Source organism: Zalophus californianus, chromosome 6 (assembly GCF_009762305.2).
Source record: "Zalophus californianus isolate mZalCal1 chromosome 6, mZalCal1.pri.v2, whole genome shotgun sequence".
Taxonomy (NCBI): domain Eukaryota; kingdom Metazoa; phylum Chordata; class Mammalia; order Carnivora; family Otariidae; genus Zalophus; species Zalophus californianus.
In genome coordinates, this window is record NC_045600.1 from 92,377,267 (window position 1) to 92,521,445 (window position 144,179).

The 144,179-nt window shown below is 43.7% G+C and overlaps 1 protein-coding gene and 1 long non-coding RNA gene across 3 annotated transcripts; both read left to right on the top strand.

Moving 5' to 3' along the window:
- The first annotated feature begins 14,217 nt into the window (after positions 1-14,217).
- On the top strand, positions 14,218-17,610 carry LOC113910203. The gene is made up of 3 exons (XR_003515963.1): positions 14,218-14,272; positions 16,282-16,359; positions 17,323-17,610. It is a non-coding gene; the product is annotated as an uncharacterized LOC113910203 (long non-coding RNA).
- A 37,567-nt stretch (positions 17,611-55,177) lies between these two features.
- GLDN (gliomedin) lies at positions 55,178-121,390 on the top strand. 2 transcript variants are annotated; one of them, XM_027571223.2, is made up of 10 exons: positions 55,178-55,578; positions 92,208-92,259; positions 99,980-99,997; positions 100,354-100,461; positions 111,053-111,190; positions 113,590-113,718; positions 116,410-116,493; positions 116,592-116,717; positions 117,689-117,839; positions 120,466-121,390. In XM_027571223.2, the coding sequence occupies exons 1-10, from the start codon at positions 55,216-55,218 to the stop codon at positions 120,941-120,943; spliced, it is 1,647 nt and encodes a 548-aa protein (XP_027427024.1). In that variant the 5' UTR covers positions 55,178-55,215; the 3' UTR covers positions 120,944-121,390. The 2 variants fall into 2 exon arrangements, with proteins under 2 accessions (XP_027427024.1, XP_027427025.1); XM_027571224.2 differs by lacking the exons at positions 99,980-99,997; positions 100,354-100,461.
- The last annotated feature ends 22,789 nt before the right edge of the window (positions 121,391-144,179 follow it).

A 144,179-nucleotide genomic window follows, 5' to 3' on the forward strand; every position in this document is an offset into this window, starting at 1 on the left:
TATGGGCAACTAACAGGAAATTTCAACTTATGTGCAATTTGGGAGGTGGGGTGCCAATTGAAGGTGGAATGTTAAAAAGTTCAGTGCCTCAGCGAAATAGTCCATGGTTGACTAGATTTGATATACGTAAGCTAACAATGTAAGTAATAGCTGCTTTCATATAATAGTTAAAAGCACCATGAATTTGACAAATCATCTTCAAGCCCTGGCGTCTATTTTTCCCCAGCCTATCTCCCCTAAAAATTCCTGAACCTCTCAAGAGTAAGGACCATGTCTGACTCATCTTCCTATCCCTGGGCTGCTGCCACCTGCAGCACTCCCTATGTAGTTGGGCAGTGAAGTTCTGAAAGAATGAAACCGTCAACCCTTTGCCTCCTGCCCCCAGCCCCGGCCTTCCCCAGTCTTCCCCAGATCCTGACAACTGAGGTATCTGAGCGGGCAATCCTGCCCCATTCCCAGGCCAATCATGTCTTGAGACAAGAACTCTTATTGTTGTGCAGGCGGCCACAGTTCCCCCTGCCGTCCAGTGTGGTACCAACTCCCTGGCCACCCCCTAGTAGTCTAATTTGGTTCTCAGTGCCCCGGAGCTGACCTGTCGTGTTCCACAGCTGCTACTCAAGTCACAGATTCTCCACCATCCCATACCTTCCCAGTCCCCTAGTCTAATCCCAATCAAATGATGCTCCTGCTGAAACTGAGGTTTTTGCACCTACAGCTTCACCACTGGGTCCCCAGGGGCAGGCACTGGACCTCTTTTGCTTGTTCTGGGCCGGTTGTCCGGTGAGCACTCCAGCTCTGCCTTGTCGCCCTACCGCATGCTGCTGCAGCCTGCTACGGAGATAGCTGAAGTCCCCTTCTCCCCTGAGCCTGCTCCTCTGCTTTTATTCCCCATGCTCCACCCCCACCTTCTGTCCCACACTCCCTGGAAACAGAGGCCCTGATGTGAACCCTTGGCCCAACAGCTCACTTCCTGTTAAACTCAGACTGCTTTCAGTGGAGACAGCTGCCTTTCTACCCTAGGCTTTGTCTCTATTTTGCCCCTCCGATGGGACACCCCCACCTCCATTTTGTGAACCTCCGGTACTGACCATTTGTTTAGATCAAGATAGGAGATTGAAGGTGTGCCCTTTGCCCTCCCAACTGGCTCTCCAGTTAGCGCACCATCTACCCACTCTTGATGAGAGGGTCCTGCTGTCTCCCAGCCTTTCTTGCCAACCTGCAACACGACAAAGGGATCTGCAATAAGGTGGTAATAACTGTAATCCCCAATGCGCGCATGTGTGCGCACGCGCACACACACACACACACACACACACACACACACACACACACACACACATATTCCAGCTTCCTTCTTGCACTGCCAAGAGAAATGGAAGGTGAACTAAGCCACAGGGGTTATTCTGAAATGAGTTTACTGTTATAGAACAAGAGTTTTTTGGTTATTTACATTTTTCATGGAATGAGGGGACCTGGGGTACAGATAGATCTCTGAGGCTGAAATTATCTGGGACAGTCCCACTTTCCTAGCATTTTATTCTTTTCAATGAAGGGCATTTATTTCATGCTTTTACTAAATAGACATATATCTATATTTCAAATGCCTTGTTAGACTTCATACACATTTCCAAAAATGTTTGAAAAGAATTCCTTCTCAAATCATGAATTTGGGAAAAGAGGGCCCCTGGATAAGTAGGTGACCAGGTCACTGCCTGTGCAGCTCTTGGGATGGTTCTGGGCACAGAACAGCTCTCTGAGGGGGCCCCTGTCCTGGAGCCCTGCCCCAGGTTTCACGTTCCAAGAGTCAGGCTCTCATCAACAGGGGTGTGTGAACTTGGTTCTGCTTGTCATCTTTCTTGGCTTCTTCCCACATAAGGCTGCAAACCACCATCCTATCTCTAGCTGAGTGGGTACTTTGGGACCTTATGCAATGCTTTGAGGGCAAGTTTGCCTGCAGAACTCTCAGCTGCCCACTGTGCCCCTCGCCTTTTCTTCCCAGGCTCCTCAGATAGCCAGGATAGGATCCCCTGGGCATCCTCCCCAGCCCTCGCAGAAAATTTTCTTGAGTCATTCATCTCTTCTTATAAATTGAAGGCAACCCCCTTACCTCCTCTAGAGCTATTTGTATTTTAAGCCTTTTTCCAGTGAATCAAAGAATGAAAGCTTGTCCCATTGACGGAATTTTAGCATTGATTCTCAGGAGGCTGGAGGAAACAGGGAGGGGGTGCTCTCTTCCAGTGCTCCAATATCCTGCACATGCTCCTGCTGCCAGACCCAGCAGAAACTGGTGAGGGTCAAACATGAAACAGCTCTCACATGCCTCCAACCATTCCCCTTCCCCACCACTGAACTTCAGGCCCACTAGTGGGTGAGTGGAGGGCAGACAGCAGGTGTGAGACTGAGGTTGAGTTGCAAAACCATCTTTTAAAGGCCGTCTTCCTTGGCTGATCCCAGCCTACACTGGCCCTCATTCCCCTCACTCCTCAGAGTTTCTATTTACTTCACATTCCTACTCAGTTTCCCAGGAGCCACCTAAGAATGAGGCAATGTGTTTTCCCTTAGCAATGTGTTTCCCTTAGTGCCTGGCACATAGTAAGCACTCAGTAAATGGTAGTTATTAATAATAAAAAGAATAAATCCAGACTGGGATACTCATGGGATGCTTGCATAGAAGCTGCTAGGCGTAGTCAAGGGGCTGAGACATGGTAGGCAGTTACATTCTCAGCACATGGTAGACTATTCCTTTCATGTTTCCGAACTGGAGGGAGTTTCACTTCTTGAAAGTGGAAAAAGAATGCCTGTTGGCCAAATGACAATGATAAGAGCTCCTTATTCCTAAATCTCCAGGAGAGTCAAAAAAATGTTTTTCATGCAACAGCTAAACATCCTGCTCGATGCCCAAGATGGAGATTTATGACCAAAACACTACCCATCTGCCTTCTGTTTTGGCTGTGAGAATTCCAGTTGGCCAGGTGATGTAGATAACTTTTCAAAGGACCTGGGACCTTCTACAGAGGAGGTGAGGCTAGTGAAGTGTGTTAAACCAATTAAGCGAGCAATATTTGCAAGATTCTCACCTAAAGCCAGGGAACAGAAAGAGAAACAGCTGAGGTTTTGCCTTCAGAGTCCAGAATTAATATTGTTGCCTTAAAGTCCAGGATCACAGCATTGCTCTTTTCCCTCGCCCCTCCCCTGTCATGTTGCTTTGCACAGAGGAGTTGCAATTTTGCCTCCATTTCCTGAGACTCTGGACTTCCAACTGGTCCTCTAGCAGTGCCTAAACTTCTAAACTGCTTAGCTGGGGCAGAGGCTTGGCTCCTTTGCCTAAGACTTGTCATGCTTCTTGCCCTGAGGGCTAGAGCCCAGCACCTAGGTGCAGGTGAAGCACCCACTTCACTTTGAACATCCACAGGGCCCCACAGCATTGTTCCCAAGCTCTAGATTGACTGCCATTGGGTGGGACAATAGTTACCCTTCTCTTCCCTCCCCTGATCCCCAGATTATGTATCATTTTGGCCACAGCATGCCTTGTGATTGAGCCAGCCTAAATTTCACAGAAAACTAGGTTGGAGACAGATTATAAAAGCCTTGAAAGTGAAGGTATGGAATCAGGGATGGGGACATTGAAAGTTTTTAAGCAGGGAATTCATATGATCAGAGCTGTGCTTCAGGCAGTGGTGATGGGAAAGGTGGATTGGAATGGGCAGAGCCTAAAGGTGGAGAGCCTGGCTCATGGACCTAGGTAACTTCCCCTCAAGGTGGATAAGAGGGGACCAATGTGAGAGATGGTTCAGAAGAACTGACATGGATTTGGGGAAGGGCAGGGAAAAGGAAAGTAATTATTACATTAATTGGACAATTGCAAAACCATCTTTTGAATGCTATCTTCCCTGGCTAATCCCAGCCTCTGTGAGCCCACACTCTCCTAACTCCTCAGAGTTTCTATCTAACTTGATGTTCCTGCTCAGTTTCCCCAGAATCACCTGGGAATGAGGCAAGCATACTTTAGAGGGTAATGTTCAGGCTAATAAGAAATGGGCAGAAGGACCAACATTTAAGAAGTGCTTATTATAGAATGAGCATTGGTAGCATTCATGGAACAGGCCAAAAAAAAAAGGACCTTGCTTCAAAGGCTACACAGAAAAGTGTAGAACCAGGATTCTAACCTAGGGGTGTGACCCAAAGTCCTTGCCCTTTGCACTGCAGAGTGTTTCTCTAGAAAAGCCAAAAGGAGAAGCAAAATAGAGGGTGGAAAATGGCTTTGAATATGTTGAGGGGCTGGCAAGATGGGCAGAGCACAGCACCAGCAGTTTAAAATGTGAGCACAGAGATCTGGAAATAGATCAGGACCAGAAGATAGAAATCTGGGTGTCAGTTGCATGGCTGTTACAACGGCAACTCCAGGACACATCAAATCTCCAACACAGAAGGTAGAGATCAGGGAAGAAAGCTCAGGCTGGAGCCCTGAGGGATACCATCAGCTTAGGAACTAATAAAGAAACAGAAAAGAAACCATCAGAGTAGAGGGAAAACCAGAAGAGGGCCATTTAACTGGAGTCCAAGGAGGACCATGTAAAAACAGGAAAGAGAAACGAGCAGCTTAGAACACTTGACACTGACAAAAAGTTAAAAAAACAAACAACAAACAAACAAGAAAAGGCCAGCAGCTTCAGCAAGGAGCACACTGGTGCTCTCCATCAATCAGATCCAGTCAGATGGTGGGCAGAGGAGCTGCTGAGACAGCAAGTGTGGACTCTTCTTTCAAGAAATTTGGCAGTAAGAGAGGAGAGGTATTGGAAAAGGTGGGCAGGGGTGGAGGACCTCTTTGGACAAGTCTAACAACTGAATTGCACAGACTTGATCACTCAATCCTTAATCTGTGCCATGCTCAAAGAGAGAAACCATCCCCAACCAGATTATGTATTGTCCCTGCACAGACCATACCTTCGTTCAACAGTTTTGTAACGCCACGTTTCAACCCCAACTCCTCCTTGGTAGTAACTCGGCCACCATCATTGGCCTGTAAAGGTCGTTACTCTCCAATACAAGGCTGGGATCTGGGAGATCATCTCGCCTAGCCCTTCATGCAGCAGTGGGAATGGCTCAAGCTGGCAAGGGGACTTCTAGATCCAAAAATCCCATAGAAAGCTTTGAGCATTTTCATAACCTGGCAAATCATATCTAACTTTCACAGAGTTAGCCGGTTCCTTGGCCTCTGCCCATTTCTTCTGCCTTTGAATTGGAGAGGGGGGCTGTCTAGAGCTTAAAAGCCAAGGGGGAAGCTTCCTTTACTTGGGGCCACACGTACGGGAGCCAGGTAGGAGTGAAATCCAGCCCCTGCTTCCTTGCCAGGATTTGTATCCCTCCAGAGGGAATACCTTTTTCTAAACTGCACAAAGCAGTGTGGGCTAGTGGGGGCCTGCCTAAACATTTATGCTAGGAGGAGGACTGGGGGGGTCCTTCTCCATGGGTGGAGAGCAGCTCTCTCCTCAAGAAAAGCTGTTTTCTTTGACAGGGGCCCTTCCACAGGCCCAGTTCCCAGAGACCAGGCGCTCCGGTTCTCTGCCCAGCATTGAGGGGCTTGCAGGGAGAGCTGGGAGTCAGTGTTCCACAGGGCATGGTGGTCTTGAGTAGAAAGGTCTACCTCCAGGAGGAACACTGGCTAACAAAGGGAAAGGGGCCCAGATGATGTGCTGAGTTGTGGGAACAAGCCTGGTGCCAAAGAGTGTCAACTGCAGAATTTGCCAAAATTATTTTAAACAGAAAATTAGCAAGTCTGAGCTACCTGCTCCCCTTGAATGAGGCTGATAAGACCAGACTCTAATAGGTTAAATCATGTGAAAACCCTTACTTTTAAATGGAACTACATTTAGTCAAGAACCACTTGTGTAGGATATGTCTTCAAATATTATTGCCATTTGCCAGAGAAAATGTGCTTTAATTCCTTGATGCCAAAGAATGTCTGAGCCGTTGTATAATGAAACTAGAATAATTGAACCACTTGTTCATTACAAAGCTCTCTAGCCAAATACTCTAAATTCTTCAGCGTCCAAGTGGGCTTGCAGTGAATTAACAACGTTCTTTTCTTTAAAAAAAAATAATAATTTTGAGGTAGGACACAGTATTTACAAAAGAATTTTTTGTGAAGCATTACTAAATGCTTTTTATTCCCAGAAGGATCATGCATTATTCTTTGTTGTTAATGCCAGGGTGATTCAGAAGGACAAGTGAACCGTTAGCCAAAACATTAAGCAAGAGTCCAGACCAGCTTTACTCTGGCCATTTTTCTCTCGGGTCCTGCCAGGGATCTTCCCCTAACCTACTGCCCCTCTCTCACGGAGTTCCCACCAAACGGCCTTGCCTCCAGGTAACCAAAACATCAATTCTGCTACCTCCACCTCCCCAACCCCCATAAGCTGGGGAGCCCTGTAAAGGCAGAGACCATGTGGTATTAACATCCTGGTCCTCAAAGGCACGCAACAGAGTACTTCACACCTAGGAGACCCTTAGGAAGGCATTGATGTTGGGTATAGAGAGCTAGAGTTAAGTGAGAGACTGGAATAAAAATGGAAAATAGTCCAAACTCAGAGAGACTGATGCTTCCTCCATCCCCCTGGATTTGACTGAGGCAGTCAACTTCTTTGCATTTCCTAGGAAGATTAAATGAGGTGCCAGCAAGTCAGGACTGTTTTGAGAAAGAAAGCTGGCCCTGTCATGGATCACAAAGCTCTGGCAGCAGGGGAGTTTTGGGAATGGAGAGAAGAGTGAGAAAAGAGAGAAGTGACTCAGTAAAACATGGCCAGGCCGACCAAGCAGGCATAAGGATGTTTTAAGGTGTGCGGGAGCATTTTAAAGATCACAGGTTGGGTTTGAGGCCAACCAAGGGAAGGCCCCTGGATTTTAGGAAGTTGCTTCTAGATTTTTCCACTGTTTCCAGAGAGGTGAGGCTAGAAGATGGATGGCAGAGAGGTAAGAGGGGCTTGGGAGGATGGGAGGCAGCAGGGCCAAGACCACATCTCCAAAGCAGTAGGGGATAAGAGCTAGGAGGGAAGTCTATGTAAGACTGGGGCTGCAGGAGGGAGCAGATGGAGTTCATTTTACAGCAGACCTCTGGGTAGGGCCTTGAGAGAAAGAATCTGAAGAGCAGAAGTGAGGTACATTCTTCCTCTGAGATTGGAGGATTTGAAATAGAAAAGAATGGATGTAGATTTGACATGCTTTCCTGAGTACCCCTCTTCCAAGTCAAGATGGTGCACACTATCACATCTAAACTGGTGATCCTTGGGGCCAATCCATGGACCAGTGTCCTTCCATGCTAAACTCCTCACTGAAATGAGGTTCTTTTTATATAGAACTCAATTCAATGTGAAGGACTGTCCTTTTGGCTGAGATTATATCCTCTTCACTTTTTTGGTATTAATATGTTCTTTTCTGAACATGAAACAATGATAGTAGATCAGAGTTTGGTTTTTCTCTTCATGTCTTTACTTAGCAAAAGAAAACAATGCTGTTCCTTGTGAGTCCTCCCTCTGTCACCACCACCATTTATTTTTCATGTTCCTGTTTGTGAAATAAATTATTGAGGAACAATTGTTCTGAAACTAATGTTTATATGCCTCTAAAATATAGTTTTAGAAAACAGTATTTTAAATGAACTATTTTTGGGCACCCAAGAAAAGGCATTTCTGGTTTGGTCTCCCTGGTTAGGACTTACAACCTCATGCCAGTGTATCAGTTGAACTGAGAATTACTTCCTTTGAGGATCACCTCAAAAATGAGAGGAAAACCGTCTTTTTGACTCAACAATTTTCAAAAGGACCAGGTGATGCCTTTTGTGTACACCTCTTTCCAGAGACACCCATGAACAGGTTTGTGGTGGAAATCCAGGTCATGCAGCCCTGGGATTCCAGACCTTTAGGCCTGGAAGGAACTTTAGAATTTGTTTTGTCATCTCTTCTGGATTAATCTATCTGAGGCCCTTTCAAAGGGAGCAGATGTGCCCAAAGCCACACAACCCACTAGCAGCAGAGTCAAGATGAGAGGCCCAGTCTCCAAATCCCCAAGTGGCCCTCTCCCATCTCTACTTTCTCCTGGCTCTGGATCATTCCCCACAGGCAAGCCTCAAGCCAAATAATAGCAGCCTTGGCCCAGCACGCTTGGCTTATGGGGCGATACACAGAGAGCCATTTTCTCCTTTATAATAATGGCTGTTGCCTCAAATGTTTAATGCCTTCCTAATTATATCACTCAGAACTGCTGCTCCATCCCCTTAGTCCCCTCCCAGAGGGGCTTCTCTTCCAGTGACCCAGGGGTCAGTTCCAAGGCCCAAGATTTCATAGTCCACCTCAACCTCCACGATTTCAACAAGGCTTTCCTGCAAATGCCTCCTCTGCCAGCTCCTTCCCTCACCTCCCTGTTCATTGCCCACCCCAGGAGTGGCATCTTGCTTCTAGTGAACCAGACCTCGTGGAAATCCCAGTTTTACCAATTAGCACTAGTATTTTCATAGTAGTCTCTGAGGCTGAAAGATCAGGAATTACAAACAAGAACCCCTCTAAGGCTGGTGGAGACCTGGCAGAGTCACCTTATGCTGTGACTGTAAGGGACGTGGTGGACAGGGTACGGTGGGAACATGAGAACAGAGGATGATTTGGATCACGCTGAGGAATGTGGGGAGGACCCAGGAAAGCTTCACAGAGAAGACATTTGAGCTGGGCCTTGAAGAATGATTTCGAGGCGGAGAAAGGATCTTCTAAACCCAGCTCCTTGCCTCTAGTCATAGACCTGACCTCAGAGAGCAAAGCAGGAGTTGGAGAGGAGAATTGCAGTAAGAGACAGGGAGGACCCAGCAGCTGGGATGCAGCTACTGTTTGGGTTAGCACAGAATCAAATGGTCCTCCCTTACTAATTTGGGTTATGCCCCAGCTGGTGGTATAAGGTTATCTGTCCATTGGCTATAAGGTGAGATTTAATGCCCTAATGACATTTAAGTTACTTTGTATTTTTGGCTTATTTATCATTTTTAGAACTTGTAGAATAATTCAAACTTATGGAGCCTATGCCATGAAAAATTAAGTGTAAGAAATTACTGTTTCAATTGTTATATTGACAAAACACATTGACATCTCACTACCATTTATTTTTTTTTTAAAGATTTTATTTATTTGAGAGAGAGAGAATGAGAGATAGAGAGCACGAGAGGGAAGAGGGTCAGAGGGAGAAGCAGACTCCCTGCTGAGCAGGGAGCCCGACACGGGACTCGATCCCGGGACTCCAGGATCATGACCTGAGCCGAAGGCAGTCGCTTAACCAACTGAGCCACCCAGACGCCCCTCACTACCATTTATGGCCCTGGGTGATGATTAAAAGTAATGATATAACTACTTCATGGTGCATGCTATGATAAGGTGTTTACTTGGAGATGTGTTATGAGCCTGTGTTTTTAAAAGTTGATATGTATCATTGAAATTAACATAAAGGAATCCAGAAACATTCTCTCTTTGTGGAAAGATCAGGTGGGAATCAGGAAGACGTGGCTTCTCACTCTAGCTCAGCTCCTGGCACTGTGTGTCTCATCCCTGACTACCATCCACTTTACTTTCTCATCTATAGAAAGGAAGCAGTTGCCTAGGGAGGGGAAAAATGGAATAGATGGTTTCTAAGGACTCTTCCAGCTCTGCCATTTCTATGGTGAAATTCAAGGGATTCCTTTATTGAACAGTGGTCCAGAACATTTCCTTCCATGCCTATCTTGTGCATCATTTGCTTCTAAAACCCTGAATCCTTGCTTACTCAGTAACTCTTAGCTTTGCTAGTATGTTGACTCAGAAATTGCTCAACTTCCTAACGATCATTATCCCACTTTAGCTGTTGCTGCGAAAGTGAGAAAAAGGAACTGGGCTGGGGGCAAAGAATCATCCCTAGGATAATGGACTACTATTTTTCCTAAATTAGAAAACAAGTCTTGAGCTGACTGCAAATGTGAGCTTGCTCACATGGCTAGTGGGAAGCTAGGAAAAGGTGGCTGGGCCAGGCCCCTATTGGCAAACTCCATCCCTTTAGGTTTCTTGGAGCCAGCAAAGGCACTTTCTGATCCCTCAGTGTTCTGCCTCAGAAGGTTTCATAGAGAGGCAAGGGGCCTCTGCCAAAATAGAGGACCCTTCCTCCTGAGCCTCCCATGTATTCCTTTCCATTGTTGGTGGCATCTGCTGTCTGATGGCAATTGGGCTTCTTGCCATCACCAGGGCTTCCTTTTGATCCCTGGTTTACATGGTTTTCTGTTGAGCAAATAAACACACACGCATCCCTGCCCCAACAAGACAAAGGCGATTCATTCGTAGTAGCTGCTGCCCAGCTGACAGATGTTTGGCCTCCTGGCCCTGCAGCCCAGCATGCTACTGACCCTAAAGGTGAAAGGCTTTGTCACCCATTCTCATCCCCCAGTTGGCCAGTTGCTACACAGGATCATCCAAGAATTTTGACATTTGTCTTTCCTCCCCCACTCCTGCCCCCTCAGCTCTTGGTGGCTCTTAGGACAGAGCTATTCCCAAAGTGGCCTTTGATCAGGTCAGCTGGAGAATGAAAAAGATGGGCCATGTGGTCAGGGTTGCCTTGCCACAGCTGCTCAAATCCTTCTTCTGCAGACCTGACTGTGCCTTTGCAAAGACAAGGCCATGAGGAGCTCTTTTAGGCACTTCCCCACAGAGAGAGAGAACAAGGAGAAGTCCCTTTGTAGGAATTTAATGGCTGAAAAAAATAAGTCCCCCCTTTCTGGCTTTATCATGATGTTAGGCTCAATAATCTTCCTTTCATTGATAGTTTACAGCCTAGTGGAGGGAGAAAAGACCTTTGCTAACATGCGGTCCAGGTTTTAGAGTCTAGGGGACTGCCCAAATGGTTGTTGAGCCCAGAGAAGGAAATGTTGACTTCCAACGGGACACTCATGGAAGGTTCTACAGAGGAGGTGACATTTGAGCTGGGCCAGAGGAGAGGTAGAATTTCATTGGACAAAAGTAGAGATAGGAGGGCCTTCGGTTATGCAGCTGCTTCTGTGTGGAGGCAATAGAATGCAGAGCCAATCTGAGCAGCAGCAAGGGTGGAAGAGCAGCTGATGAGGCAAGAGGGACCACACCACCACAAAGATGCTCTTCCAGTTTGTCAGTCAGCCCACCTAAGGGTCCTGAGCCCAGTTTGAGTAAAACTCTTTAGACCCATTTCTTCGTAGAAATTCAGAGGATTTTGAGAGAGAAGTAGCCCCTAAGGAGTCCTTAAAAGGAAACTCCATCATCTGAACTCAGCTGACTCCCTGTCTAGGTTTTTTTGGAGTCTTCCAACATTTTTCTACATAAGTTACTGAGTGTTCTATGCTTGTACCCCAAACCACAACTAACCAGAAGGGCTGCAAACAGCCTATTAGCTTATCTTTGAGAGCTATAAGACCCTCTAGAAATCACTGTGGTGCTTTTTAGCTCTTTTCATAGGAAATCATCTCTGGAGCAAATGATCAGGTGCACTAGAAAGAGGTTTGAGTCACGTGTTGACAGCATTAAGGAGTCAATTTCACTCTGCCAATAGAGACTTTCAAGAATAAAACCCTAAAGAGCCTGCTCCCACCATAGCTATGAGGCTTGAAGCTCTGGACCTCTGGTGCCACTTGCAGACCACCACCAGCTCCTCCTCTAGCCCTGCACTGGGAACCAGCTCCTGCTGCTTTTCCCTCCTACAAGGAAGAGCATTTTCCCCAGATTACATCCATCTTCAGTGCCTTTTTAGTGTATCAAGCAATTGAAGTTCCCTGTTAGTGCAACTATTGTTTTTTTGTTTAAAAGTATAACAACAAGAACATTTCCCTTAAGAAAATCATCACCCCCATAAACAGAAAACAATAGTAGGGGACAAATTGGACACCAGTAGGACTGAAGGCCAGCAAAGTATGATTAGAGAAACAGCAGGAAGGAGAAAGAGGCAAAGAGAAGTGAACAAAAAGCTAAGAAAGGAAACCACCTTCCTAGGTGAGATAATTCAATCAGACCAGGGGGTGGAGAAGCTGTCAGAAGAGAAATCAGATCCAAAGTGACCTGCCACAGTAAGGGAATGGCTATAGAAAAGCTGGACTTTTAAGGTAACTTACAGGAGGCAAAGGCTAGAAAGACTGAGTTTAGAGGCTGAAAAAATTTATGTGGGAAAATCCCCAAAGGCAATTTCGCACACTGGGAAAATTGCCAATCTGAATCCAAGTAGTTGAGTTGACCATGTTGCCCCGTCATTTGCCTCTCCGTCTCTGATGATACTGAGATTATTTGCACTATTCTATGATAGTTCTTGACCAACAATGGCAGACATTAAGCATAAAACTTAGAGGGCACAAAGCTTCCTTTCCAAATTAGGTCAATTTAGCCTTTTAGATCCTCGGTTTAGAAGCCTCTTAGAAGCAGGATTCACTTCATTCTGGATGGCAGGGCTACACCTCTAAGGTCAGGGGTTCCCCACCACCACCACCACCCAGCCAGGTGTATAAAAGGTCAAGCAGAGAATGGAATCCTCCCTCCAGAGGATTCTTAGGATCAGGAGCCATAGGTCTGCATGCTGACCCTTCTCTGGCTGACCCACTATGCCTTCCTTCCTTTTTTTTTATGCCCCCATCCAAGGCATGCTACTACTCTCTCAGGCCTGAGTCTTGGGCTCTTCATCCTTTGGTTGACTATACCTGATTTATCTGCCAACTTCTCTTCCATCAAGTATCATTGGGTTGCTTTATCTTTCCAAGGCTAGGGTTACTGCTGACTAAATTTAACTCTCTGGAAATGACTAGAATCCTGGGGAAATACTGGTTATATCTGGGCTTAAAAACAAAAGTCCAAAGGGTATGATGCCACCAAATGGTTCTTGAAAGTTGTACAAACATTTTTAAAGGAGTAATATTTGGGTAATGATTCCTCTGCCAAAGAAAAATTTTCACAAGATCCCTCTGTATTCTCTACAAAATGGTATAGCTACAATTCTAAAACAGCAACAAAGGGAAAAAGAAGAACTGGATTAAATATTTAAAGTGTGGACTTCTTAAATAAGTTTCCCCTTTTATTTTTATAGTATCATTCAGTTGCCCCTTCTTGACCACTTTTTTGTTCTCATCAAGCAATTTATTACCAACTCCTCCCCACCCATGTCAACTCCAGTCCTCCTCTTTCTCATTTCTGCCTACAGACTCTTCAAAACATGTGCCCATACTGTTTCTGCTGGTAGACATGAACTAAACCTCAACCTGATACTCTTGCAAATTCAAGTGGACAGTCCTGATCATAGTCACTCTTTGGGGTCCCCTCTCACATTCTACTGTGAAGCATCATTACTTGCTTGAGGGCATTCACTGAGAGACCTTGCCTAGGCCCAGGAGGGTATCACTGATGCTCCCTCCAAACACAGACTCATAGAATAATGGGGCTGAGGGTCAACCTAATCACCCTCAGAGAGCACTTGTCATTCCAGCCCTGAGTTCTCAACTTTTAGCCATTACTCCCTATAAATAAATAATGGCCTATTTTCATCTGGGCAACATTGGGCAAAATGTTAAAGCAGGCAAAGTGTCATTCCTGGTGTCCTCTTACTGGAGAAAACACCCAGAGTTTCCTTGGGCTTTTTCTCACCTTTCTTCAGCTACCTACCCCCCTACAGACCACAGTCTTGCACTAAAGGTGTCCATCACCACCTCCAATCTCTGCCTGTGGAAAGTTCCCTGTCACTTTCCTAAGTCCAGCTCAAATGCAACCTCTTCTGGCAGGCCTTCCTTGATGACCAGCCTGCATCTTTCTCTCTTCTGAAGCCCCATGGCACTTGGAATTGCCAGTGCTATGGTACTTGGCACTTTCTACCACTAGACAGTAAGCTCCTCGAGGGCAGGATCCATGTCTGATTCATCTCTGGGTCCCCTGCAGTGATGAGCCCAGTGGCCCCTCTTGGAGGCATGCAGGAATGGCTGAGGAAGGAGTGAGGCTTTAAACCTGGCAAGACACACTCTGTCAGGAGGCTAGAAGGAGCCTGGACCTAGGGTCTACCTCTTCATAAAGCTAGTTATTTCCTTTCCCCTTCCATTCTCACTACCAATTCATTCCTGAAAGACCTCTCTCGTTCACTGTCTTCAGCCAACTGTCACTATGGGACAGAATCCTCTGTGAAGGCTTTAGCTGTTAACAGCTTAGAATGTTGCTGCTCCCAGAAGTCTTTGCACTCAACAGTAGGGGTTGGATGGGATGGGGTTGGGGGAGTGCTGAAGGAGGTGAGGGTGAAAACCTTGAGTCCCCAATGACATGTACTCTTATTAGAGGATTTAGGCATGACAGGCTGGGCATGGAAAGAATTTGGAGGATTGGGAGAGCTATTTCTTGATACCCCTCCAATCATAGCCCTTTAGTATTCTGAGCTACTTTTGTTCTCTTTCTGCCTATGTCTTTTTTAAAAAGATGTCCTGGCATAGAGTATCCCTTAAATAAGTTGTAATCATTAATGTCAGGACTAATAAGTCAAGAACATAAACAACATAGACACATAGCCCACCCTAAACACATGAGTGCTTGGAGGTGCCAAGTATAGATGTAAATAGATTTTGTTAGAATTTCTGAAGTGTCAGTGCAGGTTTTGAAACCTCTGCTTCCCTGGTGGTAGAAACAGTCTGAACAAAGATAAAGAGGTGAAAACCAGCAGGTTGTGTGTGCACAGGGAATGGCCAGTGACTGAAGAGAGGGCTCTCCTAAAAGACTGACAAATGGAGTTGGTTAGATGGCAGGAAGCAGCAAGAGGGGAGAGAGAGTCCAAGTTGAAGAGAGACATGATGACAAATTCAACTTCAAGTTGTTAGTAGTTCAGTAAAAGGAAATGTCCCCTAGGATCCTGAAGATCCCAGGCTCCAAGTAGATAGGTAGGGCCCAGGGTCACAGGGAGTGCATGGATCCTGCAAAGCAGCAAGTGCAAAGGAAAGGCAGGGTGCAGCATTGCAGGAGGTGTTCAAATGAAAAGATGGGGTGGGAGAGGTGATGGTAATAGTGGTGGTAGATAGTGCTTTTAGTACCTTTGAGCTCTGCAGCAGAAAAGTCCAGAAATACAATGCCAGGGGGAAAAAATATAGGATGGGGGACAGAAATTATTAGAAACCTTAAGTGTGCTCTAAAGGCAACTTTGCTTAAATTAAATATTGACATTGTATTTACTTAATGATTTAAAAAATTAACATTTTTGCTGTTTTTCTCGGTTGGAAGACATATGGAAAGGCTCCATAAATGTTGAGTTGAAGTTCCCACTTGGCGCTCTCCCTGGTGCTGGATTTGCATAGTGCATTCCTTGTCTTAGGGGTTTATGGAAACCACTGCTTTCTCCCTATTCATCTCCGTTTAGGTGCTAGCCAGGAAGTAAATCTTACCAAATAAAATCACCTTTACATGACTTGTGCTTCTCCTCCACCCAGTATCACTAAGGCTAATGTTTGCTACAGAGTATTGAATGGAGACAGCCGTCCTTTCCAGGAGTAAAACTCTCTTCCTATTTTTTTCCAAACCAAATCATGTTAATAGTGGTTTTCAGGGGGTGGTGAGATTATGGAGAATGTTTATCTTAACATTTTCCACATTTTCCAAATATTAGTTCCATAGTTTAATTTGTATTTTTTAAAGAAAGAAAGGTAGATTGGAGATGATTAGAGTTATCTCTCTCAGAAAGTCTTATAAGATAATCATAAGCTGTGAAATTCTCAGTGACATGGCATTGCCTCTGTGTCTTTTAAGAGAAAATTCTCAGCATAATATTCAGGTTTTTAGAATTTATTTGTAAAGATTATTTATTTTGGAGAGAGAGCACGAAATTTGGGGGAGGGGTAGTGGGAGAGAATCATCAAGCAGACTCCCTGCTGAGCATGGAGCCCCAGGTGGGGCTCCATCTCACGACCCATGACCCGCTTAAACAACTGAGCCATCCAGGTGCCCCTAAAATTTATTTTTTAAGAAGATAAATGCACAGAAACTCTATAAGGTGAGCTCTAGGGTTGCAATTCAAAATCGATAGTTTATGGGGTGCCTGGGTGGCTCAGTGGGTTAAGCATCTGCCTTCGGCTCAGGTCATGATCCCGGGATCCTGGGATGGAGCCCTGCATTGCGTTCCCTGCTCCGCAGAGAGCCTATTTTTCTCTCTCCCTCTGCTATTCCCCTTGCTTGTGCTCTCTCTGTCAAATAAATAAAATCTTTAAAAAAAAAAAAAGTTTACTACTCCAAATGACTGCTTTTCTTCCTTTCAATGTAGGACATCACCTGTGAGTATCAACTCTTCAGTGCATTACAGGAAAATTTTGGATTTTGGAAGATTCCTGAGAAAAGAACTGTAAGGTCATGGCCTATATTATATGTCTAAGAAAAATTCAGCAAGCGGGGATGAATGGATAACATAGTCATATGCTTTGGATTGTCTCAAAACCACAGTCAGACACTATGAACTTGACACATGAAGCACTAGGTGCTGCTCACTGCCCTCCACTGTTGTCTTCATACCCCCATGCTCTGAGCCAGCTGACAATGTCCCCTGAGTCTCCACATACTTTCTGCTGGACTGTTGTTAGGCTTTCCATTCTTTCTCCAACCTTTACTAAGCACCTAGTATGTGCCTTTTACTGCACGTTTGCTCTGAGATGATAGAAATGGACATGATAGATCCCTTCCCTAAAGAGACTTAAGAGCCAAAAGGAGAGACAGATATGCCAAGGTGACAGTAAAGCAGAATACTACTGTCCCAGAGGCTTATACAGGGTGTTAGGGAGCACAGAGAGCTCCTAATTTTGCTTGGTGGAAGAGGGTGGGGAATAAATAAGGGAAGAGGGTCACAAAGGAGGGGACACTTGCATTAATTCATCAGGTATACTGGGGAGGGGGCAATGGGAGAAGATCTGGGGGTGGAGACCCAGAGAGAAGAGCCAGGAAGCTACATCAAGAGAAAGGCTCAGGAATGATGAGAGGACTTACTTGGCACCTATTCTGCCAAACTGTTAAATGGAAGACTGAGCCCCATAGACTGCCATGAGGGGGTAGATATAGTAGGTGGAATTCTAATTCTACTATAATTCTATAGTAGGTGGAATTCAGGTCCCCAAGATTCCAGCCCTCTGTAGAATCCTATCCCCATGAGAGTGAGTAGGATTTGTGAAGATATAATTTCACACCTGCGATTATATCACCCTATATGGTAAAAGGGGTTTTATAAATGTAATCAAGGTCCCTAATCAGTTGACTTTAAATTAATTAAAAGGATGATTATCTTGGGCCTAAACTAAGCAGGTGACCTTTTTAAAAGGGTACAGGTCTTCCCAGAAGTCAGAGTGATTCAAAGCAGAAAAGAGGCTCTCCTGTTGACCTTGAGGAAGCAATCTGCCATGTTGTGGAGAGAACCACATGGCTAGGAACAGCATGTGGCCTCTAGGAGCTGGAAATGAATTGAACAAGCAGTGAGCTTGGAAGAAAACCCTAAGCCTCAAGTGAGATTGTAACCTTGGCTAACACCTTGATTCCAGCCTGGTGAGACCCTGAGCAGCTATCCCATACCTATGCCCAGACCCACGTGGGATAATAAATTTATGCTGTCTTAAGCTTCTAAGTTTGTGGTAATTTGTTATGTAGGAACAGAAAACTAGTTCAGTGGGTAAAGAAAGAGTAAATGTTGAAGACAGAGGAGGAGGTAAGATCTAGAGCCCTATGAGAAGCTGGGGAGCAAGAAGCATTCTGGTCAGCTGGTCAGTCAGTGAGAGGTGCTGAAGTATAAAGTCAGGCAAAAAAGCCCTGCCTACTTCCTAAGGATCCCTGTGATAGGAACTGAACCCATGACTCTTTCTTTCTCAAGAGGAATGCTCAGATGTGTGGTGCGGGCTGAGGCTCTATGACTTTTCCTGCCCAAGAAGAGACTGGTGGAAAGGAGATAATCCAGAGATGATGTTTATATACTGGAGAGATGTCAAAAATGTGTTTCATTCAAAGGCAAATACTTCATTTTTGTACCATGAAACTTGGCAACTTTCTTCCTGAAATTTAGTTGTTTCCTAGAACTTTCTTTCATGTTGTTACTTGCTACCAAAGATGCAAAAGCAAACTCTTGCATTTTGTGGTGCATTTCAATTCCTTCAAAATATTGAAAAAAATCAAAGTATAGCCAGTTTATTTTTCCCTTCAAAGGAGCCAATATTTGATTTTTCTTCTTCTTTTAAAAAAATTTGGGTCACACTGGTGAATCATTTCAATGTTTGAATCATTTTAGAAGGTCCAGAGGGACTATTTCTTTAACACTGGAAATAATCAGAGGTTATACAATATTATACATAGGAAGGACAAATAGCTTTAAAAAAGAAATCCCTCCATCTCTTTTTCTTCTACCATCTCAAGGACCCTAAATCTTCACTGAAAATGATACACCATTTTTATTGACAAAATTATCTTCATATGAAATTTTAAAGCTCTAGTAAATTGTGCAATAGAATATCAAGTACCTATTCTGTGAGAAAAGTATGGCATAGTGCTGTCACATCCACAGGTGGGAGCAAATTACAGACATCTAAAGACAATTAACAATACAGGATGATTATATGTGGCACAAGAAGTCCAGATAATCAACGGTATAATTGCAGGGGAAGGAAGAATTGCCTAGAGTCCAGGTGATCAGCCCATCTTTGAAGGAGGAGTGATCTCCCATCAGTGGTGAGGACTGCAAAGGGGAGGGCTGGCATAAAGCAGGAAAAAGTTGGGAAGATTGGAAGAGTCTAGACATATTTGTGTAGCAATAAGTAAATCAGTTGGATTTAAGTTAGGATTCATGTCAAAGGAAGTAGGAGAGATGTTGGGAAAATATTACTGAGTCTAGGCTTTTCCTGTATGCAATGGAAAGGCACTGAAGTCTTTTGGATCCAACAAAAGCAAATAGTTCATGAAGACCCGTGGTCAGTTGTGTTTGTTTGGATTGGTGGCAGAGAGCTTATTGGGAGTTTATGGCAAAAGTGATAAGGACCCAACCAGGGCAGGCGGAAAGGAGATGGGAAGATGACATCAAAATATAATATACAGACAAATCCAAAAAAATGTGATACCTCTCTAGGGAATTTATTGATGTCACAAACCTTCAAAGATTTTGGCCAAGATCCAGCTTGTTTGGTGGGGACCAGTGGTCTCAGGCAACCTTCCTTTCTCTTTGCAGAGAAATATAATTGTATGTGAGTTTACAGTGATGTTTTTAGAGAATCAGCTCATGACTAATTGAGAACTTCAGTGGGAACTAGGGATGATTCCACCACCCTGCTGCTACTACTCCCCACCAAGCAGTCCCTCCTCCATCCCCAAATCACTTTACTGGTCAGAAGAAGAGGTTCTTCACCCTTACCTCACCCTTCCTTCCTTTGTCTCATGGTCAGTTTCTGAATTTATTTTTGAGAGAGGGAGATAAGCACTTGCTTGAATTATACTCCAAGGAGATACAGGTCTGGGGAACCTGCAGTTTGGCTTCTCAGTGGACTTTCTCTCTTTCTTTCTTGTGAGCCCTCAGATCCCACTATTGGTATTTCTTTCCCCAACTCCTCAGAATGACCCATATGTCACACAGAAAACCTCTGTGGCTCTAGTGGTGTGAGAAGGGAAAAGATTCACCCCAAAGTCTTAAGGCTGGTGCAGAGGAGAAAACAGAACCTATACTCAGGATACCTAAGTTGTAGTCTACATTTTCCTTGTTAGGACCCTGAGAAAATCACATCACCCTTGAGTCTGTCTCCCTGTCAACCATGTAGGAATCACAAAGCTTATCACAAAGGTGTGCTGGATTGTCATGAGGATGGTAAGATAACTAATACACAGAACACACTTGCTGATGCATGACATCTACTTGTGATAGCTAAATGGCTGACCCTTATTCTTTCTCCTGCTTTTTATCTCCTTTCCCAGATTCAACACACTGGCATTACTTTGATGTAGAAAGAGAAGGTAAGCACAAACAATGAATCGTGGAACACTACATCAAAAACTAATGATGTAATGTATGGTGATTAACATAACATAATAAAAAAAAAGCTGAACATATGCCTACCCTAAAAAAAAAAAGAGAGAGAGAAGGTAAGTGCTTTCAAAGAGAAAAGATAACAGAGATGGCCCGGGGGAGTAGTTAATCTTCCTTATGAAGAATTATGTCCTTGGCAAATGGCCTCAGCTCCTTCCACTCATTTTTTTTTTTTAAATATCAGATTTCATCCTTTTTTTTTCCACTTCAAGTGCTACTCTGGACACCCTCCAATGTCTTAATTTCCCTTTTGAGTTCCGGAGCCCCAAACCTGACTCTATTCTCTAAGACTATTAGGCAAGAAGAGTATTACATGGAGTAATCTTGGCATTTTGTAGAGTTCACAAAACTAAAAGTAGTACTTTATATACTGTTTTGTAAAAGTGATTTGCTATTGGTTCTCCTCAAAAGAGAGAGAGACAATCCTTTGATAGTTGTTTTCTAGAAAGAGAATGCCCCAGAATCAGGCTGGGAAATGCTCTCTAACAATGTGTTGCAGTTCTGAGGCACATAAGAGACCTTAAGAAAGATTTCAAGTTTGGATCTCAAATTTCTAGTCCAAATTTCTGTTATTTCACTGAACTGTGAGCTCATCAAGAACAGGGATGATGTTATAACCATTTTTGTAGCTCCAAGATATAGCACATAGGGACATTCAATACACCTTTGTTAAATGAACATCTATATCAAGTATCAACCCAAATAAGGCAGAAAACTTGGAGCTGTAGACTCCTGGGACCTGGCACCATCAGACCAGCGGATATAGGATTCCTAAATACAATAGTTTCTATCAGTAGGCCTCTGCCAGTAAGTCCTAGGGGAGCACCAACCAAAAGAGATGGATTCCAAGTGTGTGGCTAGACTTCCAGGTCCAACCAAATGGAGGAGGGACACTGTACCTCTCTCTCACAGTGATTTACAACTAAACACTCTGAACAAAATACAAACACACAAAGCAATTAATTAAGGACTCTGAAAAGTAAGTGAAAGCAAGTAGATTGGGGAAAGAAAGAAAAACTCAATATATGACCAACATGGTGGCAGTGAGTTTCTTTAGAAATTTTCTCCTGGCTTTGACCTGAGGGTGAGCTGACACATGAAACTGCACAGCAGTCATAGACAGCAACAACTGTAAGAACCAGCCCATCTTCCTGGACAAATGACTTGGAAAAGGGGCCCTTGCAGCCAGTGTGTGGGGAAAATTCTTTTTTTTTTTTTAGTTTTTGTTCTCATATATTTTCTCTCTCAGCTCAGTCGCAAGGCCAGATGCAGCTTCCAAACTATACTGCCACCCCCATAGCAGCAGCTTGGGCACCTAAAATCCCTGTAAATCTGTACCTCTGGATAGAAGAATGTAGAAAAGGGACCCCTGCTATGTGAAGAGTGTAAGGAGAGTCCTCATTTTTTCTCTTTTCTCTTGCCACTTTATCCAGAGGGCAGGCCTAGTAGAATGAAACTTTGTGATGTCATGAGTGGCTATAACTCTGAGAAAGAGCCCCATCTTTCTGGTCAGGAGACCAGAGAAAGGTGATTCTGGGAGCTGAAGAATGTGAGGGAAATCCTGGAGAGGAAAGAATGGGAGAAAGGGATTCCGTGTATGAACCAACATAAGTCCTGGGCTTTACCTCTAAGCTCTGCATGTGTGGAATACACCCAAATGCACAGCAAAGGCTTTGGAACCTGAACTGACAGTGGAACCTCTGCATACAGCAGGTGAGACAGAACTTGCCATCTGCACTTAACTGGTTTGCTTGAATGCTAAAACGAAACAAAACAAAAATCATGCTCTGATTTTAACAGGACCCAGAGTTATATAACATTCCATATAAAATATCTAAGATATAATCCAGAATTACCCGATGTGATAAGAACCAGGAAAATCTGACCAATTCTCAAGGGAAAAGATAACACAATGTTGAAATTATAAGAAAAAAGCAATTGTTTTTAATTTTAAAGCAATTGTTATGATATTTTTTATGATGTTAAAGTAAACACCTTTGAAATGTATAGAAGTTATCAGTAGATTTGAAATAGAAACTTTTTTTGAAATGGAAATTTTAGAACTAAGAAATACAACATCTGAAATAAAAAATTCACTAGATGGGCTCAATAGCAGAATGCAAATGACAGAGGGAAGTGTCAGTAGGCTGGAAGATAGATCCATAGGAATTATCCAATCTGCAGAGCATAGAGAAAAATGTTTAAAAAATAATGAACAGAGCCTCAGGGACCTCTGGAACAATATCAAGTGGTCTAACATCTGTGTCATTGTATTCTTATGGGAGTGGATAAAGAATGACAGAGAAGAAAATGGTTGAAAAAAATTAATGGCTGAAGATTTGCCAAATTTGATGGGAGATATAAGTTTACAAATGCAAGTAGCTCAGCAAACCCCAAACAGAATAAACTTAAAGAAAACTGAACTGAACATCCCACCATTCCCTATCATCTTACCCACCAATGCCCTCCTTAGACCCTGAAAGCATCTGAGTTTTTGACCCTGGAGCCAGGGAAGGAGCGGACTCCTAGGGACTGACTAAAGTGTGAGGCCCAGGGAAAACCAGTTCCCCTGCCTGGGCCTCAGGTCCTCATCTAGAAAATCTCAGAGTTGAACTACATGATTTTCTAATTTCCTTCCAGCTCTAAAATATCACCCATTATCAGCTCTTCTGTGAACTTTTTCTGTTCAAAATGATAACATTATCAAAACCTAATGCTATGAAGCAAGAAACCGCTTTCTTGCCAAGTCTTTTCACCCTTTGTAATGGTGCAAATGTCTGAAATGGAGATGCTCACAGAACAGAACCAAAAATGAAGTTTCGTAGCAACCAAAATGGAGGTTGGCTTTCCCCAACAGCTTCCTACAGAGCTCTTTGAGCACCATGGGAAGCCTGGAATTCATTGCAAAGGAAAGGAAGCTCGTCAGAAAACTTTTCACTCCCCATAAATGCATTTCCAATCTTATCATGTTTCTCAGAAGCTAAGGAATGGAATGGAATGCCTCCATGGCCTCAGATTCCTAGTTTGATGTCAAGTCTTATCAGAATAGGTTAAATCTATGTCTGTAAACACAATAACTACCACTTGTATAGCATCTTAAAGTGAACAGAACAGTTCTCTTTCAAGCATAATCTCATTTCATCCTCCCAACCACCAACCTCTGCGATAGGCTGTAGCAATCACCTATAAGGAAACAGGCTGAGAGAGGTTGAGAGTTTTACCCCAGGCCATCTAGTACTAAGCTTGAGAACGTGCCAACTCTCTGGCTTCCAGTTCTGTCCTCTTTTGCCACCACCAGGAACCAGAGGCCCTAAGCAATGCCCAGAGCCAAGCTGTGACCTGCAGCTACTGGGCAAGAGGCCAGTTACTCCACATTTTCAGGCAGCTGTAGTACATTAGATCCTCTCAGATCATTCCTCCCAAGAGGAACACAGTGTTAACAGTTGGCTCCAATACACTCTGTCCCTCTCCCAGTCCCTCATTGCCACTAGCCAGGCTACTTGGCATGGAGAGGCTCTCTGATATTAGACACAAGCTCTTTTGAAAATGTCTTTCCTCTCCTCCTTCCAGCCGCTTGAGAATGTGCTTGGCTTTGAGTCAAGTAGGCTTGGGAATTGGTGGTTGCTTCTTCAGGTTTTGCCATTGAGGGGCCTTGAAGGGCTTTGCTGCTTGGCCCCCACACGGGCTTCCTCTCTGCTCTCCTCTCCCCTGAGGAATTGCTGTTCCTTCCCATTCTTGCACATTCATTCAGCCTCCACTCTGCATTGATGTGCCCGGAGGTCGTCCTTCCCTCCCTTCATAAGCCAATTTCAGCTCATTTATTCACACATTGTCCCTTCATTTTCAAGAAAAATACAAAGTAGTCTCTTTGAGTATGATAATTCCGAGTCATTGCATACCATCATTTCAGAACAAAAAGATGTCAAAAGGTGGGTGGGTTCATTTCATCTAGCAAGGGAGTAGGACTTCTCTTCTTTGTTTTACCCTTAATGACTCATTCAACCTGAATCAAAGCTGAGTAGTCTAGGCCTTTGAACAGGAAGGGGGGGGGGGGGGGGGGGGGGGGGGGGGGGGGAGCAGGGTGTAGTAGGTACCACCCAAGCTGGGGCCATGTGCATGTGGCATGGAATGGGCAGAAGGAACTGAGAAAATAGAATGATAGAATGGTGTCATATGAAGCCCTTGTTCATCTCTGGATCTCTATTTTCCCATCTATAAAAACCTCAAAAGGATCACTCTTGTAGTGGGTTGGGACTGGGGTACATGACCTCACTATAACTATTTTCCTGAATCACTGTGCTTTCCTACCTGAGCATTGGAAACTTGAGTCAGGAAAGGAGGTTCAACCCTCACCTGGCTTAGGTACCTGAAGAGGTGGAGAGAGGAGGCTCTGCTGGCAGACTTCAGTTTGGATCCTGCCTCTGCTACTTCCTGGCTATGTAACCTTGGGATAAGTATTTCACCTCTCTGAGTCTCATTTATAGTTTTCTCATTTATAAAAAGAGAATAGTCCTTATCTTGATAAGGTCATTGTGAGGATAAAATGTAATATCTGCCACAATTATCTCAGGGACTTCCCTGACTCACATACAGGATATATAGGACAGAGGACAGGTAGGCTGGGTGGGCTTGGACAGTCTTTTAATATCCCTCAGTTTCTTCTTTGGTAAAATTGGGATAACATGTGCTTTACAAGAGGTTTCTGAGTGTTAGAGATGATATAGTAAAGAGTCCAGCATAGCACTAGGACCTTAAGTGGTGCTGCTGGTCAATTAGAGATTATCAGTATTTACCTTACCTAGGGCCAGTGCTGGGTCAAAGCAGGAGACAACAGTGGGTTTTGAGCCAAAGAAGGTGGGACCAAGATGCCATCAGTATACAGGCTGGGCCAGTATCTAGAAATGTGGTGCAGGGTGCTCAGACAGGGGATGGTGTCTGGCAAGAGTTCACACCCCAGGACCAGAGGGGCTGCCCCACGTACCCACTCATACAGCTATATTTTCCACATGTTGGGTTCAGGCAGTTTCCCTGATGGGTTCACAGGCCTCAATACGAGCTGCCAGACAGGGCTCTGCAGAGGCTTAGAAATAGGGTAGTAACACCCTAGGGCAGTAGCTCTCAACATGAGGACCCAGGTTGCTGCAGAAGATTCACAAACATAAAAACATTCCTTTTGGGGAAGGAAGACTTTTTGTTTTGTTTTGTTTTTTCCTGGTGGAAACTGAGATCTATGGGATTTTGGTCATGCTGGGCTGTCTAGTGGTTCACAGACCTCTTGAGGTTCCAACACAAGTGGCCTTGGGGTACACAACTCTGAACCAGTCTGGGAGAGCAATGGGATTCGTCTCCCCAGTCCCTCCCTTCAGCAAGTTTTAGTTGCACACCCTGGAGAACCAGGTCTCAGTATATCTCCCCCAAAAAACCATGACCAAACCATCTGCTAAACAAATCACACACTGTTCTGTCTCAATAATCTTACTTGCATCATTGTGCAGCCTGGAATGTCCTCTCCACTCACCCAAATCCCATCCATGTAAAAGGCCCAGCACCAGTCCTAACTCTTCTGGGAAGCCCTCCAAAATCTTTCTAGCCCACAGAAATTATCCCTTCCTCAGAACACATGGTCGTGTCACCATTTTCTTTCTGGATAGCTCTTATTCTAAGGTTTTGTTTGTTAGCATCTGTCTTTGGTATTTTTAATTTTTTTCTTCATATATATTGGTTTCCTCCATCTTTCTCCTTTCTTTCTTCCAGCTAGTCACCAAAGCCTGTTGGTTGTACCTCTCAAAATTATCTTAAATCCATCAACTTCTCTTCACCTCTCAGGGTCATTCTCTGTTTCAGGCCACCATTACTGCAGCAGCCTCCTGAGAAGTCTCTTGCATCTGGACTAACCCTTCAAATTCATTCTCCACCCTGAGCCCAGAGGACTGTTGCTAAAATATAAATCTGTCTCGAGATGCCTGGGTGGCTCAGTCGGTTAAACACCTGCCTTCTTCTGCTCAGGTCATGATCTCAGAGCCCTGGGATCGAGTCCCACATCGGGCTCCCTGCTCAGCGGGGAGCCCACTTCTCCTTCTGCCTGCCACTCCCACCTGCTTATGCACTCTCTCTCTCTGACAAATAAAATCTTAAAAAAAATTAAAAAGTAAAATACAAATCTGCCTCAAGCCGTTTATCCCACTAGCCTCAAGAGAAAATATAAACTTTCCAACAGACTTTTCAAAGGCCTTCATTTACTGGTCCCCGCCCACATTTGCAGTCACATTTCTTAACATTCCCCTCCCCCCAACCCCTTCCACCATTATCACAGGCCTGCCACATTCTGGTCATGATAAATCCTTATTAGCTCCTCACACACACACACTCCTGGACATTCTATCTGGAATCTTCTTCCTTCCCACCCACCATGCCTCTCACACAGCGCTTGATTCACCTATATATATACAGTCTTCAGGTCTCCAGTTCAATGTTCTCTCATCCACTAAGCCTTGATGCCTGCCGGCTCCCCAACACATACCCCAGTCTTGGTGACCTACCCAGAGAACCTTGTCCCTTCCCCATCACCATACTTTTAATTCCATTTTATAGTATTGTTTTATACTGGTCTTTGTCCCCCAGTAGACTATAAGCAATTTCAGAATAGAAACCATATCTGCACAGTTTATTGTTGCATACCCAGTGCTGGGCCCAGGGTCTACCTTTCATAGATGCTCAAGAAATAATTTTTTAATGAATGAATGAAAAGAATCTATACATCCAAATCTTCAAGGGCAATAAACATTTTATGTGCTTCTCTGTATCTCCCTTCAGTGCCTGATTCAGAGGCCTGTGTATTCTAGGTACAGAGGGAAAGAAGTAATGCCCTCATTATTTAAATAGAATGTTCCTCTATTTCTTGGTGTTTCCCTTTCCCAGACTGAAGGCTTTTTGAACTACATGCTGACAGGAATGCAGCTGACAACATGGTGACCTAGATCCACTCCCACGGGTGCTAGATGAGCAGGAAGACCCACAAAATTCAAGGCCTTCAGAAGCTGAATGGACCACTCATCAAGGAGGAGCTGGAAAAAGCCTTGATGGAGTCCAGAAATTCAAGTTCTCATCCTGGTTCTTTCATTCAGTAGCTCTATGACCACAGACAAGTCACTTAGCCACTGGAATTCAGTTTCCTCATTGGTAAAATGTGGTAAGGAAAAGGACTGCTAGTTTGTCTTCACTTACAGCTCTGAGTTATCATTCATTAATAAACATGTCACCACATTCCCATGAGAGGTGAGGAAGAACTGGGCTGTTTCCAACCTAAAGATCAGGATACCCATATCGTTACAAACAAGGTAAGTGTTTTTGTAATTATACATATTATATGAGGCTTTAAACTTGGTAGTGAGTTTTCATATTTTTAATTCTTAAAGTAACTGTGGCAGAGGCAGCTCTATGGGTATATCAATATCCATTATTGCCCTCTTGCCTATCAATTTATTAGAAATGGCAATATGCCCAGTTAAAAACCATATTCCCCAGCCTCCCTTGTAGCTAGAATGATCATGTGACTAAGTTCCAAAAGATAAAATTTGAGCAGAAATGTCATGTATAGCATCCATGTAAAGCCTCTCTAAAGGGGGAGAATACACTCTTTGCCTTCCTTGTCCTCTCCTTTCTGCTGGCTGAATGTGAACAAGATGGCCGGAACTTGGCAGCCATAGTGGACCATGAGGTGATGTGCTAAGAATGGTGTAGCAGCAGGACAGAGGAGCTGGGTCCCTGACACCTGAAGCCACCATCCCAGCCCTGGGTTATTTTCTGTTGGACCTCTTTGCCATAAGAGAGAAATAATTTCTATGTTCTTTAAACTACTGGTATTTTAGTTTTCTTGTCACATGTAAACCTAACCCTAATTGATAAAATAATCATCTATTTTATTCAAGACCCTGTGCTAGATGTTGCAGGGGATATAAAAATATATAGGATTTAGATACACAAAGAGTTGTGCAGGAAGGCTCTGTCTGGTATGAAGGAAATGCTGAGAAAGGTTTGGCCTGGCAGGGCTGTGTGGACATGAAGAGGATTTTATGAGATGAGGCCAGGGAATATTATGGAAGGAGCTTAAATGCCAGGCTAATGACATTGAACTTGACCCAGTGATGGGCAAACAGCAGATAAGCTTGCCTCCAGTTTGCAAATGAAGAAACCCAGGCCTTGGCAGATTACAGGACTTGTTCAAGGTCATCCAGCCAGTAAGCTGCAGAGCCAGAGCCGATCTCAATTCTACTGACACTTGTGCCAGTGCCATCCCATAGTTCTGGTGTCCTTGACAGAATCTGGGGCAATGGAGGTTTTGCACTTTGACACAGCCAGGGAACTAGACTGTGCCCCTCATACCCCCACACCTTTAAGAGGAAGCTTTGGGGGGTTGTTAGAAGTTTAGGATCCAGACCTACCTTGAAGTCAGAGGACCCTTCCTCAGCCTTTTGCTTAGCCACCCCCATGAGGCTACAGGGGCCAGGGTGCTGCTTTGCTATGTGGTAAGTGCCCATGTGTCAGGCACAGTGTTGGGCACTCTGTACCCATTATCTAATTTACTACCTTCAATAGTTTAACAAGAAAGTTATAATACCACACCTGTTTTACAATAAAGATGAAGAAACTGAGGCTCTAATAAATGAAACCACCTACCCAGAGTCACTCAGTTGATGGCAGAGTTGAAGTTCAAAGCCACATTTGTTCAACCAAGCTGTGTTCTTAGCCCCACATTCTAATGTCTTCTCAATCCCTGCCAAAGCATGGAATAGGTCTCCTATTACTACTCAGACACCAAGGACTTACCTAGTTTGATAGGTTGACCAGTACCAGATTCACACTGTGTGCATTCCCCCTGCAGTCAGGAGTCAACGTCCTATCCAATAATCCTATCACCCATGCCCTACATGTGACCCTCACATGGGTGAGGGATCTCCTGGGGAGGTAGACCCACAGATGCCCAGATCTTTGTAGCCTCAAGCATCCCAGGGTTCTTTGTCTTGGTTGGTCATGTGGCAAGGATGTCAGAGTCCTCCCATTCTAGGTTCTAGAATTCAGTTTCCAGTGAGCTGTTTCATGGAATCAGGGACACTGCATTCTTTGTGTCCTTCCTGTGGCTGTCATGGTTAAAATGCATTTGTTATGATTTGCACTGACATTCATTCAATAAACAACTGGTCATTGGAACTGAGTCTCCTATCATTGCCAACATTTGGAAAGTTGCGTTTTATTTTGCTGATTATCCAGTGTGCATCTTTCCAGTAATGTATGTCCGTGTTCCAACACAAACCACAAACCCCTAAGCTGACCACACTGTTTTTCTTCTGGAACTTCCATAGAAAACACCCTGAGATGTAGCCTGCAGAGCTGAAGGCGACTGATGGACCCCTGTCCCCTCTGTATTCTCTGCCCAACAGAGACCAACTGCTTTGTCAGGTTTTGCCCTGGGTCATCACCAGGCCATCTCATTCTTGTGCAACCTCCCTTCCTATTGGAAAAACACTCTTCCTTTGCAAGCTCAGCCTAAGACTCTCACCTTACACACTCTTGCTAATCAGGCTGAAGATGGAATGTGTTTCCCTTGTTTTAACTAGATATATTAGGCTTAGCCTAAGTCTAGCAGATTTTAATAGTTATCAACAGAATATTCATCCATTTCCTTGTAAACACTATAATCAACATTCCTATTCTCAGATGTAATACTTAGAGCATCTGAAATCAGACATGAAAGAGTAATTTAAATTTGTTCATAACAGTTTTCTGAAGATATAAGCAGATTCTGTCAGATGCAGAAGCATAATTCTTACAAACACTTTCATGCATTGTAGTGTAGTCAAAAAGTCTCACCAGAGCTTGTCATTACACCTTGTAGACATTCTTATCTGTGGTTCTTATACAATCCTCATAATCTGCCATTGTCACCCAGTTATGCAGTTGGATCCACATGATTACCAAAGGCTCACTTCTTCCTTGACTGCAACATTCTCATTAAAATTATGCCCTAGATGTTTCATATATGGCAACACTTGACATATGCCCCCCCAGGAAGCATCAGCAGTTGGTGGACATGAAAGGACTTTGAAACCCTGTATGACACTGTATGATGTGTCAGCTGTCCTTTTACATGGTAACAGATGGTGGCCAAAGTCCACCTGGGTGCAAGGCCAAGCTCTACCTCTTAAATGTGGTGTGATCTCTACTAGGTCATTTACACTCTCTCACCCCCAAGTTTTTTATCTGTGAAATGGAAATGATAATGCTTGCCCTACCTGAGGTTCAAATGAGATCATAGTTGGGAAATCCCTTCAACATTCAAACATTAGCGATTTTATCACATACATTAACTTTTAATCTTCACAACAATAGGAGGTAAAGGTCATTTTCCCCTTTTACAGACATGGAGACTCTAGTGAATAGGCACTGGAGGGCCTGGGATCCGCACCCAGGTCTCCCTGTCTGATGCTCTTTCCTCTCTGGGAGGAGGCACACTCCATGGCACCATCCCTGTTTATGGCTCTGTCCTCTGCACACTGCGAACAGCACATCATTGAGCTGTTGGCCTTAAGTCTGGCAGCAAATCAGTCCTCAAGAGCCACACAGTGGGGAGAAGGGGACCAAGGGAAGGCAGTCAAGCCCCTGGGGCCTCTACTGTCCATGAATCCTACTCCCAGCCCAGCTGCTTGATTTTCCCCAGCACAAGTACCTGTGGAGCACCTGCTTCCACCTCAGCCCTGGGGAAAGCAGATAGGATTCGGTGGTGCTGCCCTGAAAAGTCGTGTCATCTGGTTGAGGCAAGAACTCAGAGACACAGCAACAGTTGAACACAAAACAGTACATGTTCAGGTGCCAGATGAGTAGGAAGGACAGAGGGATGGACACTCCCAGATACTCCATTTGGGAACCCTAGAAATTCTTGAAGCTCTCTGTGGCCCCAACAAGCCCAAGAAATACCTTAGTTTGGGGAGACATGGAATCTACATCATCCCTCCTCTTTCCTCAACCCCACTCCCAAGGTCCCTTTCAGCTATATCTCTTTCTGTCCCCAAAGCTGTCTCCCTTACCGGTCTATAGGCTCCACAAGGTTAGATGGCAGACGTTTCCATCGCCATGTGCTCTAGACCTGCTCCAGAGTCCATCCTCAGTGAACATCTACTGAATTGAACAGTTGTAAGTAGAGCACATGGACAGCAATAGGGACTCAACCTCTGCCCTATGAAAGAGTATGCAAGCAGGCTGGACTCTGTCCTGGGAAGGGGGAGGCCTAGGCCCCCATGGAAGAGCCAAAGGAAGAGAAACACATCAACATCCTATGAACTAAATGGAGAGAAGTGCTGTTGATGAAAAAAAACTGATAAATGAAATTCCTGAGAGCCGCAACTGTCAGGAAGCAAACTCCTCCTCTTGTGTGAGAGGTGGGAAGGTGGTGTTCTGGCCACCACCAGCCAGAGCTGGGCTGCGCAGGTGAAGGGGCCACTTCCTGCACTTGAAGTAGACTGAGGGGAGGCCTGTGGGCACCTTCCTGCCTCACTGTGGGGGACTCATGGGTGAGTTTTGAGGGCCCTGACCTCTTCAGAGGAAGGAGGCCTAATTTCCAGGTCCAGTGTTCTTCCCTGATCTTCTAAAGAGTGAGTGGAGAACGAGCGGGGGCTTTCTCTGAGTCACACAGAAGAACAAAGGGAAATTAATGGAGAGCTACTTTATGCAAAAACCTTTCTCTTTTTGTATACTATTTTTAGAAAAAGAAACTGCTTTGGCATTTAGAGGTAAGTTTTACAGAAGAGTTTGTTGCTGCTGCTGTTAACCATCCAAATAGTAAAAGCCAAGTGGAAATAATCAAGTGTCAGTAATACCACCAAAATGCTTAAAACTATCCACAAGGCCCCCTTCAGTCATCACATTTTTAAACTTCTGGAAGTGTAGAGAACCTTTCTGAGGAGAACTTGTCATAATCTAATGCTGGACAAAATGTTTTCCACCTTCCCTCCCCAACCTTTCCTATTAGGGTTTTTCAAGTGCACTTGATTGCAACAACTTTGGGCCAAGCTAACTCACTGTGTGGCCTTGGGCAAGTCCCTATCCCTGTTGGTCTCAGTTGCTGATTGTAGGACCTCTAAGTTTCTCTCCTGCTGAAAGGGGCTCCTTTTCAGCACCATTGAGTCCAGAACCAGTGATCCCATTAGGAAACAATGCAGCTCCTAAAATTATGGGTCTGCAGGGAACATATCCCACTTCTGGCTGAACTGTTCCCAGACTGCTGCTAACACAGAGGCTCCAAGCTTTCAAGCCTCAATAATGGCTCCAAGGAATTCAGTGTTTTCTTTTGTACCAAATGACTGCTGGAACCACAAGGGTCCTGGACAGGCCTTACTTAGCTAGCCCAGTAAAAAGAAAGAAATTAACCTTCTGCCTTCTTCCTGCATTCTCTTCCAGTGGTCTTCTGGGCCGCCTTCTCTGGACCTCTCTCCACACCCCTACCACCATGCCATCACCACTGCAAGAGTTTGGGCTCTTGGGTGGCCTATGATTGCCTACTGTGCCCGGCCCTCTCCAGCCCTCTCCTTCCCTGCCTGCTGAGAAGGTCCTTCTGTAGGAAGCTGCTCTCAGTTGGGAAGGAGCCAACTGACTAATTCACACTGAGACGTAATGCTTCCTAAAGAATTAAAATACAGATGTCCTATAGGTGAAAAAATCCATTAATTTCCCAAAGAAATTAAAGAGTAGAACTTGAGGCATCAAAGATGAACCAAGAGAGGAAGATGTTTTATGGCATGGGAGCTTTCCAACACCAGATTTTTGGATTTGGGTGTGGCTCTGCCCTCTCTTTTACAAATGTGTACTCTGGGGAAATTTGTTTAACCACTCTAAAATCCCTATTTCTAGAACTATAAAATGGCCCTGGAGCTACTGACCTACCCCCGTGAGATAACAGAAAAATGCTTGCAAATTGTACAGTTCAGCATAGAACCCCATGCCCATGCCCTGCTCCCCACCCCTAGTCATCTCCTTCTTAGCTCCACTACTCACTCCCACTACCCTGAGAACAGAAGGAGGGAGAGAAAGATGCTGGCATGTTCCCTTCCAGCCTTCCCCACACTTCATCCCCTCCCCAACTCCTAATCAGCGCAGGGATTTTGAATGTTGTTTTTGTATGTGGATTTTCCCCTGCCCCCTAGATGAAGTGCCCCAAGTCTCTGAAACCGCAGGGTTTCTGACACACTCTGCAACAGGACAACAGAAGACGGGTGTGCAGCGTGGGAAGGAGGAGGGTCTGCATGATGGACAAAATCAGGAGACATGAAGGTCATGCTTTTTTTAAAAAAAACCTACACAAAAATGTTTCCCTTTTTGACACTATTCCCAACATCTCTCAGTCCCCTTGAAGACTGGGCAGCACGATGACATGCATGGTGCTATTTTACAATCAGGCAGCACATGGAATGGGGCTATTCCCACATATTCCTCAGTGGGGGACAGCCCTCCAGCCCCCAACAGAGTTGATACTCTCCTTATTTAAATGTAGGCATTTCTCATCACTTCCAAAGATTAATACTTATAAAGTCCTAACTTGATGGGAATTATTCTAGCTATTCCTAATTACCATTAGGCTTATATGTTAACAATGTATTCCCAAGTAAGTCAGGGAATTGGTCTAAAAAATACGAACATAGAAATAAGAATGAATAAAAACAAAGCCAATTCAGAGGACACTAGAACATTGCAAAGAGAGGAACCACCATGTTTATTAAACCCCTGTATGATGAAATTAGGTAATGCATGCTGGGGAACAAGGTCACACGCTGAGCAGAGCTGGGTTAGAACTGTGTTCGTGGATGGTTGAGAACTTAATAGTAAAATAATATAAACTAAAAGATAACTATGAGCCAAAAAAATAAAAAGGCAAGTTCAAAGCTTGTTCAAAACTAAACACCAATCTAAATCCAATTAACAGATAGATGGAAATGAAATTTAAATGAGAAGAAGCATAAGTGTTTGAAATGCAAATTTCAGACAGGCAAAGTAAATGTGAACTGAACTCCACTTAAGCCATCCACTGATCTGGAGTTTTTACTGTCAGCTGTGGGCCTCCTACTGGGTCATATTACCAAGGAAGAAGTGATTCTATATTGGGAAAACAAGGTTAAAGACAAAAACAATAACAGAATGCTGGGGCTTGTGTTTGACACAAATTGAAGGCAGAAGTGGAACCGTAAACTCATTTTTGGTGAAAATCACCAGGAAGAATAAACGAAAGAAAAGCATTCTCGCTCCCCTCTCCACAAAAAGGAATAAAATGCCAGTAATAAGAAAAACAAAGTAAGAGAATTCCTGAGCCAACATCAACTCTGCTTGTTGGGGTGAGTGCCCAAAGCAGGTTGCTCCAGGGCAAGACAACTTACAGTGGTTCTGGAAAGCCACTGAGGACAGAGGCCCTTTGGATGCTTGTTGCTGGCAGGGCAAGAGGTTGTGAGGACCAAGGAGACACAGAAGAAAGCTTCCATTGTAAGGACCTTGGCCTGAGGATATTCACCTCCTCCACCATCTGCCATCTCTGCTCTGTCCTCTTGGGCTAGCAGTGTGACACTTAACCTTGGGGCTTGCCCCTCATGCTCACCCGGCAGATAATGAGGGGACTTCCTGAGCACCCCCCAGTTTTCCCAGTTTGGTTAGCGTAGGTGTCTGAATCAGGTTGCCACACAGTAAAGACCTGTTTTACTGAACACTATGAGCTCAATTCATAGTTCACCTGCACCTCCCAGCGATGGCTTCCAAGACGCCAGGGTCAAAGCTCTTCTAGGAAAATGAAGGAAGAGAAGTGCCTCTGCAATATATATAAGTCAAATTTTAGGTCTCCCGGACAACAAGAAATGAGACTTGAGCAAAATTAATAGGAACAAGACATGGACCTTACAGTCAAAGAATTTTGCTGGTAGAATTCTCAACTACAATAGAATATAGAATGTGGCTCGAGTTTAAATATTTTGCTAGTAAATCCCACAGATCTAGACTTTCACTCAGTGTTTTTATTTTCTTTATCGGAATCATCCAAAATCATGCCAAGTACCTAAAGAAAGCAACAATGTACCTATGACACAGCACTGTCCTTGACACTCAAAAATAGCAAGTTATAAAACTGAAGAAGAAAATGCCCTTCCTCAAGCCCATTGGCCAGAAACATAGAATTTTGAACCTGGGAGAAACTTTAATTGGAGACCCAAGTTTGGGATAATACTACCATCTGACAAAACAAAGCACAGTCTTGGGACGAGGCCAGTGTGCAATGAAGGGCCTTAAAGTGTGAACATCTTTAGTTTCATGGTATATCTACCTCTGCCAATGAATCACTGTGCAATTCATTTAAGTAGTCATTTACTGCATTTTGTTGATTCATAGACTTTTCAACCTGGAAATATCAACTGACTTGTCCATTGCCACACAGCTAGTTGGTGGAAAATGTCAGGGATCAAGCCCAGTGTTTTGAACTCCTACCAGAACTGTGTTACTTCTACTTGCTACATCTGCAACTACTTTGTATATACCCCTAAACATTCAAAAGTACCACATGCTTTTGGTTTCAGGCAGTCAATAAAAGGTCTTAATTATCTAGCATCAGGAAAGAGAATAAACATATCTAACATTTAGAAATGAAGTAACCTAGGACTTAGTCCAGCCCTAAAAGAAAGCCAGTGGGTGATACATGGCACCATATGTCAGGCTGGTTAACAGCCTAGCTCTCTCCTGCTTGTGCTCATCATTGTTCTCCATTTCTTCCAGAATCAGGTGCCAGGGCTAATTAAATTCCTGATTAAAGCCCAAGGCATCACTGGGAGTTCAGCTGGCCAGCTGGCTGGGTATAAACAGTCCCCTCTATTTGACTTCCAAAGATATTGGTATTATATTGGTAGAGCCATCTGTTAGACTGCCCCAAATCATGCATTCACTTATTCATTCATCCATTCATTCACTAATTTGTTCAGTCATTCATTCATTCTTTCAGTATTCTTAATGAGCACCTCAGGACATGGGACACATCAACCTCTCTTCTCAAGAAATTTACAGTCCATTTGAGGAGATAAGAAATGAACTCATGAAAAGAATTTAAGGTGGAGCACTTGTAGGCAGAGCAGAGGAGGGGGGAGAGAGAGCTTCCTCAAAGGGGACCTGATCCAGGCAGCCTTCATGGAGGAGGCAGGGTCTGTAAGCCCCTGGAAGGTAGACACAAAGCCCTCTTGATCTTTCCAGCCCCTGATTGAACAAAGAAATATCTCATTGACACTCAGTGACATTTAGCCAGTGGCTTAGGGACTTGTTAATTTCTTTTTTTTTTATTTTTAAGTAATCTCTACACCCAACATGGGGCTTGAACCCACAACCCTGAGATTAAGAGTCACACATTCCACTGACAGAGCCAGCCAGGTGCCCCAGGACGCATTCATTTCTGAAGTTTCCCCAAAATGGAAGATAAGATTATTAGGGACCTAGCCTCCTCACTACATGCAGGCCCTTTGGGGCCAGGCTTGGGCCTGACAGGTAGATGAGCATCTCTTCAGAGGTACTGGTTCATTTAGAATAGTGGCTCTCAGCCATGTTAGATCCAGTGCCTCTTTTTATAACAAATAATTTTTAATTCTCCCTTTGTTGTGCTCAAATGAAAACCATAAATAACACAATCTGCCTACACACAGAATTTTTCCTCCAAAATCCATAACTTAAAAAAAATTATAATAATGCACTCGCTGTTATAATCAAAGAGCAAAGAAAAGTAATTTTATAGTAAAATATTAAGTATTTCAGTACCTGGAAAAAATCTGTACACAGTTACACTGGAAGACCTAATGAGTACTTAGATGTTTGCACCTCAGTGCAGAATCACCATGAATGCAATATTTAGAAATGCACAGATCCACATGTATTTTAAGGGCCACTCAAATACTGATTGGCATTGCTATTCATTATATGATTTTCCAGAATCATGGGGATACTGGGGAACAACCCTTAGTAAAGTCCTAAACAAAATGTGCCACCTTCACTCAATTTTTCATTCCTAGAAAAATTCAGTTCCTGTTAAAATTGAAAAAATCCTTCATGTCTATATGTAAAATGGAGTTGGATGCTAGACTCAGATAATTACAAACAGGGTTTTCATGGACATAAACATCTAGTGGGACATTTGAAAGTCATGTTGACAGTACCTTGTGGTATAGACTGTCCTGACCACGGCAGAACATCTGACACCTCCATCCAGTGGCACCCCCCCATCATTGTAACAAATTGTGATTGTGACAAATGCCTCCATAAATTTCCAAAAATGCCTCTTAGAGAGTGAAACTACCCTTTCTGGGAAGCCTAGATTAGAGGGCAGGTGTGTGAGTGTGTGGTGTGTGTGTGTGTGTGTGTGTGTGTGTGTGTGTGTGTGTGTGTATGTGTTATATGCATCTTCTAACAGCTGGCGGTAGGGATAACCTGCTCACCCTTTGCCTCCTGAGGTGGTTAATTTTGTGTGTTAGGGCAACTGGGTGGCTCAGTTGGTTAGGCGTCTGACTTCTGCTTAGGTCATGATCTCGGGGTCCTGGGATTAGAGCCCTGCATCAGGCTCCCTGCTCAGCGGGAAGTCTGCTTATCCCTCTTCCTCTCCTCTGCCCTTTCCCCCACTTCTGCTCTCGCTGTTTCTCTCTCAAATAAATAAATAAGATCTTTTAAAAAAAATTTTTGTGTCAACCTGTGAGCTAAGGGGTGCCCAGTTATTTGGTCAAATATTCTGAGTATTTCTGTGAGTGTGTTTTTGGATGGGATTAACGTTTAAATTTATAGACTAAGTAAAGGAGATTGGACCCTCTAATGTGGGTGATCCTCATCCAATTAGTTGAAGACCTGAATAGAACAAAAAGGCTGATCCTCCTAGAGTAAGAGAGTAAGAGAATTCCTTAGATTGCCTTAAACTGGGACATCAGCTTTTTCCTGCCTTCGGACTCAAACTGAAACATTGGCTCTTTCTGGGTCCGAAGGCTGCTAGCATTCAGACTGGAACCACAACATTAGATCTCGTAGGTCTCCACCTTGCCAATTCATCCTGTCAGCCTCCATAAAAACCTTAAGCCAATTCCTTATTATATAGATATAAAATCTTTATTTAGCTATGCATACATCCTATATACATAACTGTATACAGCCAATAGGATGGGATACTTCTGTTTCTCTGAAGAGTTCTGACTAATACATTCCCATTCAAGTCTGAGTGATGTCTTTGCCTTGTACTGCCTCTGTCCTCTGTTTCCCCACTTGAGCATGCCGGGCTCTTGGCTATCACAGTTTTTGGTCCACCATAAGACACTCTGAAGTACTATATCAGGAGGCTCCAGCTGCAGCACATAGGACCCCACTCCAAACTTAGCATGAATCAAGCAATGGCAAACAGAAAGGGGAAGGGACCCAACAAGGCACTCTTTAGAGCTGACTGACTGGCCCTGAGACTTTGGCCCCTTTTCAGTGTCTTCTTGGACACTCAGGCTTGGGTCCTCTTGTGAAACAGGGAGAAAGGGCCTTTGGGAGAAGACTGGTAGCATTTTGATTACTTTGATTTACTTTGATTATTCCCCCTTCTAAATAAATGAATTAATTCTGTGGTCAGGAAAGGAGTCTCAGAAAGAAAGCATAGCAAGAGTATTTCATCACATATTTACTCAGTCATACAAAAATGTATTGAATGTCTACTGTATGCCAGGTTGGCATTAAGTTTTGAGACCATAATGACAAGGAAGATGTAGACCTGTCCTCAAGAAGCTCACAGACTGGCAAGGAGACAGACAGGTAAAAGGCAATTATAAAATAATGGAATGTACACCAGGATGGGTAACACAGTTGCAGTGGGAGCACATAGTTAGGACAACTAACCCTCCCAGGGAGGTGGTGTCAGGAGAGAGGAAAGCCCACCAGAGGGAACATAGAGATGGGTTCTGAAGAATGAATTAAAGCTAACCAGACAGAGAAAAACAAAAGGGAAAAAAGGCAGAGAGATGAGTGCTGCAATGGCATGAAGCAGATAAAGAGCAGGCAGCTCCCAGAAGCTAAAAGAAGGGATATAAGGTACAGGTGTGGAGTGGGAAGAACTAGGCCAGAGAGAGCAGGCAGGGGTTGGATCGTGGGACACCCTGTGTGGGTCAAGCAAGCCTGCTTGGTTTTTACCCTGAAAGCAATAGGAAGCCATTGAAATATTTTAAGGAGAGTGGCATGATCAGATTTGTATAATAAACATATCACTCAAACTGAAGAATCGAGTCTGGTGGCATAAACTAGCAGACCAGGAGCCGGAGGAGCACTCAGGAAAGTGTTGCAGTAATTTGAGGGAGGTGTGTTGGGGACCCAAATTAAGGCACAAGTCAGGGAGGAAGGAAGGGGTATGCAGAATGTCAAGTAGAGAAAGGATTTGCATACACACACACACACTCATATATACACATAACTGATCAGTAAAACATGAAAAAATCTTGTTATAACTAATAAAGCAAAAAAATAAAATAAAATGATATGGTACTTTCTTGTGTTGACTTCATAAGGGTTTTTGTTTTGTTTTTAGGGAATATAGGATGTGTTGAGTTTGAGTCCCTGTGGGTCTCCAAACAGAGCCCCCCCATTGGTAGTTGGCTCTGTGGGTCCAGAGTTTAGGAGAGAGGCCTGGGCTGCAGAGAGAGTTTGGGAGTCATCCATAGTAGGTGGCAGTCAGAAGCTTTGGAATGAGCTAAATCACCAAGGGAGAGTCTGTATAGAGAGGAAGTAGGCAAAACCCTGGAGAACACTAGCAATTGAGGTGAATAGGGGTTAAACAGTTGAAGGAGGCTAAGAAGGAATTGTCAGAAAAGTAAGAGGAAACCTGAAAGAAAATAATGTCATGGAAGCCAGGATAGGAAGGAATGCCACAAAGGAGGGAGTGATGAAGACCACCAAAGGTTGCAGAGAGGTCAAGTAAGGTTGACCTTCAGAATGAAAAGTGTGCATTGTATTCAGCAAACAAGTCATCAGTGACTTGTTTCTTCTATTTTGTTTATTGCTTATTTCCTCTCCCCCCCATTTCCTTGTACAAATTAGTTGTTGTACGGAGTTGTTATTCAATTCTTTTATTTTTCTTGTTAATCTGGGATCTCTACTCTACTTTTTCCATAATATCAGCTTTCTTCTCCTTTTTGTCACTTATAGTCAGACCAATATTTTTCTTCCATTGCATGAAGATAAGACTCCAACTATTTCCCCCAAACTCTATTCTCCTGCTGTTCTTCCTCCCCTGAAGGATGGATCCTCTAGAATGCTTTCACTTCCCACTCTCACACCAACATGAGATGTGTGGGAAAGTTTTCCTTCCCCTTTTTCCTTTAGTACTTTCAGTTCCAGGCTATTATTAACATTTCCCTTGAAATATGTCTCTTCTATTTTGAGTACTTCTGTTAGACATCCTAAACAGTCTATTATTATCCATACAAATGTAACTAGTTATATATTGTAAGGATTCTTGCTCATCACTATTTTTTTTTTCCTTTTTATCCTCCATCCATCTTGAAGCCTTTATACAGATTCAATTATTGTTTGGTTAGATCCTTTATTAATATCTTTTTCTCTGATCGAAGATGTGGGTGACACGTTCTTTGAATCTTTGCATATCCTCAAATATATTTCTTTCATTCTGATAGGGGAACAATGTCTTGCTACAGGTTTCTTGGTATGCACTATTTTTTTGTCAGTGATCTTCACATGATTCACCACAATCCTCTCTGCTTCAAGTGTTTTAGAAGAGAAAGTTGATGTCCCCATGATCCTTTTTCCTCTGTCAGTAAATTGTACTTTCTTTCTGGATGATTGTAACATTTTCTTTTTATCCTTAGACTTCAGGAATTTATCATGCTGTGACTCATTTGTCTTGCCCAGAACTTGCCAAAACCTTCTAATCAGCATTCTGAGGCCTTTTTTTTAGCTTGGGAAATTTATTTTCTACCACTGAAATATTATCTCCTTAACTTTTCCATCTACTTAACTTGTGTGCAGATCTTGTCTTTTGGATCCAGAAAGGTTTTTTTGCACTCTACGAGAATCTTTACATCCTAATGTTCTTATTATTTTTAAAGTTCTTATTGTCCTTTAGTGGCTTGTTTTTATGCAAGCCTCTTTCCTAAGAGTATTGCTGGGCTCCTTCGGTATTATAGTAGTTTCTTTTGTCTGCTCTTGGGGCTCAGTGCCAATCACTGAGGTGCTTTAAGATGGGGCAGACCCACAAATGGTGGGCAGTATTCACCCAGTCAAGATGCCAGAAGGAAGACACTCATTCTCTAGTTTTCTCACGTTGCCCAGTCTTGGGAGTAGAGGTAGAACATAGTATACCTATACAATTCCCTCCCTCTCATCCAGCTGTCTCTTTGCCAGGATACCTACTGGTGCCCAGATGCTGGGGCCTTCTTCTGATCACAGAAGAAGGGGCAGTTTGGAGACTAGGTGCTTACATAAACAGCTTTAAGAAAGAAACACAGGTTCCATTCAAGAAGTTATCTCAGAGTGACATGAGCAAGACAGCAGAGTAGGAACACCTTCTTTCTCCATAAACACATTGATTCAGCAACAATTCACAAATTCCTTTTGTGAGAAATTCAGAAACTAATTGAAAGGTTTTTGCACCCCAGGCAAACATGAAACCAGGCTCACTGAAGCCATAAGGGAAATTCAGGACACTCTTTTGCCAGAATTCCTACCTCTAGCACAGCACCATATGATCAGGAAGAGACTCTCCAGGTCCCAGGTTTTCACAGGGGAGGGAAAGAGTTGATTCATGCACCTAGTGGCCCAGCTTTTCCAAAAGGGCCCCCCAGAGAACTGGCTTCTGTCTTGCCAGCCTTGGCACTCTCATGGGTCCAACACAGTCTAGCCACCCAGGGGAGAACAGAGACAGTGACTTGGACTGGTAAATGCCATGACTCCTCCCCTCTGCATAGCCCAGAGCAAGCAGGCAAAAGCACAGCTGCCTGCTTCTCCCTGGTGAGAGAAAGAGTTGGTCCAGGCTTCCAACATCACAACTTTTCTGGGAGCTTCCCAAAGGACTAGTTCTGACTTGCCTGTCTTGGAGTGCTCATGAGACCTGACATATTCTAGCTGCCTGGACGCTAGTGAGAACTGAAACAAGATTTGGGTTGGTAGGTTGGTAGTCATCATAGTACCCCTTCCTGGTTCAACACAGAGCAAGCAGAGATAGATAGACATAGATGGATGGATGGATGGATAGATGGATAGATGGATGGATGAATGGATGGATGGATGGATGGATGGATGGATAGATAGATAGATAGATAGATAGATAGATAGATAGATAGATAAACTCTTCCCAGATTCCTCTCTAGGGAAAGAAAAGTTGGACAGAGTGTCCAGTGATCCAACTTTTCTGGGTACCATCCAAGGAACTAGCTTCAATATCACTTGTCCCAATGCACTGATAAGATCCAGCATACTCTAGACATCTGGGAGCTGCAAAGAACAGAGAAAGTGGGTTGGTTTAACACAAAATATTGAGAAGCCCTTAGAATCTCTGGCCAGGCTGATTGATGGGGGTCTTCTCCTGTACACAGCCTGTCTGTGAGGACTATGAGAGGTGGCTGTTTTGTCTAATGCACAGACACCAACACAGAGTCAAGGAAAATGAAGAATCAGGCAAAGATATCACAAAGGTACACAATAAATCTTTACAAAACAATCCTAATGAAATAGAGTTATGTGATATACCTAAGAGAGAATTCAAAATAACTGTCATAAAGATGCACACTGAGGTCAAGAGAACACGAATGAAGTGATAATTTCAATAAAAAAATAGAAAATATTTAAAAAGGCCCAAATAGAAATCATGGATCTGAAGAACACAATAGCTAAACTTAAAAAAAATCACTAGAGGTGGTTCAATAACAGACTAGAGCAAGCAAAAGAAAGGATCAATGAATTTAAAGATAAGTCATTGAAAATAATTCAGTCAGAGGAGCAAAAAGGAAAAAAAAGAATGAAAGAGTATAGAAAGCTTAAGGGACTTATGAGATATCACCAAACAGGTCAACATATACATTGTAGGAATTCCAGAAGGAGAAAAGAGAGAAAGGACCAAAAAGCTTTTTCAAAGAAATAATGGCTGAATATTTCTCCCTAATTCTGGGTAAGGAAATGGACATCTAAATCCAAGAAGCTCAAAAAATACAAAAAATGTGAAGCAAGAAAATTTCACATTGAGATACATTATAATCAAACTGTCAGAATTCAAAGACCAAAAGAGAATTTTAAATACAGCAAGAGAAAAGCAAATTGTCATATACAAGGGAACCATCAGAAGACTATCAGCAATTTCTCAGCAGAAACCTTGCAGGCCAGAAACAAATGGTAGGATAAATCCCAAGTGCTCAAAGGAAAAAACTGCCAACCAAGCATACTGTACCTGGCAAAACTGCCCTTCAAAAATGAAGGAGAGATAAAGATTTTCCAGACAAACAAAAGGTAAAGGGAGTTCATCACAATTAGACCTCCTTACAAGAAATATTAAAGGGAGTTCTTCAAGTTGAGATAGCGTAAGAAAGTATGAAATGTGTTGGTAAAGGTTAATATATACACAAATATAGAATACTGTGTTACTAGAATGGTAGTGGGTAAATTATTTTTAATTTTAGTATTAAAAAGACAAAAATATTAAAAATAACTATACCTAAAATATGTTAAAAGAGAAACAATATGAATAGATATTGTGTTGTCACAAAACAACAAAATATGTGAGGAGAGAAGTTATAGTGTAGAGTTTTTATATGTGATTGAACAGCTTAAAATAGACTATTTTTATGAGCTTAAAATAGGCTTTTAACTATGAGGTATTGTATGTAAGCCCCAAAGTAACTATCAACACCAAGAGTACCTATAGAAGTTACACACACACAAAAAAACAGAATTTTAAAAATATCAGTGCCAAAAAAATCAACAAAATACAAAATAAGACAGGAAGAGAGGAAAAGACAGACAAAAAAATTACAAGACCAACAGAAAACAACAAAATGGCAATAATAAATCCATGCCTACAAATAATTAATTTAAATGTAAATGGATTAAACTGCCAATCAAAAGAGATAGAGTGGCAGGATAGATAAGAAAACAAGACCCAACAATAAGCTATCTATAAGAAACTCAATTTAGATTTAAGGACACACATAGGCTACAAGTGAAGATGGAAAAAGATAGTCCATACATATAGTAACCAAGAGAGAGAAGAGGTGGCTATAGATATACCACACAAAATAAACTTGAAGTCAAAAACTATCACAAGAGACAAAGAAGGACATTATATAAGGATAAAAGGGTCAATTTACTAGGAAGATTGAACAATTATAAATATATATGCAACCAATATCAGAGCACCTCAATATATAAAGCAAACATTGACAGAACTGAAGGAAGAAATATATAGCAATACAATAATAGTAGAAGACTTCACTTTTAATAATGGATAGAACATTCAGACAGAATATCAATAAGGAAACATAGGATTTGAATAACACTATAGACCAAATGAACCTAAGATACATATACAAAACATTCTAATGAACAGCAGAAGAACACACATTCTTCTCAAATACACATGGAATTTTCTCTAGGATAGATCATATGTTAGGTCACAAAACAAGTCATAACAAATTTAAGAAGATTGAAATCATACCACATATCTTTTATGAAATGAATCTAGAAATCAATACCAGAAGGAATACTGAGAAATTCACAGATATGTGGAAATTAAACAACATACTCTTGAACAAAAATTAGTTCAATGAAGAAATCAAAAGGAAATTAGAAAATACTTCAGGTCAAACAAACAAATAATAATAAAACCCATGACATACCAAGATTTATGGGATGTAGCCAAAGCAGTACTAAAAGGGAAATTTATTGAGATTAAAAAGAAGAAGGAATAAAAAAGAATAAAGGTCTCAAATACACAATCTAACTTTATAACTCAAGGAGCTAGAAAAAGAACAAACTAAGACAAAAATTAGCGAAAGGAAGGAAATAACAAAGATTGGAGCAGAAATCAATGAAATAGAAGATAGGAAATTAATAGTAAAAAAAAACACAATGAAACTAAGAGTTGGTTCTTTCAAAAGATAAACAAAATTGATTAACCCTTAGATAGACTAAGAAAAAAAGAAGACTCAAATAAATTAAACCAGTAATGAAAGAGAAGACATTACCACTGATGCCACAGAAACAAAAAAGGAACATAACAGCCTACTATAAACAATCATACAACAACAAATTGGATAACCTAGAAGAAATGGATACATTCCTAGAAACATACAACCTACCAAGACAGAATCAGAAAGACACAAAAAAATCTAAACAGACCTATAACTAGAATGCAGGTTGAATCAGTAATTAAAAACCTCCTAATAAACAAAAGCCAACGACCAGATGACTTCACTCGTGAATTCTACTAAACATTTAAAGAATTAATGCCAATCCTCAAACTTTTACAAAAGATTGGAAAGAAAGACTCATTTTATGAGGCCAGCATAACCCTGATACCAAAAGCAGACAAAGACACCACATACAAAAAAAAGGAAACTGCAGGCCAATATCCCTGATGAATATAAATGCAAAAATCCTCAGTGAAATATTAGCAGATTGAATCCAATAGCACATTAAAAGGATCATACACCAAAACCAAGTGGAATTTATCCCTGGGATGCAAGGAGAGTTCAACATATGAAAATAAATTAATGGGATACATCATATTAATGGAATAAAGGATAAAGATCACATGACTGTCTCCAGATGCAAAAATGTTCTTGACAAAATTCAACACCATTTCATGATAAAAACTCTCACCAAATTAGGAATAGAAGGAAATTAATTCAATATAATAAAGGTTATATATGAAAAGCCCACAGCTAATATCAGACTCAATGGTGAAGAACTAAAAGCTTTTCCTCTATGATCAAGAACAAGGCAAGGATGCTCACTTTCACCACTTCTATTCAACATGGTATTGGAAGTACTAGCTAGAGCAAAGAGGTAAGAAAAACAAATATAAGGCATCTAAATCAGAAAAGAGGAAGTATTACTATCCCTGTTTGTAGACAACATGATCTTATATATATAAAACACTAAAGATTCCACGAAAAACTATTAAAATAATAAAATAACTCAGTAAAGTTGCAAGATACAAAATCAACATGTGAAAATCAGTTGCCTTTCTGTATACTAACAACAAACTTTCTGAAAAAGAAATAGTAAAACAATCCCATTTATAATAGTGCCAAAAAGAATAAAGTACTTGGGAATAAATTGAACTAAGGAGGTAAAAGACTTCTATATTGAAACTAAAAAACATTGTTAAAAGAAATAGAAAAATATAAACATAGAAAAATCTCAAGGCTGTGGATTTGAAGACTTACTATCCAAAGTTATCTACAGATTCAAAGCAATCTCTATTAAAATCCCAATGATGGTTTTTACAGAAATGGAAAAAATTCTAAAATTCATATGGAAAAACAAAAGACCACGAATAGCCAAATCAACCTTAAGAAAGAAGAACAAAGCTGGAGCCATCATATTTCCTGATTTCAACATATATTACAAAGCTACAATAATCAAAACAGCATGGTACTGGCATAAAGACAGACATATAGGCAATTGGGACAAAACAGAGAACCCAGAAATAAATCCATGCATATATGATTAACTGATCTTTTGACAAGTGTACCAAGAACACACAATGGGAAAAGGATAATCTCTTCAACAAACAGTGCTGAGAAAACTGGATGTAAATATGCAGAGCAATGAAACTGGATTCCTATCTTATGCCATACACAAAAATCAACTCAAAATGGATTAAAGACTTAAATGTAAGATCTGAAACTGTAAAACTCCTGGAAGAAACAGTGAAAAAGCTTCATGACAGAGGTCTTGGTAATAATTTCCTGGATCTGACACAAAAGCACAGGTAGCAAAAGCAAAAATAGAGAAGTGGGGGAAAAAATAGACAAATGAGACTACATCAAACTAAAAAGCTTCTGCACAGCAAAAGAAACAATCAACAAAGTGAAAAGAAAACATACGAAATGGGAAAAATATTTTCAAACCATATATCTGAAAAGGGGCTAATCTCCAAAGGGCCCCTACAACTCAGTAGCAAAAACAAACAAACCAAAACCCTAATGACCCAATTTAAAAATTGGCTAAGTACTTCAGTAGATATTTTCCCAAAGAAGACATACAAATGGCCAATAGGTATATGAAAAAATGTTCAACATCACTAATCATCAGGGAAATGCAAGTCAAAACCACAATGAGATATCACCCTCACACTTGTCAAGGTGGCTACTGTCAAGGAAAAAAAAAAAGACAGGTGTTGTTGAGGATGTAGAGAAATTGGACACTGTTAGTGGAACTGTAAAATGGTGCAGCTGCTATGGAAAACAGTATGAATCTTCTTCAAAAAATTAAAAAATAGAACTATCATATGATCCAGCAATCCCACTCTGGGTATTTATCCGAAAGAATTGAAGTCAGGATCTTGAAGAGATACCTGCTTTCTGGTGTTCATAGCATCCCTATTCACAATAGCCAAAATGTGGAAACAAATATCCACTGATGGACGGAGAAAGAAAATGTGGCATAAACATACCATAGAATATTATTCAACCTTAAAAAAGAAATTCTGTAATATGAGACAATATGGATGAGCTTTGAGGGCATTATGCTAAGTGAAGTAGGACAGTCATAGAAAGATAAAAACCACATGATTTCACTAATATGAGGTATCTGAAATAGTCAAATTTGTAGAATCAAAGACTGGAATTAGTGGTTGTCAGGGACTAGGGTAAGAGGGAAATGAGTTACTAATTGAAGAACATAATGCTTTAGTTAAGCAAGATGAGTAAGTTTTAGAGATCTGTAGCACAATATAGTGCTACAGATAGTCAACAATACTGTATCATATAACTAAAATTTTTTTTAAAGATTTTATTTGTTTATTTGACAGAGCGAGAGAGCACAAGCAGGGGGAGCAGCAGAATGAGAGGGAAAAGCAGGCTCCCCGCTGAGCAGGGAGCCCGATGTGGGACTCGATCCCAGGACCCTGGGATCATGACCTGAGCCGAAGGCAGACACTTAACCGACTGAGCCACCCAGGTGCCCTAAAAATTTGTCAAGAGGTAGATCTCATGTAAGTATTCTTACCATAATAAAATAATTTTTTTTAAAAAGAGACCAAGTAAAATGACATACAAGAATAATTCATTCCTAGTAACTTTGTGAGACTGTAAACCAAAAGAAGAAAGAAGGAAGGGAGGGAGGGAGGGAGGGCGGAAGGAAGGAAGGGAACGAGGGAGGGAGGGAGAGGGAGAGAGAAAGGGAAGGAAGGAAAGGAGGGAAGGAAAGGGTAGGAGAGATATAGCCTAATATCACAGTTATGCACATCTCTTAAAAAAGAAGAAGTCATCTGGGTTCAGGATCTGTAGTCTGACCTGCGTTGCCCCTGGCTGAGGACCGTCCTTCAGTCCCCTGGTTCTGCAGATGGAGTGCCATCTCTCCAGACTTGGTATTGGCAGGAATCCCTTTTGGTTCCTTTCACTTAGACTTTGGAAAGGTGAGACATATCTAATTTTGCTTGTCACTCTGACTTCTGACCCCCAGGAGGAAAAGTCTTGGTTTCTCAGGCCCCAAGTCCACCTTTCGTTCAGGTTCCATATTCACCTTGAGACGCAGGGATGACAGTTCCCCTACTTGGTCTCCAGGAAATCATTCTGACATCACTGGTCTCCCTGAACCCTCCATAAAATGCTAGACTGGGGACTGCCTTTCTTTCTCTTGCATAGTTTACATATTCTAGCAATCAGGGCTTGCCCCGCCTTTGTTTTGCAGTCTTGGAGCCAAGTGCCGCTCTAAGCCCTTTTCCGTTTCATCAGTTTGAATCCTTTCCCTGCCCTATTTTTCCACTTCCTGTCCATCTTCTTGAGCATTCCTGACTGGCCCAAGATTTGGGTCAAGAAGGTTCCCACTTTCGATGGATGCTGGTGAGGTTTCAACAGTATGATCTTGAGCAAGACGCTTAACCTTCGTGAGCCTTGCTTTCTCATCTGTGAAATGGTTATAAGACCTGCCCTGCTCACTTCACAAGCTGATTATGGGGCTCAGATGACATGAGAAAGTACTTTGAAAACTGAAGTGCCCTACACATGTAAAGCTTTGTTTTGTCCTTTCAAAACAGTGGTTCAAGTTTCATAAGTGGGGCTTTGCAGTATTAAGTTACTTCCATGGATCTAGCCATTTCAAAGCTACCAGTGGAGCTTTTCTTCGTATTTTCATTCTGTTTCTGAAAACAATCACTTTTTTATTTACTGAAAGGCCATAACTCTAGGTGAAAAAGAAGGCTTCTCTCCACTGTCTGATATGATTACAATTTAAAGTTCACTAATACTGGAATTGCAGACCTGTCTTTGACACTAATCAGGTGGTTGATATGGTAGATGTGGAGATGTGCCCCACTTTCCCTTTCTTTCTTTTTTTTTTTAAAGGTTTTATTTATTTGAGAGAGAGAATGAGATAGAGCATGAGAGGGGGGAGGGTCCGAGGGAGAAGCAGACTCCCTGCTGAGCAGGGAGCCCGATGCGGGACTCGATCCTGGGACTCCAGGATCATGACCCGAGCTGAAGGCAGTCGCTTAACCAACTGAGCCACCCAGGCGCCCCCCACTTTCCCTTTCAAGGAAGGACTTGATGCCCAGCTGCAGGGAGTGAGGTCAGGGTATGCCTCAGCTTTGAGAGCCACCTGGCCCAAGGTCACACCCTTCCTCGGGCAGCCCACATCTTCCCTGTGACTGGGTAAGACTGGGGTAAAAGCCAACCCATTCTGGCCTGACAAGGGACACTCCAATGGACAATACTCAATTCAGAGCTCCCAAATGGTTGGCCGAGGCTTTGTAAGACTGCAATGAGTTGGACTTCTCCCTCTACCTAATCCTGCTTCCTCTATTTCCTTCACAGATACTGATCCCTAATAAATATCTTGCACCCCAAATTCCATCTCAGCATCTGTTCCAGAGAACGCAACCTGTGATAATTGGCTATGATGCACTGCGAGGGCACAATGGGTGCAGTAGGGAGGGGCATGTTTATCACAAAGGAAATAAAGCACAGAAAGGGCAGAGGGAGAATTTGAAATAGCCCTACTGTACAGCCTCTGACAGCTCCATGTCTAACAATGCTTAGATGACTCTCAGATACTGCACCTATGACAGGTGGAAAGCTGTTGTTGCTTCCCCAACTTAAACCAAAATCTCACAGGGGAAGCAGTTATCTTTTATTCTTATTCCCAATGTTAGAGATGACTTGATTTGATGATCTCACCTTGAAGCACCAAAGGCTGACTTCTCAAAAAATGCAAATACCTGCTCGGTATCAAACAAAAACTCCAGCTAGTATCATGATAGCCAAACTGTCTAAATGTTTGTCATGGTTCTACTTTTCAAATACCTTTAAATGTGCAATGAAAGAGAAAATGGTATTTTCTAGAACTCAGTGTCGTCTTATTTTATTTGGAAAGATGGGTTCAAAGGCTGAGATTTAGCCTGGTGGAGGTCAGAGGTGGTTTCTGTAGTGACAGAAGCCACTGCAAATCCTACCAATAAAAAGTAATCTTTGAAAATGAAAATCTGTCATTCATCAACCCAACCTCCCACCCCCAACACACACACTTAAAACCCCTAACTTCCCATTGCTCCTACAATAAAGACCCCAGTCTTATAAGGTCCCACCCACAGAATCTGGCCCCTAACTCAGTCTCCAGCCTCACTTCATTCCCTTTTCCTCCCTGCTCCCTATGGTCTTTATCCTACAGCCACATTGGCCTTCTTATGGTTCCTCAAATAAACCATGGTGCTTCCTGCCATAGGATCTCACATGTGCTGTCCCCTCTAACTACAACCCTCCCAACCACACCTCCACCTAGTTAACTACTGCTAATCTTCAGATTCCAGCTCAAACACCATCACAAAATCAGGGAGACCTTCCCTGGCCCCAGACTCCACATCTAGAACAGGTTCCTCAGTGATATGATCTCACAGAACAGCACTCCTTTCCTTCAGGTCTTCTATCTCATTGTCTCATTTAGAATTATACCCTCACACAATTACTCGGCTAATTCCATCTCCCCACTTAGACCACAGGCTTCAGGAAGGCAGGAATGGTGTCTGGTTTTGCTCTCATTCCTATTCCTAGCTCCTAGCACAGTTCCTGACAGATAGTAAGCACCCAATTTGTTGAATAAATGGATAAATGAATGAGTGAATGAACAAAGAAAATAAATTTCTGACTCATTTTGTTTGGGGAGCTTGAAGTTTTGTGGGGTTAAAATGTAGAAATGTTGAGCTAAAAACCAAATGTGCTTGGGCGAAAGATATATTTTGGTGGCAAAGATTACAGAGATTTTTTCCCTAACCCCTGGCAAGGAGGAAGGGTGGGGATGGGGAGGCAGAACAGCACCATCAGGAGTCACAGAATACCTGCCAACCTCATCACAGAGGATGACAATACCCAATATCAGGCCTGAGAGTAAATGAAAATTATTCACTTGACAGTCATGAGGAAATGCTGTGGACTTAAAGTTGGAGTATATGCTTGAATTGGATATTTTTCTCCGGGGCCCTAAAGTTTACTAGCTGGAATTATTTTTTAAGGACAATTCTATTTAACCTTTGAAAATGAAGCAGCTGTCTTTTAATAGAAAAGCTACTTCTTATTGTAAAGATAGCACAGAATGTTCTTGGCTTCCTTGGTTCTCCAGAAAAGGAAAGTCAGATATCTCCCTGTGTCTTCACTATATCTTGAGCCCCTGTGTCAACAAAATAGGCCAAATTAATAGCTAACTTTTTTTTAGAATTACTTATTACTAAAAGTACCAGCCCATCCTGAGAAATACTAAGTAGGGCAGTCTACACAGATGTATCTGCCCCTCGAGGAGTCATGGGAGGCTTAGGTAGAGCAGAGATGGAAAAGGCCCCAAATAACCAATCTCAAAGCCACTGTGTTCAGAAAAGAAGCCAAGTTTACCATGTATTGAAAAGTTCTGTTCCTCAAAAAGGATCCCAAAAAAGTGTAATTAGCTAATCAATGTATTCATCTAATATTCCTTCTTGGCATAAGCCCCTGCTATGTCACAGTGAACAGAGGTCCCTTTCTTAAGCATACTATAACTCAACAAAAAAACTAAGATCTGGAAGACTAAGATGTTGGTCAACAGCCCAAGGCACAGCAAGTGTGTCAGCAAGTTCAGACAGCCCATAGACAATAGCACTAATGTCCACTGAGAGTTTACTATATGTCAAGTGCTCTACATGTATATTCTCATTAAATCTTCACAAGCTATGAGATAGATATGATTACACTCTCCTTAGAAAAGCTGAGTAACATGCCCAAGTTTGTAAATTTAGAAAGCAGTTTCAAGCTTCGTTCTATCTGATTCCAAAGCCCATGCCTCTAGCCTCTGAGTCCCTGGGGCTTGCAGAATTCAGGGAGAGGAAGAATTGACTGTGGTACAGAAGGCAAGGCTTGATGAGGGACAGGGTTCTGAGCTAGGCCTTAAACAGGCAGAACTCTGAGATAGGACAGAGAAGGAGAAGGGTCAATGCATGGTGCTGTGGTGGAGTGAGGGTGTAGAGAGAAGACAGAGAAGAAAGGGAAAAGAGAACAGAGCAAGGCCAGTTGCTTGGATACAGCCATCTTGGGGGAAGGGATAAGTGAAGACACCTGCCTCGTAGGCTGTAACAACTTGTCCCACCCTTCTCCTTTCCAATAAAATATTATATTCCTACACAGAAAGACTTGAAGAGAAAACTGGAAGAAGTGTTGAGTGGAAGAGGAGTCTTGCCTTCCCTTTGCTCTCTTTCTGCCTCTCTGCTCTCTCTGAGTGCAGTATCCCAGGCACTCCACCCATCTGGTGCAAAGTCGATGCCACAAACCTTTTGAGTCCTACATCCCAAGAAGGGTAGCATCTTCACCTGAGGTTGTCAGATAAAACCTGGCTGGTTCCAAATGGAACTGGAACTCCACTCCTTCTACTATGGGCTCTGAACCAGAGGGGTTGGGGGTGTGTGTGTCAGGCTGCAGTTATTCTCCCCACTGGACAGGCAGCCTTCCAAGGAAGGTAGCTCCAGTTTGGTGGCACAAGTAGAGTTTCGTGCTTAAGCCTTATTCCCACTAGGCACACCTCGTTTTACATGGACATACGTTCACTATACAGCCTTTTACTCATTCATTTGTTCATTCACTCATTCAACAGGGAATTAATGGATGGCCATTTCAAGCCAGGGACTGTGCAAGGTGTTGGGGGAGACAAGGTCAAACAATGTGTGGCCCCTAACCTCAGGAGCTGTATACTCTATTATTGCTGATGAGCACTGATGACATGGTCAGGCGGTAGTAACTATAATGAATGTTAGGATAAAGAGAAGCTCAGGAGGCTCCGTGGGACTCCCAACTGCTCACACTGCAAGCTGCTTGCCTTGTTCCTTTCGGTACCTCGAATGTCCATCACTATGCCTGACACACAGCTCGTTAAATTTTTAGTGAATTAGATGAAGATACTGAGCCTGATTCCCAGCTCTGTCTCTCTTGGGCTTCTCTCCATTGGTTTAAGCCTGGCATCCTAAGCCTGGATGAGATAAGGATACATGGCATTCTTCAAATAGATCACAGTATGTTAGAGTGGGGAGAAACTGGACAAATTTGTCTGTATCACCTCCATTCCCTCCTAGACATCATGTCCCCATAGTTTAGGTCCTTGATGAACCACTTGGAACTTCATGCTTTCCTAAGTCCTCCTCATCCTGGATGTTCTCCTAAGAATATGCAAAGTTGGTCCATGTCCCAATTAAAACTCAGGAATCTAGACCTTGATGCAGAACCGTGACAGCTCCAGCTGGCTTGATGGCAGGGGACCACCTCCTCCTCGAAATAATGGGCTGTGGAAACAGCAATCTTGGCTTCCAACACCACCAGGGTCTCCTGTGGGCCCTGGGGCCCCAGGGAGGCAGAGCCATTCAAGGGAAAGGTGAGAAAAGGGGTGGAGAGGTCCTCTGAGGAGGCTGAGAAGTGACTCTGCATTTGGGGGATAGTGATCCTTGAGGTACAGGCATCTGAGATGACAAGAAAAGGAAGGGGTAACTAGGAGGCATGAGGCAACTGCCCCCCTCAAGCAAGGCAGGCTAAGTGAGGTCCAGAAAGAGCCTAGACGGAGTCCCAACTCTTCAGCCAGAAAGCACCTCAGAATCAATTCAGAGTGGTCTTGGGACATGTGCAAACCCCTTCAGCTGAGTAGTAGCAGGATGGGGTTAGAACCAGGTCTCCTGATTTCCACCCTTGACTTTTTTTCTCCTCACACTGTTGCCTCCTAGATATGGGTCTCATGGGAGAGTTCTTGGCCTGTCACATCCTAGAAATCTCCCTTCACAGAGGACTCCTGCTTCTCAGGCAGGGCAAGGCTTTTGTTTCTGATCGGTGGCCTTTTTAACCCTCCAATGCCAACTGTATTCTTGTCTCTATCCATCCCCTTCCTCAGAAACATCTCATGGGGTCTTCAGTGGCCACGTGATGGGCAGCAGACCTAGGGACAGTGGGCACATGTCTTGGCATCTGGGCATGCTGATCCTTTTCTCCAGAGAGGTCAGTGTGGGGGGAGAAGGGAGTGGAATTCAGTGACTTCTCCCGCCCTAAGAATTCCTGCTCTCCCCCTCAGTCTGACCCTCACTCTGCTGGCCTGGGCCACAACAATGCCCACAGGCAGGGCACTGAGAAAAGGAGGGAGACCTGGGTTTGCCCGTTTTCTTGGCCAGGCACCAGGAGCAGGAACACTGCCCACCCCTTCCCCCCACCCCCCCACCCCCGCCCCAGTCATCTCCACTTGATCCTCTCCCCCTCTCACCCGCCTGTCCCTCCGGGCTGCTCAGGCGCCACCACTACTGTCCCCAACCCGCCCCGCCAGCTCGGGCAAAGGACAGCGTGACTCACGGCGCTGCCACCAGCCCACGGCTTGCCCGCGGCGTATAAAGGCTGCCCGGCGGGAGGCGGCGAGCCCTGCCCGGCCCGAGGCGTGCAGACCATGGCCAGGGGCGCGGAGCGAGGCCGCGGGAGCGCCGGCTGGGGGCTGCGGGGCGCGCTGGCGGCGGTGGCGCTGCTGGCGGCGCTCAGTGCTGCGGGGACGGTGTTCGCGCTGTGCCAGTGGCGTGGGCTGAGCGCGGCAGTGCGGGCGCTGGAGGCTCAGCGCGGCCGCGAGCAGCGCGAGGACAACGCCCTGCGCTCCTTCTTGGCTGAGTTGAGTCGCGCGCTGCGCCGGGCGCCCGCGCCACCCCTGGACCCCGCCAGCGCCGCGCGCAACAAGCGCAGCCACGGCGGGGAGCCCGCGCCACACATCCGCGCGGAGAGCCACGACATGCTGATGATGATGACCTACTCCATGGTGCCGGTAGGCGGGGGCCCGGCTCCCCGTGGCGCCTCCGCCAGGGTGGGCGGCAGGCAGTGAGGGGAGAGAGGCCCAGACGCCCTGTGCTCCTCTGGCTAGACGGCGAGGTGCAGAGAGAGAGAGGGCCCTGGGTGTGAGCCCGGCTGGGGAGGTCACCTGGGCAAACACCTTAGTCCCCCGAGGTCCGTTTCCTCCTGTTAAATGGGGGACGGGGTGAAGGGCTGTCTTCCACCTCTGGCATCTTTGGGTCTGCAGGTAAATGAGGGGCGTAGGCAGTGTTTTTAAGAGCCTACTTTCCTTCCTAACGTCGGACAAAAGTTTTCACAGTCTGGTGTGAAGGGAGCCACAGCGGCTCCGGGCTCTGCCTGTGCGACTTGCTGGAGCCCCCTGAGAGCACGGGGAAGACATTTCTGAGAGCGCAGACTTCTTCAATAAAAGGATGCTTTCCCGGGCTTCAGCGAGTGGTCTGGCTTTTCACCTGGCCTCGGACCATCCTCATGAGATTGGTTGAAGGGAAAACAATCAGCCCTAATTTTACCAATCACCTGGAACCTTGGTGCTGAGAACATTGCTTTTGGGTCTAAAGCAGTTCCAAGTGGAAGAGATCAAAATAGAGAAATTTTCTTAAAAACCCACTGTGAAAGCTGAGTTTCTCACGTGGGCTCCAGCGGGTCTATGGAACTCCAGAAATTACCAGTGTGCACTCAGGGGGCGTGCATCTAGGGGAGTCGGTGGCTTTTCATTAGATTTGCATTAGATTTGCACTCCCCCCAAAAAGGTTAAAGAAACTCTGCTCTTAAAAACGTCTTTAAAGCAAGGCCTCAAAAATCTTTTTTTCCAGTTTGAAGTTTCTTTGCTTTTGCTGATTTTTAACTCAGTAATTATCTAACAATTACATTTAGATCACATTGCAGCTCCCCATTCCGTTTCATTATCCATTACAACCGCACTGGTCTTATTTTATTTTATAATTACCAAGATTTCAGTTCTGGCACCCCAAGTCAAGCGTGAGCCATACTTCGGAATCCTAGGTATTTGAAGATAAACTCACTTAAAGCTTCTGCATCATAAAAGCTTTTAAGTATCTTATATGAGCTGAAATGCTTTTAAAACTACATCATGGGAGTACTACATACTGCAAATACATCTTTTGAGAGAGATCAAATTTTCCATTCCTGCCTTCATTCTTTTTTTTTTTTTTACCTGTGTTATTTAAAAATCTGGGCCCAAGCAAAAAAATTTTTAAAAGACCTCTGAAAAAGGAAGAAATCTCCTTTCGGGGAATTTACTCTTTCTCTTGTCTCTCTACCATGCATTTTGAGGGTTTTTTGAAACCCTTGAAGAAGGATGCATCTGAGCATCAACATTTTATATTTTTAATCCTGCTTTTAAGGTAGAAGCTTGTTCAGTCACTAACCCAAGAGAACAGAGAGACCCATTTCTGTGTCAGTCAGAAAGCTAGATTTAACGATCACCACCTGCTCTATTATAGGTCAGAGAGCAGAAAGATCACATTTGTCAGGCTGAGAAGCATTCATAGATTATCACCAACTCATACCCCACTTGTAATGGGCATGCTTTGACCTTACCGCCTCACTGAGGGAATTTCCATGCAGGTCAGGAGAAAATGGCTGTCATATTGTTGGCTTTCCTGTTGGGAGTAGTTCTCAAGCAGTAGGCAAGGGGGTCACCTGGAAGCACGTTGAAATGCAGATTCCACGGTCCCCCCTCACACTTCTAAAATGATCATCTCCAGAATTGTCTTCCTTAAGAAGTCCGAGATCACCCTTCCCCTACCTTCCCAGCCTCTTGGTGAGTTAGATACAGGGGGTTCCACGTGCCACTTTGAGAAAGCTGCTCTAGATCACTGCTTCTCTACTGTAATATGCGCGTGAATACCTTGACAATCTTGTTCAAATGCGGAGTCTGACTCAGAAGGTCTAATTTCTGGCTTGAGATTCTGCATTTCTCATAAGTGCCCACTGACACCAATGCTGTTTTGAGGACCTCACTTTGAACAGCATGGTTCAGGAGCAGGGGATGCACATTGAAATCACATGGGGGCTTTCGAAATGACTGATACCTAGATCCCACCACCAGAGATTCTGAATTGTTAGAGGTGCAGTGTGGCATGCCTTCCTGCTGACAGTGAGTAGCATTAAGCAACTCACTCCCACCAGGTATCTTTTGAGGCCTCCGCTTCAAGCAGAGGAACCAATTTTATTGCTGAAAGCCTTTTACTTTATTCTAGCATCATTCGTCTTTGCAAATTTTTCTCATTTTTACTCCCTGTTTTTCTCAGAATAGAGAATTATTCACATGAGGAAACAATGTTTTAAAAAGCACTTTCAGGGGGCGCCTGGATGGCTTAGTGGTTAAGTGTCTGCCTTCAGCTCAGGTCATGATCCCAGGGTCCTGGGATGGAGCCCCGCATTGGGCTCCCTGCTCAGCAGGGAGTCTGCTTCTCCCTCTCCCTCTCCCTCTCCCTCTGCCCCTGCTCGTGTGCACACTCTCTCTCAAATTAAATAAATAAATCTTAAAGAAAAAAACACTTTCAGGGGCACCTCTAGTAGAAAAGTTGCTAAGAGAACTGTTTAGTATACATTGTGGAGGTGGGTGTGCAGACTTCTTTTGGTTGAAGTCACACCTTTCCCCACCCTGTTATACATCACCAGTAGGTTTTCAATGAGTATGAGATCAAAGGTCCCCCCACTGTGGTTCCATGTCCTTAGAGACCTAGGAACAAAGAAATAAGCTATAGGCAGACTAATGTCAGCATTTCATAAAGTCTTCCAAATGGCTCATTTATCCAAGATGAGTCTCCTCAAGCTAACCGACCCTTCAAAGTTCTGTGCTTTTGGCTGAAAGTATATCAACTCAGCATGGTAATTTTGGTTAGCATTCTGCCCAAAAACTGGTTGTTAAAAGGGCAAAAAATAAGTAAGTGGATACTTTGGAGAAAAGTAATAAGGGCCCTGGGTACCACTGAGCTAGACCAATATTGGGAAGCCATCTGCCAGGACCTCCTGCAGGAGAGGGAGTCCTGTCCCCACCTCACTTCCCACCACCCCCATATCTCACTTGTCTTCCCATCAGCGGCTCTCTCGTCCCATTTTCCAGGTCTTACACTTACTGATGTTCTGGTAGCCTCATCATCCTGTCCAAAATCTAGGGTCAAGCTCCCAGTAGGAAAAAAAGTTTTACTTCTCACAATGTGCATCTTTTTTTTAAGATTTTATTTATTTATTTGACAGAGAGAAACAGCAAGAGAGGGAAAACAAGCAGGGGGAGTGGGAGAGGGAAAAGCAGGCTCCCCCGCTGAGCAGGATCTTGACCTGAGCTGAAGGCAGACGCTTAACAACTGAGCCACCCAGGCGCCCCTCACAATGTGCATCTTAACAAGCTCTAAATGGGTTGAAGATTTACATTTTTAAAAAATGAAACCCTAAAACTACTGGAGGAAATATGGTTAAATTCATTTTTAATGTTGGAATGGGGGAAATCTTTCTTTCCAACAACTCAAAAACCAGAAGCAAAGAGTAAATAAATTTAACTACATTTTAAAAAGCACACACAACAGCAAAACACCTGGATGGCAAACAACAGCAAAAACAAACATACAGCTCATAAACATAGGCAAAAGACAAAGGACAAACTGGAAAAAAATATTTGCACCTCATATCCTAGATACAGGGCTAACCTTCTGAATATATATAACACTCCTATAAGTTTATAAGGAAAAAAAAACAAGAATTTAATAGGAAAATCAGCAGAAATAGGAATCCAGTAGGAAAATGGAACACAGTTCTCAGAAAAAGAATTACAAATGTCTCTAGGTAAACATGTGAGAAAAGATGTCTTGGTTTAAAATGCAAATTACACCTGTCCTGAAATATAATTTTTACCTGTCTGACAAAACTACAGAAGTTTGACCACACATTCTCCTGGTGAAGTTGAAAGGAAATAGACATGCTTTTGCATTGATGTCTGGACCGCAAAATGTACAACCCATGTGGAATGCAATTTGGCAGTACCTAAAAATATTACGAATATATTTACCCTGTAACCCAGCAATCTCACTCGTGGGAATTTATCCTGCACGACAGGCTTTATCACCTATGAAATGACATATACACATACTCATTGTAGAATATTGGTAAGAGCAAAAGACTATTCACAACCTTTGCCCGTTAATATGGAATTAGTTTAATAAACCAACCTATGCACTCATGGGGATAGGTAGCTGTAAAGTGAGAATGAGGAAATTCTCTATGTCCTGTTATTGGAATAATCTTTAGGATATATTTTAAGTGAAGAAAGCAAGACAGAAAAAAAAATATATATATAGTATTACCTTGTGTAAGGAAAAAGCGGAAAAATAAGTGAAGATATTAACAAACGTGCTTTACTTAGGGAGGGTGGGGGTAAGATGAGAATGAGCCTCTCACTGTATAGCTTTGTGTATCATGTTGACTTTTGAACCATGTGATTGTGTTACTGTAATTGTGAGTGAAAAGGCCCTAACCACGAGGTTACATGGCCACTGGCCCTGGACTGGGGGGCCGTCGGGTGTGGCAGACTATGCCAACCTGAAGTTCGCGTGCTGTCTAGGGGCGGGGGGGTGGGCTTTCACTGATTGTTCCTGTACAAGAGCAAGAGCTCAGTGTGCCTGATCTTTTGATTTTTTTTTTCAAGAGAAGTGAAAAAATCTGACTTCTTTTGTGAAATCTCTTGGCTTTGAAATATTGACCAAAAAATTCCAAACAAATGTTTTTAACTGGCTGAGTGTGTTGGCCAAACAACACTCATATTGTTAGGGGCCATGCTAGGACTACCAAGCTTAGTTCCCAGCAGTCTCATCTTATAATCATGGGTGGTTTTGAACAGAAATGGCTTTATTCAGCTCCACCACATCACCCTCCCCCATGTAGTTCCCACCCTGGTTCTGCAAGGATACCAGTAACCGTGCCATTGTTACTGTTGGTTGAGTGGAGATGGGTTTCTTTGTGCGTTTGGTTTGGTTTAGGTTTTCTTTTGTTTTTTGGCTGTTTCTAAATATCAAGTCCACCTTCAGTGGACCGAGATTTCCCAGCACTGTGGCTTTTCAAAAGCTTGTGCTCCAGTTCTGAGGATAGTTCTCAAGGAGAAGCCAGCTGTGTTGAGCTGTCTGAGGCATTATTGTAATAAACAGAGCTTTTCATGATGACTATAATGAGGTACACTTCTGTGGATCTATACATTATCTTGTCTGTGGGGGGAAATCATGTTACCTAAAGTCATAGCTCCTATCTGCATAGATGCTATACTTCTTTGAAAGCCCCAAATTGCCTGTGTCAGGGATTCCTACCTCTTGGAGTGAGTCACTTCCAGATGGTGTAAAAGCTGAGGATTCAGACCAGGGGGGTCAACGGACTGTGCCCCATAGCCAAGTCAAGTCTGCCACTTGTAAGCCCGCAAAGTAAGAATGATTTTTACATTTATAAAGGGTTAAAAAAATCAAAAGAAGAATAATATTTCATGACACACAAACTTTATGTGAAATTCAAATTTTAGTCATCATAAATAAGGTTTTGTTGGAATACAACTATGCCCATTTGTTCACATATCGTCTGTGACTACTTTCACATGACAACAGCAGAACTGTGTAGTTGCAACAGAAACCATATGGCCCACAAAGCCTAAAATATTTTCTTTTTGGCCCTTTATAGAAAAAACTTGCCAACTCCTCATTAGACTGTGGTCCATCGGAGCAGAGGAGATACTAGGGGTTTTTCCTTTGGAGAACCTAGGCAACTAAATCAGGGTGTTCTAGGATTGGGTTAACCCTGGGGTTTTGTTTTGTTTTGGGTTTTTTTTTTTTTTTTTTTAGCTTAAGGGTAGAATTTAGTGATTCATAGTTGCATATAACACTATAACACCCAGTGCTCAATACATCACATGCCCTCCTTAATGCCCATCACCCATTTAGCCCACCCCCCACCAACCTCCCCTCCAGCAACCCTCAGTTTGTTTCCTAGAGTTAAGAGTCTCTTATGGTTTGCCTCCCTCTCTGTTTTTATCTTATTTTATTTTCCCATCTTTTCCCCTAATGTTCATCTATTTGTTTCTTAAATTCCACATAAGAATGAAATCATACAGTATTTGCCTTTCTCTGACTGACTTATTTTGCTTAGCATAATACCCTATAGTTCCATCCATGTTGTTGCAAATGGCATGATTTCATTTTTTTGATGGCTGAGTAATATTCCATTGGGTATGTATGTATGTATATATATATATATACCACATCTTCTTTATCCATTCATCTGTTGATGGACATGTGGGCTTTTTCCATAATTTGGCTATTGTGGACATTGCTGTTATAAACAGTGGGGTGCGTATGCCCCTTCGAGTCAGTATTTTTGTATCCTTTGGATAAATACCTAGAAGGACAATTACTGGATCATAGGGTAGCTCTATTTTCAACTGTTTGAGGAACCTCCATACCGTTTTCCAGAGTGGCTGCACCAGCTTGCATTCCCACCAACAGTGTAGGAGGGTTCCCCTTTCTCCGCATCCCTGCCAACATCTGTTGTTTCCTGACTTGTTAATTTTAGCCATTCTGACAGGGTTTTAAGACCTCCCCCAAGGAGACAGAATCTAAGATGGAACTGACCCAAAGTGTGGTCTCACCCTGGAGGGGGGCTGCAGGCCTCAAGCCTTTTGTTCCTTCTAGGCCAGCTGCCTAAGTCAAGAGCAGTCATGTTAGGACAGCTTTTAACCACCGTTAATCCCATATCTAGGCCTTCTTTCAAACCCCATCATTCTCTTTAATTCGAAGGGAGTGGTTTATACCCCATTAGGTCCTACAGAACAGTCCCTCGTGAAAGATCAGAGGCCGGATACAGAAGAACAAGAAAAGACAGGCAGCCAAAGGCACAAACCCACGTGCAGTGCCTGGGAGGTATCTTTCCCCATGGCCTTTGTCATAGCATCAGGTGCACATGGGCACTTGGGATGTCACACCTGACACTGCAGTTGGTTTGCATGTCAGAAGCCATTTCCGAGTGTCAATTAAGGGTGGGGAGAACGTGAAGCTACATGCCTGCAAAGATTGTGTCCGCTGTTGGTACTGTGAACACACCCATAAACTTAACTCATGATGGCACGTTGAGGAAGTTGGGCAAGAGCTAGCTCCTTACTTACATCCTTCAGACACTTTGTCAAAACACATTTTGCATATATGCAAATAAAACACTCAATGTAAATATACAGTTGTCATGATTCTCTAAGGACATATGTAAAAAACAAGTGGGCCAAGACTGAGCATCTGGACCCATGAGAACAAGGCAGTTGCGTTGACCACATGAATGGCTTTAACAATTTGGACCTGCTCCTAGATCCTGGCGCCATCAAAAAGCCCTTAGTCTCTTTCTCACCAAAGCATTAGAGGTGAGGGAAGCAGGAACAACTCTGCCAAGCTTCTACAGCCTGAGCAGGATGGACCTTCTGGGGCTTAGTCTTTTTCCTGCCTTTCCTTCAACCTATACCGCCTCTATTCCAGGGATAAAAAGAATTTTTCCCTTTGGAACTCAAAGCCACATGGCCCCTGGAACAGTGCCACTCCACTCTGGGGAGACAGCAGAACCCCCAGACCAGCCCATCAGTTAGTGACATTGCCCACTAGACTACAGGCTGAGAGATTTTGGGCAGATGGCCCTTTCTGGGTGAGTTCCAGAATTACTTCTCAGATCATGAGTCTTCCAGTGCCAAGAGGTTGTTTTTCATCCCCAACACGCTTGTCCTAGAATTCTCTCTATGGCTGGCCCAGGCTCACCTCCACACAGTACTCTTGCCACCTACAGCTATTGTGTGGCAGCCCTAAATTGAGCAACCTGGGATTCCTTCCTCAACTTTTAGGTTCCCAGCCAAATTCTCTCTCCCTGATTCTTCCCTGAGTATGTTGTGGTGGTGAGGAGTATGAACCAGAGAGTCGGATGGATTCACATCCTGGGCCCACAGCCTTGTAGCTGGGCAACCTTGGACATGTCTTTTAACTTCTCCAAACTTCAGTTTCCTCATCTGTAAGATTGAGATAATAGTGTGTATCTCATAGTGCCCTTAGGAGGTATAAGGGAAATGATGTAGGTCAAGCATAGCACCTGGTATAGTCAGGTTCCCAGGAGCTATTCATTGTAGCTATTACGAAGATTTTCCACCCTTACTTTATCGTTAGCCCTTCTTGCCCCATTATCTCAGCATCTTGTTTCTGGGTTTATGCTTTATTGCCAATTCCTTCAGAATGCCAAGTTGTCTGTTCACATGCACTTCTATCAGCGGCTGCTTTGGGAAATTTGGCCTCTTAACACCAGCCAAAATCACCTTGTCATGAAAGCAAAACAGAGTTAGCCTTGATGGGGTGGCAGGGCTTCTTGAGCTGGTCAGGATTTCCTGGGCCCCTACCCCTTCTACATGGCCACTGATGACGAGGTTTGACACCCACTAAGAGGGAGTCATCTTGACCCCCTTTCTGACTGGCTCAGCTGTTGTTAACTCCTACTGGTTACTCTTGGTGGCAGTCCTAAAAAATATTTTGGATGCTTTCACTTGGAAAATTGACAAAATGTGAGCAGAAGGTAGAGCAAAAACAACTTCTAAAAAAGAAGAACAATTTACTTCTTAGGGGTCTCATGTTCTCCAGGGTAGGATTACCTACGTGGGAACTATCAGAACAGGCTTCAGATCTGACAAAACACACTTATCTGAGAAAAAAAAAAAGATATATATTTTTTCTCTACATTCCTCAAACTCCACCCCTCCCCCCTCCTCGCTCCCGTAAAAGAAATCCTTGGCCAAATCTAGTTGACATTCAAGCTTCATTTCCATGCATTTTATCTACAGACTAAAGGTCATGTTGTGTGAAATAAACTGAAGCTTTTAGGTTGTGATTCTGCAACAAAGAGAGCATTTTTCAGCCCATCAGTTGCTTTTATGTATCTCTTTGTGTTTTAACAGCTCTATATTTTAAGTAGATATAATTTACTTCTAGTTTAACTAAAGTTCAAGGCACAATTTTCTTTACTGAAAGGTAGAGTTAAAACAAGAAGGCCAACTAAAGATCATTCAAAATGCAATTTGTGGAGTTTGTTCTGAATGCAATAGGAGAGTAACCTTTCAGCTGCCATTCAGAAAGTTTCCTGTGCTCACCAAAGTGCTGGGAATTTTGGAGACCCTGCCTGGGCTGTATGTAAAGACTGGGGAGTACTTGGGGAAAAATTGTGGATAACTATTCCCGAGCTAAAATGATGAACTGGCAACTGCAAAATAATTCCCCAGTTTTTCAGTAATTTAATGGATGACTTTTGGAGTCTAGATTCATTTTTCACTCAGAGGTGGAACATGCCCTCTTGCTCTAGGCAACCCTTGAGGAACTTGGAATCAATCCCTCTGAACAGGGAGACCTTTAGAGGAAAATCCTTTATAGTGACATGTGTGATGAGCATCAGAGTAGTCAAGAAGAGAGAAAATCAATTCTCACTAAAGTGATGAAGAAGGAAACAGAACTTGAAGTAGGCAATGTAGGGTTGGTAAGATTTGGGCAGGCAAGGAGGGTGAATCATTCCAAGGGCAGATGATAACTTATGCCAAGCTCAAGGGACTGGAATGAAAATGGTCCCAGGCTGGAAGAGCAAGGAACGAAGAAGATCTTCCTGCACTCGGGATTTTGGGCCAGGGGGAGGGGAATTCCTTAAATTTACACTTTTGAGAAGTTGAGAATGAATCTGATGGGCAATTGGGAACATTGTAGATCTTTCATCAGGAAGGAGTCATGAACAAAGTGGTTTTGTAGAACTGGTCTGGTGTGTAGTGCAGGACAGGCAGGGGAGAGATCAGAGGCAAGAAGAAAGGTAGGAAGTTATTGCCTTAGTCCAGGCAAGAAAGGATTCATGTCTGGCTAAGGTGGTGGTATCAGAAATGGAGAAGAAGCACTATATCCTACAAATACCAAGACAGAAGAATGAATTGAACTGGTAACTAATTGGATATAAGAAAGAAAACGGAACCATCTGGTCCAGATCCATCCAACACTGAGAAGGGTGAAGGCATCACAGGCAGAATTGAGGAAACACTGAAGCAGGTTAATTTAGAAGTGAGGATGCTAGGGGGCGCCTGGGTGGCTCATTCCGTTACACGTTGGACTCTTGATTTCTGCTCAGGTCATGGTCTCAGGGTTGTGAGATGGAGCCCTATGTTGGACTCCATGCTGGGCATTGAGCCTGCTTGAGATTTTCTCTCTCCCTCTCCCTCTTCCCCTCCCCACCCTCTAAAAAGTAACTAAAAGGAAAAAAATTTAAGTGAGGATGCTGAATTTGTTTTGAGATTAAACATGAGATGAAAAGAGAGAAGAAAAGGGGGGAAGGATAACTGAGGAAAGTGAGCATTCAGGGAAAGGAGAACATCCTGCTTCCAAGAACTCTGTCTTTGCTTTGAGAGAGAAATCTTTACAAGTCTAAAAAGTAAAAGGCAGATCCAAAGGCTTTACAATGAGTGCTAGAATCATGCTGTGTTTACTCCTGGCTCCCTTTTAGGTGTGTGAACTTTGACAGGTCAAGCTCTCTGTGCCTCAGTTCTCTCATCCTTAAGAAGGCAATAATAGCAGTGTCTACCTTAGGTATTACCATAAGTATTCAATTCGGTAATCCATGTAAAGTCATTGGCGTGGTGCCTACAACTCAGTATGTATTAGCTTATTATTACTGATATTTTAGTATTTCTCAAATGCTCCATTTCTGTGCTTCAGGGAATTTTGAAACCTTGTAATAAAAACAATGCTGACTGAAGCAACAGAATTTGCCAGAGAAAGGACAGATCCTAGGATGACTTTAAAGTTTGGAATCTCAGGTGACTGGGGAAACACAGACCTCTAGAAAGAATAGTGTTTCTTAGTTATTTTTCTTAGTTATTGGGTCCAAAAGGAAAAAAATATATATATTTTAGATATTTAGGGAATTTAATTATATTAAGCATAATTTACAAATATCTTTATTCATGTCCAATGTGAACTCATGCATTCATTCTTTCATTGACCCAAATTTTTTGAACCCCATAGGAACAGCATGTTTGTCAGACCAATGGTCCCATCCAGTCAGTGTTCAGAGGCTAACAGCATCAGTAATTATTTTGTGGATGAGCATCTCACCCCCAAGGACCTCTTCCAAATGTTTTCTGGAGTAACCACTTATAGCTTTTCCCTGATACAAGGAGGAAGGAAGAGGAGGCTGAGCCAAGGAGAAGGTTGACAAAACATCTTCACAAATGCTTTTGCTATGTACAAAGAATGCCACAGGGCAGAGTCTGGGGATAATGGTTTAATTCTTTGTCCATTCCCCCAACACCGACAAGTTACTTGTTACAGTTTATATATACTTTTCTGATTATAAGGTAAGGATAAGAATGCTTAGATAAAAATCAGAAATTATCTGAAGATGCTTGTTGAAGGGAACAATGTGAGCACAAAATATTGTTATTAACAGTTGTTGAAAGATTATTCCAGCAACACTCATTCTTCAGAAAACTCCATTAGGGGCCAGGAGGAGACAAGTGATTCTCGGCTCACTTCAAAACACTCATCTTTTCCTTCCCTCACTCCTTCTGCACTTATTTGTCTGTATCACACAAACTGAAACTCTGTGTACAGTTTTGGTCTCCAATTTATCACCTTTAGTCACCTTTTCTCTTTAAATACATCTCACCATTCTTTGCTATGCTTCTAGTGAGGTAGTTGATGAATACCACTTCACTGATGAATTCATCCACAACTCAACAAGTGCAAATCTAAAGTAAGGTATCTGTCAGTTTCTGAATCTGCTTTCTTGCCCTGCTAAGAGTTTTGAAGGTGGGTCCTGGAGCATTTTTAAAATTCCTTCCTCAGAATTCATGCTACTCACCAAATAGGAGATGGTGTCAGGTATTGGTAAGACTTAAGAGGCCTACTCTACCTGTGAGAGATTCATTCATTCAATATGTGGTTATTGAGCACCTACTATGTCCCAGGCACTGTTGTGAGTGCATGAGAAACAGTCTGAAGAAAGCATACAAATCCCTGTCCTCTTTGATTTCATGTTCTGGAAGGGAAGGGCAGGCAAAAAAGTACACAATTACCTACAGTATTAGAAGGTGATAAGTGCTATGGAAAATGAGAAAGCAGGGGTGAAGATTAGAGAGGGGGAAGATGAAGATGGAATTATAAGTCATGTAGGTGGGGAAGGCCCCACTGAGAAGGTGACATTTGAGCGAAAACTTGAAGGAGGAGGGAGTGAGCTGGGTGGATATCTGGGGGAAGGAGGAGGAAGTGAGCTGGGTGGATATCTGGGAAAAGGCCATTCAGGCAGAGGGAACAGCAAGTGCAAAGGCCCTGGGGAAGGAGACTGGAGCAGAGTAAGTGGGAGGGAGAAGTACGTCAGAAAGGAGGTCAGATAGAAAACTGGGGGAACTGGAGAAGAGTTCACACATTGCTTTGTGGGCTGTTGTAAGGACCCTGACCTTTAGGGGAAGTCTTTGAAGGGTTTTAGGCAGAGGAGTGGCATGATGTGACCTGCCTTTTCAAGGAAATCACTGTGATTAGACTAGACTTTGTATGGGGGCGGAGTGGGCTGTGGAAGCAGGGAGGCTTTCTATATAGCTATTGTGATAATCCAGGTGAAAGAAGAGAGGGGCTTAGATCAGGGTGATGGCAGCAGATATGACAAGAAGTGGACGGTGTCTAGATATGTCTGATGCTCAAACTGATAGAATTTGCTGACAGCCTGAATATAGGAGAAAGGGGTAAAACAGATGTTAAATGACCTCAAGGATAGTGGCCAAGCAATGGAAGATAGAATCGTCATTAACTGAGATGGCAGAACTATAGATGTTTGAGGGGAGTATCGGGAGTTCAGTGTGCGGCATGTTAACACTGAGATTTCCTTTAGATGTCCACGTGAAGAGGTCAAAGAGGGAGCAGCATACGAGTCTGGGAAGGGGTCTCAGTTGGAAGTATCCCCAGGATATAATGGAAATGCTGAATAGGAGGATATTCATTACCTGGACACTGGGAGGCTCTAACCAAGAATCTCTCTACTCCATATTAAACTCAGACTGTTTAAAAAACTGAGGGTTACTGGAGTGGAGGGGGTGGGAAGGTTGGGGTGGCTGGGTGATGGACATTGGGGAGGGTATGTACTATGGTGAGCACTGTGAATTGTGTAAGACTGATGAATCACAGACCTGTACCCCTGAAACAAACAATACATTATATGTTAATAAAAAAAAAACTGAGACTGTTTAAAAAAAATCTTTTATAAACAACCAAATTAAACCAATTGTTGTATTGTGAGCTTTTTGTGCCCAGAGATTTTCTCTTACCTTTATAAGCACAGGGCCCAGCTTATCAAGTGTTTGCTGATGAGTAAATAAGTACTTCTAAATCAGTCAGAAATATCTTAGAAGTTTAACAGAAGCCTTTAAGCAACTAAGTAATATGTAAGTTAGTATAACAAATGCTTAGTGCCTATTCTGGGCAGTCAGGGTGCACACTGTGGGTGATGAGGAAGAACAAGACAGGAGCCCCCAATGTATTTATTGGCTAGCGGGAAGGAAAAGGCACATCCTCAAACACTTAACGACACAGAGCAAAGGAAAATAGGATCCTCAGAGAAGGAAGACTAAAATCCAGTGGGCGGTGAGGAAAGGTTTCAAGAAGGAGGCAGCATTTGAGCCAAGGATGGGCAAGACTTCACAAGGCAAGTGCTGGGCAGGAGCAAGAAGGCATTTGAGCAGCGGGTAGTTTGTTTTAGGTCCAGCATGATACGGGTCAACATAAAAATGTCTGAAGTCTTTGCCTTCATTGTTGACAATTATTTTGATCTTCCTTTCAATACTTCAAACATGTTATCCCACTGTCTTCTTACTTGCTTTATTCCCAACAAGAAGACTGTTGTTATCCTCATCTTTGTCCCTATGTATGGATTGTGTCTTTTTTTCTCTGACTACCCCTAAGATTTTCCTTTTAATACATGTTTAAACAGTTTTATTATGATATGCCTTAGTGTCGTTTTCTTCATGGTTCCTGTGCTTGGGTTTTGTTGAAATTGCCAGAGATACAGATCTATAGTTTTTCTGAAATCTTGGAAAGTTTTCTGCTATTATTTTTTCAAATTTTTTCTACCCCCTCCACATGCTGCAAACCAGGGACTCTAACTATACATGTGTTGGGTTACTTGGAGTTGTCCCACAGCTCGTTGATGATCTTTTCACTTTTTAAGTCTTTTTTCTGTGTGTTTCATTTTGGCTAGCTGATATTGTTGTGTCTTCACATCCACTCATCTTTCTTCTGCAATGTCTAATCTGATTTTAGTCCCATTCAGTGCACTTTTCACCCAGACGTTGTAATTTTCATTGCCAGAAGTTTGAATTAGGTGTTTTTTATTTTTTTTTATGTTTCTATTTAACATGTTCAGTCTTGTCTTTAGCTTCTTAAACATTTGGAATACAGTTTAAATAATAACTGTTTTATTGCCTTTAATAATTCCTTCATTTATACCATTTCTGGGTGAGTTTCAATTGATTGATTTTTCCCCCCTCATCATGTGTTCTGTCTTCCTGCTTCTTTGCAGGTCTGGTAATTTGTTATCGGATGCTGGACATTGTGAGTTTTACCTGGTTTGGGGTGCTTATAGCTCAATTAGGCACTTTTTTTTTTTTAAGTTGGTTCCACAGCCAGCTTGGAGCCCAACACAGGACTCAATCTCACAACTCTGAGATCAAGAGTTGGATATTTAGCCGACTGAGCCACCAAGGCGCCCCAGTTAGGCACCTTTTAATTATACCAAGGGGAAGAAGACACATGGCCTTGGGTAATTTCCACATGGCTGACAGATCCCTGAGGCTTAGAGAGATTAAGCACCCTGCTCGAGATCACAGAGCCAGTGAGTGAAAGAACTGGAATTCAGATCAGATGGAGCTGGATCTGACTCCAAAGCCCGTTCTTTGTACCACACCTTTTGGCCTTGGGTATTTCCTGTCTTTTAATTTTGTTTCTAGAGTTTTTTTTCTTTTGAGGGGGTTTGACAATTTTTCATTTCATGTAGTCAAATCTATAAAGCCTTTCATTTATGGGTTCTTCTTTTGCTTTTACACTTAGAATGTTCTTCCCCATCTCAAGATCATAACATCAAATCCTCACCTCTATTTTCTCACAGTTACATATAATTTTGTTTGGAAGCTATTCCATTACATTTGCATGTGTTTAAACTATACAGAAAATAAAAAGAAATGTTCTTTTCCCTTTAAGAAACAATTGGCCAGAATTTGTCAATAGATTGCTGGATTTGAAAATAGACAATTCACTACAAAACAACTTCTTAAAGTATAGGCAAGGATTTGAGTTTAGTAACTTGATTTAAGCTGCTACTTTTTTTTTTTTTTTTATGATGTGGGCTGTGGAGAGAACTGTCTCAGGATAGATACGATGTCACATTGTCTCTGTATTTGCTTTTTTTTTTTTTTAAAGATTTTATTTATTTATTTGAGAGAGAGAGAGAACGAGAGATAGAAAGCACGAGAGGGAAGAGGGTCAGAGGGAGAAGCAGACTCCCTGCTGAGCAGGAAGCCCGATGTGGGACTCGATCCCAGGACTCCAGGATCATGACCTGAGCTGAAGGCAGTCGCTTAACCAACTGAGCCACCCAGGCGCCCCGTGTCTCTGTATTTGCATCTGTCTCCCATCTGGTGGAAGAATGATATGAACACAGGAGATACTGGGAGAATGTGTTCTGAGACTTCTCTGAGAATGGACCAGGTTTCTGGTTCTGGAGCTGGGTCAGCCCAATGGTGTGAGCAGTGCTCCTTGCTGCCAATGACTCTCACCCAGTCTGTCAACAGAAGGAAAAGCAAAAGGTCTGGCTATTCCTGAGGGGCAGCTACTTGAACTATAGACAGGATAAGACTGAGAACCTGGGGCTTGTTGGTGCCTGAGGGGTGCCTGATAGGAGAAGGGAAAGGCTTAAGAAGGGGGTCATAATGACCAATGGCAATTTCTGTTCAGTGAGTTAGGGAGCTTATAGATTTGTCTGGCTGTTTTTATAAATCTTACTCCATTTTTACATTGTAAAGCTAGCAACTAGACTTTAGTCTAATATATATTTTTTTAAATAGCGTGAATTAATGATTTTTCGAAAAGTAGAACCACCTTATTTATGTTCAAATCATGAAACGATATCTTTGTATAACACCAATACAAACATTTAAAGTTGTTCTTATGAAGACTTCATTACTCCTCCCAGCTGCTCCCTGGGGCAAGCATTGTCATGAGTCCTATTTTGTCAAGGGTCTGGGGCACTTGTACAAGTCTGCGTGGGCAACAAGAAACAACAGATATCTGCCACCAGTGATTGACCTGAGGTCAGCGCCCAAAGACATCTGCGAAGCACAACCGGAGGAGGAAATGCTCCTTCAGGAACTTGCACTGCACATTTTCAGATGTTCCCAGTGTTAATAAATGTCCCCAGGCCCTGATCCCAGCTGAAAGCAATTTTGCCAGAGACACTGGGTGAGGATGTTTGCTGGAACCACCTCTTCCAACTGGGACTGTTGATGAGTCCTGAGCCCAACCCCAGCTGCTTCATTCAGCTTCTGTGACTTGACTTGCAAGAGGGCCGGCCAAGACTTGTGGGTGGACTCTAAACCAGCTCTCCTTAATTACTTTTTCGGCATTTTGTTAGAGTCTGGGCAGTGACTGGGGCAGGGTGAGAAGGTGGGTGGCAGGAGGCTGTATGGTCTCCAGCAATTCATTTCAGCTCTGCAGACCCTACTCTGCAAAAGAAAGGCCTCCAGGAGAAGTAGTCCAACCCCTGCTTGGAGGGCTGACTAGCCTCCACCCCCATCCTAATCCACTTAGTAAAGCAAGAGTAGCTGGTAAATAGCATGTTTTCCCCATGGCATTGGATTTTCACTGATGTTTGAGACTGCCTTACATGTCAGCACCCCAGTCTCTGCCTAGTTGACCCAGCCCTCACCAGCTGGGTGCAGAGCTCATGCAGGTGCCTCTACTCAACAGAGCATGAAACGTTCAGGTTATTTCCTGGCATACCAGGGGGATAGCAATTGTTTCTGGTTTTGCAGTGATGTTAATGTGGGCAGGAAGGGGACAGCCATGTCTCAGGAACCCTGATAGGATAATCCTGGAAGCTTTTTCTAGGCATTAGTGGCATGTCTGCCAGAATAAAGTTATCTTAAACAAGCAGGCACAAAGAGAGATAGGTAACCACCTGTTAGATGTTCACTTCCCATGAACAATGTTACTGCTGGTCAGAAAGAAATAATATCATTGGTTGAGGAGTACGTTCTCCTTCCAGTTGAGTGAATAACCAATTATGAAGTATTTATTGAGCATCTACTTTGTGCCCAATGTCCTGTAATGCCGGGAAAGAGAACTAATGAGTCAGTGGAGCATACAGAAAAAGGATGAAGCAGTCCCTACCAATAAGCCCATTTGGTTGAGAAGCCAGAGCAACACATGGGAAGTGTGCCAACAACCAGCCATATGGTGATGCTGCTGGCCTCAAAATGGGGGCAATCAGTGGGAACAGAGGTCTTTGGGGAAGGCTGGGCAGGGTTTAGTTGGACTCTCAGGATTCCAGTCAGGATGAACTGACAGGAGCACTCAGGCCCAAGGCCATTGGTGTGGGATGGCCAGGGCTTGCTTATTTGAGCTGACAGATGCCTGGACCTTTGGCTGATCTTCCTGTGGGCCTGTAGGAACAAGTTCATACCCAAGAATTTCAGCCCCATACAAGGCAAATTCCACTTTCCCATTGGGATTTGCAGATTGTCGTCACCATGTCTTGGCCCCAGTGTGAATTCTTGTCTTTCATGGGGATGAGTCCAGGGTGGCTGACCTCAGCTTCAGACCCCACGAGGAATTCCTCCAACACCTGTGGTCTAACCCTCCAGCACCTGGGCCCCCACATTCAGAGCCCCATCTCTACAGTCAATGGCAGGCTGATTATCAGCTCCCTGGAGCTGTTTCTAAAGGATCATTTGTATGTGCATAATAACAGCAATTTGCCTAATTACAGAGCGTCATAAAGAGTATTTAATTGTCTAAGAAAAATGGAACTTAAGTTACAGAATAGGTCAGATCTGAAAGGTAACTTGGAATTTGAACAGTGTTCTGGCTAGCAAATCAGAGACTGTACTTGGGGAACTTAGGAGAAGCCACAGCAGTATACATTGTTTAAGCAGGGCTCAAACCAGAGCAAGCTGGTGCGGATGTGCAGGTTTGCTCTCTTACTTTTTCATGAAGCAGTTCTGAGAGTAACAGGTGAGAGGAAGGTAGTTCAAGAGGGGAGCCAGCCAACCACCACGATGTTTTGTGTTCAGATGAACAGTGGCAACTCACTGCAGTTAGCAGTACTCATTCTGAGGAGAAACACTTTTGACTAAACCTTTCACTTTTGCACAGAAAAGATTTCTTAAGATTGATGCATTTTCAAATAATAAAAATCTAATATCCTATTCATATTCAAACTAAACTAAAGCAAAAATTTGCATTTCAAGTGGAATTCAGACAGTTCCTTTTGCAAAGGCTTAGCGGTATGAAAAGGTACCTATGAAAGAAAATAGTACTCAGCTCTGGAAGCCAGCTGAGTGAATCTGGAACAGCTACCCCACTTACTCTCTCTGGTCCTCAGCTTCCTCTTCCGTCCTCCCATGACTCTAGGTCTCTGGGTGTCCCTCTAGGTCTCTGGGTGTCCCTCTCCACCTCCTCTTCCCCATGGAGCAGAATTTGAAATCATGTCTAGTCCAAACCTCTCATTTTACAGATAAATAAGGCCAACCTCACCCCAGTTCACCCAGAGTAGCTCAATTTTTATTTGTTTTATATTTTGGGTTTTGGCAATTTATGTGGGAAAAAGAAAAATCTTGTGACTAATGAATACTTTGAAAATCACTGGACTAGACAACTGTTCTAGTTCATTCTATGTTCATGTGTCTAGAAGCAACAGAGGTCTGAGTTATTCCAAGTGATGGGAGTAATTGTGAAGGTATGATGTTTGGGTTCCCAGGGAAAGCTGGGCCATGAGACCCATCTTTTTTTTTCATTATGTTATGTTAATCACCATATAATACATCATTAGTTTTTGATATAGTGTTCCATGATCTTTTTTTTAATTTTATTTTATTATGTTATGTTAGTCACCATACAATACATCATTAGTTTTTGATGTAGTGTTCCATAATTCATTGTTTGCATATAACACCCAGTGCTCCATGCAGTATGTGCCCTCTTTAATATAGATTATCCGTACAATGTTTATTTCCTGAGATTAAGAGCTGCTTATGGTTTGTCTCCCTCTCTGGTTTCATCTTGTTTCATTTTTTCCTCCCTTCCCCTATGATCCTCTGTCTTGTTTCTCAAATTCCTCATGTCAGTGAGAACATATGATAATTGTCTTTTTCTGATTCACTTAGCATAATACCCTATAGTTCCGTCCATGTTGTTGCAAATGGCAAGAATTTGGGGTTTTTGATGGCTGCATAATATTCCTGTGTGTGTGTGTGTGTGTGTGTGTGTGTGTGTGTGTGTGTGTGTGTGTGTGTGTGTGTGTACCACATCTTCTTTATCCATTCATTAGTTGATGGACATCTTGGCTCTTTCCATAGTTTGACTATTGTGGACATTGCTGCTGTAAACATTGGGGTGCATGTGCCCCTTGGGATCACTACATTTGTATCTTTGGGGTAAATACCCAGTAGTGCAATTGCTGAGTCGTAGGGTAGCTCTGTTTTCAACTTTTTGAGTTTTCCAGAGTGGCTGCACCAGCTTGCATTCCTCCCAACAGTGTAGGAGGGTTCTCCTTTCTCCACATCCTCGCTAACAGCTGTCATTTCCTGACTTGTTAATTTTAGCCATTCTGACTGGTGTGAGGTGGTAGCTCATTGAGGTTTTGATTTTTATTTCTCTGATGCTGAGAGATGTTGAGCACTTTTTCATGTGTCTGTTGGCCATTTGGATGTCTTCTTTGCAGAAATGTCTGTTCATGTCTTCTGCCCATTTCTTGTTTGAATTGTTCTTTAGGTTTTGAGTTTGATAAGTTCTTTATAGATTTTGGATACTAGCCCTTTATCCGATATGGCATTTGCAAATATCTTCTCCCATTCTGTCGGTTGTCTTTTGGTTTTGTTGACTGTTTCCTTTGCTGTGCAAAAGCTTTTAATCTTGATGAAATCCCAATAGTTCATTTTTGCCCTTGCTTCCCTTGCCTTTGGCGATGTGTCTAGGAAGAAGTTGCTGCAGCTGAGGTCGAAGAGGTTTCTGCCTGTGTTCTCCTCTAGGATTTTGATGGATTCCTGTCTCACATTTAGGTCTTTCATCCATTTGAGTCTGTTTTTGTGTGTGGTGTAAGGAAATGGTCCAGTTTCATTCTTCTGCATGTGGCTATCCAATTTTCCCAACATCATTTATTGAAGAGACTGTCTTTTTTCCATTGGACATTCTTGCTTGGTTTGTCAAAGATTAGTTTATAATAGAGTTGAGGGTCCATTTCTGGGCTCTCGATTCTGTTCCATTGATCTATTGTCTGTTTTTGTGCCAGTACCCTACTGTCTTGATGATGACAGCTTTGTAATAGAGCTTGAAGTCCAGAATTGTGATGCCACCAGCTTTGCTTTTCTTTTTCAACATTCCTCTGGTTTTTCGGGGTCTCTTCTGATTCCATACAAATTTTAGGAATATTTGTTCCATTTCTTTGAAAAAAGTTGGTGGTATTTTGATAGGGATTGCATTAAATGTGTAGATTGCTCTAGGTAGCATAGACATTTTCACAATATTTTTTCTTCCAATCCATAAGCGTGGAATGTTTTTCCATTTCTTTGTATCTTCCTCAATTTCTTTCAGGAGTATTCTATAGTTTTCTGAGTGCAGATTCTTTGCCTCTTTGGTTAGATTTATTCCTAGGTATCTTATGGTTTTGGGTGCAATTGTAAATGGGATCAACTCCTTAATTTCTCTTTCTTCTGTCTCCTTGTTGGTATATAGAAATGCAACTGATTTCTGTGGATTGATTTTATATCCTGCCACTTCACTGAATTCCTGTATGAGTTCTAGCAGTTTTGGGGTGGAGTCTCTTGGGTTTTCCATATAAAGTATCATATCATCTGCAAAGAGTGAGAGTTTGACTTCTTTGCTGATTTGGATGCCTTTTATTTCTTTTTGTTGTCTGATTGCTGAGGCTAGGACTTCTAGTACTATGTTAAATAGCAGTGGTGATAGTGGACATCCCTGCCATGTTCCTGACCTTAGGGGAAAAGCTGTCAGTTTTTCCCCATTGAGAATGATATTCACTGTGGGTTTTTCATAGATGGCACATAAAACACTGTGAAGAGTTTTAATCAAGAAAGGATGCTGTATGTTGTCAAATGCTTTTTCTGCATCTATTGAGAATATCCTATGGTTCTTGTCCTTTCTTTTATTAATGTAGCATATCACATTGATTTGAGGTTATTGAACCAACCTCACAGCCCAGGGATGAATCCCACTTGGTCATGGTGAATAATCCTTTTAATGTACTGTTGGATCCTATTGGCTATTTTGGTGAGAATTTTTACATCCATGTTCATCAGGGATATTGGTCTGTAATTCTCCTTTTTGATGGGGTCTTTGGTTTTGGGATCAAGGTAATGCTGGCCTCATAAAATGAGTTTGGAAGTTTTCCTTCCATTTCTATTTTTTGAAACAGTTTCAGAAGAATAGGTATCAATTCTTCTTTAAATGTTTGGTAGAATTCCTCTGGGAAGCCATCTGGCCCTGGGCTCTTGTTTGTTGGGAGATTTTTGATTACTGTGTCAATTTCCTTGCTGGTCCTGGGTCTGTTCAGGTTTCCTATTTCTTCCTGGTTCAGTTTTGGTAGTTTATAAGTCTCTAGGAATGCATCCATTTCTTCCAGATTGTCTAATTTGCTGGCATATAGTTGCTCATAATACATTCTTATAATTGTTTGTATTTCTTTGGTGTTGGTTGTGATCTCTCCTCTTTCATTCATGATTTTATTTATTTGGGTCCTTTCTCTTTTCTTTTTCATAAGTCTGGCCAGGGGCTTATCTATCTTATTAATTCTTTCAGAGAACCAGCTCCTAGATTCATTGATCTGTTCTACTGTTCTTTTGGTTTCTATTTCATTGATTTGTGCTCTAATCTTTATTATTTTTCTTCTCCTGCTGGGTTTAGGCTTTATTTGCTGCTCTTTCTCCAGTTCCTTTAGGTGTAGGGTTAGGTTGTGTATTTGAGACCTTTCTTGTTTCTTGAGAAAGGTTTGTATTGCTATATACTTTCCTCTAAGACCACCTTTGCTGCATCCCAAAGACTTTGAACAGCTGTGTTTTCATTTTCATTTTTTTCCATGGATTTTTTAAATTCTTCCTTAATTTTCTGGTTGACCCATTCATTCTTTAGTAGGATGCTCTTTAGCCTCCATGTATTTGAGTTCTTTCTGACTTTCCTCTTGTGATTGAGTTCTAGTCTCAAAGCATTGTGTTCTGCAGGCACCTGGGTGGCTCAGATGGTTGTGTCTGCCTTCAGCTCACATCATGATCCCAGGGTCCTGGGATCAAGTCCTGCATCAGGCTCCCTGCTCAGCGGGGAGCCTGCTTCTCCCTCTGCCTCTGCTTCTCTCTCTCTCTCTCATGAATAAATAAATAAAATCTTTAAAAAAAAAAGGCATTGTGGTCTGAAAATATGCAGGGAATGATCCCAATCTTTTGGTACTGGTTGAGACTTGATTTGTGACCTAGGATGTGATCTCTTCTGGAGAATATTCCATGGGCACTAGAGAAGAATGTATTCTGTTGCTTTGGGATGGATTTTTCTGAATATATATGTGAAGTCCATTTGGTCCAGTGTGTCATTTAAAGCCTTTATTTCCTTGTTGATCTTTTGCTTAGATGATCTATTTCATTGAGGGGGGTGTTAAAGTCCCCTACTATTATTGTATTGTTGTCAATGTGTTTCTTTGATTTTGTTATTAATTGACTTACATAATTGGCTGCTCCCATGTTAGGGGCATAGATATTTAGATCTTCTTGTTGGATAGGCCCTTTAAATAGAATATAGTGTCTTTCCTCATCTCTTATTACAGTGTTTGGTTTAAAATCTAATTTGTCTGATATAAGGATTGCCACCCCAGCTTTCTTTTGATGTCCATTAGCATGGTCAGTGGTTTTCTATCCCCTCACTTTCAATCTGGAGGTGTCTTTGGGTCTAAAATGAGTCTCTTGCAGGTAGCATATTGATGGGTCTTGTTTTTTTATCCAATCTGATACCCTGGGTCTTTTGATTGGGGCATTTAGCCCATTTACATTCAGGGTAACTATTGAAAGATAGGAATTTAGTGCCATTGTATTGCCTGTAAGGTGACTGTTACTGCAATTGTCTCTATTCCTTTCTGGTCTACATTACTATTTTTTAGGCTCTCTCTTTGCTTAGAGGACCCCTTTCAATATTTCTTGTAGGGCTGGTTTTGTGTTTACAAATTCTCTTAGTTTTGTTTGTCCTGGAAGCTTTTTATCTCTCCTTCTATTTTCAATGACAGCCTAGCTGGATGTAGTATTCTTGGCTGCATATTTTTCTCGTTTAGTGCTCTGAAGATATCATGCCAGTCCTTTCTGGCCTGCCAGTCTCTGTGGATAGTCTGCTGCCAGTCTAATGTTTCTACCATTGTAGGTTACAGACCTCTTGTCCTGAGCTGCTTTCAGGATTTTCTCTTTGTCTCTGAGACTTGTAAGTTTTACTGTTAGATGTTGGGGTGTTGACCTATTTTTATTGATTTTGAGAGGGCTTCTCTGTGCCTCCTGGATTTTGATGCCTGTTTCCTTCTCCAAATTAGGGAAGTTCTCTGCTATAATTTGCTCCAGTATACTTTCTGCCCCTCTCTCTCTTTCTTCTTCTTCTGGGATCCCAATTATTTTAATATTGTTTTGTCTTATGGTATCACTTATCTCTCAAATTCTGCCCTCATGGTCCAGTAGTTGTTTATCCCTCTTTTTCTCAGCTTCTTTATTCTCCATCATTTGGTCTTCTATATCACTAATTCTCACTTCTGCCTCATTTATCCTAGCAGTTAGAGCCTCCATTTTTTATTGCACCTCATTTATAGCCTTTTTGATTTCGATTTGGTTAGATTTTAGTTCTTTTATTTCTCCAGAAAGGGATTCTCTAGTATCTTCCATGCTTTTTTCAAGCCCAGCTAGTATCTTTATAATCGTCATTTTGAATTCTAGTTCCAACATCTCACTAATGTCCGTATTGATTAGGCCCCTGGCAGTCGATACTGCCTCTTGTTCTTTTTTTTTGATGTGAGTTTTTCCATCTTGTCATTTTGTCCAGAGGAGAATAGATGAATGAGAGAACAAAATGCTAAAAGGGTAACAATGACCCCAGAAAAATATACACTTCCAGAAAGTGATCACTTTTCTGCTCATAGAGTTGCTGCTATTCTTTTCTTTTGATCTCCAGTTTGTAGGTGTTCAGAATGGTTTGATACCTATCTAGCTGAATTCCTGGCACCAGATGAAATTTAGGTCTCCTACTCTTCTGCCATCTTGCTCCTCCTCCCATCAGACCCATGTTTTGAGTTCACATTATGTTTGCATGCTCTTTTCTCTCCCCCTAAATTACTAAAAACCTAACAAAGTAAAAATCACTCATTATCCCAACATATCTTTTAAAACTATATACACTAAAAAGTGAAAATCTCCTTTTTATTCCCCTGGTCTCAGCTGCCAGGAGAAAAAAGAATCTGAATTAGTGATTTGGTTCATGATGCTCCCAGCTCTTCTTTGTGCTTATCCAGACATGTCTAGATATCCTCTTTTAACCAGAAAGTTGCATTATGTGTTGTGGCTCTTACTGCACCTTGTTTAAGAGTACGCTAAGACCATCTTTCCAGATGAGGACATATTATTTTACCTCATTCTTTTTCATCCGTTTAACAACTGCATTATTGACGAACATTTAGTGCTTATGTTCGTCAATAAATGATGAACATTTATTCAAGTGCTTTTGCCATCACGATGTTGCCATAAGCATTCTTGTCCAGGATATCCTTAGGTTAAAAGGAAAACTGCAGGCCCCAAATGACATCACTTAGGCTAAGTCAGCAGACGAAGACTTAGTACCTAACCTAGCAGCAGTTTCAAACCCTCCCCCCGCCCCTGCTGCCACCAAGGAATGTAACCTTTAGCTAGTCAACATGGAATTTCCTGGTCAATACTAGGAAATTTACTGATATACCCCTGCTGCTCCCCTTAAGAGGGCAACCTTGCCTAAATAATGCATTCCTTGCTAATAAATTCCTTTCTTCTTCTTTTTTTAATGCCCTCTTTCTGCCTTTAAAACCCTTTCTTCTGTTTAGCTCAGCGGAGCTCCCCTCTACTTACTAGATGGGATGCTCCCAATTCATGAATCATTTTAATAAAGCCAATTAAATCTTCAAATTTACTCAGCTGAATTTTGTTTAACAGATTTGGTGGCAGCAGTGGGATCTGAAGCTGACTTCTGATGGCCTTTAGGGACAACAAGAAACACAGTCCTGGTGCTCTGCAAGCCCTTTGAGTTCACTGTGTTTCTAGCTGTTTCTGAGGGCCATTGGTGAGTCACTCTTGGTTTTTTGTGTTTGAGCTACCATTTAATTGGCTTTCTAGTCAAGGGTTAACAGGTCAGTCTAGACTGACAGAAGGCTCTAACAGAGCACCAGTCCTTAGCCCTTGGTCCAGTCCACAGCTCCATGGTGGAATCCCTTTCCACTTCCAGTCTACAGTCCCCATTTAGTTTAGTACCTGCTGGGAATACTGGTGGCATACATCGCCTTCTCTTGGCCAGTCCATGGTGCCATCTTTTGGTTACTGCTGTTGTGTTTAGGGGCTCATGTTTGTTTTGTCTTGTATTGTGTAAATAAAGCTTTGGCTAATATCCTTCAATTCTAGAGTTAAGTGCTCCACCTTCCAGCACACTTGCTTATTTTATATCTTAGAATTTTGGTCTTGGAAGTTATAAAAATATCCAAGCTTATTTTATATCCTCAAGAACTTGGCTTGGTAACCATCAGGTTGAGAGCCCCAAAATAAGGCCAAACAGAAATGTGAGTTGTGCTCCATGTATGGCTAGATATGTCCAGACAGAAATGTAAGTTAACTCCATTTGCAGCTAGGGTCCTACCAAACTGCTGCCAGCCCTCAGAGGAATTACAACCTAGAAACACTATGGCCATGATGGGGAATGTTCCAGTTGGATAAGATCATTTAAGTAGTACACTTGAAAGCAAGGGTTGCCAAATTAAACAGACGGGATACCCGTTTTAATTGGCAAGCAGACGTCTCCACAAGGTTTCAAAATTCCAATATAGTTCATCAAAAGATTCATTGCAAAAGGCTTAAGAAAAATTAAAGATGTAAGAGGTAGCTTTAAAAAAAAAAAAACCATAAGACTGAGGTCACTCCTATTGCTCCCCTTTTTCCTCCTTCGAGTACTCATTCTACTAATCCTGTGTCTGAATTGTTTTTCCACTCTGAAAAGACAACACAACTGTAAACAAAAGACTGCCAAATTAATAACTTTAGAGATACCCCCATCTCTACCTTCAAAAGAGGGCCCCCTTAAATGGCCCCCTGCCCAAAGTTGACAAAATTGAGGGGTTTTCTTCCAAGCTGCTAACTATTCCTTTAAACAGCCCAGGGGACACTGGTAAATACCAGAGCCAGCTGAAGGGATCTAAAGAACTCTGGCAGAAGCCAGTGAGAGGTGAAAATTCTTACCAGAAACAGTTCTTCTGAATTACTGCCTGTAGTACCCAGTCAGGAGAGGAAGATAAAATATCTTGTTGTGCCTTCTTTTCCAAGTCCAAAACCATTGTTTGTTGATCCTTTCTTTCCCAAGATTATGTATTGCCTTCTAGCTTGTCTTGTTTTGCATAAATGGGTTTGGCTTTCTGCCTGACTGGGACAAGCAGATTGTTGGTTCTTTCTTTGGGCTGTGTTTGGGAGTGGCTCTTTGCACCCTCTTTGGGGACCTGTCTTATACCCAAGGGAAGTTATGCAATACTGCCAGAAGAATTTAAAATTAGAAGTTTGTACCCAAAAGGAAAGAAAGAAATTGAGGAAATGTAGTTGCACAGGTGGATCAATCTATGATGTCATTTCAGTTATAAGCCAATTCTTGGAGGAATAGAGAGCAATGATCCTAATGTTACACATTTTTCACAAAACAGAAGTTAGCTCTAGAGGCAATTCAAAATTCACCTATTCCTTTAATAATCCCAAAACTTTCCTTGTTTATCTCAAAAGACTTGTAGATTATTGACCTTAGGAAACCCAAGCCCTTCTTAGAAGAACTTATAGTCTTTCTCTGTCCCTTGATGTATACATTTTATCATGTCTTTGAAACATAAACACAGCCCACAATCACCTGAGACTGAAGGAAAAAAATAAAAGGGAATGAGATCTTTTTATTGTTCGTTAGTTAGTTTTTTCTTCTGAACCAGATTAGTTTAACTTCTTACCCCACCTCTCCTCTAAACCCCTCACCCCAATATTAGACACCATCCCTAACTGATCCTGTATTTAATATTGTGGAAGGTAAGTCCCAAAATGATTTAACATATTAAAAAAAAAAAGACATTGTTCCAATGTCCACCTTTCTAGTAAATGGTAGTTTAAATGTCTGAATGACCCCCTAGATTCTGAGCTCCAAATGTAAAGAGTGTTGCTCAGTTTTCTCACCCATAAATTGGGACAATATTGTTCTTTTACTATAAATTAAGTATAACTACATGTAAAGCTCCTAATATCAATTTTAACAATGTTAGTTTTTATATCTTCCCATCAGAACAAGATACAAGGCAAAACTGTGTTAGTCATAATTCTGCAGAATACAGAAAAATATTTACAACCTCAGAATTTCATGTGGTGTAGTAATGTTGGAAATATTAATTCAGATTATCCCCCAACGTATTTCCTTATTGATCCCAGGATATTGAGTTGTTCCAGGAAAGGGGGGACACAAAAATATCCTAAAAGGGTTAAGCTTCTAAACAGATACTTTGTTACTGTGGTTAGACACACCTAACATAAAATTCACCCTTTTAACCCTTTTAAAGTGTACAATTTTGTGGTGCTACTTACATTTGCAATGCTGTACAACTATCACCACTGTCTAGTTCCAGAACTTCTTCATCGGCGCAAAAAGAAACCCTGTCCCCCTTGAGCAGGTACTGCCCCTTTCCTCCCCCCTCCCCTCCAGGCTTTGACAATCTATTAATCTGCTCTCTCTATGGGTTATAAATACTTAATCTCATCCCAGAAAATGGATTTAAAATCCAATGCTCTTTGAAATTTTCAAGGCACAAGCTTTTTTTTTTTTAAGATTTTATTTATTTATTTGAAATAGAGTGAGAGAGAGAGAGAGAGAGAGCATGAGTGCAGGGAGGGACAGAGGGAGAAGCAGTCTCCGCCCTGAGCAAAGAGTCCAATGTGGGACTCGATCCCAGGACCCTGGGATCATGACCTGAGTCGAAGGCAGACACTCAACTGACTGAGCCACCCAGGCACCCCAAGATACAAGCTTTTAAAGAGAGAAAAGTTTTTAAGAGGTCTTCAACTTAGCTCCTAGCTTCAACTTGGCTCCCAGAGCCACTTTGATATTCTGCTGATACCCATTTTTTTTTTTTAAGAAAGGGGAGCAGTGGGGAGGGGCAGACAGGGAGAGAGACTCTCAAGCAGACTCCACACCCGGCACAGAGCTCAACACAGGGCTCGGTCTCACAACCCTGAGATCGTGACCTAAGCTGAAATCAAGAGTCGGACGCTGAACTGACTGAACCACACAGGTGTCCTACGGCAGATATACATTTTATTTCAAGAAGGACAGCTACAAAAAGAATGCAACCCCACTTTCCTTCTAGCCATAGGTCAGGGGTCAACCTGAAGGACTGGAGAATATTGGGGGCACTTCACAGGCCAGTGAGAGCCACAGGGCACCCAGATAGGGAAAACGGCTTTCATCTGGACCGGGCTAGTAGGTTGATATCAGGTCTTTAACTAAAGGTTTGACTTTACCGTGTGGATAACAAAACTCCAGTGATGTGTTTTGTATTTTTTTTTAAGATTTTATTTATTTACTGGAGAGAGAGAGAGCACAAGCAGTTGCGGGGGCAGAGGGAGAGGGAGAAGCAGGCTCCCCGCTGAGCAGGGAGCCTGATGCAGGGCTCAATCCCATGACCCTGAGATCATGACCTGAGCTGAAGGCAGATGCTTCACCAACTGAGCCACCCAGGCACCCTCCAGTGATGTTTTTTAAGCAACAGTATGGCATGTCTAGAAATGTGCTCAGGGAAACGACATCCCACAGAAGAATTCACAGCTAACACATTTGCCTAAAATCCATAGTGGTCGACTTTGGTCATATTTCACACCATTGGGGAAGCTTGCTTCAGCTCAATGCCATTGAATTCCATGCTTTAGCTTTAATTAGCTGTGGGTTCTTGGGCAAGTCAGTCAGCATTCTGGGGGAGATAATCCTTCTCTGTAACTTGGGAACAATAAAACCTACCTCTTACATTGCCTGAGGATAAAACAAGAGAGTACTGAGGACCAACCTGGCACAGGGTTACTGGTTGGAGTGACTAACATTTAGAACCATGGTTCTCAACCAAGGGTGACTTTTGCCCCCACTCCCCTAGCTCCTCTGGACATTGGCCAATGTCTGGAGACATTTTTGGTTGTTACAACCCAGGCTTAGGGAACAAAACCTTTAAAATACAAACAATTAAAAGGACTCTTGTGCCCAAACTCTAGCACAACCTCTTTAATTCCAGGGACAAACATGAGTCTTAAAAATCTTCTCCACAAATAGTAAGACTTTTGCCATCCTGATGTCCTTGTAACAGGGCAACAATCTGCTCCTAAATCAGCGAAATTAAGGTGCGTAAGCAATAATGGCTATAAATGAAGTGAATAGTCGGGGCTATGGGAAACTCTAGATCCCTTGGTGCTTCTCAGCTCCCTGAAAAACCCCATGTTTTTGTTTTTTGTTTTTGCATTCCTTCACCCACCACAGTGCATTTAAGATGACTCAAATTATGAATAGACATTGGTAAGGAGACTTCTATAAAATTGCAAAAACAGTCTACCAGCTACGTCTGACTTGTCAGGTCTATAATCCTGAAAAAAATCTGTTTTTATTCCCAGAGACCTCAGACCTCCCTCTGGACCCTTTCAACACCTTCAGTTGGACTGCATTCAACTGCCATTTCATATGGGTTATCCATATGTTCTTATTACTATATGTGTGTTTTCCAGAAGAGCTAAAGCTTCCCCCTGCTACAAGGCAGATGCCCTCACACTAGCAAAGAAACTGTTAAAAAAGTACATTTCCCACTTGGGATATACCTTTCACGATCTCTGGTGATTGAGGCACCCACTTCACAGGACATATCATATGCCTTAAGAAGGGTATATGATATATCCTGAACAGCCTTAACAAAAACCTTACAAACTTCTTAAAATTTGATCAGTATACAACCTTCTGCTTATCCCTTGTCATCTCATGCTAGTATGACCAGCTACTATAGGTCTCTAATGTCTTTACTCAAGCCCATCAGCAGTAGGTTAAAGAAGCCTTCCCAGGTCCCAGTTCAGAGAATCTAACTCGCTCACAAGTGAGAGCCTGGTGATTGGGTGTTCTGAAAAAGACGGCTCTCAAGCCCCATTGGAAAGGTGATCTTCCCAGTGCTCCTGTCCACTGACACTGTTGCAAAACTAGAAGGTATTGAGCCTTGGGTACACATCACACAGCTAAAGAAGGTTCCACCTGTACAGAATCTGGAGACCTCTAAGTCAGATTGACAAGGAAGAAAAGCAGCTGAAATCAAGATGGACTGCCTCCACCCAAGAGGACAGATTGAGACTTCAAACGTTAATTAAGCATGAACCCCTTTCTCCTTATTTTCCTGCCCTTTACCCTCGCATTGGCCTAGAAAGATAATGCCCCCATCTTTATCTCCCAGGCTATTGTTAAGGCAGGTAACCTGTGGAATTTAGAGCAGCCTTTTATTTCAGGCTAGGAGATTTTCTAACTGCCCTACTTCCCTGGTTAGAGATAAATGTAGAGGCTAACTTCTTAATTCTTGAAATTATTGCAGAATCTGGTGCTAAGATCTTTGGGATTCTTAGATTCTCTGGGCAGCAAAGAACCTTAGATTCTCTGGCCAAAGTTGTTCTTGATAATGGGACAACCCTTGACCCCCTTTTAGTGGAGCAGGGAGGTGTCTGTGTTATGGCCAACAGCACCTGCTGTACCCGGATTAACACTTCTGGAAAAGTTGAAACTCAGTTATGTAAGATCCCTGAGCAAGCCACTTTGAGGCAGGAGGGAAGGGAGATGCAGGAGATAAGTTAACCAAAGTAAAGCCATTTTGGTTTTAGGCTGACCCTTCAATTAAAAACCAGCAAGTCATTAAAAAAAAAGTCAGAAGATCTGACTCATGGAAGACCACCAGACGATAAAAGCCACAAAAGCTTGACATTTTAAAAATTGTTCCCTGTAGGTAATTTCACAACCCTAGGACAATGGAAAAACTAAGTGCCCAATGTAAATGATAAATCCAAAGTTAAAGAGTAAGCCCCTCCCTTAACTAATTTTAAAAACATATAAAGCTTTTGGTTACAGGCAAAGGGGGATCCTCCTAAGAGAGGCTGCTACTTTGTCTATGAAGTAGCTCCTTTCTCACTTCTATACTTGATAAATCTTTGGCCCTCCTTCTAAACGACTTGCTCTTGAATTCTTTCTCAAGCAAAGCCAAGAACCATCATGGGGAGGAACCCGAGGCCCTCCCTCCCATTTTTGGCTATTTTTTCTCCCATCACCCACATGTTGTCACTGCTAAGAACAAGTCCCCATACAGCATGTCCCTGTCCATTACTGTATTGATCTTCCTACTGGGGAGAGACGACCCCGACAGGCCATGGTGTTTCTCCTGGGGAGATGATTCTGCCTCAGTGACCAAGGGTGCACTAAGCCTGAGGGCTCAGAGGTACCATTCTTTATATTACACTGAGGGTGACAGCCATTGGTTCCCCTAAAATGTCCCCTCCAAATAGTGTCTGTGGGTTGGGAGGGCCTTCCCACTGCTGCTATGGAGCTTTTTCTGCATCTCACCCACCCTCTTCCCAACACCAACCGATTCTCACGTCATAAACCCAGGTTAACAATTTATTGTCACCTTCTGTCAAGGTAGGCTCTCCCTTAGAGACCACTGACGTACTGTCTTCCTTGAACTGTATCTCCGCAGTGGAGAAGTTCTGGGTCTGGAAGCAGGCACTATTTAATACACAGAGGATAGAGACAAAACAAAGCGCAAATTCTCTCAAAATGCTTCCATTCTTTGCAAGGCAGGGGCAGATAATAAATAAATGAAGACATAAGTCAGATAATATTGGATAATGATGAGCGTTACAGAGACAAAAAGCCAGGTGAGGTGATGGAGAGTGGCCCCTAGGGCTATTTTCAGTTGGGGAGTCAGGGAAAGTGTTCCTGATGAGGTGACATTTGGGCTGATGTCTCAGCAAAGATGTGAGCACTGCCTCCAGGCACAGGAAAGACAGAGAGGACAGTCAGTGTGACTGAAGCAGAGTGACAGGGGAAAGTGGTGGGAGCTGGACTCTGGGAGGGGACAGGGCCGCATCCTGGACGGATCGGGCCTGACACCCCCAGGACAATGAGCTAGAAGGCCTCTTCCAGCTTCACCATTCTCAAGTCCTAAATTAAGATTTAGAAAGCTCTCTACGCCAAATGTGATTCTGTAATTTGGCAACCTAGGTTGTGTGACAACCAATTTTGAATTCTCTTATTCTGATCCAAGTTTTTAATCACTATCAGAAAAGACAGTTTCTGACTTTCTTATGGCTGCAACTTTTCATACCCTATTTTTCCCCCTGGTACAACCTTATATAGCCCAAGTCTGTTAGAGGAATATTTCTGCATCAAGATTAACACAATTTACTGGTACATATCTGAATGGATATTTAGCATCTAAGTGGAGCCCAAAGGTCAGGAAATGAAGATTCTTTCTTTGTCATCTTTTATAGACACTGTGCCTACTCCAGACCGGTGATGGGGAGGAAAGAGAAAGGCTAATTTTCCCTATTGATGCTTCTGTTGTTTCAAACTACTCCCTCTGCTGCAATCCCCCAGGCAACAAATGAAGCATTGTGAAGTCTTTAATGGTTCTCTCAATGGGCAATTATACATTTTTTAAGATAATAAATCTTGTCCATAGTGCAGCTGATTACATTCATTTATGAAAATGACTAAAAATAACGAGTTGAAATTTCTTCTGTCTGGTTGTGTTGAGCGGATCATCAGAGCCATAATCGAAAGCACAGCAGACCTGGCATCAGGAGAGCTAGAGTTGAGTCCAGCTCTGCTCCGAGCAACTGATGTGACCTTGAGTAAATGATGTCACCTCTCTAAGCTCTGCGTTCTGACTTGTATGAAAGGGAGAGGAACACTGCACAGTATAGTTTGTCTCAGAGTTGATGGGGCTGGTGTGTTACAGGAAGAAGCCCCTCCAGCTTTTTACCCCGGGAGGGGCGGAATATACATGTTTGCTTTATGACTCATCTTTAAATTGTGCACATTTGCTATATTTGTGAGATGTATGTTTCACAGTAAATTTCAAAAGCTATCAATAAATACCTGTTGATATACTTGACAAAGTAGACGCAGTATGAGTTTTCCTCTGGATCCCTTAGCAAACAGACGAAGCCTAGGTAGAAGACAAAACAATCTTTCCCCTCAAATCAAAACATGTTCTTTTAAAAAAGAGTTTAATTGAAAGAGTAATCAGTGAAAATTTCCAATGAAACAAAAGGCAGCGTATCATGTTTAGTACAGCCTCCTCCCACCCTGCTCCTCCATTCCCCCCTCACTGGAGGCTTTTTAGGTTTCTTTCCATACATATTCTGGAAAGCAAAAAGCAAAGAATCCTAAAAGCAGCAAGAGAGAAGCATATAGAAACATTTATGTGCACACCACTTTTCTTACATAAATGAGAGGACATTATACATGCTGCTCGGAACTTTGCATTTTTTTCATTTATCTTGGGGATATTTTAATGTCATTCTTACAGATTTAAATGCATTCTTTTTCACTGTATTTCATTCTATGGGTGTGCTACACTACATTTCACAAGACCCTCTGATAAATATTGAGGTGGTTTTTGCTCTTGCCCACATTTCTGCAATGACCATCTTTGTACTTCTATCTCCTCATGCATATATGAATATATCTGAAGAATAAATCCCAAAGTGCAATAGATGGATCAGATGGTAGACCCACTTAAATTTTAGTAGTTAATTGCCAAAATGCCCTCCAAAGGGATAGTATGCCTTCATACTTGATCAACAGGTCGAGAGAGTGCAGCCCTTCTGGCCAATCCCATGAGAAGTGCTCTGTTAGTCTTTTTATTAACAAATCTAAGAGGTGGGAAATAGCATTTCATCATTTGAATGTATTTCTTTAACTATAAGTGAAAATGAGGCACTCTTTTTTTTTTTCTCTGAACTTCCTATTTGGGCCCACTGTCCATTTTTCTTTTGGTTTCTTATTCCTTATTGCTTTGTAACAGCTCTTTATATACTAGCCCTTTGCAATTGTTTTCCAAGGTCTATGGTTCTCATTTGTTATTGGCTTATAGTATTTCACCTCTTGCCGAAATTTAAAGTTATTAGACAGTCGAATTTATACATTCTTCCTATATAGTATGGGGGTTGTTTCTTCCATGGAAAATTCTTTCCTACTCTAATGCCATTATAAATTTTTCCCCAGGTTAGTAAGTCGGAGGGGGAGACGAACCATGAGAGACGATGGACTCTGAAAAACAAACTGAGGTTTCTAGAGGGTAGGGGGTTGGGGGGATGGGTTAGCCTGGTGATGGGTATTAAAGAGGGCACGTTCTGCGTGGAGCACTGGGTGTTATGCACAAACAATGAATCATGGAACACTACATCAAAAACTAATGATGTATGGTGATTAACATAACAATAAAAAATTAAAAAAAATTTTTCCCCAGGTTTTCTTCCAGTGCTTTTCTAAGTTTGTTTTTCACTTTTAGCTGTTTTATCAATATTGCTTAATGGACTTATTTAGTGTAAGGAGTGAAGGAAGGATTCAACTTTTTGCTTTTCCCTCAGATGTCTATCCAGCTGTCTCAAATCCGTTTCTTAATAAGTTCTCTCCAAAATTTTGAAGTGTCACATTATTGGGGTCTAAAAATTACTGAATCTATAAGTTGAAAACAATTGGATGGTAAATTGATAAATTAACTAAGTCATTCTTGGCATGTTTAAGGAACTATCTAACACAATAGCATAAATAGCATGTGCTTACTATGTGCCGGGTCCTGCTCTGAGTGTGTTACATGTATTCACTCATTTAATCCACATAACCATGGTATAAGGTCGGTGCTATTAGCTCCATTTACAGATAAGAACACAGAAGCACAGAGAGGTTAAGTAAGTGCCCTCCGATCACACTGCTTGTGACTGGCAAAGCCATGATTTGAACATAGGCAGGCTGACTTCAGAATCCCTGCTTCTGTCTACACTCTCTTTTGCCTCCATGAAATGGAAGATACTTTTGTGGGTGCTTCCGAGATTGTTCTAAGAACTTCACATAAAATGATTTCACTTACTCTTCACAACAATCCTAAGAAGTAAGCACTGTTCCTATCTCCATTTTGTGGGTGAGCAAACTGAGGCAAAGTGTAGCTGGAAGACAGAAAGGGAAAAGAGAGTGGTGTGAGAAGAGTCCAGAGATGGAGGATTTTCATTCTATCTTTAGGGCAGCAAGGAATCACAAGAGTATCTGAATCAGGGCTGACCCACTCAGATTTGGTCTTTGTGATGTTCTCTGGGAGCAGCATAGAGAGTGGATGGGGGAAAGGGGCTGCAAAATGGGTGCGGGGAAACCAGATACCGGGCTCATACCATGCTGCAGTGATCGCCTACCACAGGCAGCCATCCAGTGATGAGTAGGTAGTATCCACAAGGCATGAGAATGACTCCCATCTGGGGCAGCATCCATGTGCCAGGGACAGAACTCAAGACAGGTGCTTATAGTGTTTACACTTTTCAGAGGAAACCAAAGTGTCCAGAGGTTGAGTACCTTGCCTGTGCTTGCCCACCTAGTAGGTGCTTACTCCCAGCCACCAAGCCTACCCTCTTTATTCAACCCCCATGCAGATTGAGCCCTTCAGATGCTGGAGGGCTGGCTCATGACAGCCTCGAAAACTGGATTTAGCAATTCCTTCGCCATCCTCTGTCTTCTCAGTTGGATAGAAATCAAGGATATTTGGTTGACAATATTGATAGATGAACTTCTGTTATCATGTATCTTTAGGTCTTTTAAGAGGTTCTCTTTCAGCTGAGGTTAACTTTTCCTCAGACTTTTGCATGTTCTTCTGAGATTACTTTGTGAATCTTTATAACTGCTCTTGTCTGGATAAAGGTCAAGTTCAGGGCCCACTGTCTTCTGTGCTGCTATTAACCGCCCTCTCTCCCTGCAGATCCGGGTGATGGTGGACCTCTGCAACAGCACCAAGGGCATCTGCCTGACAGGTAGGCTGGCCTGGCACTGAGGTGCTCACACTGCACACATGTGTGCTTGCCAAAGGGCCAGGGCAGAATGAACACCTAAGAACACTGTGGGTTATAAAAACACATATTGGTTTACTTTTACCAGATGTTTTTAATGAGCTGAAAATCAATTGTAATATAATTATGAAAAATAATATTTTTGGTATTGCCATAGAAATATAGCCCTGGAAAATAACTAGGTCTTGGATAATTAGAAACTTGTGGTACCTTGAACGGGGGCCATAGATGTTTTCCTTACTCACATTAATTTTTAAAAGAGAAAAGAAAGAAAGGGGTATTCTCTTACCAGAAGTAATTATTTCCTTATACATATGACATGAACAGAAAGTTCTAGAAGCAAACTGCTAATTAGTCAGGAAAACACTCTCTGTGAAGAGTGTTCTGTGTGTGGTGTCTACCATGTGCTAGGCGGCTCCCCTCCACTAAGGAAATCAAGGACAAATAGACCAGAGAGAATCAAAAAGGAGGCACATCAAGCCAAGGGACAAAGAATGGCTTATGGGTTGGACAGGGGAAGAGGAGAGCGCTGTTGATAGACCCATGTGCACCTGAACCTAAAGTGTCCTGCCTCTTGCCTGAGGGAGTGTGCCTGCCTCCTGTCTGAAGAGGGGTGCCCGAGTCCTGCCTGAGGGAAGGGTGCCTGATTCCTGTCTGGGGTGGGGGAGTGCCTGATTCCTGCCTGAGGGGGGAGTGTCTGCCTCCTGCCTGGGAGTGGGTGCCTGCCTCCTGCCTGGGGGTGGGTGTCTGCCTCCTGCCTGGGAAGGGGGGTGCCTGATTCCTGCCTGGGGGTGGTGGTGCCTGATTCCTGCCTGAGAAGGGGCTGCCTGATTCCTGCCTGAGGTAGGGGGTGCCTTCTTCCTTCCTGAGGTGGGGAGGTGCTTGCCTCCTGCCTTCAGAAGCTTTGGGCAAGGAAGAACACAGACCCCAGAATGGTCACCCAATTTGTTTTACCCCAGACCGAGGAAGGCTCTGGCCAGGCCCAAGGATGGGCCTACGGAGCCTGATTTCAGACACAGCTATTTCCTGCCTCTCTCCCATTCTGAGGAAATGGGGAAATGATTTTGCATTAAAAGTCTAATATGGAGTAAATGCACAGCTCTCATGAACTTTAAAACATAACCACAAGATTTTTTTTTTTTACTAGTGGTATTTTTTATTGACATTCTAAACCCACACAAACATTAGTAATCTAGATAACTAGATTAGTAAAATTACATAATCTAGAATCAATGAACTAGAATGAAGAAACTCGATAAAATCAAACCTTGAGGTACATATTTTTCTATAGAATTTAAGTACTTCACAGTGGCTGATTTATGAGCAATTGTAGAAATTTTGTGTTTTGAATGTTGTTTTGAGATTAAAAAAAAAAACAAAACACGCTGATGCTGCATAACCACAAGATTTTGAAGCCAGATGAATCTTCTGTTGAACCTTCTTGGTGTCTGGCCTCAGGCCCTGGGGAGGTCCCGTTGACAGGGCGCCACTGGCGGAGGTTAAGAAACCCTGCAGTGTGCATCCAGCCCTGAGAACCCTCATCCTGTGTGTCAGCATTCTCCCCACCACCACTCATTACCTGCCCTGCACTAGGAACTCAGTGGCAGTTTGCTGAACGACTAGACCTGTGGTTTATGGAAGTGATTAAATCGGGGCGGTGGGCTGGTAAGAAAGATCCTTCCCTGAGGAACCCCGAGTCCACAGTCTGCCTCTTGTTTGCTTAGTTTAGTTTTAGAGAGAAATGCTGTAATCCTGTGGCTTCTTGGGAAATGCTAATTGAATTACTCAAGTCACATTTCGGTCCTCACAGAAAATTAAGTGTCTTTGGAACAGCTTGGTCCTTCATTCTGAAACTCTTGTGTCTGAAGCACCTTTCTTCCATCTTTGGAAGTCCTTTTCAGAGTTCCCCTGTGTGATAGTAATGAGCGCTAGAGAAATGCTCAGATGGATGGAATTACAGGCACAAAAGCCCCGTTGAGAGGCACAGGAAAAGCCTCTTCCTTTTTGATATTTATTATAGAAGTGATAGAAGGAGAGCCAGGCTGTTCAGTGAATGCAGATGGAGCTGTCAAGACCACTTAGGGAAGATTGGGGGGTGGGGGGTGGGAATCGCATCTGTGCTGGAAATGAGTTGAGGAGGTTATTCTTTGGCACCTCGAAATCTTTTCAAAAGCCAGCACCTTCTCCTTTCATGCCAGCTTGAAACTGGGCCCCCTTTTAACACAGCAAGCTCTTCAATTAAAACTTAGGTGTGAAAAGTACACATTGCCTAGTGAGGTTGTACCTTGGGATAGACCATGCTGTCTGGACAGGGGGCAGGAAGGGGACAGGACCCAGGACTGAATTGGCAACTGCAGGGGGGAAGGGCAGAGAGCCTCGGTCCAGAGCCCCGAGAAGAGGCTGCCAGAGCAGACCCTGGGCTTAGGGCCCGAGGCCTGAGCACAAGATCTAGCTTTACACTGGACTCATCTTTGAAAAAGCAGGCACTGTGACTTGAGGCTGATCTAGCTGTGACCACGAAACCCCATCCCTGTTCCTTTTTCCTGGAGGCAGCTGTCGTTGCTATGGGGACAAGGACAGAGGTGTGCAGCCTGTAACCTCTCCAGCAAATAGTGAGGGCAATTCAGAGCTAGAGTACTTAAGAGTTTTTGCTAGTGCACAGTTTGTGCTTTTGAGCACACACAGCATGCTTTTCTGGATGCATCCTATCCCCAAGCCCAGATTTCCTTGGGACCCCAGGAACATATCTTCTGGAAAAGCAGGGGTCTTGAAGAAGGCAGGTTCTTGGGTAACTCTTCACTTCCAGTGGCCTCTGCATGTGGGCCTTTTCGGAAAATCTCTAAACTATCACATTACTGAACTGCTTATCAGAGCTGAGGTGCTTCAAAGCCACAGTGCCTGTTCTCCTTCTGGCCAAGGGACTCCAACCCCGTGATGGTACTAGTTACTGCTCCCTGTCCTGTACCCAGGCGGACGCTGAGAATGGACCAGAGCCACCACGGAGCATGCCCTCATGTCATTCTTTTCCAGCGTTCCAGAAAGCTGTGCTAACGGAGGAGAACTGGAACTTGAAAGAAAACCTATTTGCCATCCCTACTCTAATTCTTTAAGGTTGTCATGCCCTAGTCCAAAGCAGAAAGGCACCAAATAAATGGGATTGGACCAAAGCTGCCACTTAGTGGGGACAGGTGAGGAAAGATGCCTTTCCAAGTTAGGTGCCCTGGGACTGCAGCCACAGAGGGGGGGTCCCGAGGCCACCGAGCTGTGGCCAGGGCAACACGTAAACTGACAGGCTGTTCTCAGAAACAGCCACTGTAGCTGCTCACGCTCTCACTCAACTGGCCTCCCTGTTGTTTTAGAGTTGGTGGACTCCAGCTCCACGTGTGAGAGCTAGGGCCCTCTCAGGCCCTCCTTAAGGACAGCCAAGTATTCCCGACTCCCAAGGGAAAGGGGAGCCACACTCCCTTTGGCTAGAGCTCCCGTCTGGCCCCAAAGCTGTGGCTGGCGTGAGTCCCAAGCCCTGGGGAGTCCCTGCTGGGAACAGGAGAGGAAGAGAGTCAGGACTTTCGACCTCACAGGCGCCAGGTCTGGCCTTATCCGGCTTAGGAAGCTGCGGTCTTTTACTAGCTCTTTCTAAAGCAGCAGAACCAGACGTCCCTTTCTGACATGTTTCGATTTGGATTTTTTTTATTTGGGGGCTTCTTTGGGTTCCTCTATCAGTGAGACTTCGGGAAATGTGTAGCCACGTCCCCTGTGGTCATTGCTTTGCTAAGCAGGTGCCTTGGGTCTGGCGACAGCCGTTGTCACACCATCCCAGGGTGAAACGGGAGACTAGTGAAATCCTCCCCTGTGATTTGGAGTGGCCATGTTGAGAGGAGCCAGGTGGGCGTGCTCTTGGGAGCCCTCAGCGGGGCCAGTGCCCCCACTCAAAGACGGGAAGTGAGCGTTACACTTCTGGATTATTCCTTCCTCATAACTGGTGTGCCTGTGTTTCCTGTCTACATTGAAATTCTTCTCTTCGCTAGTAGCAGAGATACGCTAGAGCTTATTTGAGGGGAAAAAAAGGTCAAGAGGTCACCAGTTATTGTAAGGATAGAGGGATGTGTTTGTCAAGGTAGGTTATGCTCTGGTAATAATTAAACCATAAAATCCCAGTGGCATAACACAGCAAAGGCTTTTTTTCCCCATAAAGTCCACACTCCGAGTTGGTTCTGGGGACTCCGGGATCCCAGTGCTGCCATCTTGTGGTTCTGTCGTGTCAACACCAGTCACCACCTCTCCTCTCCTCTCTGCTCTCTCCCTGCAGACGGGCATTGTTTTACCTTGCATGGCCATCCACAGACCTCCAATTTACATAACTAGGGGCACTGTGGGTCAGTCTTAGATTTCAAGGAGAAAAAAACTCTAAGCGACTCAGCTCCTATAGCACCCACCCACTTCTAACCGATTCTGGTTAGGAATGTGGGTTGGGGCAGTCAGCTGGGGCATTTGCAGGGCCCCTTGCAAAATGAAAATGCAGGATCCCTTGTTCAAAACGCAGGAAAAGGGCTTTCTTCTTTCTTTAATGGTTTTACTCTCCACCTGCTGTGGTGGGGTTTTTTATTTACTATTTTGTGTCATACTCCTCAAGTCGTGGGATGCTCGCAGAACAAGTACAGGCCCTCACAAGCACAGGAGACCCCACTCTGTGATGAAGGCATGCAGGGCACATGTCCAACCCAGGCTGCCACTGGTGTGGAAGGTGGCAGCAGTCGCTGATTGGGCGGGGACTGGAGCAGACGCATCAGAAACCCGGGAGGCAGCAGAAAACTTGTCCTGGAGAGGCCAGGAGGCAGTGGGAAACAAGGAGGCAAGTGGGAGGCAGGACCATATATGAACCAAGGCTTCAAGTCCCCACTACATGCTCCATTATCCCATCGGGCCAGCCCCACATATGGTGCTAACATGAACTTGGCTGTCCACATGTATCCCCAGGGGTTCTGTTAGTCAAGAAGAGAAGAGTCAAGAGCTGAGAAAACATCCTGAAAAACAGTTTTCTCAAGGCCCAGTTGGCACATATTATCTGACATTTGACATTAGTATAATGACACATATTTAGGGCTTTTTCCAGGTGTAGGGGGCCCTTGGGCAGCTCTGTAGGCATCCCGAGTGGGCGTCGGGATACAGGCTCACCGTCGCTATAGCACTCTGCTTCTGAGCTCTTTGGAAGCGTTTGTCTTCTTTCTCTTTTGAAATTCTCTTCTCCATTAGTTTCAGGGCTCAGGACCTCCTGAATTCCCTCCTGTACCTTCAGTTCACTCTCTCTTTCCTGGTGCCTCTTCTATCATCCGCCTCCCTCCAGATGTGGTGTGTGTCCCCCTCTCTCTCCATCCCACAATTTGGCTCAACATTTTACTCTTGCCTCCAGACAAATAGCCTTTCTAGGGTCAGGGACCGCTTTAGGACTCTGTTGACAGTGACCGATTCTTTTTCCAGAAAAGTTTCACATCTGGCCGGGGGTACCCAGGACTATCCACTCCCCAGTCACCTGTGATGCTTGGTGAAAATGCATGTTCCTGGGCCTCACTCAAAATACAAACTGCATTAGAATCTCCAGCTGGGGTCTGGGTATCTGCATTTTAACAAGCGTTCTAGGTGATTCTATGGACTCAAATGACTAAGAGCTGTAGCCACGGGTGTCAGTGAACCTCAGGTCAATGTCAGGAAACCCTAATCTAAACATTTCACCGTAGTGACGCTCTTGGCCATGACCAAAGTGTCCTAAGTATATAGCTCTAGCCAGGACCTCTCTCCAATACTCCTGCATAGAAATGGTTATTGGACTGTCCTGAGAACTCTTGAGACCTATATAGACAGCCGATTCCTGCTTGGTGACCTTTTTTCTACCAATCTGCACCTCTGAATTTGGTTCCATCTGTAGTCTGGAATGATTGATGGATTTCTTCTGACCTCCTTATGTGTGTACGGACACACGCCATCTGGTGGTAAAGTCATGTCACCACAGGCTACACTTTTCAGCAAATCATTTTTGCCCAAGTGGGACTGCATGGATGGAAAGTATATATTCAAACACTTCTTCTTCCAAGACTCGTCACATCTCCTTCCATCCGTATCCTCAGTTCCCTGTCATCTGAGTGTCCCCTACCCAATCAGACATGGAGCCCATTCTTCTGCCAAAATACCTCTTGAATTCCTAGCTTTCTCCACAACTCTACAGTTATCAACTGATTTGTCCACATCCTTTCCCCTCATTTTAACTACAAAGATTCTCTGGGTGTTTTCTCCCCACCCCACCTCTCTTTTCTCTCTCATCTTGTTCCCTAGTTGTATTCAACTTCCATCTACAGAGAGGATCTCAAAAACACACTGATTTCACAGTGTCATCCCCCATTAGAGACCTCCTGTAGCTCCCCACTGCCTTGCAGACACCACCTACACCTCTCCTCTTGGTGTTCAAATGCTGCCGCCCCACACCCACCCCTCCAAGTACTGACTCAGCCTCATCTCTACACACGCCAGGTTGGCCAATCTTCCCCCTTTCTTTCACCCTGAATCATGCAAGTTCCCTCCCCTGTGCCTTTGCTCCTGGCTGGTCCCTGACCTGAGCTGTCCAGCCGTCATGCCTGTGGCAATGTCAAGCCCATTGTTTCTTCAGTGCCACAGCTCAAGCCTCACCTTCTCTGGAAGCCTTCTCAGACTGCCATGTTGCCAGTACCCCTTGGAGGGGCTGCTTCTCTGTAACTCCCTCCCTTGTTTCATTGTGGTTTCAGAGTGTCTACCTTTTCCAGCTAGATTATAAACACAACAGACACAGGGACCAAGATTTCTGCTGCCTGGTAGACTTTTGTGCACATAGTAAATGCTTAGTAAATGGCGGTCTTCTGAAAAGTCACAGACTTGGATTTGTAGAATGACCTTTCTACTCCAACATGGGTAAACATATATGTTCTGGAAAAACAGAAGGACTTCATCTGCTCACATTATAAACCCATTGGCTTGTCTGAGTGCTTAAATAAAATAATTGACAATGAGACTCTCCTATTTGTGGAAGCAAAATTGTTTTGTTGGATTATGTGTAAATGGTTCATCTGAACCCCTTAGATCCTCAGGTAATTACACACTAAGCAAGGTGTTTGTTACCTGATCTGGACCCTCAGTTGTTCTCAGGCTATTTCGTGCAACAGAATAGAGAACCAGCTTCTGCTCTCAATCGCTCTGGGTGGCATGAAGGAGACATGCTGGCTGGATGAGCGCTCTTGGGACTGCTTTCTCACGAGAGCCAGACCTCAGCCCTGCAATGACAGCACGCCCATTTCCCGATGCTTACCTGGGCCTGGCTGCACTAGTGCCCTCCTGAGTTTTTATCAGGTCTCATTTAATGAAGCTGATTGCTTGAGAGATGACTGATTTATGAATCTATGGTGAAGCCCATTCAGAAATTATTCTTAGTTCATTGAAACCTAAGCAAAAGTGGTTTTGGTTGGCAAATTGTTGAATTGCTTTTAAGGTTCTTTTGAGTGAATGTGCTGGGTTCTAAATAAAAGGCGTGGAGTGGTTGCTTAGGGCCAGTAGATGGTTAGTACTTGTTAAGAGGGGGAAAGTGCTCTTTGATTTGGGGGTTGTGGTGCTGGCTTCGCTTCCTTCCAGGCATGTTTTATCATCTAAATTCCTTTTTCTGTTGTAGGCCCACCTGGCCCACCAGGTAAGAGTCTGTGGATTTTCTTACTTCCAGGGGGAGGATGTGGAGGGCTAGTTCCCCAGGGCTGCTCAGAAGGGGTGGAGGCGGGAACGGGGGAAGAATCCGGAGTGTGTCCCCCTCCTTGTCTTGACCCAAATCACGAGCTCTCCTGTCCCCTCCCACTTGAGAACCTGCCATTACCATTCCCCATCTGTCACTGCATGGGGGGGGCAGGTGGCAAAGGTGGAAAAGGAAGGGAAGAGGCAGGAGAAGATCTGGAAAAGGCATTCATGCCCGTCCAGTGTCGCTGGCTAAAGCAGATCATGTTAAGCTCAGTGACGATTTTTTAAGATGGTCTTGTTTCCCGTGTTTTGACGCAGGACCTCCAGGAGTTGGTGGGCTTCCAGGACACAATGGATCAGATGGACAGCCTGGTCCCCAGGGCCCAAAAGGAGAAAAGGGAGCAACTGGAAAAAGAGGAAAAATGGGTATTTTGGCAACTTTTCTAGTTAATTCCCTTGTTGCTTGTCTCAGTTATTGCTTTTCGGATGGGCCCAAGCAGGATGCGGTGGGGAGAAAGTGTTACCTCTTTGCCTATGGGACTGGTTTAACTCTCTCCGGGAAGCCACTGTGTGCCAAAGGTTTATATCTACCTGGAGAGCAGCCTCCCTGAGAACTGATTCTGGCTCTTCTGCTCCTCGGAGGCAGATGGAGGAATGGAAGGGGCCAGAGCTGGCAGCCCTGGAGAGGGACGCTCCAGGGGCTGTGTGCTGATGCCCCAAGTTCTTTTGAGGCTCAGGTCCTGCCCTGCCCTCCCACTGCCTCCTCCTGCCCAGCAAATCCTTGTGTTTGGCTGAAAATCAGCTGATGGACGCCGGCCCCTAGGTATTCTCGGCTAGAGGAGTAGCTAGGACCATTTGAATAGCAGGGTAGCATCCGGGCCCCCCTTAGGCGGGCACTCAGATCACATGGTCCTGGCATCTCAGGATGACGACACCGCTGTGGCTGGCCTCTCTGGAGGGGTTCTGCTGCCCTGCAGTGAGGGGCATTATGGCAAAGTCCTGGAAACATCCGTGTCAGACGTGTCCAGGGAGCCGTGAGAAGCAGGGGCTGGTGCAGGGCCTGGCAGGAGCCTGCAGGCCAGCGAGGCAAGTTCTGAGGGGCCCTGAGCACCAGTGCTGGGCCGTGCATGGAGAAGGCCTGGAAGGTACACCGACGAGAGCTAGCATGAGGCATGGTGGGGGCTCCAGTGCAGAGGGTAGAGACTCCCCAAGAGGCTTCCGGGAAGGCCAGGCTCTGAGCCACCTGCGGACAGTACCGACTCCACCAAACCCTCTTGTTTATTTTCAACCTCTTAGCTCTGCAACGCCAACTCACCTAGACAGGCCCTGTGCTAGAATAACTACTAGAACATTCTTCCAGATGACATAGTACCCTCTTCCAGCACCTCTGCTCTTCTAAGCACTTTAAGTGAGAACCAGCGGAAAGGGAGAAAATTGTTAAATGGCTCTGCCGCTTGGCCAAGCCGACATGCTCATGTTCCCGGGGAGCAGCCTCTGTGAAGATGGGCCCACACAGGCCAAGTCAGCTCAGTCCTCAGAAGGCCAGCCATTCCAGCTTTAATTACGGAGCAGTAACGGATCCTTACATGTTAGATAATAATCATAATTATAAATGAGCATCGGCGTTGAATAATGATGGCCATCAGGGTGCAGACATTTGGTTTATCCCAGAAAGGCCCCAGAAATGTAATCCAGTCCTGAGGATTCAGCAATGAGTATCCTGAGGGCCAGCTATGAGGGGGAGGAAACCACCGTGGTTCTTTGGGTATGGAACAGGTGGGCAAGGGGTGACTTTCAAAGGGGTGACTTACAGATCCCTGGCTTTGGAGAGGTGTGCTTGATATGCAGCCCACAACCCAGTGAAGCCAGGACAGGAAAAGTTCATTCATCTCTATAACACCTATTTACATGGCAGGTCCTGTTCTAGGTGCTGGAGATCTAGAAATGAAAAAGCTGACAAAATCCCTACCTTCATGAAACTCACATTCCAGTCTGGGCAGAGTGAAAATAAACAAGCTAAATAAGTAGGAAAGAATCATCTGTTATGCGGTGCTGCGTGCTACAGAGGAAGCACAGTGTCAAGAGAGGGAATGACAAGTGTGTGTATGCGGCGGAGGTGGGGGGTGGGGGGTGGGGTGACTGCGGACTGGGAAGCCAGGTAAGGGTCCCTGAGAAGGAAGGGAGCAAACACCTGGGGGAAGGGAGAGAGGGAGCCAGGGGCTATGGAGGGGTGTGGTCCAGCAGAGTGTGTGAGGCCGGTGTGCCCACGGGGTCTGAGGAGCGGCAAGGCGGCCGGGGCGGATGTGATGGAGTCAGGGCCAGAGAGATAGCGCCAAGTCAGCTAGGCCCTGGCATCGTAAGGACCGTGGCTGGTACTGCGAGGGAACTGGAAGGATTGGCAGCCGCGCAGAGAGCTAGCTGCCCTGCCTCACCCGGCAAGCCCCACCCCGGCACGGATGCTGAGAGGGGGCCAGGGTCTGCTCACCAGGGGAGGGACCAAATCCTTGGTCTCCGGGGGATCCCACGGGACCTCCAGCCGAAGACGCAGACCCTCCTCTGCAGCTGTCTCCCCGTGCGGGAGGCCTCCGGGCATCAGCGGCATTAGAACGAGAAGCGTCCGCTAAAGCTGAGGAGAAAAGTTGAGTCACTAAAGGGCCCAGGCCGTTGTCCCTGCCCCGGGCCAGGGGAAGGGGAGACCACCACCATCCTAGACGTACAAACACAAAGACTGTCTGCCGACCCTGGCTCTACGGAGAGGTTGTTGAAAGCACATCTCCACTGTGGGTCAGCTCCGCCCCTGCCCCGGGCCCTGAACCCCAGCACGAGTGCCCAGTCCCCCGCCAAAGCCCTGAAGCTGTGTGTTCCCTCCTCTGCTTCCTTCCTTTGCCCGACAGTGGGCTCACGTCCTACCCAGCACTCAGAGTTCTCACAAGGAGGAGAGCGCAGAGCTGGTCAGGGGAACTGGGCTTTGTTCAGCGAGCACTGGGAAGACACTGAGGGGTTGCAAGTAGCAGAGAGTGACAAGGTCAGGTCTGCTTTTCTAAAATAACACCGTGGCCACCTTGTGGAGAGCACACGAGGGGAGCAAGGACAGAAGGAGGGAGATAGTTCAGAAGCTACTCAGTGCACAGGTCGAAGGGATGGCAGGCCAGGGGGATGGAGAGACCGGTGGAGTTGAGTGATATTCTGGGGGGAAATCAGCAGTAGCCGGTGGTGGGTGGATATAAGGAGGAAGGGGGAGGGGGACCCCAAGACCAACTCTGAGATCTCTGTCACTGATGACTGCTCTGTCCTGAGGAAGGGAGCCCCATATCAACTCAGGTTCAGAGAAAGAAGAGTGGCTCAGCATGAGATGTGCTGAGTTTGAGGTGCCTTGAAACGTCCAGGAGGAGATGTTGGGGGCCTTGGAGATGCATGCAGATCTCTAGTCAGTGGAGACCCTGGGGCTCGAGGTACACAGGATGGGCCACCTGAGGCGGTGCGCATGTGGGCGTGGGCACCGTCACCTTTGGAGGGAGCTAACAGAAGAGGAGGGCCTGGATTGAGCCCTGAGAAGCAACAACATCTAATGACCAAGTATGAGGGGAATGAGCCAGCAAAGGAGGCCAAGAATGGACTGAGTAGCAAGAAGACCAGGAGAGGGCGGGGACATCTGTCAGCAAACATTTATTGAGCAGGTTCCAAGCCCTAGTGCGGAAACAAAACAGATGCAGCCCCTGGAACTTTAAATCTTTGGTGGGAAGGCAGAAATTAGAAGTCAATAATGAAATATATCTGCAATCACAACATGAGATACCCATCTGAAGGAGAGAACAGGGGTTAAGAGATACAGTACAGAGAGGGAGGGTCGCAGAGGTAGTCTGAGGTCAGACTTGAAGGATGTGAGCAGGCAGAAGGTGGCCCAGGTGGAGTGCACAGCACCCACAAGGGCCCGACAGGTGTGGCTGGGGGAAGGGAGGCGTGCAGAGAGGCCTTCCAGGACCTTCTGATTAGTAGTATGAATCTCCTGTTCGGCTCCCAAGAAAGCATGGCAGGGTCTCATACAGGATGTGCCTGCTGGGCCAAGGTCATGACTGTGGAGAAGGAAGCGTTGTGATTCCGGCCAAGAGTTCCAGGATCCATAGTGGTTTTGCCAGGCAGGGCTGGGAGAGAGGAGGGGTGGGCGTGCATTCCAGAAAGAGAGAACAACAAGTGCTGTTTCTAAAAACAGGAAAAAGAGCCTGTGTTCCACAGAGACGGTACTCAGGCTGGATTCTGCCCTCTAGCAGTGATCCTCTGAACAATAGTATGCAAATAGCTAATATCTATTGTCAGGCATGCTACCAAGTACTCTCTATACTTATCTCATTTGGTCTTCAAAACCACCCTCAGGAGATGGATATTTTTGTTGGCCATATTTTTTCCAGATGAAGAAGCCCTATCTTTCTGTCTCTCAAACAGGTCAAGCCCACCCTTGCCCCAGGACCTTTGCACTGCTGAGCCCACTGCCTGGAATACTCTTTCCTTGCCCTTCCCACAGCTGATCCTGGTGCAGGTCTCATCTCTATTGCCACCCCTCTTCAAGTTCGTCCCCCACCTCTGTGTCTAGCCCCTGCCTCATTCCTGTTGTGTCAAAATACATAACCCTTCCCGGAAACTCTCTCCTTGCGTTTGCTTTTGATGCACTGATGGTCTGACCCCCGAGGAAGGATGTGAGGTCCATGACAGCCAAGCCATGTCTATCTTGCTTAGTCCTAACCTCCAGGGCCTGGAACACCCAGCAAAGGGGGGGCAATGAAGTCCATGTTGACACAAATGGACATAACTTGTCCACTGTTGCAAAAGTAAGAAGTGGAGGAGGCAGGACTTGAAACCAGGTCTCTCTGACTCCTGGACCCCTGCTCTTTAACACGACTACACTGAGCTTCCAGGCTGGGGGGCGGGGGGGCTGGCCCCCAGCTGTGAGGGTGGTGCCCCCGAGGTGCCACAGGGCAGGAGCTGATGGGAAGGAGGTCAGGCCTTGGGAGCTAGTGCCATTAACTCCTTCAGGACGTAGGGCGGCAGACCCCCTCCAGCCTGAGCCTGATGCTGAGTCTTACGGGGAGGGCCAGGAGGCAGGACATGTGCAAGAATAGCCTGGCAGGCAGAGTTGATTATGCGCCTCTTAGTTCCTGCTCTCCAGGCAGGGGAAGGAGTGGAAGGAGTCCCCGAAGCCCCTGCCTCAGTCCCCGACCGGCTCCGAGGCCTTGGGCAGGTCCCTTCACCGTTGAGCCTTGGTCCCATCTGTAGACTGAGGAGGTCGGGTTCCCACAACTCTAACATGGTTTCCAATTTTTAAATAGTCTGCTCTAGTGCTTGTCCATGAAGGAGAGACCGTGTCTTATACGTATTCGGTTACTCGGCACAGCTCTCTCCGGGCCCAGGTGAAGCTCAATAATCGATGACTGAAGACTACACACACGCGTGTGTGAACAAGAAGGGTAGTGCCTACTTTCCGTCCATGAGGGCTTCTCGTCCAGGGAAGGAGAGGCTGTATCTTACAGACAGCTACTGAGTAAATAGCTGGTTACTCTGATCTGAAGACTGCTTTCTCCTGCCAGCGGGTAGTACCGCCAGCAGAGAAAGCTGAACTTGCCTGTGCACGTAAGGGACGAACAGGGCCCCGTGTAGAAGATGGGTTGTATAGTAGGGCTAAGTGTAAGGGACAAGAGAGAGCGGTGTGATCAACGTCTGAGAAAATAATCAGAGGGGAGCTATGGAGGGCGTTGCAGGGGTAGAAGAGAAAGGCCTAGCCTGGAGGGACTGTTAGTGAGACTGCCCCTGGATACTGGAGGGGACCCTGGCTAGATGGGTGTCTGCAGGAGGCAGCGGGGAGCCACTGTGGGCTCTTGAGGAGATGAAGAACCTGATGAAACCAGAGTATAGAGCTCTAGCCTAACCATTGTTTCCGGGAGGTCGAAGTATCGGAGATAACCCTCGGTTTCTGACCTTGGCAATGCTGAGAACAACAGTGGAATAGCATGCGCTGGAGCCTGATGGCGTGGTCTGGGTCCTGGCTCGGCCACTTACTAGCTGTGTGCCCTTGGGCAAGTTACTTAATCACTCTATGCCAGTTTCCTCATCTGTAAGATGGGAACAATAATAGTATCAACCTCATAAGGTCATTTAGAAGATTAAATGAGAGATACGTATAGGGCTTAGAATACGGCCTGACACATAGTGAGTGCCCTATTAGTGTTAGCTATTGTTTCCAAAACTTGGTTTTAACCCAGAAGGAAAGCTAAGTTGAAATGCCTGTATTCATTTGAAAACACCGACTTGGACGCAGAGAGAACTAAAGAGACTTAAATGTGGTCAATTTTGCAACTGACATCTTCTATGAAGTTTGACATTCTGTTGGCTCAAAACCAAGCATTTGCTTTTTTTTTTTCCATCTGTCTCTCACTTTCTCACTAAGGGTTAATACTGCATTGTCTTCTCTAAAAATTGAATCCTCGTGCAACAGAAATAAATGCCCTCCTCTTTATTCATCCCAATCTTGGGACCGGGTTTTGTGTGACACCCCCCTGGCCCCCTTTTGCTGCCCTGCCTCAGTCAGCGACAGATGGTCCTGCCAAAAATAAGCGGTCCTCCCTCACCCCCTGCCGTGAAGATGCTGAAGTTGACCCCAGCAACATAATGCAACCCCCAACTCTAAAGCTGGTGAGATAGTTTGTTTTGAGTGTGTGCCACAGGGGAGGGAAAATAGCAGAGAGCCACTCCTAGCAGACGAGGCGGGCGAGCAGAATCCAGCCTTTCTTCTCTGCAGAATGTGCTGACTCGAAGCCTGCCAGGACTCACACAGGATGCACTGTGCGGGGGGGCCGGGCCGTGCACAGTGTAACTGCCGGGCGCTGCCTCATCAGGCCAGGGAAGAAAGTGCCCCCCCCCCTTGGCGGGGGGGGGGTCCTCTGACAGTGAATGGGATAGGGTGGTGCTGTACCTCCAATGTCCCACGGCCAGGGCATGGCCAAGGTGGGACAAGAGGAAACTGTCAGAGGCATCGGTCAGGAGAGAAAAGACAGACTGTATGGAGACAGAACATCCCCCGCCCTTCCTTACCGAAAGCGGAAAAACGATCGTGCAGGCCCAGCCCAGAGTCAAAATACATTCTTAAGCAAATCTCTTTAATATCTTTAGCTTTAGAGCCTCACCCCTGTAGGAGCAGCATAACCACAACTGCATTCCGGAAGGAACGTTTTCCTGTCTCACACACGGCCTTTTTGAGAAAGAAAAGGCACAAGAGGGAGGAATAAAGGGGAAATCGAATGCTGATGCGGAGAGGCTCTTTGTGACTAGAATAAATGCTTGAAAGAGAAAACCCCGAAGTAACTAGAAGATACCATTTCCCTGAGCACTGCGGAATCCGGGTCATGTGAAATCTTTAGAAGGTATCGGTTATCCTCGGCGCATTGTGCAGGCCCAACTCTACGGCAACGTTCTCGTCTTTTGTGTCCTGCAGATAATGTGCCAAATTGCCTATTTAAAATCCCGACAAAAGGACGTCTTCCTATGCAGAGGCCCTTGATTAAGGGCTCTTCTTGAGTGAGTGCGCCACTTTCCAGCCAGCTGTCCTAACGGCCGTGGGCAGGGGTGACCCAGGGCCACGGGGCTTGGCCGCCGCTGCGAGGGAGGACTGCCCCCTGCCCACAGGCGTGGTTTGCCATCTGTGTGACTGCACCACGCCCAGCACAGGCCCCCGCGGAGCAGAGGGGCTGCCCTGGGTCCCCAGGCCCTCTGTCGGCGCGCATCGCCCTCTCACTCCCCCGCAAGGGCTGAATGTCATGGTTGTCATGAAGATGCGGTTTTTGTGGTTGGCGGCAATCTGGCAAACACGACTTTGTGTGCTGCGTTGTCTAACAGTGATCAACATTTGAAGGTTCTTGAGGACACTGCTGTCCTCCTGGGGGTGGTCTGGGTACGGTCCCTTGAATTGGGAAGAGCAAATGCCACACTGAGTGTGTATCACTTCCCCGGCATGAAGGAAAGGTGCTGAGAGCTCCAGATGTAGGTTTTAGGGGATATTGCCTCTTGAGGCAATGCAGAATCTTCTGGTATAATCTGTGATATGATGGGATGTAATACCCTCCCTCCCCACTGCTGACAGGACTTGAGAAGAGCCAGTCAGGCAGCATAGAGAGGCTTCTGGGCTGGGATGTGAGGTTAATCTGAATGACCTCAAAGTTGCCTTCCAATCCTGAATTCTCAGATTCTCTCCGGACAGTGATTTTGGAATCCTATGGGGCTGGTAGGAAGTGGGGCCAGGGTGGGTCCAGATCTTAAAATCTCAACTGTTAATCTGGAGGGAGGACAATCGCAAGGTTGAAAAGATGACAGGGAGTAGGGACTGGCCAAGTCGATGAGCGTAAGAGAGGGGCTGTGGGCACTCACTTAGCCAGAGCCTATAAGAAGGAACATGGCCGCGGTGGGGGGCACTCCTGGGTGTTCAGTTGGATAAGCCTCTGACTCTTGGTTTCAGCTCAGGTCATGATCTCAGGGTGGTGTTATCGAGCCCCACGTTGGGCTCCAAGCTCAGCGCAGAGTCTGCTTGAGATTCTTTCCCTCTGCCTCTCTGTCCCCCTCTGCCCCTCCTCTCTCTCTCAAATAAATAAATAAATATCTTAAAAAAAAAAAAAAAAAAAGGAAGGGGCTTGGGGATAGGCAGGGTAATTAGAAAAGAAAATGAATGGGTCCTAAGCCCTCTTGGTTATAGAAGTTGAGAGGAACCAAAGGTCTGTTTTGCACTAAAACATGCCTCTGGCTCTTCCTTGCTGCCTGAAATCTCTGCCACTTTGAGCAATATCTCCAGGAAGCTGTTGTGAGAATGAGCATGTAGGCCCTACAGATAGGGGACTGTGTTAATAGATTCATATCTGACAATACCTCTGCCCAATATTAGGCAATCCCTTTCCTTCTCAGGGCCCCAGGGTCCCTGAGTGCTCAGGAGTTCTAGTACCTTTTTTATAGGTTCCATGAGATTTTCTACAAAACAATCAGCTATCTTCAAATAAAGACAATTTGAATCCATCCTTTCCAATCTTTCTTTCTTTCTTTCTTTTTCTTTCTTTCTTTCTTTCTTTCTTTCTTTCTTTCTTTCTTTCTTTCTTTCTTTCTTTTTCTTTCTTTCTTTCTTTCTTTCTTTCTTTCTTTCTTTCTTTCTTTCTCTTTCTTTTTCTTTCTTTCTTTCTCTCTTTCTTTCTTTTTCTTTCTTTCTTTCTTTCTTTATTTCTTTATTTCTTTCTTTCTTTCTTTTTTTCTTTTTTTCTTTCTTTCTTTCTTTTTTTTCTTTTTCTTTATTGCACTAGCTGGGACCTCTGGTATCATGTGAAATAAAAGTGATGAGTATTGATGCCCTCATCTTGTTCCTGATCTTAGGGAGAAATCAGTTAGTCTTTCATTTTAGTCTTTCATCACTAAGGAGGAGGTTAGCTATAGGTATTTTTATAGAGGTCCCTTTTCAGATTGACAACGTTTCTTCCTATTCTTTGTTTGATGAGAATTCTTATTAAGAATGGGTGTTACTGAGCAGGGAGCCTGCTTCTCCCTTTCCCTCTGCTGCTCTCCCTACTTGTGCTCTCTCTCTCTCTGTCAAAAAAAAAAAAAAGAATAGGTGTTAAATTTTATCAAATGCCTTTTCTGCATTGGCTGAGATGATACGATCCTTTCCTTTCTTAAACTGTTACTGTGCTGCATTACATTCACTAAACGATTCAAATCATGGACTCTATTCTGGCAGTGAAACTACTCCCAGCTGTTTAATACTTCTGAAGCTGGTTTTTAAGTTTAGTTATAATGGATCCACAGCAGCCTTGACTCTTGGGCTAATTTAGCCTCACTGCTGAGACAAGACTTTTCCAAGGACTTTACCCAATATCACATCATTTTCTGAGATCTCTCTGCTTTGCCTGGTGGGAATGAAGCCCTTTCCCTGGGCAAGCACTGAGAGTTGTATAGTGAACTTCCTGTTTGTTCTTGCCCTGCCTCATAGTTTCACCCTGCAGGTCATTACTCAGCCAAAGACCCAAGGAGACCCCTCTGAAGTTCTCCAGAGCTCTGTCTGCACAACCACCTCCTTCTGCCTCATGAGCCCTAGGCACCTCTACCTCCCCAGACTCTGGCTTTGGTCTCCTCACCTCAGTGAAATGGCGAGGCTCTATTTGGGCACCACTCCTTCTGCTTGTGTCTGGAAACTACCTGCCAGCAATGACCAGGGCAATCATATCATGCACCTTGTTTGCTTCCTTCCTCCTGGGGATCAGAATGCTATGTGGTCCATAATGCATGCTGAGAGGGGCCATTGCCTAGACTCTTACCCATGTCTAGCTGACAGGGGCAGGTCCGCAGTTCCTGGAGTTATGGCTCCCCGGGAACAGAGGCAGACAGTCCACCTACTGCATTTTATCCACACTATCAGCATCCCTCTTAACGCTTATGCTAGAGTAACTTTACCCATTTTGCTCTTTTGATGAAAAGCATTTTGCACTGGAATGTCACAGAATCAGATCTCTGCTGCTCACCTAGTGGCCTCATGGATGACCACAGTAAGCCCGAGCTCCAGCTTCTCTACAATGAGAATAAGGATGACCGAGCAGCCTACCAGTCCAGTATGTTGTGAGGAAGAAACCAAGAAGGCAGGGGACAACACCCACCCTTCCGGGCACCACACAGACCCCTCTGTGCACTCCGTCCTTCCTGCATGGCAAACTTCGGGTCAGGCCTTACCTTCCTTCCACTGTTGCTGCAATTGTCCCTTTTCTGGTCCACTCCTCTCCAACCTGTTGACCCAGCCAAAGGTCCCTAAAATATTCACAAGAGCCACCCGGAAACGGTAGTCTTTAATGAGTTTAGATCATGCTGCTGACCTAAAATGTCAGCAACAAAGTCTTAGGTATTTGGTTGTTGAAGCTCCTTCACCCTAAAAGTACAGTGTACAATATTACAAAGTGGTGTACCAGAATTTCTTGTACTACAGGCTAATAAATCATTTTCCTCCCCTCAGGGCTGCCTGGAGCCACAGGAACCCCAGGGGAGAAGGGAGACCCTGGTGAGCTAGGCTTGACTGGAAATGAGGGCCCAGCAGGGCCAAAGGGTGACAAAGGAGACAAAGGAGAGGTGTCCAATGATGTGCTCCCCACAGGTAAGTGGCTGGCACTTGGGCCCAGAAACCAGCCTGGTTTTTAGGACAAAGGCAGCTTGGGTCTTCTCTCCTTATCTGCTTTATGTGCCCATCTGCTCTGCAGCATGTTTTAGGGTTCTGTGTTTTCAAAAAGGAGAAAATCGTGCATGTTATCACAATGTTGGCGAGACCAAATCTCAAATGTAAGCATAAGTAGTTTAGATAATTCCAGTCCAAAATCATGGTTAGATTGAATGAGGATGAAGAGAACTTCCTTTTTCCAAATATCTATTAAGTCTAGCACAATCTAGAACAAGACAAGTAAGCAAGCAATTTAAGATACTTCAGAGGACAACTGACAGAGAGCTCAGACATTTTCTTCACAGTCCAGGTAGGGTCATCTTCAGATCTTTGTTCTAAGCCTTTTGACATAGAATTGGAGCAGACATGGTAGCTGATCTCCTTTTTCTGTTTCCAGCCCAGGCTCAGAGCAGACAGTTGGCACCTCGGAGGGGTCGGGGGGTATAGAGATAGCAAACCACAGAAAGACATGGTGGAAAGAGTAGGTGACAGCTGATGGTCATGGACGAGGAGGAGGCAGAAGAATTTTATAAGCACAGTACTTCAGAGACCACTCATATCATAAAAATATAACTATCCTTATGTATTCAATAAATACTTTTGAATGTCAAAGAACACCATTTATGAATTAGCAACTTTGCTGGTAGCTGGGAATATGAAGATGAAAGTGAGTGAGACAGGACCTATGTCCTGAAGAAGCTAGGATGATAAATGGTCAAGAACAATGAACCTAGGGGTGCCTGGGTGGCTCAGTCATTAAGCATCTGCCTTCAGCTCAGGTCATGATCCCAGGGTCCGGGGATCGAGTCCCGCATCGGGCTCCCTGCTCGGCGGGAAGCCTGCTTCTCCCTCTCCCACTCCTTCTGCTTGTGTTCCCTCTCTCGCTGTCTCTCTCTCTGTGTCAAATAAAAATTAACAAAAAATCTTAAAAAAAAAAAAAAAGAACAATGACCCTGAAGCAGTCGCCCATCTAGCCACGCAAAATGTGTTGAGCACCTACTGTTTGCCAGGTACTGTGCTAAGACCAAAGCTCAAATTATGTTTAGCATGCTTTGTTTCTGAAACAGGGAGGTTGCTATGCAAAATACATAAAATTTAAGAAGTCTTTTGACAGCATCAAATATAGGTGAATATACTTTGAAAATATGAGACCATGTTATACTTCAGTTATATAGGAATCTACACATCCCAAATATCGCACTCCCCTACGCTACCGAACAGGTGAGGGGTGTTGACAAACCATTCAGGAAAGCAACATCCCTGAGTGTACCCCAACTCCAGAGAGCAGACAGAACTGAGTGTCCCTAGGCCAGAGAGCAAACAAGGCATATGAGGGTGGATCATATATGCCCTGCCTATAGATCTCTGCCCCTTTCAGAGTGGGCTTGGACTTGCCTCTGGCCTCTGTGACCCTGGCTTACCCATTCAAGAGAGACTGGAAAGGCTTATTTGGTCTGGCTGGGAAGAGGCAACTAATAAGGCCTGAGATCACCAGTCAGCTCAGGACAGGAGGGTAGAACCAAAGAGCTAAATGGCCCAGCCTCATGGCATCCTTGTGAATGCTCCAGACAATAGCACATGGAAAGGACTGTACCCATGCACACTGGCCATCTAAAGTTAGAGCACTCACGCCAGTGACCTCAGTGGATTCTTCCAGGGCAAGACAGGGTGGATGAGACTCAGTCTGGAAATGAAGAAACAGGATCGGAGGGTTAAGCTACCTGCCCAAGGTCATAGGCTGGGCCGGCTCCCCTGATCTCTTCTACCACACAGAGCAGTGCTTCTCCTACCTGGCAGCGTATGAGGAGGCTTTCAAAAATACAGACGACCAGTCTCCCCACCATTTTGACTTAATTGTTCTGTGTGGGGTCCCAGCACTAGAATTGTATTAGAACTCCTTAGGTACTCAAATAAGTAGTCAGGGTTGAGATCCTTCAACATGGCCAGTGAAATGAGCATGAGCTTTGTCATGAGACACACCTGAGGTTGAGTTCCAGCCTTGTTCCCAGTGGTGACCTTGGGCAAAGCACTGAACTTCCCCAAGACTCAGGTCACTGAGGGGCTACTAATACCATCTCACAGAATGGTTGGGAAGAACAATGGGTAGGAGATTTGTAAAATTCTTAGCACAGTTCCTGGCACAGGGTTGGAACTCAATGTCTGCTATGGGTGCATCCTCAACTTTGCATGGACGAGTGCTAGAATACAGTTATGCCTGGGAAGGGGGGCTCAGCCGTCCTCCCTGGAGCTGCTCATTCTCCTTTCCCCTGGGAGAAACCCATCTCTGTTTATGGCTCTTGAATCAATCTCTCACCCCACCCCCCCTTCTCTCTCTCCAGGTGCCAAAGGTGACCAAGGCCTGCCTGGCCCCCCTGGACCTCCGGGCCCTCCAGGTCCCCCAGGACCCCCCGGAAGCAGAAGATCTAAAGGCCCCCGGCAGCAAAACATGTTCAATGGCCAGTGTTCAGGTCATCAGCCTCTGCCCCAGGGATCCTATCTCTTTGGCTAATGATCCCAAACTCTCAGGCTTCACCCAGGCTTTGCAACCAGATTTCTTAAACAGAGGGAGGAGATTTTGCCTAAATCGAGAGTTCTCCCTTGCACCAGGCCGTTGGGCTGCTTGGGCGCTCTGCCCTGGGGGTGAGAACTTACAGCAGGTTTAGAATTGGGCCTCCCATACCCTCCCCTCCTCACCCTCCTCTCAATTTATCCCCAGACTATTCCTCTTCCTTGCCAAACCACCATCCCTCTCCCCTGAAAGAGTCTCAAAGGCTAAGTCATTCACTCTGGGAGCGTGAAGGGCTTGGCTAATGCTGGGAAGATGGGGGGGGGTTCGGCTTGGTAACCTCCCCACGGTACTATGGTTCTGCCCTCACCACCACCACGCTCTGCGTGCTGACCATGTGCGGGACACAGTGCTAAGTGCTTAGTTCGTTGGATGCTCACAGCAGTGCCACGACATGGGAATCGGTATTGCCACCAACTTACAGATCCCAAACTGAAACACCAAGGAGCTCTGTAGCTTGCCCAAGGTCACTCAGTTAGGAAGTGACAGAGCTGGGATTCACATCTGCCTGGCTCTAAAACTCTGCTCTTAGAGCATCTTCCTTTCAGAGATGAAATTCACACCTTGAGACTAAGCCAACCAAGAACAAGGGACGCCTGATCTCTGGAAGGCCAAGAGGACTTGTCTGTGGGCCAATCTGTGACAGAGGTGGCCATGGGACTGAAAGCTAATTACGAATGAAGGGCCATATTAATGAAAAATACTTCTGAGGTGCAGCTAGAGCTTCTCCCCAGAGAGGTGACCTAGGACCCACTCACCTGCTGAGGCCAGGAGAAGGCACAACTTGATACCAGGACTTCAGTGGGAAGCAAAGAGGGGGAGGATCCTGCCTGGAGTTTCTTTCACACTTTCTGGGGATGTCACTGCCACTTCCCTAATTGGTCTTTCGTTTTGTTAGGTGCCCTCTTCTTTCGGGAAGACATTTTGGGGGCACACTCGGCCATCAGAGTGGGTGAATCTGTGCTTCCAAAGATGTCACCCCACCCCACCCTCCAGTCAGTGGAGCCTGATTATAATTCTGCCCAGCAGTTAGCACCCTGCCCCTTCCCTGGCGTTCAGCACCACTCCCTCCGTTAGCGGCAGCTCTTTGTTCAGCTGCCCTTGGAGAATGAGCTGAGTGGGAACCTTCCCTGGGAGAAGGGGGGGAATCGGACCTGAGCGTTTGCAGAGTCTCAGTTTGCCATAGGCTGTGTCAGCCAGGACACGGGTGTGTGGGGAGGCGCCTGCCCCGGCCTCGCCTGCCTACTAAGAGGCTGGTCAGCAGGGGCTGGGCCGCAGGGTTGTGAAAACTGCTTTAAATGAGAGGCCATAATCTTCCACTCTGCCTCCTAGAAATGAGTCCTCGGTTGCCAGGCATCCTGCATCTGAACTTGGCCTTCTCGCCTCCCAATTCCATTTCTTTAAGCCCCCTCCACCCCCACAGCTTTAGAAGCAGGTTGGTACAACACAAATTAATGAGAGCCTTTTCTTCAGACTAAGAACCGGAGGGTCTCTCCATCCCTTTCCTGGCAAAACCCACGTTCCTGAACAGAAACTGCAGATGAAACTCCAAGGCAGCAGGACTGCGTGTGGGGGAGTAACACTGTCCCCAAGACTGCTCTCATCAGGGGGCAAGAGGACTTCTGGGAAACACTGGCTCATAGAGTACAGGGGGTCCTGCCCTTTATTTTACTGATAGATTATTCTGTGAGCTTCCCTTGAGACAATGGAGGTGTCCCTAACACCTAACTCACAGGTGATTTGAATCCCTCAGAATCGGTCTAGGCAAGTGGGCTGAACTCCAGAAAGCTTGACTTGCCCCAGACCAGGTCCGCCTCCCCAGCCAGTCCTTTCTCTGTGTCTTCACACTGGCCACCTTCCTCCCCTCTGCCCTGCTTCTGCCAACCCAAGACACCTCTTCACCAAAGGTCTGAATTAAGCCCGTCTGTTGAAGGGAACAATTACAACCCAGGTAGGATGACTTCTAGCTCAGGTATAGCCTCACACCAACTGTGAATCAGGCACCTCTCCAGGACCCATGTCCCACAGACCTTAAAGCCAACACGGGTGGGAGATGGTGGAGAGGAGCTCAAACATCTCTGGGTCTTCTTCCTCTGTGGTTCCTCCCTTTGCAGTCCAGGAAGACAAGGTAAAGGGGCCACCCTATTATGAGGCCCCGTCAGCTTCCCTGAAAGTGTAAATCCTCCCAGGAAGATATAATCCATGATCGTGGTACCACCCGGCCAGGGGGGCAAGGAAAGTGTCAGTATGGCTCTCCACTCCCCCCACCCCACAAGGCTGAAGGCTTGAACAGGCCACTTTTCCCCTTTGACTGACCTCCTCTTGGGATTGCATTATTTTAGCAACTGTGATTATGGAAAGCTTATTGGGAACTCCCCAAGTGGAGGGTGGGGGTGGCGTGGGGTTGAGGGGGAATTGAAAGTATTTGACTTGTTGCTTAAAAGCAAGCAACTAAAAAATGTGATAGGCCTATTGTAAGGGATGCTTATAGGACTAGAGCCTGGGGGGAAGTGGGGAAAGCGCCAGTTATAGAGTTACACGAGTCTCACTGTGCCACCTGCGTTTCTTCTGATGATTGTCATCACTGTTGTAGGTGAGACATGCGCTACACCGAATGATGGCACGTTGGTTGGAAAAGCTGATGAGAAGGTCGGGGATCACCATTCTCCACTGGCAGGTACATGAAGCAAAGCGTCTTGTTTTGAAATTCAGAAATTGGACGCCTTAAAGCCATAGCTGGTAGATGAGGGATTTTCCTTTCTCTTCCTTTGGTAGAATCCGTGATCGCTTCTGTTGGAAGTCCAACACAAGTACTGAAAGTTAGAGAGACATTTGGGACGTGGATAAGAGAGTCTGTGAACAAGAGTGATGAGCGGATCTGGGTGACGGAACATTTCTCAGGTACCTTCCCTTGGCAAGGAGGCGGATCTGCGTGGGGGTTGTGCCCTCCGTCGGGTGCCTGCCTTCGGGCTCATTCTAGGTCTGGAACCCCCGCTGACTGGTGTCACGCAACTGCTTTTTGGTTTCCAAAGCACAAATGAGCAGGCAGCACACTTTTCTCAGTTGAGCCCACCGGGGACAAACCTTGCAGGTCAGGGCCCAGGGGCGGGACCAGGGCGCTCCCAATATAGCTTATCCAGTTTTAGGCAGAGTACCCAGAAAGAAACAAATAGCATTATGATGACAGCATTATAAAGCCCAAAACCATACTGTGGAAGAAATGCTGGAGACAAATTCTTGTGCACTGTCCATCTTTCTTCAAGCTTTGTTGGACAGAGAGCCCAGGGGAGAAGGTGAGGTGCCCTCTTGCAGGCATACTGCCTCCAAGCATGACCCCGCTTGTGCGGCCCCAGACGGACTGGTCAGGGGTTCCCAGCGGGGGTAGCAGTAGCCTCGTTCCAGAAGGGATCTGGCCACACTCACTGGTCAGAGCGATAGCTGAGACACTGCCTCATTTCCTCAGGGCTCGGTGACTGCCCAGATTACCAGCTGAGAAGGACTCTGTGGCTCAGAAGGAAGGAGGACCGCTCAGTGAGCAGTGGCAGGAGCAGGGAAAGGGGACTGCACAAGGGCCAAGTATTCACTGTTCCCGGTACAGGCCTCTGTCAGTCCGATAGAAGATTTTATAAACAGTCTAGAGTGGTCTGGGAGGGAGCGATGCAGTTGTGCTGGGAGGAGCAAAACCAACTCTGTGGCTTCTACCTTGGAAGGTCGGTTCAGGAATCCAGAGAAGAGAATTGGCCTTTGAGTCTGGGAGTCTGAGACTCCAGCCTGGACGCGGACCCTTGCAAGACCCCTCACTCTCAACCTCCGTCCTTTTACCTCCCTCCCCTGACTCACTCCCACGCCTGTCCCTGGCTTCTCCCCTGCAGGCATCAGGGTAAAGGAATTCAAAGACCAGCCCTCACTGCTGAATGGCAGTTACACACTCGTGCACCTGCCGTATTATTTCCATGGCTGTGGGCATGCCGTTCACAACAACTCTCTTTACTACCACAAAGGAGGCTCCAACACCATAGTGAGGTGAGTCCCTCGGGCTGCTGCTGCCCTCCTCAGGCATCCCAGACAGCACCCGTGTAGTGTTTCAGTTAGCTGAGAGCTACTTAGGGGTAGGGATCTTTCTGTCCCCAGAGCCTGGCACACAGGGGCCAGTAGGGCTTGCTGGCTGAATGAACCCCAGGACACAGGGAGTGAGCCACATGACCCAGCCCTGGCCTGGGGTCTGCCGTATTGCCAGGGGGACACCAGGAGTGAGGTTAGAGAGCCAGAGAGAAGTAGATCTGGAGTGATAAGAGTTGCCACTTTCTCATCCTTTGAAAAAAGAGGCAGGAGGAACCTAGCACTCCCCTGTCAGGAAGGTGTCACCCCCCGAAGTCAGTTGTATTCTGAAGAACTTGAGGTGTGAAGAATTCCACCTCACAGCTCAGATCATTGAAGACTAAAGACTGAACACAGTGCAAAGTCAGGTGCCTTTTTTTTTTTTTTTTTGGTAAAGATTTTATTTACTCATTTGAGACACAGAGATACAGAGAGAGAGAGAGAGCATGAGCAGGGAGAGAGGCAGAGGGAGAGGGAGAAGCAGGCTTCCCGCCGAGCAGGGAGCCCGATGTGGGGCTCAATCCCAGGACCCCGGGATCATGACCCGAGCCAAAGGCAGACACCTTACCGTCTGAACCACCCAGGCGCCCCAAAGTCAGGTGCCTTTGTGTTCAGATTGATCTGTCGTCCTGATGGGGCCCTGGCCAGGCCACCTCTCTTCCTCTTTGCTCTCCCAAGGGGGAGAGAGGTGGCCACCTGGGTAGACTGAGCCATGTCTTCCTGGCTCCCCAAAAGAATTGCTAAAATTCTGTCTTTGTGGCTTAAGAAGATACCAAGTTCTGGGCTTTAGAGGCAGAAATAGGTCATCTTGGGCAAATCAAGAAAGCAGGGACCTCAGGTTCCAACTTTGCCTACTTACTCCATGGCCTTGGACAAGACACCACCTCCCGTGGGCTGCAGGTCCTCAAGTAAGAGTGAGAAGATGGACCAGAGCCTCTGCAGCCCTCCAGCAGCAGCCCTATCTGAAATAATGCCAGTATTATGAAAGCCATGGTCCGAGTCATTCAAAACAAGAGATAGGACCTGCAGGAAAACTGGGTCCCTGTTCTCTCACCCTCCACCCCCTTCCCCGATGAGGCCCAGACACAACAACCTTGCTGGCATTGGACTGTGGGTTAGGCTGGGGACGGGACACACGTCAGCTGTGGCTGGAATCATACCCCTTGGCCTCTCTTTCCCCTCTCCCAGCTCCCCCATCATTTCAGCATGTCCCTAGCTACCTCATTTGGACAGTCTCATGCTAACAGAAAACAGCAACCAACCCACCCTGTTTAGAAGCCAGAACTCCCCAGACACACTCCTTCCTGTGCCCTTTCTCCTCATGTAATACTGTAGCTCCTTATTGCCCCCGGGCTGTGTTCAAGAAACACAGCCGCCAGGGCACCTGGGTGGCTCAGTTGGTTAAGCAACTGCCTTCAGCTCGGGTCATGATCCTGGAGTCCTGGGATCGAGTCCCGCGTCGGGCTCCCTGCTCAGCAGGGAGTCTGCTTCTCCCTCTCATGTGCTCTCTCTCTCTCTCTCATTCTCACTCTCTCAAAATAAATAAATAAATCTTAAAAAAAAAAAAAAGAAAGAAAGAAAGAAAAGAAACACAGCCGCCGGGCGCCAATACCAGAGCAATGGCAGTCCTGACCTTCAGGCATTCGGAGGACAGAGAAGCCCGTGAGCTGAGCTGGGCCGGTAGGCTCTTCTCAAGCCCTCACTCGCCTCTGGCTTTTTTTCACACTTACTTCAGGGTCTCCTAAAAGGCTTTCAGCTTGTGAGGCTCCAGTGCGCAGCCACGGCCCCACTGTCCCCATTTCTTCTGCTGCTCAATGGCACCCTCTTGTGTTCTTTTCTTTTAGCCTAATGTTCCCGAATTTTCATTCCTGGAGTTAGGTAACTCTTGAATCACAATCAACTTTTCTGATCTGGTCTGGGTGTGGAGTCTGCCAAATCAGACAGCCTCCCGGAGCCGAGGGCAAGGGACTCCATGCTGTAGCTCAAGGTATCCAATCACTTTCCTGATGAGAAAACTGACTTCAGGGCCATGCCTTGGCTACATCTCTTCTCAGCTGCCGACTTCCTGCTTCATTTAGACCACTGTGACATGTTTGTCTTAAAAACTCCAGCAGGGGGTAGAGGAAGAACCCCCAAACATGCAGTTAGAAAACTTAAATTCAAACTCTGGCTACTTATGTTCCCGGGCCAGTCACTTCTCCATTCTCATTTGTAAAATGAAAAGACTGGACTAGCTCATTTTTTAAGGCCCCCTGCAGGTCTAAGAATCTTAGAGAGGGCATTTCAGGAGCTTAGCAAACCCCGGAGGAGTCATGAGGGTAAGGAATGTTCCTGGGGTCACGTGGCTCACAGGGGGACACTCAGATGGAGTCACCATCCTTGACATCCTTGGTGCACAGAGCATTGTGGGTAGACCTGTAGAACGGGCATGACTTGAAACTTAGAAATGCAGAGTCCCAGGCCCCGCCCAGTTTAATAGAGCATAGCCACAAACAAAGCCACCACTGTCCACAAAAGTGCTGACTCATACCTGCCTTTTTACACATTTCAGATTTGATTTTGGCAAAGAAACATCCCAAACTCTGAAGCTTGAAAATGCCCTGTATTTTGATCGAAAATACCTCTTTGCCAATTCCAAGACTTACTTCAATTTAGCTGTGGATGAGAAGGGCCTTTGGATTATCTACGCTTCAAGTGCGGATGGCTCGAGCATTCTCGTCGCCCAGCTGGATGAGAGGACATTCTCTGTGCAGCGGCACATCAATACCACGTACCCCAAAGCCAAGGCCGGCAACGCCTTCATCGCCCGAGGGGTCCTGTATGTCACAGACACAAAAGATGCGAGGGTCACGTTTGCTTTCGATTTGTTAGGACAGAAACAGGTCAGCGCCAACTGGGACTTGAGAACCTCCCAGTCCGCTCTTGCCATGTTATCATACAACATGAGAGACCAGCACTTATATTCGTGGGAAGACGGCCATTTAATGCTTTATCCTGTGCGGTTTTTGTTATCTACATTAAACCAGTGAGGAGATGCATTGCTCCCCCTCAGTAACCTTCACATGTTCTCTGGCATCATTTATATCCCAACATAAATCCTGTCTCTAGGGTAACCAGGTACGTAGCTGTCATAACCTCATGACATGAGTGTTGATATGGTCAGGGAACCCCTCTAAGTTCAGATGCCTTCAGGGAAAATAGCAAAGTCGGAGTCAAAGTGGCTGAGATCTGGTGATTTCCCCACAGACTAGCTGGGCAGGTTACACCCCCCCCCCCCACCTCTTTGGGCCTCATTTTCCCGACCGGTAATACGAAAAGGCTGGCGAAGATGATTGGCAAGAATTCCTCTACCTGTCAGAAACTCTGTGATTCTTGGCTGTTGCTATTCTCACAACTGTTCCACATTTGGTTTTGGTTTGGGGGTATTTAGCCACGTGCTAAGCAAATTTACCTCCGAGTTTCTAAGCCCAATTACTTGAGCAGTGAATTCCTGAGTACTGACTTGTTTTCAGTGCCTTCGGAAGCCACGTGGACCCTTTCAGGTTGCGGAGGCATCAGATTGCCAATAATTTATTACCTTTCCCTGCCTCCGCACCTGCCACCCCAGCACCAGAATGACCATTATCCTCAGCTCCTGATTGCCGCTCCAGGATTAGCAAAAGCCAGGCACAGCTGCTCGCTCAGGTTTGCTACTGAAATAGAAACAGGCCCTTCCAGGCTCCTGTCCATCTCTGATCATGCTGATTTGCAGCGGTGGATAAACGTTGCCTCCTCAAGTCCCCCGGGCCGCGGCTTCCACAGCCACGCCTCTGCTCTCAGAGAACGAAATCTTGTGTAAGTAGGCATGAACGTGGCTAGCGCCACGGGAAGCACTGGGCAGTTTTCGGGAGAGGCACCGTCCGTGGCTGCTATCTACAACGGGGACGGACAGACTATGGCCCTGAGACCAAGCATGCCCACTGCGGCTTTCTGTAAGTTGTGTTGGAACGCAGCCACACGCATTTGCTTCTGTATCCTAGTTCGTAACTACTCCTGCTCTACAACAGCAGAACTAAGTCGTAGCAGAAAAGTTGAGTAGGGGCCCCTAAAACACTAGACCCTCTGGCCCTTTACAGCAAAAGTTTGCCCACCCCTGATCTAGGATACAAAGTGAGCCTGACTGTTGGGCTTATTCACCAGGGGCTGTTTGTTATGTTTTGTTTTGTTCCACACTAAGAAGGAATAATTGATATGGTTTGAGTGTTTGGTCGAGGGGAAGAGTGAGAACAGCATAAAATTAAGTGGCCCTCCCCAAAAGCAGTTCGTAAACTGTTCTTTCCCTAATACGGTTTTAAAGGATGTGATTGGGTCCCCTTGGACACGAGGAGAAAAATCCAGCTGAACTTGCACCTGAATGCCTTTAAGTATGTATTTTCTGCCAAAGCAGCTCTTCAGACATTCTGCAGCCTGGAGTCCAGGCAGGGCTGCCAAGAGAAGAGAGGAATCTGGAAAGTTACTGGGGTCCCACAGCCAGGAAGGGGACCTAGGGATTTTTCATCACTTTGCCTTCGCTGAATTCATGTGTGTGCGGGAGGAGAGCTACACGCTCGGGGGTTCCCCCCCTCCAAGTTCCAATTCGTACCTGGTGGCCCTGAGTTGTGGCTTTATACCGTATTAATAGAAGCATTTGAAAACTTAGGGGCTATACACATTTGAATATTTAAATCTCCCTCATCCCTGAAAACACTTAGGCAGCTACTGGGAACTTTTGTTATTGTTGTATTCTCAAAAGAGCCGATATTTGAAACTTTTTCTCCACTTTTCTATCAGATTGGTTGTCATGGCAGCATAGCTTTGAAAAAAATACACTTCAGATTCATGTTAAGATCAAGGCATCGGGGCACCTGGGTGGCTCAGTTGGTTGGGCGACTGCCTTCAGCTCAGGTCATGATCCCGGAGTCCTAGGATCGAGGCCCGCATCAGGCTCCCTGCTCGGCAGGGAGTCTGCTTCTCCCTCTGACCCTCTTCCCTCTCGTGCTCTCTCTCTCTCATTCTCTCTCTTTCTCACATAAATAAAATCTTTAAAAAAAAAAGATCAAGGCATCTAATAAATACTAGTCTTCTAGTTAAAGTATTTAAATATATGTGTTGCTGTTTCTGGACACAGGGGACCTGGATATGAATATAGTTTCATAGTAATAGTGGTATTAGTAACAGTAATATATACAATACTAATTGTATATATGGTAGCAACCCAAAAAGGTTATTGAATGAGCACATACTCCTTTTAGAACAAATTTTTTAGAAACCTCAGTCTTGATATGAGTTATCCTGGCTTCCTTAATTGTGGGGATAGAATCATATACTTCTAGAAAAGCTCATTCTGGGATTTTTTTTTTTCCCGTGGCAGAGTAATATCAGGATAAGGGAGTCTGACAGAGGTATAATGGGTAACACTATAATATGGCTGGAAGTTTGTCTTTACAGAGGAGAGATTTTTTTAAGACTTGAAAAACTTAAGATTTTACTCATTCTTGCCTGCAAGCACTGCTTTAAAGAAAAAAAAAGGTTTGGGCTCACTGCTAAAATAGAACTAATGTTTTTAAGTCAAGATATCATTTTAGAAGTTTACACTGTCACTTATAATCAAAGTTGCTTTAAAGCACTTTCCAAATATCTGCACTTCTGATGTCAGAATCAAAGCAGATAATGCTCTAATTCTTCTTTCATCTAAAGTAAATAGCTTTCCGCTGGAAGGTAAATAACACCGTCCTCCCAACCTCAACTGTAGGCCGGACCCTATTTCAAAACATTTTCTCTCAAACTGATAACGTGTCCTATTGAAGCCATGCAGGCACTCACGGTCTCAGTGTATCACTAAGCCCAGGTGTTAGAACAGAGAAACAGCTCCGGGGTGAAAGTTGTAAAATGAGGTGTCTGGTCTTCGCCTCCCCCCACCCAGTCCTATTACCTTCAAGGCTGCAAAGTGAGGGGTCAAATGAGACCCTACAATCCTTGAAGAGCCAGGAGTCCTTTCCCAAGTGCAAGAGGACATGTGGGCCGTGACTATTTGATGTCAGACCATCTGAAGAAGCACGGGATCGGGCTTTTCCGTTTTCAGCCTGCTGCTGGGATCTGGTGGAGCGTGCTATTAAAAGCCACAATTTCCAAGCTGTGACCACAGATCTGAACCATTCTGAGCAACAAATGAATCGTGGTGAATGGCTCTTTTTGGTTGTCATATTTAACGTTAGCAAAGTAATCACTGCTGAATACAATCACATGTCAAAACAAGTGTATTCTTATTTTTCTCTTTTTAATTCACATGTCACGTTTAAAAAGAAAAAGTAACCACCAAAAACAATACTATTGAAGAATGACCTTGGTTTCTTCTCTGTTGAAACTCTTGCAATTGGCTAACTCCTTCTGAAAACAGAAGTTGTTGCTGTGGACTATGTGTTCTCTATAGGAAAACATGAAAACTCTGTAAAACTACCATGTAGAACGAGTCACTAGAATCAGAAGCAGATAAATGCAATGGAGATCTGCTAATTTATTGACATAGGCTAAGCAACTTGAAAAGGACATCACCTTTTGGCCTAAAAATAAAAAAGGACAGATTTTTAAAAACTGACTTTGTGTGAATTGGGGCAGGGATCTTCATCCCTCAGCGTCTCTGTTTCTTCTGTAAAATGTATAACAGTATCTTACTTCCTCGGGTTTTTCTTTGTTTCTTTTTTTTTTTTTTAAGATTTATTAAAGAGAGATCACAAGTGGGGGGGTGGGCAGAGGGAGAGGGAGAAGCAGGCTCCCAGCCGAGCAGGGAGCCTGATGCGGGGCTCGATCCCAGGACCCTGGGATCATGACCTGAGCCGAAGGCAGACGCTTAACCAACTGAGCCACCCAGGCGCCCCACTTCCTTGGATTTTTCTATGTGAAATAAGAAATGCTACAGAAATTGTACAATTCTTGAGAAATTACCGTTGTTATTTTTATAGTTCATCCCTGCAGAGAATCAGAGTGACCCTGTTGTTCTCACAGCCTGATTCAGGGGCTGCAGAAATGGGTCTCAGCCACGGCATCACAGTTTCTGTCTGCCGGCCTGTTCGATTAGGTAGTTAACATTTCATACCAGCACTGAGCAAAAAAGGATTCTTGGTTCTACAACAAATTTACAATAAAACTGGCCCATGTAATGAAAAATGCTGTTTGAGAACCTGTTGCCGTGACCTATAGGGCTTTCTAACCTCCCCCTAAAGGGTCTGTGCTATTGGGTAGCCCGTGCATGCATTGATGAGGACTCTTCATAAGTAATAGATTACAAAGCAAAAAGAAACATCCATAAAAAAATAGTAGTCTTGCCACTTCATTTTTTTTTAAATTTAAATTCAAGTTAGTTACCATAGCGTGTACTATTGGTTTCAAGGGTAGAATTTAGTGATTCATCACTTACATATAACACCCAGTGCTCATTACATCACGTGCCTTCCTTAATGTCCGTCACCCAGTTACCCCATCTCCCCTCCACATCCCCTCCAGCAACACTCAGTTTGTTTCCTAGAGTTAAGAGTCTCTTATGGTTTGCCTCCCTCTCTGTTTTTATTTCATTCTATTTTTCCTTCCCTTCCCCTATGTTCATCTGTTTTGTTTCTTAAATTCCACATATGAGTGAAGTCGTATGATATTTGTCTTTCTCTGACTCATTTTGTTTTGCATAATACCCTCTAGTTCCATCTATGTCATTGCAAATGGCAAGATTTTATTCTTTTTGATGGGTGGAATATTCCATTGTATGTGTATATCACATCTCCATCAGTTGATGGACATTTAGGCTCTTTCCATAGTTTCGTTATAAACATTTAGGGTGTGTGAACCCCTTTGAGTCAGTATTTTTGTATCCTTTGGATAAATACCTAGAAGTGCAATTGCTGGGTTGTAGGGAAGCTCTATTTTTAACTTTTTGAGGAACCTCCATACTGTTTTCCAGAGTGGCTGCACCGGCTTGCATTCCCACCAAAAGTGTAGGAGGGTTCCCCTTTCTCTGCATCCTTGCCAACATCTTTTGTTTCCTGAGCTGTTAATTTTAGCCATTCTGACTGGTGTGAGGTGGTATCTCATTGAGGTTTTGATTTGGATTTCCCTGATGCTGAGTGATGTGGAGCAATTTTTCATGTGTCTGTTGGCCATTTGGATGTCTTCTTTGCAGAAATGTCTGTTTATGTCTTCTGCCTATTTCTTGATTGGATTATTTGTTCCTTGGGTGTTGAGTTTGGCAGTTCTTTATAGATTTTGGATACTGGCCTTTTATCTGATATGTCATTTGCAAATATCTTCTCCCATTCTATCGGTTGTCTTTTGGTTTTGTTGACTGTTTCCTTGGCTGTGCAAAAGCTTTTTATCTTGATGAAGTCCCAATAGTTCATTTTTGCCCTTGCTTCCTTTGCCTTTGGCAATGTTTCTAGGAAGAATTTGCTGCAGCTGAGGTCAAAGAGGTTGCTGCCTGTGTTCTCCTCTAGGATTTTGATGGTTTCCTGTCTTACATTTAGGTCTTTCATCCATTTTGAGATTATTTTTGTGTATGGTGTAAGAAAGTGGTCAAGTTTCATTGTGCATGTTGCTGTCCAGTTTTCCCAGCACCATTTGTTGAAGAGACTTTTTTCCACTGTATATTCTTTCCTGCTTTGTCAAAGATTACTTGACCATATAACCATGGGTTTATTTCTGGGCTCCTTATTCTGTTCCTGTTCCATTGATCTATGTGTCTATTTTTGTGTCAGTACCACCCCATCTCAATGATTATATTTTGTAATATGACTTGAAGTCTGGGATTGTGATGTCTCCTGCTTTGTTCTTCCTTTTCAAGATTACTTTGGCTATTTGCGGTCTTTTCTGTTTCCATACAAGTTTTAGGATTGTTTGTTCTAGTTCTGTGAAAAATGTTGGTGTTATTTTTAATGGAATTTCCCTGAATGTGTAGATTGCTTTGGGTAGTATAGACATTTTAATAATATTTTGCTCCCAATCCATGAGCATGGACTAGCTCTCCATTTATTTGTGTCATATTCAGTTTCTTTCATCAGTGTTTTATAGTGTTCAGAGTACAGGTCTCTAAGAGATGCTCCTTGGTTAAGTTTATTCCTGGGTATTTTATTATTTTTAGTGCAGTTGTAAATGGGATTATTTTCTTGATTTCTCTTTCTGCTACTTCATTATTAGTGTATAGAAATGCAACAGATTGCTGTATATTGATTTTGTATACTAGGACCTTACTGAATTCATATATCAGTTCTAGTGGTTTTTCGGTAGTCTTTAGGGTTTTCTATCTATAGTATCATGTCATCTGCAAAGAATGGAAATTTTATTTCCTCCTTGCTAACTTGGATACATTTTATTTCTTTTTGTTGTCTGACTGCTGTGGCTAGGACTTCCAGTATTATGATGAATAAAAGTGGTGAGAGTGGACATCCTTGTCTTGTTCCCAATCTTTGGGGAAAAGCTCTCAGATTTTTACCATTGAGTATGATGTTAGCTGTGGGTTTTTTGTATATGGCCTTTACTATGTTCCCTCTAACCTTACTTTGTTGAAGGTTTTCATCATGAGTGGATGTTACACATTGTCAAATGCTTTTTCTGCAGCTACTGAAATGGTCACATGGTTTTTATCCATGTGAGGTATCACGCTGATTGATTTGTGAGTATTAAACCCACCTTGCATCCCAGGAATAAATCCCATTTGATCATGGTGAATGACTTTTTCAGTATATTCTTGGATTCAGTTCGCTAATATCGTCTTAAGGATTTTTGGATCTGTGTTCTTCAGTGATATTGGCCTGTAGTCTCTTTATTTGTAGTGTCCTTATCTGGTTTTGGCATCCGGGTAATGCTGGCCTCACAGAATGAATTTGGAAGTTTTCCTTCCTCTTATATGTTTTTTTGGAATAGTTTAGAATAGGTATTAACTGTATTTTAAATATTTGGTAGAATTCACCTGTGAAGACATCTGGTCCTGGGCTTTTGTTTTGGAGTTTTTTGATTACTGATTCAACTTCATTGTTGGTAATTAGTTTGTTCAAATTTTCTGTTTCTTCCTGCTTCAGTTTTGGTAGGTTAGATGTTTCTAGGAATTTATCCATTTCTTCTAGGTTGTCCAATTTGTTAGCATATAATTTCTCATAACATTTTCTTGCCTTTTTTATTTCTGTGGTGTTGGTGTTATTTCACCACCATGTTTTCTTTATCTCTTTCCTTTTTTTTTTTTATGAGTCTGGCTAAAGATTTAGCTATTTTGTTGATCCTTTCAAAGAACCAGCTCCTGGTTTCATTGATCTGTCCTATTATTTATTTATCATTTATTTATGTTCTAAGCTTTATTACTTTCTTCCTTCTGCTGGTTTTGGGCTTTTTTATTCTTTTTCCAGCTCCTGTAGGTGTAAGGTTTGGTTGTTTGAGTTTTTTCTTGCTTCTTGAGGTAGGCCTGTATTGCTATAAACTTCCCTCTCAGAACAGCTTTTGTGGCATCCCAAAGATTTTGGATCTTTGTGTTTTCATTTTCATTTGTCTCCATGAATTTTTGATTTCCTCTTCAACTTCTTGGTTGGCCCATTCACTGTTTAATAGCATATTATTTAACCACTATGTATTCAATCTTCTTGAATTTCTTGAGACTTGTTTCGTGGCCTACCATGTGATCCATTCTGGAGAATGTTCCATATGCACGTGAAAAGTATGTGTATTCTTGCTGTTTTAGGATGGAATGTTCTGAATACATCTGTTAAGTCCATCTGGTTCAATTCCTCATTCAAAGCCACTGTATTTATTTTCTGTTTGGATGATCTGTCCATTGATATAAGTGGGGTGTTAAAGGCCCCTACTATTATTGTATTGCTATCGGTTAGTTTCCTTTACGTTTGTTATGAACTGATTTATGTATTATGTGCTCCCATGTTGGGTGCATAAATATTTATAATTATTATATCTTCTTGTTGGATTGTCCCCTTTGTTATTATATAATGCCTTCTTTGTCTCTTGTTACAGTCTTCATTTTAAAGTTTATTTTGTCTGATACAAGTATTGCTACTCCAGCTCTCTTTTCACTTTCATTTGCATAAGTGTTTCTCCATCTTCTCACTTTTGGTCTGCATGTGTCATTAGGTCTGAAATGAGTCTCTTGTAGGCCACATATAGATGGGTCTTTTGTTGTTGTTGTTGTTTATCCACTCTGCCACCCTATGTCTTTTGATTGGAGCATTGTCCATTTACATTCAAAGTAATTATCGATACATATGTATTTTTGCCATTTTGTTACTTGTTTTGTGGTTGTTTCAGTAGTTTTTCTCTGATCCTTTCTTGTTCTCCTTCATGGTTTGCTGGTTTTCTTTAGTGATATACTTGGATTCCTTTCTCTTAATATTTTGCATATCTATTGCTGATTTTTGATTTGTGGTTACCATTAGCTTTGTAAATAACATCTTCTGCATAGAGCAGTCTATATGAAGTTGATGGTTGCTTAAGTTTGAACCCATTCTTTACTCCTCTCCTCCCTCATCTTTTAGTTATATGGTATCCTATTTTATATCCTTTTATTTTGTGAATCCCTTGCCTGATGTTTACAGATACACTTATTTTTCATACTCCCATTTATGGTCTTTCTTTTTCACTCAAAGAGTCCCCTTTAACATTTTTTTGTAGGGCTGTTGTACTGGTCATAAACTCCTTTAGCTTTTGTTTGTCAGAGAAACTCTATCTCTCTTTCTATTCTGAATGATAGCCTGGATAGAATATTCTTGGCTGAAGAGTTTTCCTTTCAGCACTTTGTTTTGTTTTGTTTTTAAGCAAGGAAACAGAATTTTATTCATATGACCAGAGCAAAAACAGAAAATAATGAAACTTTTTTGTTAATTGTATATGAACAGATTAGGAGGAAAGGCCCTATTAGTCAGAAAAGGTGCTATAAACATGCCTACTTGCCAGTGGCCAACAATGTGGTTAAAAACTACTCAGTCAAAAAGCATTCAGTTAAGACTGATCTAGTTTAAATTCTGACACTGATACATATAAAGGCCTAAGATTGATACAAATAAAGGCCTACGAACTTCTAGCTAGCTATTCTTATTGTAATGGTCATAAAAAACTCTGGTGAAAATGAAAATTTCAGGGGTGCCTGGGTGGCTCAGTCAATTAAGCCGCTGCCTTTGGCTCAGGTCATGATCCCAGGGTCATGGGATCGAGCCCCACATCAGGCTCCCTGCTCCGCGGGGAGCCTGCTTCTCCCTCTCCCTCTGCCTGCCTCTCTGCCTACTTGTGCTCTCTATCTCTCTGTCAAATAAATAAAATCCTTTAAAAAATTTCTTTTAGAAAATGAGAAATTGATCACCAATGAATAGCCCCAGTTATTGGATTTTCCACATATTGATAATTATTTTGCTGTAAAATCCTTTTGGACTTCTTATTTCTAATTGATTTTCAGCCAATTATACATGCCCTGTGTCATATGAATTAGGGAGAAGCTGGAAATAATTTTTAATGTCTTAAAAAAAGGAGACTGGTTGACTAAGTTATGATTTATCCAGAAAATAGAACACAATATGGATATAAAACTGAGGTACAAAAAGAGCATTCACTAATATCAGCGCATGTGTGTATGTGCGTGTGTGTCTGTGTACTTGCACAGAGAAGGATTTGAAATTGAGACACAAAGTGGTTTTTTGAGTTTTGTCCCAACTCGGGGTTAGTAGGATTATGAGTGTTCCTAATAGGATTTTTATCATTATTTTCTGCAATGAGAATATACTGCTTTTATAATAAGCAAACAATAGAAGAAACTTGAATCAACAAGTTCTGACTTTTGGGAGACGTAGGGGTTTTGTTGTTCTTTATTTCTGATTGTTATCCTTTAACTTCTAATTCACTTTTAGTTCATGATGCCAGATTTGGCAGGATTTTCAGATTTTTTTAAATTATTAACATATAATGTATTATTTGTTTCAGAGGTACAGGTCTGTGATTCATCAGTCTCACACAATTCACAGCGCTCACCATAGCACATACCCTCCCCAATGCCCATCACCCAGCCACCCCATCCCTCCCACCCCCCTCCCCTCCAGCAACCCTCAGTTTGTTTCCTGAGATTAAGAATTCCTCATATCAGTGAGATCAATTGATACATGTATTTCTCTGATTGACTTATTTCGCTTAGCGTAATACCCTCTAGTTCCAACCACGACATTGCAAATGGCAATATATCATTTTTTTTTATGGCTGCACAATATTCCATTGTGTATATATACCACATCTTCTTTATCCATTCATCTGTCGATGGACATATTGGCTCTTTCCATAGTTTGGCTATTGTGGACATTGCTGCTGTAAATATTGGGGTGCACATGCCCCTTCAGTTCAGTACATTTGTATCTTTGGGGTAAATACACAGTAGTGCAATTGCTGGGTTGTAGGGTAGCTCTATTTTCAACTCTTTGAGGAACCTCCATACTGTTTTCCAGAGTGGCTGCACCAGCTTGCATTCCCACCAACAGTGTAGGAGGGTTCCCCTTTCTCCACATCCCTGCCAACATCTGTCGTTTCCTGACTTGTTAACTTTGCCATTCTGACTGGTGTAAGGAGGTATCTCATTGAGGTTTTGATTTTTATTACCCTGATGCCAAGTGATGTGGAGCAATTTTTCATGTGTCTGTTGGCCATTTGGATATCTTCTTAGCAGAAATGTCTGTTCATGTCTTCTGCCCATTTCTTGATTGGATTATTTGTTCTTTGGGTGTTGAGTTTTATAAGTTCTTTATAGATTTTGGATACTAGCCCTTTATCTGATATGTCATTTGCAAATATCTTCTCCCATTCTGTCGGTTGTCTTTTGGTTTTGCTGACTGTTTCCTTTGCTGTGCAAAAGCTTTTTATCTTGATGAAGTCCTAAACATTCATTTTTGCCCTTGCTTCCTTTGACTCTGGCGATGTTTCTAGGAAGAAGTTGCTGTGGCTGAGGTTGAAGACGTTGCTGCCTGTGTTCTTCTCTAGGATTTTGATGGTTTCCTGTCTCACATTTAGGTCTTTCATCCATTTTGAGTCTATTTTTGTGTGTGGTGTAAGGAAATGGTCCAATTTCATTCTTCTGCATGTGGCTGTCCAATTTTCCCAACACCATTTGTTGAAGAGACTGTCTTTTTTCCATTGGACATTCTTTCCTGCTTTGTCAACGATGAGTTGACCATAGAGTTGAGGGTCCACTTCTGGGCTCTCTTTTCTGTTCCACTGATCTATGTGTCTGTTTTTGTGCCAGTACCATACTGTCTTGATGATGACAGCTTTGTAATAGAGCTTGAAGTCCAGAATTGTGATGCCACCAGCTTTGCTTTGCTTTTTCAACATTCCTCTGGCTATTCAGGGTCTTTTCTGATTCCATACAAATTTTAGGATTATTTGTTCCATTTCTTTGAAAAAAAGTTGATCGTATTTTGATAGGGATTGCATTAAATATGTAGACTGCTCTAGGTAGCATAGACATTTTCACAATATTCTTCCAATCCATGAGCATGGAACGTTTTTCCATTTCTTTGTGTCTTCCTCAATTTCTTTCAGGAGTATTCTATAGTTTTCTGAGCACAGATTCTTTGCCTCTTTGGTTAGATTTATTCCTAGGTATCTTATGGCTTTGGGTGCAATTGTAAATAGGATCAACTCCTTAATTTCTCTTTCTTCTGTCTCGTTGTTGGTATATAGAAATGCAACTGACTTCTGTGCATTGATTTTATATCCTGCCACTTCACTGAATTCCTGTATGAGTTCTAGCAGTTTTGGGGTGGAGTCTTTTGGGTTTTCCACATAAAGTATCATATCATCTGCAGAGAGTAAGAGTTTGACAACTTCTTTGCCGATTCGAATGCCTTTTATTTCTTTTTTGTTGTCTGAATGCTGAGGCTAGGACTTCTAGTACTATGTTAAATAGCAGTGGTGATGGTGGACATCCCTGCTGTGTTCCTGACCTTAGGGGAAAAGCTCTCAGTATTTCCCCATTGAGAATGATATTCACTGTGGGTTTTCATAGATCCCTTTATGATATTGAGGTATGTACCCTCTATCCTTACACTGTAAAGAGTTTTAATCAAGAAAGGACGTTGTACGTTGTCAAATGCTTTTTCTGCATCTATTGAGAATATCCTATGGTTCTTGTCCTTTCTTTTATTAATGTAGTGTATCACATTGTTTTGTGGATATTGAACCAACCTTGCAGCCCAGGGATGAATCCCACTCGGTCGTGGTGAATAATCCTTTTAATGTACTGTTGGATCCTATTGGCTAGTATTTTGGTGAGAATTTTTGCATCCATGTTCATCAGGGATATTGGTCTGTAATTCTCCTTTTTGATGGGGTCTTTGGTTTTGGGATCAAGGTAATGCTGGCCTCATAAAATGAGTTTGGAAGTTTTCCTTCCATTTCTATTTTTTTGGAACAGTTTCAGAAGAATAGGTATCAATTCTTCTTTAAATGTTTGGTAGAATTCCTCTGGGAAGCCATCTGGCCCTGGGCTCTTGTTTGTTGGGAGATTTTTGATTACTGTGTCAATTTCCTTGCTGGTTGTGGGTCTGTTCAGGTTTTCTATTTCTTCCTGGTTCAGTTTTGGTAGTTTATAAGTCTCTAGGAATGCATCCATTTCTTTCAGATTGTCTCATTTGCTGGCATAGAGTTGCTCATAATATGTTCTTATAATTGTTTGTATTTCTTCAGTGTTGGTTGTGATCTTTCTTCTTTCATTCATGACTTTATTCATTTGGGTCCTTTCTCTTTTCTATTTGATAAGTCTGGTCAGGGGTTTATCAATCTTACCCTTTCAAAGAACCAGCTCCTAGTTTTGTTGATCTGTTCTACTGTTCTTTTGGTTTCTATTTCATTGATTTCTGCTCTGATCTTTATTATATCTCTTCTGCTGGGTTTAGGCTTTATTTGCTATTATTTCTCTAGCTCCTTTAGGTGTAGGGTTAGGTTGTGTATTTGACCTTTCTTGCTTCTTTTTTTTTTTTAAGATTTAATTTATTTATTTGACAGAGAGAGACGCAGTGGAAGAGGAAACACAAGCAGGGGGAGTGGGAGAGAAGAAGCAGGCTTCCCACAGAGCAGGGAGCCCGACGCAGGGCTCAGTCCCAGGACCCCGGGATCATGACCTGAGCCGAAGGCAGACGCTTAATGACTGAGCCACCCAGACACCCCAACCTTTCTTGTTTCTTGAGAAAGTTTTGTATTGCTATATACTTCTCTCTTAGGACCACCTTTGCTGCACCCAAAGGTTTTAAACCGTTGTGTTTTCATTTTCATTTGTTTCCATGAATTTTTTAAAATTCTTCTTTAATTTCCTGGTTGATCCATTCATTCTTTAGTAGGATGCTCTTTAGCCTCCATGTATTTGAGTTCTTTCCAACTTTCCTCTTGTGATTGAGTTCTAGTTTCAATGCATTGTGGTCCAAAAATATGCAGGGAATGATCCCAATCTTTTGGTACCAGTTGAGACCTGATTTGTGACCCAGGATGTGATCTATTCTGGCGAATGTTCCATGGGCACTAGAGAAGAATGTGTATTCCGTTGCTTTGGGATGGAATGTTCTGAACATATCTGCGAAGTCCATCTGGTCCAGTATGTCATTTAAATCCCTTATTTTCTTGTTGATCTTTTGGTTATATGATCTGTCCATTTCAGTGAGGGGGGTGTTAAAGTCCCCTAACTATTATTGTATTATTGTCGATGTGTTTCTTTGATTTTGTTATTAATTGGCTTATATAATTGGCTGCTCCCATTTAGGGGCATAAATATTTACAATTGTTAGATCTTGGTGGATAGACCCTTTATGTAGGATATAGTGTCCTTCCTCAGCGCTTATTACAGTCTCTGGTTTAAAAATCTGATTTGTCTGATATAAGGATTGCCACCCCAGCTTTCTTTTGAGGTCCATTAGCATGGTAAATTGTTTTCCACCCCCTCACTTTCAATCTGGAGGTGTCTTTGGTTCTAAAATGAGTCTCCTGCAGACAGCATATCTGATGGATCTTGCTTTTTTTCCCAATCTGATACCCTGTGTCTTTTGATTGGGGCATTTAGCCCATTTACATTCAGGGTAACTATTGAAAGACATGAATTTAGTGCCATTGTATTGCCTGTAAGGTGGCTGTTAAGTGTATATTGTCTGTGTTCCTTTCTAGTCTATGTTACTTTTGGGCTCTTTCTTTGCTTAGAGGACCCCTTTCAATGTTTCTTGTAGGGTTGGTTTGGTGATTGAAAATTCGTTTATTTTCTGTTTGTCCCTGGAAGCTTTTTATTTCTCCTTTTATTTTCAACTGACAGCCTAGCTGGATGAAGTATTCTTGGCTTCGTATTTTTCCCATTTAGTACCCTACTTTCACCACTTTGCAGGCCAGAAGGGAGTGGCATGATATATTCAAAGTTTCTACAGCAAAATCGCCTGATAGACTTATGGGTTTTTCCTTGTACGTACCTGTCTTCTGTTCTCTTGCTGCTTTTAAGATTTTTTTTCTTTGTCACTACGTTTTGCCATTTTAATTACTATGTGTCTTGGTGTGGAACTCCTGAGTTGATTTGGTGTGTGTGTTGAGGGGAATCTCTGTGCCTCCTAGATCTAGATGTTTCCTCATTCAAATTAGGGAAGTTTTCAGCTCTTATTTCTTTAAATAAATGTTCTGCCCCCTTTTCTCTCTATTCTTCTTCTGGCATCGCTTTAATGCGAATGTTATTACATTTGCTGGAATCACTGAGTTCCCTAAGTCTATTCTTGTTTTGCGTAATTCTTTATTCCCTCATTTGCTTAGCTTGATTAATTTCCATTACTCCATCTTCCAGGTCATGAATTCATTTCTTTGCTTCATCTAGCCTGCTATTTATTCCATCAAGTGTATTTTTAATTTCATTTATTGTGTTCTTCATCTCTGGTTCTTTTTTATCTCTTTGTTAAGGGTCTCACTGATTTCCTCCAGTATTTTTCTCAAGGCCAGTGAGTATTTTTATGATCATTAAATTCTTTCTCAGGCATATTTACTTTATCCATTTCGCTTAGGTCTCTTGTTGTGGTTTTGTCCTGTTCTCTCATTGGGACATATTTCTCTGTCTCTTCATTTTGTCTCTGTGTCTGTTTCTGTGTATTATGAAAGTCAGCTAAGTCTCCTGCTCTTGAAGTTTAATGCTCTTATGAAGAAGAGGTCCTACAGTGCCCTGCAGTGCAGTGTCTCCTGTTTTCCAGGGACTGGTGCTTCAGCAAGTGTTTCCTACGTGTGTTGCCTGTGTTCTGCTGTTGAGTCCTGGCTGCTTTTTCCTTCAGTCCAGTCATCTGCAGAGGCTCTCTTTGCCTGTTGTAGGTAAGGCTTGGTCCCTGGCCAGGAGGGGTGTATTTTAATAAGGGGTGTGCTTGTCATTTTGGAAAATGAGATCAAAGTGTGGGGTGGGGAGGTAGGGCTTGGTGTAAGCAAGTTAGGTAGTGAGTGTCGATGCTGGGCTGGTTCCCGCAGGTGAATGGGGAGGGGTGTGGCGGGGGGGGCAGCAGGGGAGGGAAATGGTGCATGCCAGCTCCTTTGTTCCTGGAGGGGTCTTCTTGAGATCCCTGCCTCTTCGGACCACATTCTGAGATGAATAAATCTCTGTCTCTCCCTTCTGCCTTCAGCATTTTTCAATCTGCTGCTTCCACGCTGGATTTTCACTGGCTGTTTATTGTGTTGTCCCTTTAAGTGCGGGGACTCCACTTGCTAATTTCCTTAGGGCTCTCCCAGAGCTGAGCCTGATTTTTAAAATTCCAGGTTTTAAATTCCATGGTTGTAAGAACTTGCAAGATTTGGTCTCTCTCACTTTCAAAGCCAAATGAAATGGGGATTCGTCTTCCCAGTGTGATAGTCTGTTTATCGGCCTTCTCTGCTCCACCAGCTCCCTCGAGACCATGGATGGCCATGGTTTGTTGCACATCTTTCCCCTCCCCACCTTCTTTGATGTAGTCTCCTCTCTACCTTTAGTTGTGGAGTTTGTTCTACCAGTCTTCCGGTCATTTTCTGGATTATTTACGCTGATGTGAGTGTTACCTAGTTGCATCCATGGGACGAGGTGAACTTAGGGTCCTCCTACTGCACCATCTTCCCTTAGGGTCCCAGTCTTTCTTTAATTATATTTTTTACTCCCATTCTGTGTAGGAACCCCAGAACACATATATTCAGCTGTTTAATGGTTTTCTTCAACTCACTGAGGCTGTTTACTTTGTTCCAGGGTTTGTTTCTTTTGGGAATTTCTATTATATTTTCACAGTCAGTGCTGTTTTCTTCTGCAATGTTTAATCTGTGAATCCCATCCAGGTATTTTTCATCTCAGACATTGCAGTCTGTAGGTTAGTTTTAGAAGTTTTGATTTTTTAAAAATGCTTTATTCTCTTCAGTTAATATGTCTAAAGCTCTTCTTGGACATACAGTATGTATTTAAAACAACTATTTTAATATCATTTTCTGTCACCTATGTTATTTCTGGACCATTTTCTGATGGGTTGAATTTTCTCCTCATTTGGCTCATATTATCCTACTTCCTTTCATGCTTGGTAATTTTTATTAAATGTCAAACATTGTGAATTTTACCTTGCTGGTTCTTTTTGTATTCCTATAAATATTCTGGAACTGTGTTCTGAGTTGGTAGTTTGTTTGAAAATAGCTTAATCCTTTCCTTTTTAGATTTCTTAGGTGGGACTACTGCAGTGTCTTTCACTAATTTTGTCCCATTACTGCAGCATAACTTTTTTTTTTTAAGAGATTTTATTTATTTATTTAAGAGAGAGAGCACAGTGGAAGAGTGAGAGGGAGAAGCAGACTCCCTGCTCAGCAGAGAGTCCAACATGGGGCTCAATCCCAGGACCCTGAGATCATGACCTGAGCAGAAGGCAGAAGCTCAACCGACTGAGCCACCCAGGCGCCCCACTGCAGCAAAACTCTTATGAGTACCTAACGCCCTGTGAATGAGGAGGTTTCCTAGTTGGTTGGTTGGTTGGTTGGTTGGTTGGTTAGAGTATGAACTATTTCTAGCCTAGTGTGATTCAATTGTTTCTTCTCATCCTTTCAGGTGGTTCTTTTCCTGGCCACCAGTAGTTTTCTCCTAAAGATGCACTGACTCATGTTCAGCTGAATACATGAAGAAATTCTGCAGACCTCTCTCATAGCCCTCTTCTCAGCCCACTCTATCTTGCACTACCCAGATGCCCAGTTCTATTTGATAACTCAGACAAGATCATCAAGCTTTGCCTGGTTTTCCCTCCTTGTTTGTGGCCTGGACATTTTCTTCAGGTAATAAGTTGGGACGATAATGCTCACCTCTGAGGGATCCCTGTCCTCCACTGCCTGATGTTCTATGTCTTGAGAACCATTGTTTTGTATATTTTTTGTTTGTTTCAGGTAAGCAGGTGAATCTAGAACTTCTTACTGCTTTGACAGTAGAAAGTTCTCTCCCTCCTTTTGAAATCTCTCAGAGCATTTAGGCTTGAAATCTACCCTGGGTGGAGAGCTGGGCCAATTTTTCTTTAGGGATTGGGGTAATAAAATCTCACAAGCTTTTCCCCTCTGGCTCTTCTCATCATTGTGTATACTCTCCTTTACTCTGGAGCAACATAGGAGCCAAGACTCAGATTTGAGTTTTGGGTAGGAGGTAAGTCAAAGGTTTTTTATTTGTTTTTGCCTACTTCGGGTGCTAAGCTTTTGTGTACACATAGCTTATGTTAAAGAATCTCCCATGGAGTTCAAAGATCCACCTAGTAATACATGACTAGCTTATGTTTCTGTGAGGAGCTTCAGGGAATCTGTGGGGAAGGTTTATAATGTAGGGTTAAGTGGATGTGAACTCTCGAGTCAAACTAATTTAGAATCCTTATACTACTGAGTTAAATTACTTAATTCTCTAAGTCTCAAACTATTTTTTCATTTGAAAAATAGGGATTTTAAAAATGCATTATCTCTAATAGACATAATGCTTCATAGGTTTGTTTTGGGAGTGAGATAATCTATGTAAGTTGCTTAGCCCAGGGCTAGTGTACAGCAAGTAATCCATAAGTAATCATCATTTCTCTGGAGAAAATACCATCAAAATTGCATCTCAATATCCTCTAAAAGTTCCAGTGGAGCCCAAATATATAAGTACTCTGGGTATATAACACTGACTCATGCAAATTTATATAAATTATACCATGGCACAGTAAAATTTTAGTTATAAAAACGGTTTATAATGCTTATAAAAACACGAAGTAGAACTTCCAGTCTCAGCCTGAATGTGCAGAGCTTGGAAGTCATCATTCCTGTCCTTATCTTAAAAAAGCACAGAATATAAAATCAATATATTTTCTTAGATCCATTAGAGTCTGGATGTGAAAACCCAGGGAAAATTGCCACTCCAAACACTGAAGAGACCTGCAGATACAGGGAATGACAGCCTGTACCTGCTAGAGCCAGTCACTGGTAGGAACACTTAAAAGGTAAGTAAGAAATTCCTGGAGGCTGAGTACAGACCAGCTTGCGAGTTAAAAACTCCTGGAGCCCCGTCTTAATGGACTCCACATGCTTGTGGGTTTTGCCGCCAGAAGCCCACCAACTTCGTAAGGTAAGTAGAGGAATAAGAATAAGAATTATGTCATACTCCTTTTTAGAAACGATGGAAGGAAGAAAAGAGTGACCTATGAAGCGTTGGGGGGGTGGGGGTGGAATTCTAAAGAATTCTGTATCCAGTAAAGTTATCCTTCCAAAGTGAAGAAAGGACTTTCTCATATCAGTAAAAACTGAGACTCTTCTGCCAGTAGGCCTGCCTTACAAGAAATGTTAAAAGAAGTTCTTCAGAGAGATGGAAAATTATATGGGGCAGAAACATCTACATCGAGAATGAAAGAGCATTAGAAAAGAAATAAGTGAGGGTAAAATGAAACTTTTTTTCATATTCATAATTGATCTAACAGGTAACTTTTCGAAGTAATAACAGTGGCAATGTATCGGGACTACAGACAAGGAAATAAGTTAGAGCATTGTTACAGCGATGGGAGGGAGCAGCTGGGAATCCTGTGTTATAACGTCCCTGCACTCCCTCTGATGCGGTGTAAGATTACCTGAAAATAGCTTAGTTTTAAAAGTACACTGCAAACTCTAGGACAACTCTTAAACTCCTTTTTAAAAAGTATAATTGATATAATAGAAAATAAAATGGAATAATTTAAAATGCTCAAGTAAAATCAGAAGGCAAAAAGAGTGATAAAAGTGCAACAAAGAAAGTTATGAACATAACAGATACTAATACAATGGTATCAATAATCACTTTAAAGGTAAACTGTAAATAAACCAATAAGACAGCTAGGATTAAACAAACACCAACATCCACTTAAAATATAAATAGATCAATTAAAAGTGAAGAAAGAGAAAGCTAAAAGTAAAGAGAAAGCTAAACCATGCTAACACAAATCAAAAGAAAGCTAAAGCAGCTTTATTAATTTCAGACAAAGCTGACTATATAACAAGTAAAATGATAAGAATAAAGAGAAACATGACATGCTAAAGGAGTCCATGGTCCTTGACATGAACATGCCGAACAGCACAGTATCTATCTAAATATAGGAGGCAAAAACTAACAGAAGTGAAAGGAGAAATTGCTAAATCCACTACTATAGTTGGAGGTTTCACCCCTTTATCAGTAATTGACAGAAAAATCAGTAAGAATGTAGTTGAACTTAACAGCACCACCAATACTGGACCTAACTGACACTTAAAAATTAAATCATCTAACAACAGAATACACATTCTTCTCAAGTAAAAATAGAACATTTACAAAGATAAATTTTGGGTTGTAAATCACACCTTAACAAATGTCAGTGTATAGAGATCAAGCAGAGTATGCTCTCAGACTAAAATGAAGTTGAATTAGAAGTCAGTGACAAAGATAGGTGGAAAACTCTAAAATATTTGAGATTAAACACACTTCTAAATACCACAACTCAAAGTAAGTCTCAAAAGAGAGTAAATATGTTGGGCTCGATGCAAATGAAAACATAACATCAAAATTTGTGGGGCTTGGCAAAAGCATTGCTTTTAGAGGGAAATTTACAGCACTGAATGTATTTATTAAAAAGAAGAAAGATCTAAAATCAGTTCTTTAAGTTTCTACTTTAGGAAACTACAAAAATAAGAGCAAATCAAAAGTAGAAGAAAAATAAAAATTAGCATAGAGGTCAGTGAAATTAAAAACAGGAAATCAATAGAGAAAGTCAACAAAACCAAAAGCTGGCTCTTTGAAAAATTCAATTAAAATGATAAACCTGTAGGGGCACCTGGCTGGCTCAGTCAGTGGAGTGTGCAACTCTTGATCTCAGGGTTATGAGATCGAGCCCCAGGCTGAGTGTAGAGACTACTTAAATCATATTTTTAAAAAATGATAAAGCTGTAGCTAGGCTAACTGAGAAAATAAAAGAGAAGACACAAAGTGCTAATATCAGAAATGAAAGAGGGGTCCTCAATACTGATCCCATGTATATTAAAAAGAAAATAAATATTAAGAACTTATGCCCACAAAATTGATAATTTAGATGAAATGGACCTATTCTTTGAAAGATATGATGTACCAGAACTCACAAAATGAGAAAGAAGTATCTGTCTAATAGGATTATATCTATTAAAGAAATAGAATCAACAATTAATAACCTTCCAAAAGGAAAGCCCCAGACCCAGATGGTTTCATTGGTGAATCCTATCAAATATTTGAAGAAATGAGACCTATTTAAAATCTTTGAGAAAACTGAAGCAGAGTTACTTCTGAACTCATTCTATGAAGCCTGTCTTAATCTAATACCAAAACCAGCTAAAGACATTACAAGACAGGAAAACTACAGACTGATTTCTCTATTTTGCAAAAAGGAAAAAAATCTTCAATAAAATATTAGCAAACTGAATCCAGAAACACAAAGAATTATAAACCATGATTGAGATGTATTCTAGTTTTTTTTGTGAGACTGGTTCACTGTTTAAAAATCAGTTAATGTGGGGTGGAGCAAGATGACGGAGGAGTAGGAGACCTGGATTTCGTCTGGTCTCAGGAATTCATCTGAATAGGGATCAAACCATTCTGAACACCTACAAACTCAACAGGAGATCGAAGAGAAGAATAGCAACAACTCTGAACAGAAAAGCAACCACTTACTGGAAGGTAGGACGTGCGGAGAAGTGAATCCGAGGTAATATTTGGGAGGATAGACGGTGGGGGGAGGGGGCCTCCATCGGCCACTTCTCTCAAGTGATAGAGCCGCGGAGCACAAAATCGGAACTTTCAGAAGTCGGCTCCGCTGAGGGACGTTGCTCCAGTGGATAAGCGGGGGGTGGAACCCTCGCGGGACAATGTGGTCTCACGACCCTCAGGGTCACAGAAAGACCGGGGGTGCCTGAGTGCAGCAGAGCTCCCAGGTATCGGAGTGGGGAAGCCGACTGCAGAGACGAAGCTGAGGCGTGGGCTTTCAGCTCAGGGTTGCCATAAACGGTGGTCCGCGGCACAGTCGGGCCACTGCTCCTCCAGCAGGGACCCAACAAGCGGCAGATCTGGGGAGACTCCCCTTCCTCCCCCGGGAGGAGCGGCCCAGGAGCGCACCGCAGAGATCTGCTGGGTTTGGAGACTCCACACCAAGTCAGGTGCCAGAGATAGAAACCCTCGGTCACAGGCCAGGTGAGCACGGAGAGCGGCCGGAGACCAGGGAGATGGGAGTGATTGACTGCTTTTCTCTGGGGGCGCACTGAGGAGTGGGGCCCCGAGTTCTCGGCTCCTCCAGGGCGGAGATTGGAGGCCGCCATTTTCACTCTCATCCTCCAAAGCCGAACGGAAAGCTTGCAAGGAAAACTCCCGAGAGCAAACCCGAGCAGATTACTTAGCCTGGACCAGCAAGGGCGGGGCAATTCCGCCTCCGGCAAAGACATTTGGGAACCACGGCAACAGGCCCCTCCCCCAGAAGATCAACACGAACAGCCAGCAAGCCAAGACCAAGTCTACCGATCACTGAGAACGGGAAAACTCCAGTGCTAGGGGAATACTGCACATAGAATTCATGGCTTTTTTACCATGATTCATTAGTCTTTCAAACTTAATTTTAACTTTTTTTTTTTTCCTTTTTCCTTTTTGAACCATCTTATCAATCCCTTTTTAAAAAAAATTTTATTTTTCATTTTGAGAGTCATTCTATCCATTCATAGTAGTTACCCTTATTTTTGGCATAAATATATAAGTTCTCTCTTTAAAATTTTGAGATACAGTTTCTTCTAACAAATCAAAATATACCCTAAATCACTAGTGTATGGCTTTGTTCTAGTCTCCTGCCTGATCACATTCTCTTTTTTTTAAATCCTCTTCTATTTTCAAACAACTTATCAATTCCTTTTATAAAATCTTTTATAATTTTCATCTTTACACTCATCTTCCATCCCTTCATTGTATCAACCCTTATTTTGTACATATATAAGCCTTTCTTTAAAATTTTAGGAGGCACTTTCTTCTAATAGACCAAAATACACCCAAAATCTAGTGTGTACCACTGATCGATGCACTAACCTGATATTTGGTTTATCTTTTTTTCTTTTTTTTTTCTCTTTTTTCTTTCTTTCCCTTTCTTCTCCCCTGGTTTCAGGTCTTTTCTGATTTGTTTAGAGTATATTTTCTGGGGACGTTGTTAACCTGTTAGCATTTTGTTCTCGCATTCATCTATTCTCCTCTGGACAAAATGACAAGATGAAAAAAATCACCTTAACAAAAAGAACAAGAGGTAGTACTGTCTGCCAGGGACCTACTCAATACGGACATTAGTATGATGTCGGACCTAGAGTTCAGAATGATTTTAAAGATACTAGCTGGGCTTGAAAAAAGCATGGAGGTTATTTATTAGAGAAACCCTTCCTGGAGAAATAAAAACTAAAAGCTACCCAAGTCAAAATCAAAAAGGCTATTCATGAGGTGCAATCAAAAATGAGGGCACTAACTGCTAGGATAAATGAGGCAGAAGAGAGAATCAGCTATATAGAAGACCAAATGATGGAAAATAAAGAGGCTGAGAAAAAGAGAGATAAACAACTACTGGATCACGAGGGCAGAATTCGAGAGATAAGCGATACCATAAGATGAAACAACATTAGAATAATCGGGATCCCAGAAGAAGCAGACAGACAGAGAGGGGCAGAAGGTATATTGGAGCAAATGATAGCAGAGAACTTCCTTAATGTGGGGAAGGAAACAGGCATCAAAATCCAGGAGGCACA

Excerpts from the sequence above, each read along its gene's own strand:
- GLDN (XM_027571223.2), top strand. The coding sequence starts at position 55,216 with ATGGCCAGGGGCGCGGAGCGAGGCCGCGGGAGCGCCGGCTGGGGGCTG. Across the intron at positions 100,462-111,052 it reads TGGAAAAAGAGGAAAAATGG|GGCTGCCTGGAGCCACAGGA; the intron begins GTATTTTGGCAA and ends TCCTCCCCTCAG. Across the intron at positions 117,840-120,465 it reads GGCTCCAACACCATAGTGAG|ATTTGATTTTGGCAAAGAAA; the intron begins GTGAGTCCCTCG and ends TACACATTTCAG.